Source organism: Scyliorhinus canicula, chromosome 23, assembly GCF_902713615.1.
Source record: "Scyliorhinus canicula chromosome 23, sScyCan1.1, whole genome shotgun sequence".
Lineage (NCBI taxonomy): Eukaryota > Metazoa > Chordata > Chondrichthyes > Carcharhiniformes > Scyliorhinidae > Scyliorhinus > Scyliorhinus canicula.
In genome coordinates, this window is record NC_052168.1 from 12,515,116 (window position 1) to 12,616,268 (window position 101,153).

The 101,153-nt window shown below is 47.4% G+C and overlaps 1 protein-coding gene across 5 annotated transcripts; it reads right to left on the reverse strand.

The window, feature by feature from the left end:
• Positions 1–5,327: 5,327 nt before the first annotated feature.
• Positions 5,328–81,214, reverse strand: pla2g6 (phospholipase A2, group VI (cytosolic, calcium-independent)). Of its 5 annotated transcripts, XM_038783488.1 has the most exons (19): positions 81,176–81,190; positions 76,895–76,943; positions 76,629–76,753; positions 73,374–73,579; positions 62,847–63,062; positions 57,749–57,932; positions 38,351–38,538; positions 34,098–34,194; positions 32,263–32,445; positions 30,984–31,092; positions 25,412–25,549; positions 23,993–24,083; positions 23,715–23,878; positions 17,990–18,140; positions 15,868–16,004; positions 11,126–11,280; positions 9,553–9,720; positions 8,178–8,251; positions 5,328–7,509 (listed from the first exon to the last, which is right to left on the reverse strand). In XM_038783488.1, exons 4-19 carry the CDS (start codon positions 73,565–73,567, stop codon positions 7,365–7,367), a joined length of 2,394 nt encoding a protein of 797 aa, XP_038639416.1. In that variant the 5' UTR covers positions 73,568–73,579; positions 76,629–76,753; positions 76,895–76,943; positions 81,176–81,190; the 3' UTR covers positions 5,328–7,364. The 5 variants fall into 5 exon arrangements, with proteins under 5 accessions (XP_038639416.1, XP_038639417.1, XP_038639420.1 ...); XM_038783489.1 differs by lacking the exon at positions 76,895–76,943 and having other exon boundaries at positions 81,176–81,214; XM_038783492.1 differs by lacking the exon at positions 8,178–8,251.
• Between the last annotated feature and the right edge of the window lie 19,939 nt (positions 81,215–101,153).

A 101,153-nucleotide genomic window follows, 5' to 3' on the forward strand; every position in this document is an offset into this window, starting at 1 on the left:
GCCGCAGGGAACACCATTGAATCCCAGGAAAAAGGGTGCAGGACTCGCCGGGTCCGTGATGGACACTCGCACGGCTGACAAGCTACCACCGCGCATAAACAGTACACTCCCCACACACACACTTATCGAGGCCGACAAGATGGCACTGGTTGTGCTGGAGCGCCCATACAGCTGATGGGTCGGCTGGGACCAGAGGGCACCCAGGGATGATGGATACGACCCAGGGCACCAGGTTTAAAGAGGGCTGTCAGCTGTGTGCGCAGTTGCATGGCTGCCTTGCCAACTGCAGTAATGGTGTTGTGTAGCCGTCCAACCCAACCCCACAGCCCATCTCCTGGCCACCCCTCCCCCCACTACTCCCCCCGGCCCTGGCAGAAGCCCTCCTGCCAACGGACAACTGTTGGCGAAGTATAGCATTGGTGGACACTCTCGGTACGCCCTCTCTGTCTCTCAGCAGCCACCACGCCAGTTTCACGGTGTTTGAGAGCACACGTGGACCGTGCCGTTGGGAACTCGACCCATCAGAGTTGGAGAATCGCGGGTGAGCCCGCTAATGATATGTAAACATTGACACTGTTTTTGAGGTGATGGAGCATCGCAATTTGGCCTCAAACCAGCGCCTGCGGCGATTTTGGCGTCGGAAGCTATTCTCCGCTCAATCACACACCCCGATTTCGGCGTCGGCTGATGGAGAATCCCACTTATATTCATCTTTAAAAATTTGTCTATGGGACGTGGGCATCGCAGGCTGGCCCAGCATTTAATGCCCATCCCTAATTGCCCTTGAAGGGACAGTTAAGAGTCAACCACATTGCTGTGGGACTGGAGTCACATGTAGGCCAGACCGGGTGAGGACGGCAGATTTCCTTAATGGACATTAGTGAACCTGATGGATTTTTACATTAATCAACAATGGTTTCATGGTCATCATATGGCATTTAATTCAAGTTTTTTATGAATTCAAATTTTGTCATCTGCCGTGATGGGATTCGAACCTGGGACCCCAGAGCTTTACCCCAGGTCTCTGGATTAGTAGTCCAGTGACAGTACCACTACGCCACTGTTTCCCCGTGGGGTGTGGGCGTCACTGACCAGGCCCAGCACTTATTGCCCATGTGTTAAGACCATAAGACCATAAGACATAGGAGTGGAAGTAAGGCCATTCGGCCCATCGAGTCCACTCCGCCATTCAATCATGGCTGATGGGCATTTCAACTCCACCTCCCAGCATTCTCCCCATAGCCCTTAATTCCTCGCGACATCAAGAATTTATCTATCTCTGCCTTGAAGCCATTTAGCGTCCCGGCCTCCACTGCACTCTGCGGCAATGAATTCCACAGGCCCACCACTCTCTGGCTGAAGAAATGTCTCCGCATTTCTGTTTTGAATTTACCCCCTCTAATTCTAAGGCTGTGCCCACGGGTCCTCGACTCCTCGCCTAATGGAAACAGTTTCTTTGCGTCCATCCTTTCTAAGCCATGTATTATCTTGTAAGTTTCTATTAGATCTCCCCTTAACCTTCTGAACTCCAATGAATACAATCCCAGGAACGCCAGCCGTTCCTCATATGCTAGACCCGCCATTCCAGGGATCATCCGTGTGAATCTCCGCTGGACACGCTCCAGTGCCAGTATGTCCTTCCTGAGATGTGGGGCCCAAAACTGGACACAGTACTCCAAATGGGGCCTAACCAGAGCCTTATAAAGGCTCAGTAGCACATCGCTGCTTTTATATTCCAACCCTCTTGAGATAAATGACAACATAGCATTCGCTTTCTTAATCACGGATTCAACCTGCATGTTTACCTTTAGGGAATCCTCGACTAGCACTCCCAGATCCCTTTGTACTTTGGCATTATGAATTTTCTCACCGTTTAGAAAGTAGTCTATGCTTGGATTCTTTTTTCCAAAGTGCAAGACCTCACATTTTCTCACGTTGAAATGCATCAGCCATTTCCTGCACCACTCTCCCAAACTGTCTGCCCTTGAGAAGGTGGTGGTGAGCCACCTTCTTGAACCGCTGCAGTCCCCGGGGTGTAGGTACACCCATTGTGCTGTTAGGGAGGGTGTTCCAGGGTTTTGACCCAACGGCAGTGAAGGAATGGCCGATATATTTCCAAGTCTGGTTTAGCTCAGTGGGCTAGACAGCTGGTTTGTAATGCAGAACAAGGCCAGCAGCGCGGGTTCAATTCCCGTACCAGCTTACCCGAACAGGCGCCGGAATGTGGTAACTCGGGGCTTTTCACAGTAACTTCATACTTGTGACAATAAAAGATTATTATTATTAAGTCAGGTTGGTCAGTGACTTGGAGGGGAACCTCCAGGTGGTGGGGTTCCCAGGAATCTGCTGCTCTGATCCCAGACGGTAGTGGCCGTGGGTTTGGAAGATGCTGTCGCAGAAACCTTGGCAATCCATCTTGTCGATGGTTCACACGGCTGCCACTTTGCGTCAGTGATGGGGGAGGGGGATTGAATATTTGAGGAAGGGGTAGCAATCAAGCGGGGCTGCTTTTGCTGGATGGTGTTGAGCTTCTGGAGAGCTGCCTCATCCAGGCAAGCGTAGAGCATTCCTGACTTGTGTCTGGTGAATGGCGGGCAGGCTTTGGGAAGTCGGAGAGGAGTTGCTCGCTGTGGGATTCACAGCCTCCAGTGTTTATATGGTGAGTCCACTTCAGTTTCTGGTCAACAGTAGCCCCCCAGGATGTTGATACTGGGGGATTCAGTGATGGTAATGCTGTTGAACGTGCTGTAGCTAACAAGGAGGTGAATATGAACGAAGACATAGCAATTCAATAATCATTCAGTTTCCATGCTGCAAGAGGAATGAACATCTTTCCCCGGGCTGGCCATCTCTCTCGATGCTTCATATTCCTATCCAGCTGGTCTGGCTTGCATACTTCGCCTCAGGTGAGACTAAGTACACAAAGGATTGCTGTACAAATTTAATACAATGCTGTTCGAAAGCAGGCTGGTGAAGAAATAATACTTCTGAATCAGGCTAAACCCATTTAACCTAGCAGACATTGCCCCCTATCCTGTGTCTCATGTAATTACAGGGCATGGAATCTTCCCCACTTCATGACGTAAGCATGACCGGTCGAACAGGTAAAGTGTGGCTAATTTCTCTTTACGATGTGATGACCCCTTTAAAGAAAAGTCACACTTAATAGTTTATTCGATACAGACTCACAATAAGGAAAAATATGGGAAATATTAGATTTCTGACAATATTTTTGAACAGTAGTTTGGGCCAACATCTCTTCATATTATGAAATTAGGTGTTAACAGGATGGTTTATATTTGTGGATACTTTTTAAGATAGCTGGAGGGGAAATTAAGCAGTAAATAGCAGCTCCATCACATTCTCAGGTCCCTCACAGGCAGCAGACGCATGGGAACACCACCCCCTCCACATCGTAGCACAGTGTTTAGCATTGTTGCTTCACAGCGCCAGGGTCCCAGGTTCAATTCCCGGCTTGGGTCACTGTATGTGCGGAGTCTGCATGTTCTCACCGTGTCTGCGTGAGTTTCCTCCGGGTGCTCTGCTTTCCTCCCACAAGTCCCGAAAGTTGTTGAGTGAATTGGACATTCTGAATTCTCTGTGTACCCGAACAGGCGCCGGAATGTGGCGACTAGGGGCTTTTCACAGTAACTTCATTGCAGTGTTAACATAAGCCTACTTGTGACAATAAAGATTATTGAGTCACTCACCACCCCAACTTGGAAATACATCGGTCGCTTATTCAGTCGCTGGGTCAAAATCCCAGAACTCCATCCCTAACAACACTGTGGGTGGACCTACACCTCACAGACTGCAGTGGGTTCAACCAAGCAGCTCACCATCACCTTCTCAAGAGCAATTTGGAGATGGGCAATAAATTCTGGCCCAGCCTGAGATGTCCACATCCCATCAATGAATTTTTAAAGAAACTCCTTCCAATGGCTTAGAATTGTCCCTGTTTTGCAGTGTGGTAGCATGACTAGATGTACTACGGTACCTGGGAGTGTGAGTTGCTATTGGTGTAGAAGGCTCGCTGCCCATTGGCCCAAGTGTTGCTTTCTCATTGATCGAGAGGAAGGTAGCTCCACCCATGAGGCGGAGTATAAGAACCCGTGTTTCCCAGCAGCCATCGTTCTTTCTGTACTCAAGCTGCTGGGCACACTTCTTGTAGATTAAAGCCTGCGGTTCGGACTACTCCTTCGTTTCTGTGGTTATTGATCGCGCATCATGCAGTAAAGGACAACGGTCGGGTGGGTTTATGATGCCTTGGTGAGGTGCACGATGCTAGTTTGATTGTAATATAACTTGTTTCAGAGGCAATCCCCGGCATATTGTCGTTCTGAGACCAACACGCGGAAATATGACAGTACATAGTCACAACGTTCAATGGGGAATTAACAATGTTCTGGGAATAAACCTTCCCGCCAAAATATCAATTTGTTGAAAATTTTCTGTGGCCTCCTCACCTCAATTTCAAATCCTTCGTCATCTCCTAACAGTCTTCTCTAACTGCATTTCCCCCACACATGACATCGAATCCTCCCATACCCGCTTGCTGCTTGCACCCCACCCTGTTGCTGAAGGCTGGCCCCTGGCCAGCAGTCAAGTCAACCTCTGACATTCTCTTGTCACTTTGCCTTTATATCTCCTCGCTTCCCAAGTGAGGTTATCTTTGGTCTCCCTCTCCCCGTCACCTTTTTCCGCCTTGGGTTTCAACTCAAGACATTTCACTCCGTGAGATTTACCATATAAACGAGGGCTGGTGTATTCCAATGTGGCTAAGTACCAGCAGCCCTCTGTGATGACTGAACTTTTCCTCCTGCGAGCCCAATCCAGCCGTTTGAATGTAGAACATAACAGTGCAGAAGGAGGCCATTCGCTCCATCGAGTCTGCACCGACCCACATTAAGCCCTCACTTCCCCCCTATCCCCGTAACCCAATAACCCCTCCTAACCTTTTTTGGACACCAAGGGCAATTTAGCCATGGCCAATCCACCTAACCTGCAGATCTTTGGACTGGGGGAGGAAACCGGAGCACCCCGGAGGAAACCCACGCAGTCACGGGGAGAAAGTGCAGACTCCGCACAGACAGTGACCCAGCGGGGAATCGAACCTGGGACCCTGGCACTGTGAAGCCACAGTGCTAGCCACTTGCCGCTTCCCATACCAGCCTCCCCGAACAGGCGCCGGAATGTGGCAACTAGGGGCTTTTCACAGTAACTTCATTTGAAGCCTACTTGTGACAATAAGCGATTTTCATTTCATTTTTATTGTACTACCGTGCTGCATTTGGGGGAAGCATAAAGTAAAAAAAAAGTCTGAACAGTTGTAGTTAATCAACCTTTATTTGCAGTCACATCGGACACTATTAGTAAAAATAAGGATCAGAATTTCATAATTACAGACGGCCAAACAGAGGCACATGGTGTTACAGTTTTAACCCTTCACATTAGCTTGTCAGTGGGAGTTTTGATGTTTCTGTAAGTGAAATTATTTTGCAGCCTCCAATTCCCACAGGCTAATGAGAGGAACAGCATTGACATGATCCACCAAGTCCCACTCTTCATAAAACACAACCACCAAAACCGAGCGTATAATTTAAATATATTAAAACATATCATTAAGGGAAGGCAGTCAGTTCAGTCTCAATCAGCAACCTTGGGACAAAAGGAAACAGTGAAAATATAAATTTGGTCGCTCACATTTGTCCATTTCTGAGGCAGTGTGTCATCAGTTCGATCAAGGACGTTAAAATAAAATTTGCATTAATGTAGCACCTTTTGCAGACTCGGGAGAATCTCAAGTGCTTTGCGGCCAATTAAGTTATTTTTTTTAAAAGTCTACCCACAATTGCGAGGTAGGAACACAGCAGCCAATTACTATACAGCGAGGTCCCACAAACGATACCACCAGATTTTTTTATTTTACACCCATCAGAGAAGGTAGGCAAGTCCTGGGTTTAAATGTTTCATCCGGCCGAATCGTATCTTTAACTCAAGCCAAACCATCTGGGGCTGGTTTAGCTCACCAGGCTAAATCGCTGGCTTTTAAAGCAGACCAAGCAGGCCAGCAGCACGGTTCAATTCCCGTACCAGCCTCCCCGGACAGGCATCGGAATGTGGCTTTTCACAGTAACTTCATTGAAGCCTACTCGTGACAATAAGGGATTTTGATTTTTTCATTTCAAATATCTTTGGGATACCCCTGTGACTGACATTGAACCCGTTTTCTAGCTTAACTAAATTGGGATGGTGGGGGGAAAACTATACTGCGCTAAAAAGTCGTTCCTATCTCCTGTGACAATGAACCAAAAAAATATATATTGCCTTCTACGCTCACCAACATAGACAAATACATTCTTTTCAGAAGTGACTCAGAAGTCCCACAATACTGTGCTACACAGCAAAATATTACGGGAACTGTAGTCCGCATAAATTTTCCCTAATTGGTCAATTAACAAATGACGTTTGGTCCACAACTTAACGCCAATAGCTACAGTGTCCATCCAGTCTGATAAGGCCTCAAATGTTTTCTCAGTTCCTAACACTTGCGCTGACAACAATGTGGACTGACACAGAAGCTTAAAAGACAACGAATAAAAAAGGACAGTAATACACAATGGCCATCCATTTCGGGTACCTTGGTTGTCAAAAAGAGCTTTTCTTCCTCCCCTTGCGTGTCTGGCTAACTCTGATAAATCGGCGTTTAAAGTCAATGCAAGAAGGGCTATACCCTAGACACATTTTTTAAAATGGTTTAATTCTACACGGCTACAATTATCTTGATGCCTGACGTACTTTCAGGTTTATAGAAATCACACTGAGTCATCATCCCAGTACAGGGAGCTGTTGCTGCTATTTGCAGAGCTGATACTCAATCTAGTAACCTGCAGTAAACTCTGGGATTTTTGTTGAGGAAGAGGAGGCAATCAAACAGTTTACAGCTGCATTGGTAAAGACACAATGAAGGCCATTCAGCCCATCGAGCCTCCTCCTAGCTTCCATGAACCAGGAATTGGCCACCACTGCTGCAGAACAGCCATCCTGCTCAAATACAAAACGCAGTTGAGAAAGCACGAGACAAGGGAGGCTGGACGTGTATGCTCCAGGCCAATGTTTCTTCTCCATTTGTCTCTTTTGTGCGAGGCACAATGGCTCTTGGGGGTCAGCCAGTGCGAGCCCGTGTTGGGGTACAATTGGTGCATTGTAGCACAAAGCAGCATCGTTTGGTTTTAATTATCAGCATTAGAACAATTCAATATATATAGAGCAGCAAATGTTCAGACAGCTCCCACAGCACTGATATGGTACTGCCTGCAGCAGCTTTCAATTTATTCTTCCTTTTTCTCCTACCCCCACCAAGGTTAAGCTCTTAGCAGGAGGCGGGCGAGCTGTTGGATTCTCTCCCTCTCCTGGTGGATGTAAATTTGAGTGTCCCAAAGCATGTTGACCAAGATAGCGTCGTCAATCTCGTCCAGCATCACATCCGTCTTCAGCTGCGAATTGAGCCTGGAAAAGCAACGGCAACACCAGATTCGGCTGATTTGTAAAACTCATTCACACGGTCGCACTCAGCAAGTCTTCCCAGCTGTTTCAGAGGTGCCGGCTAGCACTACACTTACAAACCTTGCTGACGGACGGAAGGGGGGGTGGGGGGGCAGAGAAACAATGCGGAGAACAGTCTTGCAGAACATTCCAAGCACATAGTGGGGGCAGCATGGAGCATAGTAGTTAGCACTGCTGCTTCACAGCTCCAGGGTCCCAGGTTCGATTCCCGGCTTGGGTCATTGTCTGTGCGGAGTCTGCACGTTCTCCCCCCGTTTGCATAGGTTTCCTCCCACAGTCCAAAGATGTGCAGCTTAGGTGGATTGGCCATACTAAATTGCCCAAAGTGTTCAAGGATGGGTGGAGTTACTGGGTTGTGGGGATAGGGTGCAAGTGTGGGCTTAGGTGGGGTCTTTCCGGTGTGGACTTGATGAGCTAAATGGCCTCCTTCTGCACTGTAAATTCTATGTCTAAGTCAGCCGGATGACCAACACAGAACGTGCCCTCCAGCAGGCTTGAGTCACTAAGCCTCGAGACATGCATTAAATTGAGAGCTTCGGCAGGCGAGCATTTGATGATACTAAAGAGCCAGCGAGGCCCACATCTTGAGAGATAATTCAAAAAAGCAATACCTGAAATATGGAATGTCCACCATTTCACACCAGGCTCTGGCCCGGTCCACTGCTCGCCCATCAGAATCAGTGCACTAACAAACAGAAGGTAGAGGTCCCGTTACTACACATGCTCACGTGTTTAGGCTTTCCCCCTCACATAGTCCAATGGGATTCTGTTGTCTCAGTGCGGCCTACATCGGTGTGGCAACCTTCTCCCAGACTGGCATCAATCCAAACACCAACCAATTTAGATGAGCAGTGTGGGTCGAGGAGGACTATAACATTCTTTATATTAATTTTGAAAGCAAATATCCAGGATATACTTTTTTTTTTAAAGTCCCATTTTATTAGTGATGGTAATTATATTAAAATGTCAGACAAACAAATAAATTACATCAAACCTCAATACTAGATGGTTAGTGGATGCTCAAAAGGGTCTGGTTTATTTAGATTTTAAATTAATTTATCCCTTGCCTGTCATCAGTGAGGCCTGCACTAGTTGTAAAAGGCAGTGGAGCTCCATTGAGGCGCCAAAGTAAATGAAAGGACTGAAACTAGCAGAAAAGAAGATAATGCAAGGTAAGGCATGATGTGACGTCAGCCTTGGGTTTCAAAGTCTCGAAGATTGCAGTAGGAGTTGGAAAGGCCGAGGGGGGTCGCGGGGTGGGCCGAGGGGGGTCGCGGGGAGCAGACCAAGGGGGGGGACGCGGAGCAGACCGAGAGGGTTCACGGAGCAGACCGAGGGGGGTCACGGAGCAGACCGAGGGGGGGTGTAGCGGAGCAGACCGAGTGGGGGGGGTCGCGGAGCAGACCGAGGGAAGGGGGGGTCGCGGAGCAGACCGAGGGGGGTCGCAGAACACACCGAGGGGGGTCGTGGAACACACTGAGGGGGGTCGCGGAGCAGACCCGGGGGGGGGGGGGGGGGGGGGGGGGGGGGGGGTGTCCCGGGACAGACAGACGGGAGAGGTCCCGGGACAGACAGACAGACAGAGGGGTCCCAGGACAGACAGACAGAGAGGGGTCCTGGTAGAGACAGAGTGCGGTCCCGGAAAAGAACGATGAAAGGACATACGCTGCTACAAAGCTAATTGTATAATTAACAGACAGTGGAGAGCAAAGTTCAGAGGAACATGAAACACAGCGCTAAAGGTTACGAGGCAACCATTCATTCCGTGCATTGTTACGTTTGCTATCGAACAATCACCAGTTTGAAGCTTATCTGGATGGTAGTAAAAGGCAGATTTAATTTGGAATTGAACAAATGCAAAAGGTGACAAGAATCACAAAAATAACAGACATAGGGATTCCGTAAGCGCCCCCACTCTCAGGAATAGAAAATTCATACAATAGAAAAAAAAATCCTAAGCATGCTCCCCCTGCGTGTTATACTTACACAGTCAACCACCATCTTGCCCAGCTCTCTGGCACCAAAGACTGTTTTAGCCAGTTCCCAGGGATTGGAGGGACGGAAGACATCAACAGAGGTCACAGGTACCTGTGGCGGCTTCCCTGTTCCGAGAGAAACAACAGCACCAAGCTTCTTCACCTGACTCCCCCTACCCTGCAAATCGACCAGTGTAAAGAACAAACCGTCAGAAACTGAAGTTTCACAAACAGTTCCCCGTGTAACATTTATTGATTAAATTAGGGTGCATTCACAAGATTGTTTTCAGACTACTTGTGTACAACTCATCACCGGGGAGAGAATGGAGTTCTCCACTGATTTCATGAATTCCATTCTCCAACATCCGTTGTCAAGTGGGTGACTGGTCAGATGAGATTGTGCAGAGCGAGCGACGCTTAGCGGTTTGGCGGACTGCAGAGTGGAGTTAAATCTGGCTCAGTCTCGTCCTCAATCGACCTCAACATGCGCAGGCTTTCAGGAGGACACTAAACAACAATCCTACTGATGTTCCCCTGCGTCCACGTCCCTCCCTAGGCGGACTCAATCATAACAGCCCAAGCATCGTTCCAACCGAGGTCAGCAAGGCCTGTCCATCTCGCACAAAACAATTCATGTACTTGCGGAGCCATCGGAAGAATGACAAGCCTGTTTAAAGCAATATTTCAAATGCTCAAAGATGTGCGGGTTAGGCGGATTGGACATAAAACGTTTGGGAAAGTTTCAGGGAGATATAATTGGAAAGTTCTTTACGCAGAGAGTGGTGGGTGCCTGGAACGCATTGCCGGTGAAGGTGGTAGAGGCGGGCACGATAGTGTCATTTAAGATGTATCTGGGCAGATACATGAATGGGCAGGGAGCAGAGGGATACAGATCCTTAGAAAATAGGCGACAGTTTTAGATAGAGGATCTGGATCAGCACAGGCCTGGAGGGCCGAAGGGCCTGTTCTGTGCTGTAATTTTTCTTTGTTCTTTGTATAACCAATGCGCGCGCGGGATAACAGGGGTAGGGCGGGGGAGTGGACCTAGGTAGAGTGCTTCTTAGGCGGGTCAGTGCAGGCTCGATGGGCAAAATGTCCTCCTTCTGCACTGTAGGGATTTCATGATAACATATCCCGTTTGTCTCCAGTTATAAGGTCTTGCGACAAATGAGGTGAAAAGTTCAATGGTCACGCTCAATGTTTCAAAATCAGCATCACAATTCCAAGATTTTGATCGCAAATGGATGCATTTTCATTGCTTCTAATATATATTGGATTAAAAAAGAAGACCGAATAATTGTTCAGAATCATTATTCAGGGTGCAAATCTAAGCAAGAATCTTTTGCCCAATGCAGAAATGGAACTAAAAGTATGAAATAGAAAATGTAGGTAAAATGTGGACTGGAATTCTATTTGGAATGGGATTACTTTTCCACCTAATACACCCAGGTTTCTAACAAGGTAGCAATTGGATCTTGAACGATTTACAATCCAGACTTTGCAGCAGCGAAAGGGACCGAAACCGGCTTCCGACACCTGCCTGAGCATCAGCAGCATGTTTATAAAATCAAAGTGAGGCCCACCTTCCTCTTCAGGTTCTGATTGTATTCATGGATTTCGGTCAAGGCGTCCAGCGTCGGGTTATTCGCGAGCAGCCCCCCATCCAGAAAGCGGCCCATAGGTCGGAAGTAGGTAGGGGCTGCCCCGCTGCAGCGAGCAGCCCGCCACACCAGCTGGTCTATTTAAAGGAAGGCCACAGTTTAGAGCGTACACATGGCATGCCGTCCCTAAGTGGCCACCCACACTCAGTACTTGTCCCACATTTGCCACCAGGTGCCTGCCAGGTGCGCACGGTTACTCACTGACCAAAGACCAACATGCAATGGTCAGGCCCCCCGGCTGAAGGTGTCCGCAAATAAGTTAATTGCCCTCTTTTATAGGCAGCACAGTAGTACAGTAGTTAGCACTGTTGCTTCCCAGCGCGAGGGTCCCGGGTTCGATTCCAGTTTGGCTCACTGTCTGTGCAGAGTCTGCAAGTTTTCCCCGTGTCTGCGTGGGTTTCCTCTGGGTGCTCCGGCTATCTCTTCTCCCCCCCCCCCCCCCCCCCCCCCCCGGAAAGACGTGCTTTGTTAGGCGAATTGGACATTCTGAATTCTCCCTCAGTGCCGGAGTGTGGCGACAAGGGGATTTTCACAGTAACTTCATTACAGCGTTAGTGTAAGCCTACTTGTGACACTAGGTTATTACTGTATCAATCACTCCTCTAAGTTCCCACAAAGTCCCCCCCAAAGTATAACCCAACGGTAAAAAGATTGCATTTATATAGCGCTTTTCACAATCAAAGCACTTTACAATCAACAAAATACTTTTGACATCACTGTTGTAATGTGGCAAACAGGGCAGACAATTTGTGCACAGCAAGCTCCCACAAACATCAATGCGATCATGACCAGGTAATCTGTTTCTCTAATGGTGATGGATAGATATTGGCCAGCGCACATGGGGAAAAACTCCCCTCCTCGTCTTTGAAACAGTGCCATGGGACCTTTGGCAACCACCCCAGCAGGCAGACGGGATCTCGGTTCAATGTCTGATCTGAAAGACACCGTGGCACTTGCTCAGTGTTGCACTGTCAGCGAATTTTTGTTTTTAATGTGCTCAAGACCCTGGAGTAAAAATCCAGAAAGTGAAAACTGGAAAACTCGTGATTCTGAGGGGAGAGTGCTACCAACTAAGCCACAGCTGAGCTTTGGGTTCACGGGAAGCAGGGGGCTTTTTGTGGACTTGACTTTTTATTCATTCATTTTTTTTTCTTTCCAATTACGGGACAATTTAGCATGGCCAATCTACCCTGCACATCTTTTGGGTTGCAGGGGTGAGACCCACGCGTACATTGGGGAGAATGTGCAAACTCCACACGAACAGTGACCCGGGTCAAACCCGGGTCCTCAGTGCCGTGTGGCAGCAGTACTAGCCACTGTGCTGCCCTGCTTCCTGGGACTTGCCTTTTACGAGGAATATCCGCTGAAGAGTTTTGGGAACAAGCTCAAATTGGAAAGCCCCATTTCCTGATGCTGCTAGTGATTTGGACAAAAGGTGTTTTGTTAAATTGAACAGAATTACAATCACAGAGCTCAGTTGCTCTAAGGAAGCTTTGGCCTCCATTTTCACACCGGCAAGGATCAAAAATAACTAGCGAGCCACACATCCAAACGTGCGGGAGGAAGCAACTACACTGGCGAGAGACAGCGACCAAACCCCCAGCATACTGTGCATTCCTCAGCAAATGCTCAAGGAAATTCCATCTCCATGGCAGCCCACATTCTTAGACAATTTTGCATCTGTGGGAGACGGTGCAGTTAAAAAAAAACATATGTATGCATGCTTTTTTTTTTAAAAAGCACTTTGCAGCGCTGATGCAATTGCTATTGTTGTGGAGGGGGGGGAACTCTAGCAATGATTCAGCATCCTGAGGGCTGACAGGTTGTGTTGAACTGTTTATGAAGCAGGAGAAAAATGGTAACAGGCTAATTTATGAAAGCTTTTGTTAATTTTGTGCTAATTGTTTCTCCCCATCCCTCCAAGGTGCTCATGGGACATTTCTAAAGATATAAATTCAAGCAGGCGGGGTTGGCAAGATGTATTTTATTTTTTTTAGGAATTTGTTGCTAGGGCGACACGGTGGTGCAGTAGTTAGCACTGCTGCCTTGCGGCACAGAGGGCCCGGGTTAGATCCCGGCCCTGGTTCACTGTCTGTGTGGAGTTTGCACATTCTCCCCGTGGATCTCACCCCCACAACCCAAAAGATGTGCAGGATTGTCCAAGCTAAATTCCCCCTTAATTGGGGGAGAAAAAGGATTGGGTAAAAAAAAAGACATTTACCACTTAACCTTCAGAAACTTTGTGCATGGGGGTGTCGGGACCAAGGGCATTTTTCTCCCCCACCCCCCTCCAAGTGAAATCGGGACAGATGATGGTGGATAATAATTAAAGTGGTGGGGGGGAGAGAACGGGAGGAGCTTGAGAGAGAGGGGAAGGAGAGAGCCAAAAATGAAGGGAGGGAGCAAATGAATGGCAAGATTAGAGGGGTGACAGGAAATGAGGGGAGATGGGGTGGCCTTTTTCTCTTGCATGGTTCTCAAGTACTTTGCGCATTATTGTACCTTAGGTGATATGATGCTCATAGCTCTACTTGCAGGACACGATGGTCACAGCTCTACCTGAGGTGCAATACTGTTGCAACCTTAATATCGCGCGGACGGTGTAGAGGAATCGTCACAGAGAAGTTGGATTTAACAGCGATTGGAGAGAAAATAGAACAGCAAAGGAAAAATTTGCATAACATCATCGCCAAACGTTTGGAAAAGCACAGACAGTTGAGGGGGAATAGATTGTTAAAACACCCGGCCAAAGATAGAAAAAATAAATTAACTGACCAATTAGCAATTGAAGACTTGGACGTGCATGGAATGGACAAGAAATTTCATGAGGAAGTTCAAAAAAGATGTTATAAACCTATAATTTTGCTATGTCAAGTCATTTTTTAAGCAGCTTTTCCAAATTACAAGTTTGATCTTAAGGGCACGACTTACCTTTCTGCTCCAAAATGACAATTACAGCTGGGTTTTTTTAATTCATCAGGATGTGGGCGTCGCTGGCTGGGCCGGCATTTATTGCCCATCCCTAATTGTCCTTGAACTGAGTGGCTTGCTGGGCCACTTCCAAGGGGCAGTTAAGAGTCAACCACATTGTTCTGGGTCTGGAGTCACATGTAGGCCTGACCAAGTAATGTCCGAAAGGGCATTAGCGAACCAGATGGGTCATTACAACAATCAACAATGGTCACCGTTAGGCTTTTAGTCCCAGATTTTTATCACCTGCTGTGGTGGGATTCAATCCCGGGTCCCCAGAGCATTGCCAGCTTTGACAGAGAGTCGTCCAGACTCGATCCGTTTTCTCTCTCTCTCTCTTTCCACAGATGCTGTCAGACCTGCAGAGATTGTCCAGCATATTCTGTTTTTGTTTCAGATTCCAGCATCCGCAGTAACCTGCTTTTAGCCCCAGAGCATTGCCCTGCTCCCTGAATTACTAGTCCACTACACTATCGCCTCCCGTGGTCAGTAGAGCAGGTCAATCACCCCTTTTAAACAGCCTATTGTTGTAGATAAAAAGTAATTAACGATTTGTGCTTTCGTTATAGACAGATAGAATTTACAGTGCAAAAGAAGGCCACTCAGTCCACCAAGTCTGCACCAGCTCCTGGAAAGAGCACCCTACTCACGCCCACGCCCCCACCCCATCCCTGCAACCCAGCAATCCCACCCAACCCTTTTAGACACTAAGGGGCAATTTAGCATGGCCAATCCACCTAACCTGCACATCTTTGGACTGTGGGAGGAAATCGGAGCACCCGGAGGAAACCCGACGCAGACACGGGGAGAACATGCAGACTCCGCAGACGTTAACCCAAGTCGGGAATCAAACCTGGGATCCTGGAGCTGTGAAGCAACTGTGCCAACCACTGTGCTACCGTGCCGCCCCTGTTTTGGCGCATGATGTTCTGCAAGTCTGCAAATACAAAATATAATTAAATGCTCACTCAAGGGGGCATGGTAGCATATTGGTTATGTTACTGGACCAATAGCTCAGAGAAAAGTGTTCAAATTTCACCACAACATCTGGGAAACCTAAATTCAATTAATTAAATTGGAATAGGACAGTAGGACTGACCATGATATTACCGGAGTGACTTAAAAAGCATCTAGTTCACTAATGCCCTTGAGGGAAGGAAATCTGCTGTCCTTATTCCGATCTGGCCTACATGTGACTCCAGATGCTTAGCAATTTACCGGATTTTAAAAAAAATTTAGAATACCCAATTAATTTTTTCCATTAAGGGGCAATTTAGCGTGGCCAATCCACCTAGCCTGCACATCTTTGGGTTGTGGGGGCGAAACCGACGCAAACACGGAGAGAATGTGCAAACTTCCGCACGGACAGTGACCCAGAGCCAGGATTGAACCTGGGACCTCGGCGCCGTGAAACATAAGGGCTAACCCACTGCGCCACCGTGCTGCCCTGCAAATTACCTGATTCTTAACTGTTCTCCAAAACAATCTAGCAAGCCATTCACCTGTATTCAAAAAACGCAGCTCTGCACCATCTTTTCAAGGGAAATTAGAGGTGGGTGATCTAATATTGGCCTCCTCGGAATGAATTTACTTATTTTTTAATTGCGAGGTTTCCTGATCCCCAGACGTCAGGATAACGCAAGCTTTTCAATGCCACCTCCTGTGGGCCGGACGCTGACACACTTTCTATTTACCTTTAGGTTGGGTGAGAGCCTGGAACTCCGCTGTCCGCATGTAGGGTGGATCATATTGCGACTCCGGTGGGCTGTAGTTGCGGAACAGGTGAAGTTCTCCAGGGTGCCGATCGGCAAGAGTTCCAGTCACCATGACTCTGTGGGCAGAGGTGGGTCAGTGGGGGGGGGGGGCAATATTCAGAATGATGGAGGACAAGAAATAAACTTTCAGCTTCTACTTTCACAAAAATCTAAATTTCAAATAACAATGCAATGGATAATATATTTTTGCATCGAGTTAAAATGCTTCAAGTGTAAAAGATTCCCCATCCAATACAGTGGATAATATAGAAAAGGATAAAGACATCTTTCAGAACCCCATAGCTTCCCAAAGTGCTTTACAGACAATGAAGCACTTTAGTCTTTCTTGTAACGAATGAAATGTGGCAACTAATTAGAGCACAGCAAGATCCCACAAACAAAAATGTGATGATGACCGATTGATTTCTTTCTAATGATGCTATTTGAGGGCTAAGTATTGACTGGGCTACCAGGGAGAACTTTGCTAAAATAATCTTTTAAGTCCACCTGAGGGGGAAAATGGGGCCTCTGTTTAGCAACTCATCTGAAAGATGACGGGCGCGACTCAACCAAACAATTTCCAAGTGTAGTTTTGGGCGGGTTTGGCGGGGTGTTTCTCAATGGCTTTTTGGGTGAGATCCACGCTGCTATTCAACCACACAAGTCATTTTTAAGGCCTTGGGGAGTTTATCCCCGGTCAAGCCCACACTTAGAAATTTTTCAACACTGGTGAGCGGAACTTGTCAATGAGATCGGTTCCTCAGAGATCAGGCCGTCATTTTGAAAGAATGCCCCGATCTCTAAGTCAGCTTGAGAGTCCCCCGCATCCCACATCCATGGGTAATGTCATCCCCCCTCCCCCGTACATATGGGGTTTAACCCCCCCATCCTGCAAGTGAGGACATCCTGCTATGGAGTTGCTGAGGGCCCACCCTTTTCAGGCCCCACCCACCTTTCAGGACTCCCACTCAACCGCCTTGCCAAACTTTATGAAGCCCCTTCATACCTGCTAGGGTGGCCGTGCCAAGGTGCCAGGCTGGCCGTGCCAAAATGCCAGGCTGGCCGTGGCAAAGTGCCAGGCTGGCCGTGGCAAAGTGCCAGGCTGCCACCGAGCGAAGGCGAGATCCAGATCGTGACGTCTTGCGAGGTTCAGATTAATCTTGCGAGACATCTCAAGCATCGCGAATCTCACGAGAGACCTTTCGCGAGATTCAACGGCCTCGCCGCATGACCAAGTCGGACGTAATGAGGCCGGTAAATCATGTCTGACATCTCCGACACAACGCACTCTCTCAGTACTACACTGGAGTACCAGTCTAGATTTAGTACTCTGGAGTGACACTTGAACTGGTAACTTTCTGACTAAAATGCTAGAGAGTGCTACCCACAGAGCCGTCGCTGAAGACCCTCTTTATGCAAGCTTTAAACAAGTTAGCATTTTCCATTTGAGTTGCCCTTACCTATCCACCACTGGCAGCAACGATATTAAACAAAGTAACAGACATACTATTTGAAAACTATCACATACACCAAGATGGTTCACTTATATTCTAAAAATTGAAGAGAGAATTTAATATAATACAGCATTGGGGATTGGTTGCAAGTCAAGGTTAAATTTGTAAAATAGATAGAGTATCCATTATTCAAAATGCTCGGGACGGAGAGTGTCTCGGATTCCGGAATGTTCCGTATTTTGGAATGCTAAACTGCAAAGAACTTCAGACACTGCTCGGGGTCACCGGTCGGTGTGGCGTCTGACAGGGATACGTGGCTTCCCTCCTGACAGGGAATCAGGTACCAGGTATAACTCTTTCGATCCAACAAACCCGTGCCATCAATTGGAAGGATACGCACGCACGCACGTGTGTTCGTCCACAGGAACGGGTCACAGGGCTAGGAACAGCCAACACTGAAAAAGTATGGAGGTCAGAGCTTTCCGAATTTCGGAAAAGGGATACTCAACCTGTATTTAATATGCAGCAAAGTAACAGGAGGAAAATTAAACAGATGGGAAAACATAACCGGCTCATCGTCACTGTAAAATCGAAAATCATTAACTCACTTTGGTTTGGTGACATCAGTCATTTTGGTGTTTTCCCCAAACTCCTTCTTCAGAAACTCCTCGAGCGGAGCTGAGGAAAATGGTCTGGATCCTTTAAAAACTTCATCTTTCATCCGGAAATACAGGCAACGCAGATACTGCATGGATTTGCCTGCGAGTGAGAGGAAAGCGATATCCTATAGTGATTGCCTCGAGCAAAGCATGTGTGGCGAAAATTGGGATAGTCCACATTGAAGTTAGCACAGAGACAGACGTACTGACAACTTGAAACATTAACTCACTCGTTCTCTCCATTGAGGCTGACTGGCCAGCTAAGCACTTCCAAAATTTTTTGATCGTAGTATTAGAGGGAAATCTGTGTCCAAGGAACGTGAGCAAGGTACCGGGCAATGATCGGTGATCATCGAACCACAGTAATTAGGACACAATTCAAGCTCATGAAACCACATTTCCAAACAGACAACACCCTTGGCATAGAAACGGCGGAGAGAATAAAAACTGGTAAAATAAAAGCACAGGATTTCTTCCACCCAACGAAAATAAAGGAAATTTGTTGGACTCAAACTGTTAGGGTGCATGGTGCCTCTCCTTCACATAGATTACAGTACTGCTTGCAGATCATCATCGATTCACAAATGTAATTTGAGGTGCATTCATTCCTTGCAAAGTTAGTTTCGGGTTATCTTCCAGTTTTGACTATTTATTCACTGGGAAATATTATTAAGCAACTGCTGATTTAAACAATAATTGTGTGTAAGTGCTTAGGCTCTTCCCCGATAGCAGAGGTGCAGATTGGGGTTGCGACTTTGCACACACATGTAAGACCATAAGACATAGGAGCAGAATTAGGCCACTTGGCCCATCGAGTCTGCTCCGCCATTCAATCATAGCTGATATTTTTCTCATCCCCATTCTCCTGCCTTCTCCCCATAACCCCTGATCCCCTTATTAATCAAGAACCTATCTATCTCTTCTTAAAGACACTCAGTGATTTGGCCTCCACAGCCTTCTGCGGCAAAGTGTTCCACAGATTCACCACCCTCTGGCTGAAAACATTCCTCATCTCTGTTTTAAAGGATCGTCCCTTTCGTCTGAGATTGTGTCCTCTGGTTCTAGTTTTTCTAACAAGTGGAAACATCTTTTCCACACCCATTCTACACCAGGCCTTGCAGTATCCTGTAAGTTTCAATAAGATCCCCCTCATGCTTCTAAACTTCAACGAGTTCAGACCCAGAGTCCTCAACCGTTCCTTATTCGACAAGCTGTTCATTCCAGGGACCATTCTTGTGAATTTCGTCTGGACCCTTTCCAAGGCCAACACATCCTTCCTCAGAATACTCCAAACGAGGTCTGACCAGAGCCTTGTACAGCCTCAGAAGTGCATCCCTGCTCTTGTATTCTAGCCATCTCGACATAATGCTAACATTGCATTTGCCTTCCTAACTGCCGACTGAGCCTGCATGTTAACCTGAAGAGAATCTTGAACAAGGACTCCCAAGTCCCTTTGTGCTTCTGATTTCCTAAGCATTTCCCCATTTAGAAAATAGTCTATGCCTCCATTCCTCCTTCCAAAGTGTATAACCTCACACTTTTCCACATTGTATTCCATCTGTCACTTTTTTGCCCACTCTTCTAGCCTGTCCAAATCCTTCTTCAGCTCCCCTGCTTCCTCAATACTACCTGTCCCTCTACAGATCTTTGTATGATCTGAAAACTGAGCAACAGTGCCTTCAGTGCCTTCTTCCAGATCATTAATGTATATTGTGAAAAGTTGTGGTTCCATCACCAACCCCTGAGGCTCACCACTAGTCACCGGCTGCCATCCTGAGAAAGACCCCTTTAACACCACTCTCTGCCTTCTGCCAGTCAGCCAACCCTCTATCGATGCCAGGATCTTACCCTTAACACCATGGGCTCTTAACTTATTTAACAGTCACCTATGCGGCACCTCGTTAAAGGCCTTCTGGAAATCTAAATAAATCACATTCACTGGTTCTCCTTTGTCTAATTTCCTTGTTACCTCCTCAAAGAACTCTAACAGATATGTCAGACATGACCTCCCCTTGACAAAGCCGTGCTGACTCAGTCCTATTTTAACATGCGCTTCCAAGTACTTTGCGATCTCATCTTTAATAATGGACTCTAAAATCTTACCAATGAACGAAATCAGGCTAACCGGCCTATAATTTCCCATATTCTACCTCACTCCCTTCTTAAACAGCGGTGTTACATTCGCCACCTTCCAGTCCTCTGGGAGCCTTTCTGCCTTCAGTGATTCCTGAAAGATCATCACTAATGCCTCCACAATTTCCTCAGCTATCTCTTTTAGGACCCTGGGTGCAGTCCATCCATCCAGGTGACTTATCCACCTTCAGATCTTTCAGTTTCCCCAGAACCTTCTCCTTAGTGATGACCACTACACTCACCTCTGTCCCCCGATTCTCCTGGAGCTCTGGCATCCCACTGGTGTCTTCCACCGTGAAGACGGATGCAAAGTAACTATTCAGTTCCTCTGCCATTTCTTTGTTTCCTATTACTCTTTCTCGAGCCTCATTTTCCAGTGGTCGTACGTATACATACAATTTACAATGCGGAAGGAGGCCATTTGGCCCATTGGGTCTGCACCGGTTCTTAGGAAAGAGCACCCCGCTTAAGTCCATGCCTCCACCCTATCCCTGTCACCCCACCTAACCTTTTTGAAACCAAAGGCAATTTATCATTGCCAATCCACCTAACCTGCGCATCTTTGGTCTGTGGGAGGAAACCGGAGCACCCGGAGGAAACCCACCCACAGGGAGAACATGCAGACTCCGCACAGACAGTGACCCAAGCCGGGAATCGAACCTGGAACCCTGCAGGTGTGAAGCAACTGTGTTAACCACTGTGCTACCGTGGTCCAATGTCTATTTTTCCCTCTCTCTTACCTATTTAATCTTCACCCCCCTTATTACTTTTTTAGTTGTCCTCTGCTCACTTTTAAAGGCTTCCCAATCCTCTGGCTTCCCACTAATCTACACCACTTTGTATGCTTTTTTTTTTGTTTTTATGCTATCGTTGACTTCCCTCGTCAGCCATGGATTTCTTGTCCTCCCCTTAGCATATTTCCTCCTCCTTAAGATGAATTTCTGTTGTGCCTTCCAAATAACCCTCAAAAACTCCTGCCATTGCTGTGCCACTGTCTTCCCTGCTAGGCTACTTTTCCAATCAACTCTGGCCAGCTCCTCCCTCATATCTTTGTAGTTAACCTTATTTAATTGTCATACTGTTACATCTGATTGCAGCTTCTCCCTCTCAAACTGCAGGGTAAATTCTATCATATTGTGGTCACTGCTCCCTAAGGGTTCCTTCACCTCAAGTCTGCCTCATTACACATCACCAAATCCAGAATTGCCCGTTTCCTAGTAGGCTCTGTCACAAGCTGCTCCAAAAAACCATCTCTTAGACATTCCACAAATTCCTTTTCTTGGGATCCATAACCAACCTGATTTTCCCAGTTCACCTGCATATTGAAGTCCCCCATGATTATTGTAATGTTGCCTTTTTTACGTGCCTTTTCTATATCGATTTATTTTCTGCCCCACATCCGGACTACATCAGGGTCTTTTTACTTTTGCAATTCCTCAACTCTACCCACAGAGATTCTATGCCTTCTGATCCTATATCGCTCCTTGCTATCAATTTAACTTCATTCCTTACTAACAATGCAACCCCGCCCCCTTTGCCCATCTGCCAGTCCTTTTGATAGGATACATATCCTTGTATATTTAGATCCCAGCCCTGATCCCCTTGCAGTCACGTCTCTGTGATGCCCACAGCATTGTACCGGCCAATTTCAATGTGCGCAACAAGCTCATTTACTTTGTATACTGCGCGCATTTAGGTACAACACCCTCAGTCCTGTATTGACCATTTCCCTTCTCACACTTGTCACCTTTTTTGCTCTGCCTGAGGGTAATGTTGTTCTCTTATTTTTGTTCTCTATTTCCCCTTCAGTTCTTACACCTTCTAAGCTAATGCTCTGGTTCCTACCCAAACCCCCACCATACTCGTTTAAATCCTCCCGAGTGACTCTAGCAAACCTCCCAGCCAGGATATTAGTGCCCCTCCAGTTTAGATGCGAGATCACAGCCCGGCTCTGCCCAACACAATATTTCCAAGCAAGGATCAGCAGACAGTGATCAGGAGAGAGAAATCCTGGCCAGTGTTCCCTCACCCAATGATAATGAGCTAACTATAGGTCAACCAACATTGCCTCAGCTGAAGTTAACTAACTTAATGTGGTACGCCAATCAAAGCTGGAGCCCTTCGTGTTCAATGCCAAGATTACAGAAGAAAGCAGGAAGACTCTATTCTGTACTGAAATGACCCAAGGTGGGCAGACCTGGGACCAAATCGAGACCAGTTGGTTGTCCACGGCCAGGGCAGACGATGCATTTTCCCCACCCAGCCATCAGGAAGCCAAGACTTGTTTGTACGTAATTACCCAGAAACTGCAAAAAAAACTAATTTTACAAGAGATTATTGAAAAATTGAATTAATCCAGTGAGGATTACACAATACACCTTTGTGACTAGCTTTATAAGGAAAGAGGGAACCAAGATTTAAATGTGGGCAACTTAAAACATGGTTTGAATTTTCTCAATGGGGACAGCACATCAAAAAACACCGCTTCTGAAAACTAGGCAAAGCTTTCTCCTGCCCCCAAAAAAGTACCGACTTTGGTACGGAATGCATGCTTCCTGTGGAGGGACAGGAGTACAGCCACACACTGATAAACAAATACAGATGTCAGTAATTGAGCTGGTCAGGTTGTGAGCTCCCTCGGCAACGTCAAGTCTGGCCCAAACATGGTCCAAACGAGGTGACTATCAACCCCAAAAATCCATGCAAGGAGTTGCGATATGGTCGGTGCAACTAGCTATAGCATGGTATTGATAGGGCCTGGCAGTATATCTGTCAATCGCCCTTTTGGCTGCATTTAGTGCATGTCCCAACAAACGCAGGAGGGTGAAACATAACAACACTGCACTAATTTAACTGAAGGGGACAGAAACTCCCTGGATAACCGCTGAGATAGAAATGAGAACAAGATTTTTTTTGAAAAAATATATTTAAGTTTTTTAAAAAATCAGTGTCACCTTGAATTTCACACCCCTATTTCTGATTTTAAAAACGGGTTACAGGGATATGGGGAACAGGTAGGGAGGTGGCTTTGAGACCAGGAGGAGATCAGCCATGATCTGATTGAATGGCGGAACAGGCTCCAAGCGCTGAATGGGCCACTTCTGCTCCAAATTCCTATGTTCCTATGTCTAAATCAAAATAAGCGGGGCCGCTCGGTGGCGCAGTGGTTAGCACTGCTGCCTCACGGTGCCGAGGACCGGGGTTCGAACCCGGCCCCTGGACACGGTCCGTGTGGAGTTTGCACATTCTCCCCGCGTTTGCTGCATGGGTATCACCCCCACAACCCAAAGATGTGCAGGGTAGGTGGATTGGCCAAGCTAAATTGCCCCTTAATTGGAAAAATAAAATTGGGTCCTTTAAATTAAAAAAACTAAGCACAGAGCCACCTGACATTCATAAGGATATCTTACAAGAAACGCACACGTTAGATATTTTCCCATCCCAAATACCCCTCATGTACAACTGATACTCCTTTTCCCCACCCTCCCACCCAACGGGTTCAAATCCCGGTTCAAACATGTCCACTTTGTAGAGTACTTACCATGTACGATAGCGAGGGCCAGAATTCCGCCGGTGCTGGTGCCCGATACCCAATCGAAGAGCTCCCTGATGGGTCGGCCAGCAGTCTGCTCGATGGCAATGAGCAGCTGAATTAGGACAAGACCTCGAATTCCACCCCCGTCCAGGCACAGCAGACGATCGTGGCTGAAAACGAGCACCGTGCAATTGAACAACTAACTCCCCTCACACATTCCAACCCGTCCAACAAAAAAAAAATGGGGAAACCGCGTTCACGTCCATTCGATTCACTTTTCTCACCTCTGGTGCATATATCCATCACCGTCTACAGCGTCCATCCCTTTTGTTAAGGACCCGATAACAGTGGCAATCCCGATGATATCCTCAAATCCTGAAAACAGAAGGCACTTTTCTTGGTTGCTACAAGGTGCTCTGCCCATCCACTCACAGGGCAAACTCCCACACCACCATCAGGTTTTACAATAGGTTTTGTTATTTGATTTAGGGCTACAGCATTGTAGCAGAGCGTTAGTGGGTTAGTACTTGAGAGGCTTGGGTTAATAATCTAGAGAACACGAGTTCAAACCCCACACCATGGCAGTATCAAGATTTGAATTCAATTTAAAACTCAGAAGGAGACAGATCAGTTCAGTGACCATGAGCTGTTGAATTGTGCTAAAGGCCTCACTGGTTTCCTGCGTTCTGATTTTTGTGCGACTCCAATCCCGCCAATGTAGTCCAGCAAGCAACTCAGTTGTAATAAGACGCTACTGATGAACCATCAATCGAACGCGAGACGAGTTGCTGTACAAAAGTTAGGGTTTAATAAGCTAGAAGTTAGGCCTGCGGTCGACTACAGTAAATGAACGACCGCCGGGCGTTCTGGGTATTTATACCTCGCTCTGGAGGCGGGGTTAACTCAGCCTCTCGATCAATCGGAGAGTCGTCACATGACTGGTCTCAACCAATCGGTCGAGAGGCACATGACCGACCAGGGCCAATGGTAAGCCAGTGTTCTGCACCAATGGCAGACAGCTATGCAAATCATACCACCACAGCTACCACCAATTCAAGAAGATGGCGCACTCATCCCTTCTCTAACTCCAAGTGGGATCTAATAGGAAGCCTTGCCTGGAGTACAAACTGTACTCGCATCGAGTATTTTTAGAAAGAGATATTTTGAAATGGTAACTCCGCATAGTCTCCGATTACTGTTGTTTTTTGAGTTTAAAAAGGCCAGTAAACAAAAATAAAGGGCCTTGTTTATTTTGTACAAGAATTTAAAAACCCATACAGCAAATATCTCCCCATAGCTCATCTCACAATCACCTCTCTGCAGGTGTTAATCATAGAATCATAGAATTAACAGTGCAGAAGGAGGCCATTCGGCCCATCGAGTCTGCACCGGCCCTTGGAAAGAGCACCCTACCAAAGCCCACACATCCACCCTATCCCCCGTAACCCAATAACCCCAATGCGAGGTTTACCACTCATATATAATCAACTTTACAAATTTGAACTTCAGAGTGATTCAAAAATAATTAAAAGCAGCAATAAGAATCGGGAAAAATGAAGACAGAGGAAAGGCGCAGTAGCTTAGCCTGCAATACTTCGGAAAAAGAGCCCTTTGCCCACCCTGGCCCCTCTCCGCAAAGCAGGACAGGAATCCAGGTTACAGAAGCAAGGATGCAACAAAAGGGAGCCAATGGCTGAGGTTACCTAATCCGTGGTTGGTTTTCACTGGGGGTGATCTTGCAGTGTGGACGGGTGACGGTATGGGGGAGTCAGGAGAAGGCGGATAACAGCGTTCAGCCCCTATACTATACAGTAGGCTCAGCATCACCTTCCGGTTATTGCCTTTGGAGGCATCAAACAGTTAGTACCGGGACATAAACAGGCAAAGCACGATTTCAATTATGAACCAAACAGAAACACATCTACTACATGCAGGCTTAACTGTTATTTATTATCAATGCACTTTTCAAACACTACCAAAAATTGCAAAGTTTCAAACCAAAATGCTACACATGAGATGACCGTCTCTTTCTCAAGGCTGAGATTTTCACTTTAAGAAACTTGAACCTCCTCTTCTCCTCCACCTCCTTTTAACAAGAGTGGGGAGGGGGAAAAGAAAGAAGGAGAATTTCACCTGGCTGAGGTGGGTTTGTCAGGTATAGCTCCTTCATTAAACACCCGGTTGATTTCTGCAATATTTTTGCCACTTTTCACTCTGGCATGAGAATCGAGTCATGCAAATTTGCTTAAAACTATTCTGCACTGCATACTTTCAGCAGTGCCGGCTAATCAGAGAAAGATTTTCTTTTTGAAACTCCTCTCGCCGATCTTTCCCAAACCTGGATGTCTTTTCCGCACAGCTCCCCAAGCTGTTGGTTCGCTGGCAACAACTCCTAAAGTGTCTGGGTTAGTTACGCTGCTGCTCCCACCTCACCAGTGGCCAAGTAGGGAAGGCTGCACAGCTCCAAGGCATTTGCTGAGCGCGTCCTTATGAAAGTCATTGGGAACTGCACAGGATTGGCATGGGGAAACTTCCACCTCCCTCTCAATAGGGCGAGTACCTGGCTTCCACTCAGAAACCAGTTCCCGGTTACCGCATTTCTGAAAAAAAATCAGAGTTCACCGTTTTAGGGGGCGGGGGAGCCGTGGGGGACGGTGGTGGGAGACAGATCAGGAACAAGCTACATCCCACTGTTCTGTGATAAAGTACACATGTACTCCAAGCATGGAATCATGACAGCAGTAAGACTGTTAACACGGAGGGGGCAAGAACTCTCCCTCAAAACGCCATTTGCCAGTCCATTTGTTTCCTTCCCACTCGATACTATATTGGATATATTATATTTCATATTTAATTTGGAGTCTAAGAATCAAGATCCTAGCTCACCAGTATTGCTTTGCCAAAGGTAGGAGGGTCTGTTCTCCAGCATCAACAATTGCATATTTGCAAACCCTCAGATAACAGTGATTTTTCATGTCTACATAATCGCTTGAAACTCTCATTTTTGCAAACTGAACGTTGACCTCTTTTCCCCAATATAAATCTCTCCGTCGGCACTTATCGTGGCTCACTGAAATTACATCCTCCTAACAAAGGTGGTGCTGATGTCACTGCCGACAGCTGGAATCAAACCACATCAGCCCTGAATGTTTTAGAAACATTAATGCATGCATTTTTAAAAAATGTGTTCAGTCATAGGATATCAGTGATGCTGACAATATTTGTTGCCCATCCATAACTTCCTTTGAGAAGGTGGTGGTGAGCCGCCTACTTGAGCAGCTGCAGTCCATGTGTGGTGTGGGTACATCCACAGTGCTGCTAGGAAGGGAGCTCGAGGTTTTTGACCTAGTGACAGTGAAAGAGCAGCGATATAGTTCTAAGTTCAAGATGATGCGTCACTCAAGAGGGGAACCTGGAAGTGGTGGTGTTTCCTTGCCTCGACTGCCCATATCCTACTAGATTGTAGATATCACAGCTTTGGAAGGTGCTGAAGGAGGAGCCTCAGCAAGTTGGTGAAGTGTATCCTGTAGATAATATACACTGCTGCCACCCTGCATTGGTGTTAGGGGATCTTTGTTAGGTGAATTGGACATTCTGAATTCTCCCTCAGTGTACCCGAACAGGCGCCGGAATGTGGCGACTAGGAGATTTTCACAGTAACTTCATTGCAGAGTTAATGTAAGCATACTTGTGACACTAATAAAGTTTATTATTTAATAAATAGGGGTCTAACCAATCTTCCTCTTCCAAATCCCAGGTCAAAAGAACCTTTGCTTTGCCAGATCTTTCAAGTTTGCCTCCCCTTTGCTTCAACTATTCGCTCGCTCTGGACCCATATTCGATTACTCTTTTCATTTTCACCCTTTTCTGCCTTCGCCATTCAATCGCACCAGCCCGCCTCCACTTTTGTTCTCTTCCTGCTCCCTTGCTCTCTACATGTAGAAAAGTTGTTAATCTCGAAAAATTTCCAGCTCTGAAGAAAGACTATTAGCATGATATGTCAGCTGTTTATCTCTCCACTGTCCTGATCTGACAAGTGGATCCGACACTTTCCATTTTTTATTTCAGCTTTCCGCAATCTGTTCAGTTGTTTGTTCTTGGATGGTTGAAAGTTGACTTTTGGAAACCACAGATAATAGGGCAGCACGGTGGCGCAGTGGTTAGCACTGCTGCCTCACTGTACCGAGGTCCCAGGTTCAATCCCGGCTCTGGGTCACCGGCCGTGTGGAGTTTGCACATTCTCCCCGTGTCTGCGTAGGTTTCACCCCCACAACCCAAAGATGTGCAGGCTAGGTGGATTGGCCATGCTAAATTGCCCCTTAATTGAAAAGAATGAATTGGGTAATCTAAATTTATTTTTTTAAAAGGAAATCACAGATAATGTATTCGCAGAGGAATTCAGTTCGCTGTGCTAACTTTTTCCACTTTGAGACGATGAAACGGGTGAAGTGGACTTTTGCTCTTTCAGAAACTGTTGGAATAAACTTCCAAAGTTTCAGAGCGCAGGTTCGACACAGGTTATGGAGCAAGTCTCGTGCTACTAGCTTTGAGATCTGCGATTCCACTTCTGTTTATTACTTTACCTTTGAGTAAGTTTGAGTGTCATTTTAACTTTCCACCTTGCTCCCACTCTGACCTCTGCCTGCTACAGTGTTCAGGTGAAGCTCAAAAGCGAATTTGAGAAAAGCGCTTGATTATTCGACAGGGCACATTACCATAACCTCTGCCCCGATTTTTTTCATGTTTCTTTGCTTGTTTGTTTCCTTTGCTGCCTCCACTCGTTTTCTCACTTTGCATCCAGGCGGCGGCTATCCTGCCATTCACACCTCTTCTGGACACACCTTTTGTTTCCTTACTGGTCCATTACCATTTTCTTTGTCTTGCAACATTAAAACCTTTTGTCATTTAATCTCTCCTGCCCTCCGCCCTATCATAGATCTTTCCTTTTTTTTCCCTACACTTCCCACTTTCACTGGCTCAAATCTGTTACATTTCCAAAGAAAGCTTGCAGATCTGATATGTTAACTCTGTTTCTCTCCACAGATGCTGCCTGACCTGCCAAATATTCCCGGCATTTTCTGTTTTTATTTCAGGTTTCTACCAGCCTTGCTTTTATATTTTGTGGAGTAAGGTGTGACTGTTAAGTTTCAGCCTGAACAATATCGACTGTGCTAAATGCATCATCCTGCTAAGTGAACAGGAGAACATAGTGGACAATCCGAGTTAATTTCTGAAGCGGTACACTAAAGAAAGAGTAATCGTCAGTCCTGCAATAAACTATACCTTTCTCTTCACATTTAAGATTATACATTTCACCATGTAGACAGATCAGGTTTACTGAAACTGCTGGACGTCAGTGAACCACAGTTAAAAGTGTTGGAAGAGAGTCTAATTCTAACCGTTGTATAAAAGAAAATAACTTTCATTCTTGTATTTGTAAATCAGATCTGGGACAGCAATAGCAATCAGTGGGCTGTTTAGCACACTGGGCTAAATCGCTGGCTTTGAAAGCAGACCAAGGCAGGCCAGCAGCACGGTTCGATTCCCGTAACAGCCTCCCCGAACAGGCGCCGGAATGTGGCAACTAGGGGCTTTTCACAGTAACTTCATTGAAGCCTACTCGTGACAATAAGCGATTTTCATTTCATTTCATTTTTTCATTTCATGACCTGGCCACCAGTTGAAATTAATGCATCATAACGTCTCATGCAGCATGCTCTGGTTATAATACTTATTCAGTGAAAAACGGTCAAGCACTTGTTATCACACAGTACACCATACGTTATACATAACTCTGCAATACAGAAAGCAGCCCCATGTAAAACTCTCCCCATTTCCTACTGCCTAGGAAAACTTTTACATTTTTAAAAATCATATACATAACGATAAGGCCCCAGAGCAGGGTCCATGTGGATACACATTCGCACCAGTCGGTTTATTTACCGCGCAAAAACCGAATGACGGAGTAGGCTCGATGGGGCGAATGGCCTGCTCCTATTATCTATTTTTCGATGTTTCAAACATGCAATGGCTCAGAAGACTCGAGTGCAAACCCAAAAGGCCACCCCTTCATCTCTGATCTCAGCCGCTGTGTTATTATGGGCTGGTTTAGCTCGGGGCTAGACAGCTGGTTTGTGATGCAGAACAAGACCAGCAGTTCAATTCACATATCAACTTACCCGAACAGGCGCCGGAATGTGGCGACTGGGGGCTTTTCACAGTAACTTCATACTTGTGACAATAAAAGGTTATTATTATTATTGGGGAGACATCGAGCAGAAGCCACATAGCTTCCCAAAGAGGAAACCTTGAAAACTTGGCCACATACCGCAGCTATTCCTTCACTATGAAAACCTTTGACTTTCCAACCTAACATTATGCACGTGCATCATCGGCAGAAGGACTCGGGCGATTTGGGAAGAAACCAATCATCATCTTCTCCGAGCAACAAGGGATGGGGAATAAATGCTCCAGCACTGCACACCGTCAGAAAAACAAATAAATAACGAATAACTCGTTTTTTTTGGCCCCTTTTGTCTGTCTTATACCAGAGCAGGCCACATCTAACCTTCTGGTTGCAGTCAACGGAGAAAAGAGGGATTTATACATCTTGAAATCTGGCCTCTGGGTTAAGAGTATTTTTCACACCGTATAACATTTTCCAAACACCCATTTGCTGTCCAATTTAGGGGGGTTTGGAAGGTTCGAAAAAAATGTTTACTTAAGACACAAACAACGGTAATCTTTGCAAAGAAACCAAAGGATAAAAACATTGTCGGTGTTCACTGTAAAGTACTTCTGTTTAAACTTCAGAGTTGGTTGTTTTTTTTATATAATCTTTATTGTCACAAGTAGGCTTACATTAACACTAAAATAAAGTTACTGTGAAAATCCCCTAGTCGCCACACTCCGGCACCTGTTCAGGTACACTGAGGGAGAATTCAGAGTGTCCAATTCACCTAACAAGCACGTCTTACGGGAATTGTGGGTGGAAACCAGAGCGCCCGGAGGAAACCCCACGCAGGACACGAGGAGAACTTGCAGACTCCGCACAGACAGTGACCCAAGCCGGGAATCGAACCCAGGTCCCCGTGCTGTGAAGCAACAGTGCTACCCACTGTGCTACCGTGCCGCCCCCATTTCAGGGAGGGCAGTGTCTAAATCTTTTACGTCCTAAATTATTGGCTAACGACTAAGCCAAGGCAAGTTAGTGATCACACCAGTCCTTCCATAGCATCCTACAGCTAAATCTTAACAGGTTATCGATTTCCCCACCTTTGCTGTGCCGAGCAGCAATTAAACCAGGTGTCTCGCCAAATTCATTGGGTGATTTCACATCCGCACCAAATACGATCAGAGCCTTGATGAGATCCAGGTTATCGAGCTGCAACATCAGAAAGTTATATTACTGACTCGAGTCAAAATATATTTCAAGGGTTTAACTTTACCTAGTCTTTATTTAAAAGGAATCCTCCTTCATGTGTCTTGCCAAAGGCCATTTAAAAAAGACGCGACATATCGCTCCCACTCTTGAATAGCTTTGTAAGTGCCTGCACTGCTCAGTGTGATGTTTAGCTGCACAGACTAGGGTGTTTACACTGTTGATGTGGAGAGTGTTAGGAGGAGCTACAGCTCTGCTGAAAGTTCCTGGGCTAGGAAAGGAGGGAAAGAAAAATTAAAAGTTCAAATGGAAGGGTAGAGAAATACTGCGTGACTACAACATCTAATGCCGGCTATGGTTAAACAGCTTGCCATCACTCGCAATTTAACCCAGAAAATGAATACTTGGCACTGAAGGGGAGCCAGTGTCAGTCCAGCAGTGCCCCAGTATGAGTAAGTAAGTGACTTTACAAGAAATGGGGAGATAAATCATGGAATCCCGACAGTGTAGGAGGCCACTCGGCCCATCGGGTCTGCACCGACCCTCTGAAAGGGCACCCCACTTAGGCTCATTCTCCAGCAACACCGTAACTCCACTAACCTTTGGTCACAGAGGGCAGTTTGGCACGGCCAATCCAGCTAACCTGCATATCTTCGGACTGTGGAGGGAAACCGCAGCACCCGAAGGAAACTCACGCAGACACCGGGAGAACGTGCAAACCCCATAAGGCCAGAATTGAACCCTAGACCCTGATGCAGTGAGGCAGCCGTGCTAACCACTGTGCCAGCCCAAACGTTCACAATTCTTTGCAGAGCGTCTCTTAAAGTCTCCTTCCTCTCCAGCTGAAACAACAGAACGGTTAGCCTTCCAGCCAACCAGCAATTAAAGCCATCCTGAGATCAGTTGGCAGGAAATGGGGTTGAAGCACTGCAACATTGTGCAGGCTGATCTTGCCTTCCCAAAGTTCTTTTTAAGTTATCCAGATAGCGGTTGCACTGAAACCCATGATCACAGTTATACGTCGTAGCTAAGAAACCATACAGAGAAACGTTCCAGCTACCTAACATTCTATCGCAATAGTACCCTACTCAACAAGCTCGAGAGACTAGACATAGGTTAGCATGAGCTCAGGAAGCTGGTGGGTTGTTCTATACAACATTAAATCGTACTGACCTTCATGGCAAGATGAAGGGGTGTATTCCCATTTTCTCCTTTTGCATTTGCATCTGCTCCGTGTACTAACAGAACCATCGCACACTCAAAACGTCCGCGTTTCACCATGATGTGCAGTGCTGTTTCTCCAGTTTTACTCAGGTAGTTCAAAGCACATCCGTGGTTAATCAGCAGTCGGATCATCTGAAATTATTTAATCGATACAGCACTGTAATTCCATGTTGAAAAACTTGCACTTATACAGAGGCTTCTACGGCCTCAGGGCATTACAAAGTGCTTTACAATCTATGAAGTAATTTTGAATTGTAGTCAACGCTGTAGAGAAATGAGGTGTCCAATTCACCAACAACAAAGTACTACAAACAACAATGAGATAATCAACCAGATAATCTGCTTTCGCAACATTAATTGACAGATCGATGCTGGTCCGGCCATGGAAGAATCGCCCTGTTCCTCCCCAATTAGTGCCATGAACCTGTACCAAGACTCGCAGACTTTAGATGTGTGAGGAAAAAGTCTAAACCTGGCAGAGTTAGGTCAGGTTCCCTTATGGGAGAGGTCAGGTGCGCATTTGGGACTGTTAACAGCAGATATAAATATGCTATAAGTGATAAAGTTCTTGGAGCTGTTGAGTTATTTAAACTTCCTGGCCTTTAAATTTCGAGTGGGGTGGGGAAGAAACAGCTGCAGTTGAAAAAAATTATCAATGCTTGCAATTTCACTAGTTGTTGCCTGTTTGACTGCTTCCACGACCTATCATTATCGCAGCTGGGTGGGGGGGGGGGGGTGGTTTCTGTAAGTCCACAGTTCGATTGATAGCTCCAAGTGGTCATAAAGAGTTTAGCTGTTGGGCTATGAGTAAATTGTTTTATAAAGGATCAAGTACTTGACGAGATTTAAATATACTGTATCATTTTTGCATTAGAGTGTTTTCCAAAATAGTAAGTTTGCAGCGGATACCTAGAGCTTTATTTTATTTCATTGCAGCATGGCTCCTGAGGCCTGCCTACAGTAGATACTGGATGAGTTGACATGGAGGGTGTAAGGGCAAAGGGTGGTGGTTGGGGGCTCAGGGTTGGCATAGGGGTCATAAAGGGCCATCGGGATGAGTGGTAGGGCATAGGTTGCCATGGAGGAAATGAGGGGCTGTGGCGTTGGGTGGGAGGCACAAGTTGGCATGGATGGGAAATGGGGAGAGGAGGTGTGAGGGGTGAGGGTTAAGGGCTGCTACTTTACAAGTGGGGGGAAATCTCATAGCGCCGATGCGGGCCTTTTAACCAGCCCAACGTAGAGCCCGACAGCCTGTGGCTGTCTCTCTAGTGCTTCCAAGGTCAGTGGGCCTCACACACGGCAACCTCCCCACAGTGGGCCCCACACCCAGCAATCACCCCATCTCCCCTTCCTACCACCATCACCACTCCGATATGAAAATCCGGTGGTTCGGTGCAATTTCTCCCAAGTCAGGTTTGTGGAGCCAAAGAATTTCCTGACTCTGCGTGCCCCACTCAACAATGAAGTTGTGTCCCTCCCTCCACCCACCCTCCGTCCAGTCTCATTTATAACCTCTACTCAGATTTATATTCTTCTACGGCGCAAGGTATTTCAATGGTAAGCTAAGTTCTGTGCACTAACTCTGCAAAGATGAAGCCCAAGGTTTGAAAATTATGGCTCGTAATCAACACAATTGCATGCCATTATGGAGCCACGCCAGCCAAAAACAGGACTACCCGGTTCAATCGAGACAATAACCCACACGAGCACCATCACGATTCCAGAGTATCAACCTCCCAGATGGAGAAGCCTATGAGCTGGATAGTAAAGAGAAAAAAAATTACATCTGCTTTCTTGGCCCAGTGGAGGGCTGTACCTCCGTAATGAACATCTTCAGTGTAGACCTGATTTGGGTCTGCTTCGAGGATGGCCTCAGCACACCTAGAGAGAAACAAATAGGAAAGGTGACCGGTGCTGGCATTACACAAGCCACTAGCTTACACATTCACAACTGAGGTGGTAAGAGCGATTGGGATTTATAATAAAACAACCCAAGTATTGAAGGGAATGTGTTCTGAAGATGGAGGACCCCTAGACTCTGCAATGTGGCCCAAAATGAGCATTCGTTTCACCTCCCCCCACCCCGCCTTTTCCCATTCGCTCCAGAAGGTAGAGCGTAGCGCCACAGGCACCCTCCGCTGCAACCCCCAAGTGGTAATGTTTACGCGAGAGCCTTGAAACCGAATGGCAGCTGACTGGTCAATAGTTGACAGGGCAACCATGCTAGAGCATGACATCCAGGGGGATGGGAACCTACGCAAGGAGTCAGAGAAAGAGAGAAAAAGAGTATATATAAGAGGGAGCAAGGACAAAAGCAAAAGGTAGAAACGTGAATAAGAAAAGTGATAGGTGGAGAAACCAAGGACAAAATTCAAACAGGGCAGTAGAAAAGAATATTGGGAGCAAGACAAGCATTATGAAAAAGACAAACTTAAAGGCTCTGTGCCTTAATGCCCGGAGCATTTGCAATAATGTGGATGAACTAATCGCGCAGATAGATATAAATGGGTATGATATAATTGGGATTACGGAGATTTGGCTGCAGGGTGAACAGGGATGGGAACTGAATGTCCCAGGGTTCTCAGTATTTAGGAAGGACAGGCATAAAAGAAAAGGTGGTGGCGTGGCACTGCTGGTTAAAGAGGAAATTAACACAATAGTGAGAAAAAATATTAGCTCTGACAATGTGGAATCTGTATGGGTAGAGTTGAGAAATACCAAGAGACAAAAAACATTAGTGGGTGTCAAATATAGACCCTCAAACTGCACGTGAGGTTGGGAATGGCATTAAACAAGAAATTAGTTATTGAATTGGATTGGCATGTAATAAGGGAATATCGGTGATCATGGGTGATTTTAATCTTCACATAGATTGGGCAAATCAAATTAGCCACAATGCCGTAGAGGAGGAATTCCTGGAGTGTATACGGGATGGTTTTCTTAACCAATATGTGGAGGAACCAACTAGAGAGCAGGCCATCTTAGACTGGGTACTGTGTAATGCGAAGGGAATTATTGCCAATCTGGCTGTACGAGACCCCTTGGGGATGAGTGACCATAACATGATAGAATTTTTAAAAATCAAGATGGAGAGTGAAGTAGTTGATTTGGAGACTAGGGTGCTGAATCTTAATAAAGGGAACTATGAGGACACGAGGCATGAGTTGGCCTCGATAGATTGGGGAGAGAGTTATTTAAAGGGATGACAGTGGATAGACAACGGCAAACATTCAAGGAACGCATGGAGGAACTACAGCAACTGTTCATTCCTGTCTGGCACCAAAGCAAAGGGGGTAAGAGGGCCAATCCATGGCTCACAAAGGAAATTATAAATAGTAACCGATCCAAGGAAGAAGCATACAAGATTGGCCAAGAAAAATAATAGGTCTGAGGATTGGGGGCAGTTTAGAATTCAGCAAAGACAAAGGGATTGATTAAGAAGGGGAAAGTACAGTACGAAAGGAAGCTTGCAGGGAACATAAAGACTGACACTAAGAGTTTCTACAGATATGTGAAAAGAAAGAGATTGGTAAAGAGAAATGTAGGCCCCCTACAGACAGAAACAGGGGGATGCATAATAAGGGACAAAGAAATGGCTGAGCAATTAAATACATACTTTGGTTCTGTCTTCACAAATGAGGACACAGATCAGATCCCAGAAATGTTGTAGAATGAAAGGTTTAGTGAGAGGAAAGAACTGAGGGAGATCAACATTAGTCGAGAAATGGTGCTGGGAAAACTGATGGGATTGAAGGCGGATAAACCCTCAGGGCCTGAGAATCTGCATCCCAGAGTGCTTAAGGAGGTGGCTCTGGAAATGGTGGATGCATTGCTGGTCATCTTCCGGGATTCTATAGACTCTGGAACTGTCCCTGCAGATTGGAGGGTAGCTCACGTCAGTCTGATATTCAAAAAGGGAGGTAGAGAGAAAGCAGGGAATTATAGACCAGTAAGCCTAACATCGGTAGTGGGGAAAATGCTTGAATCCATTATTAAGGACTTTATGGCGGAACATTTAGAAAGCAGTGGCAGGATCAGTCAGAGTCAGCATAGATTTATGAAGGGAAAATCGTGCTAGACAAATCTGTTGGAATTCTTTGAAGAGGTAACCTGTACAGTCGACAAGGGGGAAGTCAGTCGATGTGGTATATTTGGACTTTCAGAAGGCGTTTGACAAAGTCCCACATAAGAGATTATTATGCAAAATTAAAGCGCATGGGATTGGGGGAAATGTATTGAGGTGGATAGAAAACTGGTTGACAGAGAGGAAACAAAGAGTAGGGATTAATGGGTCCTTTTCAAATTGGCAGGCAGTAACCAGTGGGGTACCACAGGGATCGGTGCTGGGGCCCTAGCTATTCACAATATATATCAATGATTTGGGCGAGGGAACAAAATGTAACATCAAAGTTTTCAGATGATACCAAATTAGGTGCGAGGGTGAATTGCGACGAGGATGCAGAGATCCTGCAGCATGATCTGGACAGGCTGGGCGAGTGAGCAAACCAATGGCAGATACAGTATAATTTGGATAAGTGTGAGATTATTCATTTTGGAAGCAAAAACAGGAAGGCAAATTACTACCTGAATGGTTGTAAATTGGGAGAGGGGAATGTGCAGCGGGACCTGGGTGTCCTTGTGCAACATTCGCTGAAGTAAGCATGCAGGTGCAGCAGGTGGTAAAGAAGGCTAATGGTATGTTGGCCTTCATTGCAAGAGGTATCGGGTATAGAAGCAGGAATGTGTTGCTGCAATTATACAGGGCCTTGGTGAGGCCACAATTGGAGTATTGTGTGCAGTTTTGGTCTCCTTCTCTGAGGAAGGATGTTCTTGCTCTCGAGGGAGTGCAGCGAAGGTTTACCAGACTGATTCCAGGGATGGCGGGACTGTCATACGAGGAGAGATTGACCAAGTTGGGATTGTTCTCGCTGGAGTTCAGAAGAATGAGGGTGGATCTCATAGAGACTTATAAAATTTTAACAGGACTCGACAGGGTAGATGCAGGGAAGATGTTCCCAATGATAGGTGTGTCCAGAACCAGGGTCACAGCCTGAGGATTCAGGGTAAACCATTTTGAACAGAGAAAGGGAGACACTTCTTCACACAAAGAGTGGTGAGCCTGTGGAATTCATTACCACAGGAAGTAGTTGATACTAAATCTTTGAATATATTCTAGAGGCAGCTGGATATAGCATTTGGGGAGAATGGGATCAAAGGCTATGGGGAGAAAGCAGGATTAAGCTATTGAGTTGGATGATCAGCCATGATCATGATGAATGGGGCTCGAAGGGCCAAAAGGCCTCCTCCTGCTCCTATCTTCTATGTATCTATGTATCCGCAGTTTCCTGCTTGAGTATTGCTTCAAAAAGGGACAGGCTGTTAAAGATTTCCGTCTTGCGTGCATCAGAACAGACGGAACGATGCTAAATTTTAACGTAAGCAACAATTTATACTGCATGTTGCTCCCTTTAAAATTTGACATTCTTGCATTAGTCCCGGTAAGTTCAAGACAAAAAAAACTTCAACAGCATGTCTCTTTTATTCCAGCAATACTGATTACCGAGCGACTATGTGAACTCTTTTTGCCCGAGACTCGCTCAATAGCAATCAGGAGCTTCATCACTTTCCTGATGCTTTTATGTTCCCAATTCAGTGCAGCCAAGGGACTGTCCCTATTGATGCTTCCTCTGATATCTTTTAGCTTCGCAATGAGCAGCGCTTAAACCTAGAACACTCCTGACCTCAATGCTCTTTTTCTGCTGAAACACAATGAGATTTTGCAGTATTGCGTTATGATTTTGTTCAGTTTAAATCTTTGATTGCTGATGACAGCAATGGGTACGAGCAAGAAAACGTTTAATTCTCCAACAAGGTTATCTTGAAGTCTTCGACATCCCGCATGAAACAACACTCGGTTCCAGTGCCTAAAATGCAGAGATTTTCAGTGACCTTATTTTCCACAGCACTTGAGGGAAGAAAAAGATTAAGGGGCAGGGGGGGGGGGGGGGGGGGGGGTTGAAATATTTCTTGCCCTTACCCAGCCTGGGTGAACTTCATGGCTGTATGGATTGGATAACCATGCGATCCAACAATATTACAACTGGCTTGGCAACGGAGCAAGGATTTGGCCACATCAGTCTTTCCCAGTCGACAAGCGATGTGAAGTGGCGTCTCGCCACCACTGCTCAAGTGATTCATTCCAACAGAACGCTGTTTACTTAACAACTGCGAATTAAAAACAGACATGAAAAAAAGGTGGAAGGGAAATAAAAAGGTCAGGGTTTCTTTGTACGATTTAGTAGGTGGCTGCGGACAGGGTCGTGGTCATCTGAGCACATGGGTTCACATCCAGCCCAAATGCACGCAACAAGTCTCCTCTGCGAGGTGCCCATTAAAAGACCTTCGTTAAAAACGAGTGGAGGCTTCAAGTCTGTTTCCAACACGCACCAGCAGATTGAACAAACAGCCCATAATCTAACTATGACGGACACTAGTGGGGGACTTGGCAAAATCCACAGGTGCGACACTTTGATCTAAGGAATTGAAATGGTGGCACATTAAAGAGAAACAGATGGATCATGTTAAAATGCCTGGAATAATTTCAAGTCAATTCTCCCAATTTCAGAAATCTACTTCAATCCATCAAGCTCACAAAAGAAAACGTAGATTGTTTTTAGGCTATACGAACGTCCCTGAAAGGGACTGTCGCGGGCCCGGTTGATCAGCTGCTCTGCTTTGTGTAAGCAAGCTGATTTCCTTATCAGGATATCAACAGAAACAATTAGAAGTCAGGATAAGGGTACCTGTGGCGGAAAGCCAACCCTACATATTTGCTTTCTGTGGCGATGTACAGTCCTGTGTGCTTCTGGCTCCCCAACCAAAGTGCCAAAAGATGGATAGAACAGGAGTAGTTTTGTGCCTTAATATTAAAACCATCTTCAATAACAATAAATGAGAGCGTTTAGGTTTTTTTAATTCATTCATTGAACCTGGGCGTCGCAGGCTGTGCCAGCATTTATTGCCCATTCCTAATTGCCCTTGAGGGGGCAGCTAAGTCAACCACATTGCTGTGGGTTTAGAGCCACACGTAGGCCAGCCCGGGTAAGGACAGCAGATTTCCTTCCCTAAAGGACATTAGTGAACCAGATGGCTTTTTTACGACAATCGACAAATGGTCATCATTAGGCTTTCAATTCCGGGTGTTTTTAAATTCCATCACCTGTCGTGGTGGGGTTCGAATCCGGGTCCCCGGATCATTATCCTGGGTTTTGGATTACTAGGCCAGCGGCAATACCACTCTGCCACCATCTCCCCGTAAATAAAAAAAACATTGACCCCCCCCAGCACACTTAGCAAAGAGCATCAAGGGAGCGCCGAGAGGCAGGGGCTGGGTCAGGCGGTAGCTCGCCTCACGGTGGACCGCCAGCTCGAGCCCAGTAATAATGTAACAAGACTGTTAGCATTAGGAATCTCGCTGTGATTGTACTTTACACTTCATCGACTGTTTCTAATTGTCTTATCCTGCCCCACCACCCTTGTTACCTAGGATTTCATTTCGCAAGAGTCAAACTTAAATCCAACCACAGTGTTCGATAACTCAGCCATCTGACTGTCCAGCACTACCTTTCCATTGGACCCGTTGGAGAGTCAGAAATGATGCTCCAACATGCCTTCCATGGCAATGGAAGGCCAACCCAGCATTCAAGAGATTTCTGGATACTGAAAAAGGGCCACAAAACACAGGTGTGGCTGAAAGTGCAGCAGAAAGAGATTAAATAGCAATTAATAAACATGACTGGTGTTGTACTTGGGGAACTGAGTGAATAGGAGGACTCATCCTACAGTCTATAAACAAGATGATCACCCAGCATTAAAATTAAATCAATTCCCAACACCGTCCACGACACTATCTGGGCTGCTATCTTCTACACATGCATCCCTCCAATGCTAGACCATAGTTCAGAATATAAGAGTCAGGACCAGGTGTGGGTCAGTCCCTTGGGCCTGCATCTCCATCCAGTAAGATCACAGTTCAACTTCCGTATCAGGGGCGGCACGGTGGGGCAGTGATTAGCACTACTGCCTCATGGCACCGAGGACCCGGGGTCGTCACTGTCCATGTGGAGTTTGCACATTATCCCAGTGTCTGCGTGGGTCTCACCCCCACAACCCAAAGATGCACAGGTTAGGTGGATTGGCTATGCTACATTGCCCCTTAATTGGGAAAAAAACAAACTTCCACATCAAACCTAATTGCCCACTCTAATCCGGTATCTCTCAATTCTCTCCATCTCCTCAAATGGCCTTGCTTAAAATTTGGAGTGGTTCTGTCTGAAGCAGCTTCTCCTCTCATTGTGGATGAGGCTCTTCCTTCCCGTACTGCAGAATTCGTACCGATTCCAAATGTGAACAAAAGAGAGAGGGGAGCAAGGGTTAACCAAAGGGGCGACATAGTGAAGTCAGTGCAAATAAGGTAAATAAGGGGCAGCACGGTAGCATTGTGGGTAGCACAATGGCTTCACAGCTCCAGGGTCCCAGGTTCGATTCCGGCTTGGGTCACTGTCTGTGCGGAGTCTGCACATCCTCCCCGTGTGCTCGTGGGTTTCCTCCGGGTGCTCCAGTTTCCTCCCACAGTCGAAAGATTTGCGGGTTAGGTGGATTGGCCATGATAAATTGCCCTTAGTGTCCAAAATTGCCCATAGTGTTGGGTGGGGTTACTGGGTTATGGGGATAGGGTTACTGGGTTATGGTTGACCTTGGGTAGGGTGCTCTTTCCAAGAGCCGGTGCAGACTCGATGGGCCGAATGGCCTCCTTCTCCACTGTAAATTCTATGATCTATAAATTGATGTCCACCCGAAATAAATTCTATTTTACAAAATATATCAACAATCATATACCAACCAAAATACCGGGATGAATAATAATAATAATCTTTATTAGTGTCATAAGTTGGCTTATTTAACACTGCAATGAAGTTACTGTGAAAATCCCCCAGTCGCCACATTCCGGCGCCTGTTCGGGTACACAGAGGGAGAATTCAGAATGTCCACATTACCTAAAAAGCACGTTTTCGGGACTCGTGAGAGGAAACCGGAGCACCCGGAGGAAACCCACGCAGACACGGGGAGAATGTGCAGACTCTGCACAGACAGTGACCCAAGCAGGAATCGAACCCGGGACCCTGGTGCTGTGAGGCAACAGTGCTAACCACTGTGCCGCCCAAAGATACTATGACTTATGTGCAGGCTTACAACTATTTGCCCGACTTCTTAACACAGGATGAAAGAAGGATGCGGAAATTAGTGCCTAATCATACTCATGACCTACCAATAACATTGTGGTGTTTACGTACTGGTGTATGCTCACAGAACACCAGTCATCGACATCAATTACTTACATACCAACGCACCAGTTAGTAGCAGGGGCTGGCCATTCGGCCCCTCGAAACTGCACCATCATTTGATAAGCTCATGGCTGATTTGATTGTGGTGTCTACTTTCCCGTCTACCACCTTCAACACCCTCGTCAATAAATAATCTATCCAACTCAGCCTTATAGATACTGAATGACCCCAGCCTCCATCGGAGTCTGGGGAATAGAATTCCAAAGACGTACAACTCCCTGAGAGAAACAATTTCCATCTTCAATAGGAATACTCCTTGCACTTGAATGTGTATTAGTCATTATACCTTGCTGCAACATTACCGTTGAATCAGATCAAGAACCCCAAGCAGGTAAGCTTGTTGTAAATCTGGAATTGGAAGAGAGGAACTCAAGAAAATTACAGCACAGAAAGAGGCTATTCGGTCCATCGTGTCTGCACCAGCCACCAAGCACTTTTCTACTCCAATCCCATTTTCCAGTACTTGGCCCATAACCTTGTGTGCCATGGTGTTTCAGGTGCTCATCTAAATACTTCTTAAATGTTGTGAGGGTTTCCGCTCCTCCTACCCTTTCAGGGAGTGAGTTCCAAATTTCAACTACCCTCTCGGTGAAAAGGCTTTTCCTCACATCCCCTCTATCTAGGCCCCTCATAATTTTATACATCTCAAATCAGGTCCGTCCGTCCCCGTCAGCCTTCTCTGCTCCAAGGAAGACAACCCCGACCTATCCAGTCTCTCTTGATAGCCGAAATGCTCCAGCCCAGGCAGCATCCTGGCGAATCTCCACTGCACCCTCTTTGGGGCCATCACATCCTTCCTATAGAGTATATCAGCCGGAACGGCACACAGTTCTTTACCTATGGCCTAGCCAGCTTTTCATACAGTTCCATCATGACCTCCCTGCTCTTATATTCTATGCCTTAGCTAATAAAGACAAGCATACCATATTCCCTAACCATCTTTTCTACCTGTCCTGCTGTCTTCAAGGAACTCTGGACATGCAGAACATGGTCCCTCTGTACTTCCTAGCGCAATGTTCTTCAAACATTTTTTCCGGGGACCCCTTTTTACCAACCAGCCAACCTTCACGACCCACGCCGGCCGACCTTCGCGACCCACGCCGGCCAACCTTCGCGACCCAAGCCAGCCAACCTGCGCGACCCACGCCGGCCAACCTGCGCGACCCACGCCGGCCAACCTGCGCGACCCACGCCGGCCAACCTGCGCGACCCACCATTTTCTCTTACCTTGTTTGCTGCTGACAAAAATGGAGGAAATGGTTTTGGGTCCCTTTAGCCCTCGTACACGCTCCTCCAATGGAACCTGTTGGATGAAGGTGAAGCCTTCCGGTGTTGGAAAGCATGGAGTCTCCATCTGTCCAAAGTTCTGAATTTTTTTCTTGTAAAATTTTATCAAATAAACCTCCCCCCGAACTTGTAAAAATAAAATGAATAAAATAAATGAAAAAAAATAAAAATTAAATGAATAAAATGAATAAAAACCACTTGCAAAACAAAAAGCTGCAACCATTTAAAATAGCGGCCGCACTGCGCATGCGTGCCCGATTTGCGCATCGTGCAAATCATCATGCGTGCATGCGCAATGCGGCTGAATTTTTTTTTTACATGTTCGCGGAACGCGCATGTGAGCCGATCATCGTTAGCACTGCTGCCGAATTTTTTTTTTTTACATGTTCCCAGCCGCTTGCAGCCGGCGTTATGAAAAGCCGGCTGCTGCGCGGAGATTTGCGCGATCGGGAGCGCCGCAGACAACGGCTCCTCAACCCTCCCGCGACCCACCCATGGGTCGCGCCGCCAACTTTGAAGAACACTGTCCTAGCATCCTACCATCCATTTTATATTCCCTTGCCTTGATAGTCCTCCCAAAATACAATACCTCACACTTTTCAAGGTTAAATTCCAGTGAAATGGTACTTAGCAAATTATTGGAACTGCAGGTTGACAAGTCCCCGGGTCCTGATGGGAGTTCATCCTCGGGTCTTTAAGAAATGGCGAGCAAGATAGTTGATGGGTTGGTTTTAATTTTCCAAAATTCACTAGATTAGGGCAGGTTCCAGTAGATTAGAAAATAGCTAGTAACTCCTTTATTCAAAAAGAGAGGGAGGCAGAAAGCAAGAAACTATAGGCTGTTTAGTTTAACATCTGTCATGGAGAAAATGTTAGAAGCCACTATTAAAGATGTTCTAACAGGGCACCTAGATAAATTCAAGATAAACAGGCAAAGTCAACATGGTTTTGTGAAAGGGAAATCAAATCAAACCAATTTATTGGAGTTCGTTGAAGAAATAACAGATGCTATGGTACTGTATTTGTATTTTCACAAGGCATGTTATCAGAAGCTATTGCGAAAAATAAAAGCTCATGATGTAGTGGTAACATAATGGCACGGATAAAAGTTTGGCTAGCTAACAGGAAACAGAGAGTAGGCCTAAATGAGTCATTTTTACTTAGCAGGATGTGACAAGTGGTGTGTCACAGAGATCCCGCACCAAGCCTCCCCGAACAGGCGCCGGAATGTGGCGACTAGGGGCTTTTCACGGTAACTTCATTTGAAGCCTACTCGTGACAATAAGCGATTTTCATTTTCATTTCATCAGCATGGGGGCCTCAACTTTGCAAAATAAATGATCTGGATTAAGAGACTGATAGTATGATTGCTAAATTTGCCCATGACTCAAATATAGGTAGGGATGCAAGTTGTGAACAAGACATAAGGATGCACAAAAGTTAGGTGAGTGGGCAAAGATCCGATAAATGGGAGTAAAATGTGGGCAAATCTGAATTGTCCATTTTGGCAGAAAGAATTAAAACGGAGTGTATTAGTTAAATGGTGAGAGGTTGCAAAGCTCTGAGATGCAGAAGGATCTGGGCATCCTAGTGCATGAACTGCAAAAGGTCAGTATTCAGGTGCAGCAAGATCACATCTGGAGTACCATGCTTAGTACTGGTCTCTTTATTTAAGGAAAGATGTAAATGCATTGGAAGCAGTTCAGGAAAGGTTTACAGGCAGTCCTGGGAAATACAACATAATTAGTTCCAGGAAACTGCACTGCACATCAGAACAGATTTGCCCATGCGGGGCAAGGCAGCATTTTTACCAGCAAATTACGACCTAATTTCTCGCAGGTTTTACACCTTAATTCAGATGCATTTAAGCCTCTGCCAGCGAGTCACAGCAACTCCGTTGCGATATTCCGACCCAGAGTTACGACCCAGTGACTGAAGGGTGCGGGAAGTGTGATTTTGGGTGAGGTTGGGGGTGGGGGACCTTTTCCTGGGCTCATATAAAACAGATCAAATTTATAAATAATATTTATAAAAATATAAACGGTGAACTGGTGTGGCGTTGGAAAGTCAGAACCGGGTGTCAATTTTTAAACGTCGTATACTGTTCTTCGTAACTTGAACGTTGTAAAGTCAAGGATTGCCTGCACTAGATTAATGCCTGGACTGGGCGGGTTGTCTAATGAGTAAAGGTCGGACCCGCTGGGCTTGTATCTGCTGGTGTTTAGAAGAGTAAGAGGCGACTTGATTGAAACATGTGGATGTGGAGAGGATCTGCAATACTATTACCGCGAGATGCATTGGGATGTCCTGGAATCAGGAGAAGTGCACTATGAAGTTCTTTCTATTCTTTACATTACGATCTTGAAAAAGAGGAAGAAAATCATGGGCAAATAATTTGGCGATATCTTAGTTTAAAAGTTTGAAAAAAGTGTACAGGAAACAAGGAATGTGGAAGAAAATAAGCATTTCCATAGTTTGAAACTCTTGGGAAACATGAGCAGCACGGTAGCACAGTGGTTAGCACAGTTGCTTCACAGCTCCAGGGTTCCAGGTTCGATTCCCGTACTTGGGTCACTGTCTGTGCGGAGTCTGCACGTTCTCCCCGTGTCTGCGTTGGTTTCCTCCGGGTGCTCCAATTTCCTCCCACAGCCCAAAGATGTGCGGGTTAGGTGGATTGGCCATGATAAATTGCCCTTTAGTGTCCAAAAAAGATTAGGTGGGGTTACTGGTTATTAGATAGGGTGGAGGCGGGGGCTTGGCTGGGGTGCTCTTTCCAAGGGCCGGTGCAGACTCGATGGGCCGAATGGCCTCCTGCTGCACTGTAAAATCTATGAGGTGGCTGCACAAGGATGCTTAATTCCATCGTAGTGAAGATACAGAGTAGAAGAAACGGCATGTGGTGTGGTGCACTTGGAGCTTTGTTCGAAGAGCTTACAAATCATTTACTGTTCTAACAGTCCTCCAACTCTGTACGGCTAATTGCTGACTGTTCTGGACAAATCTGTTTACACAATCCTTTGGAACTTGGCTGCTCACCATGACAAAGGGAACAGTTTGACCCATTTCACGTCCACAGGGACTGCAGTTCTCTCATTAAATGCGGACAGAGGTTTCTTAATTACACAACGATCTCCGCGGAAATCATTACCCGGCAAACCTCATATTTGCAGACTCGGCAAGAGCACAAAAAGCCCTTCAAACATGAAATTTGTCTCCAAGCTCAGTAACGCAAAACTGCTGGCAAGGGGAACCCAACATAATAAAATCACTTCTGCAAGTAGACTAAACACCTGTCACGACCAATGTTTCACTCCTAAATATCAACTGGTGATGCTGGAAACTTGGCTAAAACACAGTTTGATCATCACTACAGCTCTTCACCTGGAATCTCAGTAGTCAAAGAACAGGTATCGCTTTTCTCTCTGAGCTTTTAGTAAGGTCTAAACTTGGTAAGTTTTGCAAAAATAATTCACAGAACATGGTACTAACATTCCATTAGCATTAAGTAACAACGACCTCGGGTGTAAGGCTCCTATTTTACCATTCGAGCTTTCTGGCCCTTTGATTAAATTTCTTCATAGTCTTGACAGATATTCAGGATTTCAATAACTCACGAGTTTTTTCTTAAGAAGCGCAACAAAAAACACAGGTCATTTTGCAATGCAAATGACATGGCAGCAGTAACAACTTAGATTTACATGGTGCCTTTAATGTAATAAAACGTACCTGCAAAGATGGAACAAACTCCCACTCTCCCTCGTGGGGAGAGTCCAGACGATCAAAATGAACGTACTGCCCAGGTTCCTCTTCCTGTTTAGATCCATTCCGATCTACATCCCCCAAGGCCTTTTTCAAAGCGCTGGACAAACTAATCATGCCGTTCGTATTGGGGAGGGGGGGGATGCTAGGATCCCAAAGACGATCCTACAAAAAACAAAATCCAGGGGGGGGCTAGCCCTCCCAAACCTACAATTCTACCACTGGGCGGCGACGGCTGAGCGAATAAGGGGATGGATCAAAGAGCCGGAGGCCGAGTGGGTGCGTGCGGAGGAGGCCTCCTGCGTGGGGACCTCCCTCCGGGCTCTCGCCACGGCAGCACTCCCATCCCCACCCAAAAAACACGCCAGCAGCCCGGTGGTGATAACCACCCTCCAATTCTGGAACCAACTGCTGCAACAATTTGGCCTGACCAAAATGTCGGACAAAGCTCCCATCTGCAACAACCATAGGTTCACACCAGCACTGACTGACGCCACCTTCAAAAGGTGGGGTCAGGACGGAGGGACACGGACAGTCAGGGACCTATACACGGACGGCAGGATCGCAACACTGGACGAACTGACAGAGAAATTTCAGCTAGCCAGGGGAAACGAGCTAAGGTATCTGCAGCTTACAAACTTTCTACGAAAGGAGACAAGGACGTACCCACAACCGCCGCGACAGACACTACTGGAAGAACTACTGGACGCAAGCATACTCGACAAAGGAAACTGTAGTGACATGTATGACCGACTGATAGAAAGGGCCGACACCATACTGGACGCAACAAAAAAGAAATGGGAGGTTGACCTGGGGATTGAGATAGGGTGGGGACTCTGGAGCGAAGCACTGCAAAGGGTCAACTCCACCGCCACGTGCGCAAGGCTCAGCCTGACGCAACTAAAAGTGGTACATAGAGCCCACTTAACAAGAACCCGTATGAGTAGGTTCTTCCCAGAGGTGGAGGATAGATGTGAACGGTGCCAAGTAGGCCTGGCCAACCATGCCCACATATTCAGGTCTTGCCCCAGACTTGTGGAGTACTGGACAGCCTTCTTAGAGGCAATGTCCAAAGTGGTGGGGGTGAGGGTGGAGCCATGCCCGAAAGTGGCGATCTTCAGGGTCTTGGACCAGCCAGATCTATTCCTGGGGAGGAGGGCGGACGCCCTTGCCTTTGCCTCCCTGATCGCCCGCCGTAGAATCCTGTTTGGCTGGCGGTCAGCAGCACCGCCCAGAGCTGCAGACTGGCTGTCCGACCTCTCGGAATCTCTCCAAATGGAGAAAATCAAATTCGCCATCCATGGGTCAGACAACGGCTTCCCCAGAACGTGGGAGCCATTCACGCAACTGTTCCGGGACCTGTTTGTGGCCAACGAGCAAGAGGAAGAATAGCCAGGTAGCCAAAAATCAGGGGAAAGTAGTCAAGAAGCTGGGGAAGGTAGCCAAAGTATGAAAGGGAGAGATAGACCGGGAAGGGGGGGGGGGGGGGGGGGGGGGGGGGGGGGGGACGACGACAAGAGAGGAGAACCAGCGAGGTGGGGGGGGGGGGATAGGGAAATGGGAGCCGGAAGGAAGGCACGGGATACCAAAACGTGCATGACATTTTCAGGAGCGGGGAACGAGGAAAATAAAGACAGAGGGCGGGAAGAGCAGCAGAAGCGAGCGCGAGACGGCAGCGTGATCCGTTCGGGAGAAGCAGGCAACAACAACACGAAACACAGCCAAGTATCGCACACTGTAATTATCTCCCCTGCACCCAAATGTATATTTGCCTCCCCAATCCCAATCCCCATCCCCCCCCCCCGGCCCCACAAACAGTCGCCTACTTACGTGGTGTAAATAATTTTTGCCAGATGTACAGAGCTGCCGCTGTCGAGCTGGTGCACAATACCCTACCAGTTATTCGATTTCATTTTTTACTGTATTTTTTTTTAACTATGTACTATTTTCTTCTCTTTGGTATGTTGGGGTGTGCCCTTCTCTTCTATATATGTGTATATTTATATATATATATATATATATATATATATATATATAATATAATATATATTATATATATATATATATATATATATGTTTCTTATCTTGTGTACATAACAGTAATTATACCTTGTTCAAAAACCCAATAAAAAAACATTTATTAAAAAATGTAATAAAACGTCTCAAGGCCTATCACAGGAGTATTATAAACTAAAACCTGAGTGACTACACAAAGGGATTCTAGGGCTTAAAGCTGGTTTAGAAATGTGAGCAGCTAAGTCACAGGGACTTCAAAGATGCCAGATTTGAAACCCTGTGCTCAGTTAGTTCATCTTAGCCAAAGACGCACTTCTGGGCTACGGGAAGGGGAAAATCAACCCAGACCCCTGCTCTCTATCCAATATCTTGGAAACACAAAGAAAATTGATCATAGTATGTATGCAAGCAGGACCAAGGAAGGGATAGCCTCAATGCTGACATGTAAAAAGTACTGCATATAGCAAGAAGAAATGGATTGGTATTGAAACAGCTAAGGCTAAAACTGCAAGAGGCTAGTATGTCTTTGCAGATTTATCCTTCAACAGGTCTCACTAATGTGGAACTGGTGTAAAAGATTGGAATTACGAAGCAGGACTGGGTGAACTTGGAGAGAAGGCATCTGATGAGACAGCATATCGAGGTAAGGAAGTGGAAAATCAGAGTATCACTTTTAACTGCCAGGGTATGACTTGGACCCAGTAAAAGGCAAAGTCATGCTGCAGCTACAGAACCTTAGTTAGGCCACACTTGGAGTACAGTGTTCAATTCTGGTCGCCACACTACCAGAAGGATGTGGAGACTTTGGAGAGGGTACAAAAGAGGTTTACCAGGATGTTGCCTAGTATGGAGGGCATTAGCTATGGGGAGAGGTTGGATAAACTCGGTTTATTCTCACTGGAACGACGGAGATTGAGAGGCGACCTGATAGAAGTTTACAAGATTATGAGGGGCATGGACAGAGTGGATAGTCAGAAGCTTTTTCCCAGGGTGGTAGGGCCAATTACTAGGGGACATAGGTTTTAAGGTGCAAGGGACAAAGTTTAGAGGAGATGTGCGAGGGACTTTTTTTTCTTACATAAAGGGTAGTGGATGCCTGGAATTCCTTGCTGGAGGAGATGATGGAAGAAGGTACGATAGTGACGTTTAAGGGGCGTCATGACAAATACATGAATAGGATGGGAACAGAGGGAAACCGACACCCCGGAAGTATAGAAGGTTTTAGGTTAGACGGGCAACATGGTCGGTGCAGGCTTGGAGGGCCGAAGGGCCTGTTCCTGTGTTGTACTTTTCTTTGCTCTTTGTATATCAGGGAAATTCAACATTATTAAGGGGTGATCAATACAAGAAATGGATTGAAGTTGAAGAAAAACCCTGAAGGTATTTAAAGAATTATCAGAAGATGCTAGGGAGCACTTGAGGATGTTTCTGGCTGGAGGAGCTAAGATTGAGAATTTTTTTTTTAAATTTAGAGTACCCACTTATTTTTTTCAAAGTAAGTGGCAATTTAGCGTGGCCAATCCGCATAACCTGCACATCTTTGGGTTGTGGGGGTGAAACCCATGCACACTTGGAGAATGTGCAAACTCCACACGGACAGTGACCTGGGGCCGGGATCAAACCTGGGTCCTCAGCGCCCTAGGCAGCACTGTGCCACCATGCTGCCCCGGAAATTGAGGAATAGGTGTGTCACTGGCCGAACAAAGGAGAACAAGCCCACGGCCACTCACATCCAATTTCAGACATTAGATACAGCATTTCAGCCAGGCACCAAAAAGATGGCTGCAGCACATGTGGAACTGCATCTTCAGGAAAGGAGGGTATAAACTGAAAGGATAATTATGAGTAAGGCAAGTATGAGGACAGAGTATATTCAAGACAGAGTATATTCAAGACAGAGTCTGGTAAGATTTCTAGATACTAATGACATCAAGGAATATAAGGACAGCATGGCAAAATGGGGTTGAGGTAGATGATCAGCAAAGACCTAGCTGACTGGCGGAGGAGCATCCTCGAAGGGCTGAATGGTCTACTCCTGCCCCTATGTTTCGATAAAAATGACTATCCAGCCCGGATAGTTTTATGGTGCTAATTGGTTACATGGCTTCTTGGTGCACCAATTTAGCCCTGTGATTAGAAAGTTAAGTCAGGACCCGCCCGCCTTATGACCGAGACTCTCGTTTTCTCTTTTTGAAGGTCTTCCGAATGTCTGAACCGGCCTGCTGGAAAATCAGCTCGAGGCTGGTTCGAATTATTTTTGCCATTTTCCACTTCCTGCCAGCGTTGTCTGATGTTTCGTTTTCTTTCCCAAAGTAATTTAGTTGTTTGCCAGCTCAAGTTTCAATTCCGAATGGCATTTCTACAAATCGAGTTTCATACTCTCCTCGATGATCGACCGGCATCTATTTGTCATCTTCCGCCACCGTGTTTAAAAGTCACCCTCGCCTCCTCGTCACCTTCTGTCTGCCCACAAAAGTTCAAGAAACCCAGGCAGCGGCTACGCATCATTCACACCTTTACTTTGTTAAAAGCCCGTGATTCAGTCTGAAACTTAACTGATCACTGCTCTTGTGGCTGCCCCCACTACTTCGAACAAACACCTTTTTTTTTGGTGGCAGCAATCAGTGCAGACCAGCCTGTTCATCGGAGAGGAGACATTTTAAAATTCAGGATTTTGGCATCCATTTCACAGGCACCTCAATCTAAAGCCAAACAAGCACCAAGTTGTGATCCACCCATTATTGGGCTAAAAGCGAGGGAAATCAGACTGAGCGCCACTCCGAGTGCGCAAATATGCGATGACGGGCTACCAGGATAATGGAGGCTTTGTAAAAGTGTATTTTCTACTGCCTGTTGTGCCTAGGCTGAACCAACATGTAAACCTCTATTACATCAGAAAGGACACAAATCCCAAGTACAAAACAAATGCCTCTTGCCAAGTTCTTTGCCAAGACCATAAATAATAATTACGACATAAAAATCCTCCTTTCCTGGGGCCAGCAAGGAAATGGTTTGAACAGCTCTTTCATTCCACAGCACCAAATCATTCCTTTTGAAAAGAAAATCTCTCAGCGAAAAGTCAGAAAGATCTATGGAGAGCATAGCCATATATCAGGGAGGCCATTCAGCACCACAGCCAAGACTGACCATGCCTTCACTTCCAGCAAAGGTACTGGGCAACAATCAGGACTCTGCTTGAATGTTTTTCTTCTGAGCTTAGAAAGAGAGGGAAGGAGAGAGAGAGAGAGAGAGAGAGAGAGAGAGAGAGAGAGAGAGAGAAAGGCCACTTTTCCCCCACCATCCTCCGCCCCTGCCAAAGCACTAAGTCAGCATAACTTGAACTTGGAAGTTTCCTCATCCGCAGTCGAGAACCACATCACCTGAAACATTGAACCATCTCAAGAGAGCTCAGCAATACAAACTGACACACACATGAAGGAGTTCGCCATGGCATGGATTTACTCATGCACTTTTGCAACATATTTTATTCTGCCCCTTTTCGCCAGAGGCAGGCGACCGACTTGCCTGCTACCAGTGAGATTCTGTCAACGACGCTCTTTACACATGAAAAGAAACTTGGATATTGAGGAGGCCCGCCTGCTTGCAAACCCTTCGCCCTCCCTTTCACAGTCCAGGTGGGACTGCTGTAATCATAGACCTGCCAATTCCCTTCCAAGCTTTCTCCTTTCATTGCCCTTATGTAAATTAAGCAAATTAATTCACAACCTTTTCATGTATGTTCCCCCATAGAAAAGATTTGGTGAAACGTTGCATTTGCTCGAACCAACAACATCAGCGAAAAATATGTATGATTTTTTTCACTTGAGTGTCACACGACGGAAAATGCTTCCACCAAGGCTCAGCTGTTTTTCTTACCATTCTTGAGGACGTTGTGTGAAAACCTCATACACCATCATACTTTGCTGAAATTCTAGGGACAATAATACATTCTTGTGAGGTTCTTTTAATCTCAAACATTTCTAATACATGCTGCTAGTGGAGAATGCCTCTGTGACTTGGAAAACTTGATCACGGAATGCACAAGAAAAAGATTACTCGTACACTGACTTAGCACACAAGGTTAGCAAGTACGCTGCTTAAGCTAAACCTGGATAGGTAACCGGTTGCGAAGACTGTGCTGGCTTCAGACAGTGGGGTAGTTGGTGGATAATGTCCTAGACGCAGGGCAAAATGCACAGCTCTGCAAAAAGCTCTACTGGGCAATCTCAGGAGGAGCGCATAGCCATAGCGTTACAAGCCGTGACGTTCTGGGTGTATAAAGCGGGAGGAGGCAGGTACTGGCGTGGAAGGTGATGAAAGCTCTTCACTGTATCTAACCCATGTTGTATCTGACCTGAGTGTATATGATGGCATCACTGGCTGTAGAGAGAGACATGCATGTTCCATTTCCCAGCACTGTTACCCTTCACCTTTAGAAGTATAAAAACAAATATTTGTTAATAAAATACACAGTCACTAGTTTCCACAAGCCACAAACTAACGTAAAATTGCTGATCGACACCAGCTCGTTTTATTCTTGCCCCCCGCCCCGATTTGCTCCCTTCCTCTTCTGATTGTCCTGATCCACACTGGGCCACATTTACATGTGACCCAAGCATCCAACCAGTACCAGGCTCAAGTGACTGTGAAGCACAGCTGAGCAGAACCTGATCCTCGTGGATGCGCTTTCCTGCAGGCCACTGTGTCGGGAGGTGGAATCCTGCCTTGCTTCACCCAGGGCCCACAGCTGCTGCTTCACTGGCTGAACTCAACCAATTTAACACCGTTTCGAGTTAGACACCAAAAGGCCAAGATTCTGCAACCAAACCGGGATCAACAGTGGACGCACGAAAGACGGGTAGTGGAATGGGGGGGTTACTTGTTTCGACTGGAAGGCCACACAAAGGGTAGTGGAATTGTGGAACTCTCCATTCCAAAATACTACTGAGACTGGGAGCCAATGGAAAATTTCTAAATTGTGATGGGTAGATTCAGGGCTACAAAGTCACACCGAGTAAATGGAGTCGAGTTACAGATCTGCCATGGTCTCACGGAATGGCGGGACAGGCTGGAGGGGCTGAATGGTCCACTCCTGTTCCGATTGTAAAAGAGGAATTGAGAATGGCAAAACAATTACCATCATACAAATAGGGTGGAAAATGTTGTCCTCTCACTTAGGAGAATACTGACACTGAATTTGCACCCTTTCTTCTGCTCCTTTCCTTAAACATTTGCTGCATTGTTCACTTATTCTTAAAACAATTCTTCAACATCACCACTACCCCCCCCCCCCCACCCCTAACACACACACACACACACACACACACACACACACACACACACACACACACACACACACACACACACACACACACCTCACACATTTGCTCATTTATTTAAAATGGAAATATATTACTGCCTGCACTCTTCTGAACTCAAGGGCAATCCACAAAAGGCAACCAGGTTCCCTTTGTCATTCAAAGAAAAGGACATCCTCAAAACAATGGGCATGATCAGAGGGCCGAAAAGCTGCTCGCTGCAACGTGGTGTGGCCGATTAAAGCCTGGTCACTCCTGGCTCAATATAAATCTTGCCCATTGTGGGCGGAATCACCTTTTAGCAAATCTGCATATTACAGCGAGACAGCTAGTCTCACTCTAATATACAGTTCCCCGAGGTACCCGAAGCTTTGGGATCTGTCCCCTACCCCTTGGAGACCTTGGGCGAGCGCCGTTCAGCACTGGTCCCCACAAACCCACAAGACCTAGCTTGGCTGGTGGTGAGAAGGGCCCTCCCCGTCAGATTCTTCATGTACACCCGAAGGCTCAGCACCGTTGCACGCTGCCCTCGGAGTGGCTGTGGGGGGAAATGAGACGGTCACCCACCTCCTTGTGGAATGTGCCTTTGCAAAGAAGGTCTGGAGAGAGATGCGGTGGTATTTGTCAAGCTTCATCCCGAGCAGCTCTGTGACACAGGACTATGTGCTCTACGGACTGTTTCCAGGGACACACACCGAGACAATCATCAACTGCTGCTGGAAGGTCATCAACTCGGTGAAAGACGCTCTTTGGTCTGCCCGAAACTTGCTGATCTTCCAGTGCAAAGAATTGTCCTCAACCGAGTGTTGCAGACTGGCACATTCCAAGGTCCAGGACTACGTGCTGAGGGACGCACTCGAGCTTGGGGCAGCTGCCGCCAAGGCGCAATGGGGGAAGACCACTGTGTAAGGTCTTCCCAGCAAATGTACACCGAGGGGTGGGTAACAGTGTAAAACCCCTCGGTCTGGGTCTTCAGTACCACAATGTATAAAAGAAACATGACTATGTAAATATTTAAGAAAGAACTGTAATATAAAGAAGGATATGTGTATAATGTCATCTCAATTGAAGTGAAGAAAGACAAGCGAATGTGTAACTTTGATGGAAATGTACAGTTAAGACAATTTGAAATGGTTTGTAATGTTTATTAGAGATTTTATGAATAAAGTATATTTTTGGGGGAAAAAAACTGGTCCCCACAAACGGGGACCAGACAGAACGGCACTTGTGTGGGTGTCCCAAGGGATTGGAGGTTCCCAGGTGCCTGCCCTTTGTGGAGGGTGATACACTGGCACTGTTGGTGCCACCTGGACACCCCACCTGGGTGCCAGCCTGGCATTTCAAAGCTGCCCTGGTGGCACTGCCAACTGGCAAAGGCACTGCCAGGTTAGCCATGCCAAGCTGGCATTGTGTGTGCTGGCGATTGGGCCAGCGGTGCCCTGCGCAGGTGTTGCCGTTGGGGGGGGGGGGGGGGGGGGGGGGGGTTGTTGCTGGGGACCTTCCCATAGTGCATTGGGATTTGGGATTGCATTAGGGGCTTTGGAGATTAAATGAAAAATGAAAATCGCTTATTGTCACGAGTAGGCTTCAATTAAGTTACTGTCAAAAGCCCCTAGTCGCCACATTCCGGCACCTGTCCGGGGAGGCTGGTACGGGAATCGAACTGTGCTGCTGGCCTGCTTGGTCTGCTTTAAAAGCCAGCGATTTAGCTGAGTGAGCTAAACCAGCCCCTGTGAGCTAAACCAGCCCCTGGGTGATCTGGGTGCCATTTCAAAATGGAGTCTAACCTCTCGCTGCACTGAGGAGTCCCTGCGAGCGGAGCTCCTCGGTGTAGATAACGGGGCTATGTGCAGCCTCGTCCATGCATTGCCCCCCGAGGACCCTTATTTAATGCGAGTGGCATTGTATAGCCACGTGTTTCTCAGCGCTGCGAGCACCAGGAAAAACGCGGCTAAACACGCTCGTATTTAGTTGAATCGCGCCCAACAGGAGTTGGAAATACTCAGCTCTGGCAGCATCTGTGGGGAGAGAAACAAGAGTTAATGTTTCGGGTCCAATATGACAGCATTCCTGAAGAGTCTCGAAACGCTAACTCTGGTTCTCTCATCACAGTTGCTGCCAGGCCTGCTGACTATTTCCAGCAGCAGCCATTTTGTTTTATTTTCACTTGATAAGGTTCACCATGTCCATACAGGCTAGCCACCATTAAGTCTAACACAGCCAAATAAGGCGCCTCCAAAGCTTTGCCAAGTAATGGGTCATGAGTTGTCAAACATTTATAACCATCTGGCACTTCACCCGCAATTACAAATTCCACCAAAAAAAAATCCCATTTCATCCTTCCTGCTGAAAGAGCGATCCAAAAAAAGAAAAAAAAACACCTTTGACGTTCTCTATCAAGTCAGAACTTGTTTTAAAATAAACCAAGTACCATGTGGCTGAAGAAAAGGATGAACATAGAACATACAGTGCAGAAGACGGCCATTCGGCCTATCGAGTCTGCACCGACCCACTTAAGCCTTCACGTCCAGCCTATCCCCGTAACCCAATGATCTCGATTACCTTCTGCAATTATCTTTCACCTTTTGCAGCTAGGTCTCACAATCACTAGTAAGGAGATAAACACAGCAAACTTCTTCATTATACATGACAGGCATTTTCCACCGACTGAGGTTGAGCGCTCGTCAGAGATCCTGTACATCTCAGCCAGAATAACAATGCAATTAGGTATAATTTGTGCTCAGTGTAATCTCGGCGGTTATTCCTGCACAAATGACCACGACAGGAAATAACTGTTTCTTTGGTACTGAATTCCCTCCGATGTCAACGTTTGTTCGCAGGTGACTCATGGATCAGGTCCGTTTGAAAGTATTTTTGGGTAGGCTGCCAAATTCCCTGTCAGCCATCAAATGGAACAAATGCCACTTTTACACACAGTATGATGCCTCCACAATATCTTGGAGAAGCAGCTCTCCCCCCCCCTCCCCCCCCCCCCCCCCCCCCCCCCTCCCCTCCAGCCCCTAAGTGCCAGGGTAAATTTCATAATAGGCCAAAGTGCAAAAGGTTTTCGGTTCCCTTGGAGGAGGAGCAGAGAACAGTACCAGGGATGGGGAACTTCAGTCTGGGTGCAGGTTTAGAGGAGCTGGGACTGTCCTCCTCTGAGCAGAGAGGCTCGAGGGAAGATGCAATAGAGGATTTCAAAATCATGAAGGGTCTTAGGGATTGTGTAAATAAGCAGAAAATGTTTTCTCTGGCAGGGAGAATCGGTAATCAGAGAAAACACATGTTTGAGATAATTGGCAAAGGATCTAGTGGGGAGATGGGATGATATTTCTTAAACACACGAGCTGTTATAATCTCGAATGCCTCAAAGGGTGGTGGAAATAGATTTTAATGGCAACATTCAAAAGCAAATTAGAAAATTTGAAACGGAAAAATTCTCAGCGCCTTAGGAAAAATGCAGTGTGTGTGGAGGGGGACTAATTGGAAAACTCTTTCAAAGAGCTGGTATAGTCATGATAGGCTGAAGGTTATGTCCTTCTTAGAAACCTTGTCATCCATCAGAGTGCTTCAACAAAGCTCAGCGAAGGATTCGAAAGACGCAAGGAGCCAAGGGAGCCCCGAGGATAATTCTGTAAAGTCGGATCGTACCTCAATGACCTGGCAATTAGATTGACGAGCTGCATAGTGGAATACAGTTTCCCCATTCCTGTCTGTAATGTCCAAACGAACTCCGCACCCTTCCACCAGCTCACGGACGCAGTCGATATCCTCCTTCTTGCAAGCAAGGTGTAGAGGGGTGAGGCCCTCTTCGCTCTCCGTATCATTGATGCAGCTGTACGGAGAAGTGCATATTAGTCCCACTAGTCACACAATTGCACATATCAAAAAATCATGCATCAGCATTGAAGCAAGCGATCTAAGGAATTCCCTGCCCAGTGAAGCAGTTGAGGCTCCTTCATTAAATGCTTTCAAGATAAAGATAGATAAGTTTCTTGAAGAATAAAGGGTTATGGTGTTCAGGCGGGAACGTGGAACTGAGTCCACAAAACATCAGCCATGATCTCATTGAATGGCGGAGCAGGCTCGAGGGGCCAGATGGCCTCCTCCTGCCCCTATGTTCTTATGATCCAGGTCTGGCAACAGCACTAAATCCTATTTTTCTTGACACCATAACTTGTCAGAACTATCGGAAAATAAATTGGCATCCAGTCTGATTTTCAAATTACTTTTCTAGAAGACTTTATAACTTTTATTATTTTTATTGTTGTGAACTTCTTCCACATGACTAGATTCTGGCTCTCTCATGTCCCGTTCAACCCCAATCTTCCCTCTATTCCAGGAATAGCAACGCGTCTGCTCAGCTTTTATGACTGATCCAGCCTCACTGCCGCTGAAAGCCCACCTGACTGTCCCAGTCCCTATTCCGTCGGCAACTTCTCGGAAGTCCTCTACCTTTCTTTTGGAGCTGCAAATTTCCCCAGTCCTTTCCCCCCTTTCTGGGTTTCTCCAGCTTGGCATGCCATCACTGAAATGACACACAGGATAACCTGCTCTCGAGCCCTCTAGCCGCACTACCACATCACCCGGCAGCCCCGGCATCTGCGCAACCTAGAACAGGCATTGTCAAACTCGGGGGCGCGACCCGCGGGTGGGTCGCGGAGCCGTTCGTCGCGGCGCTCCCGATCACACAAATCTGTGCGCAACAGCAGCAACAGCCGGCTGTTAATAACGCCGGCTGCAAGCGGCCTTCAAAATGGCCGCGAACATGTAAACAAAATGCAGTCGCACTGTGCAAAACTAGGCGCATGCACGCCGCTGATCGGGCATGCATACGCAGTGCGCCCCCTTTTTTTTTTTAAACGGTCGGAGCTTTTTGTTTTACAAGTTGGAGGGGGGGGGGGTTTATTCATTTTTGTTATTCATTTAATTTTTATTTTTTTCATTTATTTTATTCGTATTTTTTTTTACAAGTTCGGGGGGGCTTTTATTTGATAAAATTTTACAGGAAAAAAATGCAGAACTTTGGACAGATGGAGACTCCATACTTTCCGACACCGGAAGGCTTCACCTTCATCCAACAGGTTCCATTGGAGGAGCGTGTACGAGGGCCAAAGGGACCCAAAACCATTTCCTCCATTTTTCTCAGCAGCAAACAAGGTAAGAGAAAATGGTGGGCCGCGAAGGTCGGCCGGCGTGGTCCGCGAAGGTCGGGGGGGCGTGGGTCCGGGAAGGTCGGCCGGCGTGGGTCCGGGAAGGTCGGGGGGCGTGGGTCCGCGAAGGTCGGGGGGCATGGGTCCGCGAAGGTCGGGGGGCGTGGGTCCGCGAAGGTCGGGGGGGCGTGGGTCCGCGAAGGTCGGGGGGCGTGGGTCCGCGAAGGTCGGGGGGCGTGGGTCCGCGAAGGTCGGCCGGCGTGGGTCCGCGAAGGTCGGGGGGCGTGGGTCGACGAAGGTCGGGGGGCGTGGGTCCGCGAAGGTCGGCCGGTTGGTAAAAATGGGTCCCCGGGAAAAAAAGTTTGAAAAACACTGACCTAGAACACGCCAGATGGGAGAAATCGTGGCACAGTTATAGACCCAGTTCCAGACCATCATTTATGAAAAAGCAGTCACACTTTAAAGCCGATAGCAAATAACCATGAACAAAAACAGAAAATGCCAGGAATACTCAGCAGGTATCTGTGGACAGTGAGGCAAAAGTTAACATTTCAGGTCAATGACGCACAGGACTGATGAAAGGTTGTCCACATAAAGTGTTAATTATGTTTCTCTCGCCATAGATGCTGCCCAGCCTGCTTCCTATTTTCAACACGAACTGTTTTTATTTCAAATTTCCATCATTGGCATATCTTGCTTTTCTTTGTTTTAACTATAATCTTTGCCGGATATCCCAGAAACTGTCTTTGCCGTTATGTCGCTGATGGGAAAGTTAGAGAGCTCATTCAATAACTATTAAGAATTTATGATTTACAGCTTGTTTCCACTATTAATAATCAGCTATGCGTTGGTTCATAATGCGAATTCTGCACTAGTCGTCAGCATACCCAAACAGGGTTATTTAAATTCATTCCATGGAGCAATTATGGGCCACAAGGGCCAGGCAATGACGAACACCAACAAGAAAGAATCGAACCATCGCCTCTTGACGTTCACCAGCAATACCATCACTGAATCCCTCACCATCAAATGCTGGGGGTTATCATTAGCCAGAAACCTAATTGGACCTTCCATATAAAGACTGCGACTACAAGAGCAGGTCAGAGGCTGGGGATTCTGTGGCAAGTAACTCATCTCCTGATCCCCCCCAAAGCCTGTCCACCATCTACAAGGCATAAGTCAGGAATGCGTTAGCCTGCTCTACCTGCCTGGATGGGTGAAGCTCGAACATGGAAGTGCAACTCCATCCAGGTCAAAACAGTCCATTTGATCGGTATCCCATCCGCCAAATTCAACATGCACTCCCTCCACCATCGGTGCACATCGTCATCAGTGTGTGTACCATGTTGAGGAAGTGCTTCTCTTAACTTGCTCGAATTTCAAGAACAATTTCCAAAGTCACGACCTCGGTCAGCTGGAAGGACAAGGGTAGCAGATGCATGTGGCGACCACCATCTGCAAAGCCCCCTCCAGGCCATACATCATCCTGACTTGGAACTATATCTCCATGACTTTATTGTCACTGGATAAAAATCCTGGAACTCCCTTTCTAACAGCACTGCGGATTGCAGTGGTTCGACAGGCAGCTCACCACCACCTTCTCAAGGACAATTGCGGATGGGGAATAAATGTTGGCCGAGACAGCGATGCTCAGACACCATGACTGATTTTTTAAAACATGCATGAAATGGCAAGATAGAGTCTCTGACTGTTCCGTTCTTCTCCCACCTTCTCCAAATACAATCATGCTTTCTCCTTCTGTTTGTCTTTGAGATTTAGAATCATAGAATTCCTACAGTACAAAATTCCTCAATTCAGCCCTTTGAGTCTGCACCAACCCGTTGAAAGAGCACACTACCCCGGCCCACTCCGCCGGCCCATCCCCATTACCCCACCTAACCGTTGGACACCAAGGGGCAATTTAGCGTGGCCAATCCACCTAATTCGCACATCTTTGGACTGTCGGTGGAAACCGGGGCACCGGGAGGAAGCCCACGCAGACATGGGGAGAACATGCAAATTCCACACAGTCACCCAAGGTCGGAATTGAATCCGGGTCCCTGGCGCTGTGAGGCACCATTGCTAACCGCTGTGCCACACATAGGCAGACTGCAAAGCCATATTGGCCAAGAAAATAAGTTTTAAATTGGCACTCAAAGTCTTGGTTAATACTAGGCATCACAGGGCAGCACGGCGGCCTAGTGGTTAGCACAACCGCCTCACGGCGCTGAGGTCCCAGGTTCGATCCCGGCTCTGGGTCACTGTCCGTGTGGAGTTTGCACATTCTCCCCGTGTCTGCATGGGTTTCGCCCCCACAACCCAAAAATGTGCAGAGTAGGTGGATTGGCCACGCTAAATTGCCCCTTAATTGGAAAAAATAATTGGGTAATCTAAATTTAAAAAAAAATACTAGGCATCACCGACAATGACTCTCATCCTCCCCTTCTCTCCATTTTTCCATCTCTCACTATCTAATGAGTAATGAATCCTCAGATCACCTGGAGTAGTGATTCCATCAATACTAAGTCCTACAATTTAATCCCAGTGTCCATATGGCTTGCTAAAAATCCCTTTCTTTTTGTCTTACTCCTTCCCATTCCCATCCTTTCAGAATATTCCTTTTCTCCAGTACCCCGTTTCCTCTCCACCCTGACTAGGATGGACTAGTTTATTTCAAGATAACATTTTAGTGCAGGGAAAGCAAATATTTACAACACAAAATTAGCATTTAGCAATCATGTGCACAATGTGATGTATTTATGGGAAAAACGCATCTACTCTGTTCCACTAGGGGCAGCACAGTAGCTAGCACCATGCCTCACTGCGCTAGGGACCCAGGTTCAATTCCGACTTAGGGTTACTGTCTGTGTGGAGTTTGCACTTTCTCCCCGTGTCTGCGTGGGTTTCCTCCGGGTGCTCCGGTTTTCTCCCACAGTCCGAAGATGTGTAGGTTAGGTGGGGTTACGGGGTTTGGACAGGAGAGTGGGTCTAGGTTTAGGTGAGTTGGCACAGACTTGAGGGGCCAAATGGTCTCCTTCAGCACTGTAGGGATTCTATGTTCAACGTTAAATTTCGGACAGGGTTACAATTGGCCAGGTAGTCACCTAGAACTAGGAGAGAGCAAAAGTATTAACCCATTCAGTAACCGCATGAAATGAATCATTCGTAACACAATCTGAAGCTGGAGATCATTGGAAATAGGAATTCATAGCATTTACAGTGCAGGAGACCATTCGGTCCATCGAGTCTGCACAGGCTCTTGGAAAGAGCACCCTACCCAAGCCCACACCTCCACCCTATCCCCATAACCCAGTAACCCCACCCAACACTAAGGGCAATTTAGCATAGCCAATCCACCTAATCTGCACATCTTTGGACTGCGGGAGGAAACCGGAGCACCCGGAGGAAACCCACGCAGACACGGGGAGAACGTGCAGACTCCGCAGACAGTGACCTAAGCCGGGAATCAATCCTGGGACCCTGGAGCCGTGAAGCAATTGTGCTAACGACAATGCTACGGTGCTGCCCAAGCATGGGGGAGGTGGGGGTGGTCGGACATTACATGCACCTACACCTGCCAAACACAAATCCTTTACCACATGATGTGATTGTGGCGGAAGCTCTCCTTCATGCTCATCTCTACGGCCACGTGAGCCAAGGGCCAGTTTGGGTGGCTTCGCAAACAGTCGGTCAGCTGTTGCACAGTGTCAACCTTCAGCATGTCCGGCGAGATCTCGTAGAACGGTCTCATCTTTGTTGCAAACTGTGAGAACACCGTTCTCGCTTCCACCTCGGAGCTCACCTGGAACAACCTGCGAAGACATAAACCACCAAAAGCAAATCATTTTTAATGAAATCACTTGCTCCTTTCCTTCAGTCCTCCCTCCATATTTGGGCCGGCAGTGATTTCGAGGCAAGAATCCGTTCTTTTCGAGAGAAGCAAAAAAATGTTTTCTGACTCAGAAGTTTGGACTGCAGTTTTTGAACCCTCGTTACAGTGTGCTGGTAGCACAGAGCTGCTTTTAAAAAGGAGCTCGAAACATTCTGCAATGTGTCTCCCGCTGGTTAAATGATCTTGTTTATACCACAGAGCAGATTCACTCAAGGAAAGGCGAAAACTGCGGCCAAACAAACTTTGTTGCTGCCAACCAACCCAGCTGCCTGCTGGCTCTGCTCTGCACCACGGCTGATGCTGCTCTATGTACATCAACAGGTCCTAACAAACGACTCAGGTAAATTCAAAGCACAAAGGAATTGGAGACACCCTCGTGCCATGGGTCGGTGAATGGTTGGGAGTGTGGGGATGAAGAATTCACGCTCTTGACTGGAGGAATGTGACCAATGGTGGGCAGCATGGTGGCACAGTGGTTAGCACTGTTGCTTCACAGCTCCAGGGTCCCGGGTTCGATTCCCGCTTGGGTCACTGTCTGTGCGGATTCTGCAGGCTCTCCCAGTGTCTGCATGGATTTCCTCCGGGTACTTCCGGTTTCCTCCCACCATCCAAAGATGTGCAAAGGTGGATCGGCCATGCTAAATTGCCCTCAAGCGCCCAAAAAGCTTAGGTGGGTTTCCAGGGTGTGGAGGTGCGGGCTTGGGTCGGGTGCTCTTTCCAAGGGCCTGTGCAGACTTGATGGGCCGAATGGCCTCCTGCTGCACTGTAATTTCTAGGATCTATGAATGATGCTCCCCAGGGAACTGTATCTTCGCACAGAGCAAAAAGGATTACCGGAATGTTAGCCTTTACCTCAAGAGGGTTGGAATTCGGGGCGGCATGTGGCACAATGGTTAGCACTGGGCCTACGGCGCTGAGGACCCGGGTTCGAATCCCGACCCCGGGTCACTGTCCGTATGGAATTTGCACGTAATCCCCGTGTCTGCGTGGGTTTCATCCCCACGCTAAATTGCTCCTTAATTGGAAAAAAATAAAAATAATTGGGTACTCTATATTAAAAAACAAAAAAAAAGAGGATTGGAATTTGAGAGTCTGGAGTACCGACCCCAGAAGAACCTTGGAAGAGCTACAAGCTCAGATTCACCAGGATGACCCCAGCACTTAAAATGATTAAATCACGAAGACATGTTGCATAAACTTCGATTGTATTCACTAGCAGATTGAATGGGTGATGTGATCCGGGTGGTTAAAATGATGAAGGAATTCAATATGGTAGATTCAGAGAAACTATTTTCACTGGAATAAAAATGTATAAATTGGAGATAGGCTGTTTCGGATGTCAAATCAGGATGCATTTTTTCCAGACGAAGGAGACTGCAATTGTGCAATACAGAAACGGCTTCACTCAAGAGCAGGTCAAAGGCTAGGAATCCTGCAGCGTGTAACTGAACTCCCGGCTCTCCAAAGCCTATCCACCATCCACAAGGCATAAATCAGGAATGTAATAAAAGCAAATTACTACGGATGCTGGAACCTGAAACGAAAGAGGAAATGCTGGAAAATCTCGGCAGCTCTGGCAGCAACTGTAGGGAGAGAAAGGAGCTAACGTTTCGAGTCGCTTTGACAAAGAGTCATCAGACTCGAAACGTTAGCTCCTTTCTCTCCCTACAGATGCTGCCAGGCCTGCTGAGATTTTCCAGCATTTTCTCTTTCTATAAATCAGGAATGTAATGGAATACCCTCCACTTGCCAGGGTGAGTGCAGCTCTGTCAAAATTCAAAAGGCTAGACGCCATCCAGGACAAAGCAACCCGTTTGATTGGCACCCCCCATCCAACACAATAAACATCCACTCCCTTCACCACTGATGCACAGTGGTAGCAATGCGTAGCATCTCCGAGGTGCACTTGTAGCACCTTCCAAATCCACGACCTCTACCACCCGGAAGGACAAGGGTAGCAGATGCATGGAAGCACCACCACCTGAAGGTTCCCCTCCAAGTCACACACCATCCTGACTTGGAAATATATCATGGTTCCTTCACTGTCGCTGGATCCTGGACGTCCCTTCCTAACAACTCTGAGGGTGTTCCTGTAACACGTAGACTGCAGCGGTTCAAGAAAGCAGCGCAGCACACCTACTCCAGGGCAATTAGGGATGGACAACAAATGACCTCGGGGACCTTGGGCGAGCGCCATTCAACACTGGTCTCACAAACAGGGACCAGATGGAATGGCACACCTGGGGATCACGGGTCCCTAGCTGTGAGCCCGTTGGGCAGGGAGGTGCCCTGGCACTGCTGATGCCACCTGGGTTCCCTGGCACTGCCACCTGGGTGCCAGCATAGCACTGCCAAAGTGCAGATCGCGCCCACTAAAAAAATGGGGCAGCACGGTAGCATTGTGGATAGCACAATCGCTTCACAGCTCCAGGGTCCCAGGTTCGATTCCGGCTTGGGTCACTGTCTGTGCAGAGTCTGCACATCCTCCCCGTGTGTGCGTGGGTTTCCTCCGGGTGCTCCGGTTTCCTCCCACAGTCCAAAGATGTGCAGGTTAGGTGGATTGGTCATGATAAATTGCCCTTAGTCTCCAAAATTGCCCTTAGAGTTGGGTGGGGTTACTGGGTTATGGGGATAGGGTGGAGTTGTTGACCTTGGGTAGGGTGCTCTTTTCAAGAGCCGGTGCAGACTCGATGGGCTGAATGGCCTCCTTCTGCACTGTAAATTCTATAATTCTATGAAATGCTGGCCTAATCATTGACATCCATATCCCACGAACAAAGATAACAAAAAAAGGCGGTGTACGCGCTTCCAACTAAATTTTTTAAAACTGAGACCAATCAACTTTGTTGAGTTTGGAGTGACAAACAATATGGGATAAAGATTGGTAGATGGGATTGAGGTGCAGACGCACCATGGACTAATGGAACAGGCTTTCATGCTTCAAGAGGCCCACTCCAGTTCCTATGCCCTGAGATTTCTAAATGTTACATGGGCTAACAAGACAAAATACAGTTTTTTTTTAAATAACCAAAGGAACAGTGCTGGAATTTGGGCTCGGGTCCAGCTCCAATAGATAAGACAAAAGGTCCATTTTCTGATGATTATATTGGACCTACTTGAAACAAGTCTGAAAGAGCTGCATGACGAGGATTTTGTCCTTCAGATGAAAATGTTAAACTGAGGCCGCACTAGCCTGTTTCAATGGAGCTAAAGATTCATGTCACGATGCAAAGATTTTCAAGGTGTTCTTCCCACACGTTTCTGAAAAAGTAGATTTAGCACTGAACGAATTGGATACACTAGAAATACCTTTTAAGCTATTGAATCTTTGGTGAGGCAGGATGTCCAAGTACATAGAACGTAGAAAATACAGCACAGAACAGGCCCTTCGACCCACGATGTTGTGCCGAACTTTTGTTCTAGATTAAGAACAAATTAATCGACACCCCGTCATTCTACCGTAATCCATGTACCTATCCAATAGCCGCTTGAAGGTCCCTAATATTTCCGACTCAACTACTTCCACAGGCAGTGCATTCCATGCCCCCACTACTCTCTGGGTAAAGAACCTACCTCTGACATCCCTCCTATATCTTCCACCATTCACCTTAAATTTATGTCCCCTTGTAGTGGTTTGTTCTACCCGGGGGAAAAGTCTCTGACTGTCTCCTCTATCTATTCCCCTGATCATCTTATAAACCTCTATCAAGTCTCCCTTCATCCTTCTCCGTTCTAATGAGAAAAGGCCTAGCACCCTCAACCTTTCCTCGTAAGATCTACTCTCCATTCCAGGCAACATCGCAACAGTTTTTTTGGATTCCATAGGTGTGTACCACTGAGCCTTAGATTTAATCTTCCCATGCAAAACCTATGTGGCAAATAAATTGCGTCCCAAGTTACTGACATTAACGTATCTGGTGCTCAGATTTGGAGCTATCCAGCAACTAAACAACGGTGCCACGAGCACCCAATCATACAATCAGGATAAACCAATGAATCAGAAACCTAAGTCCTAATAGGAGCGAGTTACCTCTGCCCCAAGCACTTTAATGCTGCATGTTACTCTTCTGCTTCCAGTAATACAACCCTGATAAAAACTAGACAAATTCTGGCACTGGGACCAAATGCCAGAAGTCAGGCCAACACTAATTGTGCCAGGGCAGCCCGGTGACGCAGTGGTTAACACTGCTGCCTCACGGCGCCGAAGTCCCAGTTTCAATCCTGGCCCTGGGGCTACTGTCTGTGTGGAGTTTCCAGATTCTCCCTTGTCTGCGTGGGTTTCACCCCCACAACCGGGCAGCACGGTAGCATTGTGGCTAGCACAATTGCTTCACAGCTCCAGGGTCCCAGGTTCGATTCCAGCTTGGGTCTGTGCGGAGTCTGCACGTGCTCCCCGTGTGCGCGTGGGTTTCCTCCAGGTGCTCCGGCTTCCTCCCACAGTCCAAAGGTGTGCAGGTTAGGTGGATTGGCCATGATAAATTGACCCTTAGTGTCCAAAATTTCCCTTAGTGTTGGGTGGGGTTACTGGGTTATGGGGATAGGGTGGAGGTGTTGGCCGTGGTAGGGTGCTCTTTCCAAGAGCCGGTGCAGACTCGATGGGCCCAATGGCCTCCGTCTGCACTGTAAATTCTATGAAACCCAAAGATGTGCAGGGTAGGTGGATTGGCCACGCTAAATTGCCCCTTAATTGGAGAAAAAATAATTGGGTACTCTAAATTTATTTGAAAAAATCACTGCTGCCGAAGGCACTGAGGACCCGGGTTCGATCCCGGCCCCGGGTCACTGTCCGTGTGGAGTTTGCACATTCTCCCCATGTCTGTGTGGGATTCGCCCCCACAACCCAAAGATGTGCCAATTAGGTGGTATTGGCTGAGCTAAATTGCCCCTTATTTGGAAAAAAAAAATGATTGGGTTCTCTAAATTTAAGAAAAAAAACACTAATCGTGCTAGCGTGGTCATTGCCAACCTCGCTCTTTGCTTCCACAACCATTCACAGCGAGCAGAGAAAAGGCGAGGAGCCGGTGGCTTTTGGCAAACCACAAAACAGTGAGGGATTTTCCAAAAAACTCAAATAATAATAATCGTTATTAGTGTCACAAGTAGGCTTACATTAACACTGCAATGAAGTTACTGTGAAAATCTCCTGGTTGCCACATTCTGGCGCAGGTTCGGGTACACTGAGGGAGAATTCAGGATGTCCAATTCACCTAAACACCAGGAAATTGGATTGGATTTGTTTATCTTCCCGTGTACCGAGGTACAGTGAAAAGTATTTTTCTGCGAGCTGCTCAACAGATCATTAAGTACATGAAAAGAAAAGCAAATAAAAGAAAATACATAATAGGGAAACACAAGGTGCACAATGTAACCAGATAACACCAGCATCGGATGAAGCATACAGAGGTGCAGTGTTAATCAGTCGGTCCATAAGAGGGTCATTTAGGAGTCTGGTAACAGCGGGGAAGAAGCTGTTTTTGAGTCTGTTCATGCGTGTTCTCAGACTTCTGTGTCTCCTGCCCAATGGAAGAAGTTGGAAGAGTGAGTAAGCCGGGTGGGAGGGGTCTTTGATTATGCTGCCCGCTTTCCCCAGGCAGCGGGAGGTGTAGATGTAGGTGAAATGGTGAAAAAGGGAAAATGAAAGAGACTTGTATTGCTGTAGTGCTTTTCATGTCAAGATGTCCTAACCATTTAGCCTCGAGGTTAAATCTACCTTCCCATTAATTTGAAGCCCAGGTAGCCGATGTAAACCTATCTAGCGTTCAGAGTTGTCATCCAGCAGTGAAACAACTGTGCCTCACCACCAATGAAATGTAGTCAAGGCTACAAAGCAGGAAACGGGGCAGCCAATTGGCACACAGCAAGCTCCCAGAAATGGCAAGGCGGCAATGACCAGATAATCTGCTTCTCGGCGAGGTCATTTGGGGGACAGATACTGTCTTGGGTGCAGGAAGAACTCACCTGCGCTCTTTGAAAGAATTTCTTTTTACCGCCACCTGAAAAGGCAGGGAGGATTTGACCCCCCTCCCCGACCCCCTCATCCAAAAGGTGCAGCACACCCTCGCTCAATCTCTGGAGTGCCAGTGCAGATTTTCAAGCTCAAATTGAATCGCGTGCAGCTTGAACTGCAACCTGGCCTTCGAAAGCAGGTATTAGCATCAGAGCTAACGCTTGGGATGTGGCACGTCTCGGATATGTGCTATTAAACAAGCCATGATAATCCATAATAAATTTCAACACTGTGCAGTCAGCTACGCTGAACCTGGAAGTAATTCAAAATGGTTCTGGTAGCCTAGCATTCTTTATTTATTTATTTTTTTAAAAAAATTTAGATTACCCAATTATTTTTTCCAATTAAGGGGGCAATTTAGCGTGACCAATCCACCTACTCTGCACATTTTTGGGTTGTGGGGGCGAAACCCACGCAGACACGGGGAGAATGTGCAAACTCCACACGGACAGTGACCCAGAGCCGGGATCGAACCTGGGACCTCAACGCCGTGAGGCGGTTGTGCTAACCACTAGGCCACCGTGCTGCCCAGCCTAGCATTCTTAAACGTTGGATTCTCTGAAGCACTTGCTCAACAGACACAAGAATCATAGATAATCGTAGAATTTACAGTGCAGAAGGAGGCCATTTGGCCCATCGAGTCTGCCCCGGCCCTTGGAAGGAGCACCCTATCCAAGCCCATACCTCCACTCTATCCCCACACCTCCACGCTATCCCCGTAACCCCACCTAACCTACTTTGGACACTAAGGGCAATTTAGCACGGCCAATCCACCTAGCCTGCACATCTTTGGACTGTGGGAGGAAACCGGAGCAGCCGGAGGAAACCCACGCAGACACGGGGAGGACGTGCAGACTCCACACAGATAGCGACCCAGGTCGGGAATCGAACCTGGGACCCTGGCGCTGTGAATCAACTGTGCTAACCACCGTGCTACCGTGCACACTCATGTTCTTTTGGTTTAAAATATCCATTGCACACTAGGTTGTATTGAACTGGTTAGAGGAACGAATGTCAATAAGTAAACGGCCCGATTCTGATACAAGGAAGAGGAACAATGACAGTAGGGGAGGCAGGAAGTCTTTCATTACCACAGAGGCTGAGAGTTCCTCTTTGAATTGCAAGAAAACAAATAAGGGGAAAGCCTGCTCTCCTCCATAATTAATGATTCACTAACAAAACGGTTAGAACAAAGAGGCTTTTGAAAGTGTGGTTTCTGAAGTTGCTATTTTGTTGGTGAGTCATTGACTGCGGAGAAAAACAGGCCTGCTATCATTTGCTTCAAGACAGATTTTTCAAGCGCTGTCAGATAGGCAAATGTATTCACGTACTGTATTTTTTTTTTTTAAATTTGCCAAGGTTTGTACACTGCTTCCACACGGGTATGTGCGACCATTTTTGCCCAAGGGTTTTAGAAAATGTCCTTGCATCAAAAGTGAATGCTCCCAACATTATTGCACCTCCGAACAATGAACTCCCCACAGCTGTGGGTGTACTGCCCATCAATAGGTGGCGCTCACTTCAGACGAGGTGCTGAAGCTACTGCCTCAGGGCAATGCACAAACTGTCCCTTTACATCAAGGCCATTCAACTGAAGATTGTGACTAACCAACAACTTGAGTGAAACGGAGGTCCTAAATGATTTCAAAAGGCTGGAATTCTTTATTAATTATAATAATAATAATCTTTATTGTCACAAGTAGGCTTACATTAACACTGCAATGACGTGACTGTGAAAATCCCCGAGTCGCCACATTCCGGCGCCCGTTCGGTGTCACAGAGGGAGAATTCACAACGTCCAATTCACCTAACAGCACGTCTTTCGGGACTTGTGGGAGGAAGCCGGAGCACCCGGAGGAAACCCACGCAGACACGGGGAGAACGTGCAGACCCCGCACAGACAGTGACCCAAGCCGGGAATCGAACCTGGGATCCTGGCTCTGTGAAACAACAGTGCTAACCACTGTGCTACAGTCCCGCCCAATTTAGTCCATTGTTTTAATGATGACACGGGGTAGGGCAGCACAGTGGCCTAGTGGTTAGCACAACCGCCTCACGGCGCTGAGGCCCCAGGTTCGATCCCGGCTCTGGGTCACTGTCCGTGTGGAGTTTGCACATTCTCCCCGTGTCTGCGTGGGTTTCGCCCCCACAACCCAAAAATGTGCAGAGTAGGTGGATTGGCCACGCTAAATTGCCCCTTAATTGGAAAAAATAATTGTGTAATCTAAATTTATTTTTAAAAATGATGATGACACGGGGCAGCACAGTAGTGAGCACTGTTGCCTCACACCACCAAGGTCCCAGGTTCGATCCTGGCCCTGGGTCACTGTCTGTGTGGAGTTTGCACATTCGCCTCGTGTTTGCTCGGGTCTCGCCCCACAACCCATAGATGTGCAGGGTAGGTGGATTGGCCACGCTAAATTGCCCCTTGATTGGAAAAAAAAAGAAATAGGTACTCTAAATTTATTTTTTTAATTTTAAAAAAGTTTTAACAATGACATTAAACTGAGCTAATCAAACCCTTTTTTAGCAGAGAGAATTTCAAAGCATTGCACATTCATTAAGGACTTCAAGTACCTCAGTTTCAACTCAAAATTCTTCAAAATCTAATTAAACTCCGTTCCTTTCCTTTTTTTGGGTTATTCAAATTAAAGCTTAATAACGATATTTATTAGGGTTAAGCGACAAGCATGACCAGCAATACTCCCATCCCATGATCAAATTTTAAACATTACTCTTTGATTGTATCAACTGCGTGTTATTGTTCTGAAAATTCCAGCTAGTTTTTACAGGTTTTTCTCTGTCACGGTTCGGCAATGTGAATCGAAAGGCCTCCCATGTTCTAAAGGTTATGTGAATTGACCCCACACTAAACAAAACCAGAACGGGAGGAAAGATTTGCAGGTCAGACACAGCGTAAACAGACAATTTGGTGTTTTGGCGCCGATCTGACACCAGAATGGATCCAGTGAAGGTTTCATTTTCCAATATTTCTTCCCTCGCCTTCAGAGCTTACTAACGGGCAGGTATGACAAACCTGGTTTCTTCGTGACTGAAAATCAGTCTCGTGGGTTCAATTCCCACCCCAGATGCCTATGCACGAGAGCTAGGCGGACACGTCAGTGCAGTACTGAGCGAGTGCTGCGCTGCCGCTTTTCGAATGCCTTGTTAAGCTGGACACCCTGCTGACCCTCGTGGGTTCTGAAATATCCCCAGAGTGTAACCTGACCTATGTAGAAAACCTAAATCTTATTGCACTTTCTGTGATGGCCATTTTGAAATGTTTGCAATGTTCCTTCAGATATTTTATGAAAAAAGCATATTTTTGCGGGAAAGGATACCCATGACATGGTTCGATGAAGAGCAAGGGAACTCTTCCCTGTGTTCTGGAGAATATTTATCCCTCATCCAACTTCTCTAAAGCCAGATGATCTGATCAAAATTGGCTGCCACATTTCTTTACATCAAAACAGCGGCTATTGGGTGGCACAGTGCTTAGCACTGCTGGCTCAGGTCGCCAAGGACCCGGGTTAGATCCCTTCCCCGGGTCACTGTCCGCGTGGAGTTTACACATTCTCCCCCTGTCTGCGTGGGTCTCACCCCCACGACCCACAAAGATGTGCAGTGTAGGTGGATTGGCCATGCTAAATTGCCACTTCATTGGAAAAGAAAAGAATTGGGTACTCTAATTTTTTTTTAAAACAGGGGCTACACTTCTAAAACACTCAATTGGCTGTAAAGCTCTTTGCAACACCCCAAAAATCACAAAAGACTTTAGATATGGTAAATGCAAATTCCCACTTTATCTCTGCATGCATAACTGTTATGAATGGCCTCTATTTAAACTACGCATTTTACAGATTTTGCTACATTCCGTGGTGCAGTGCAAGGATTTTCCACTCAACACTTCAGTGGGCCCAAAATATGACTAGACCTCCACTTCACAGTGTGGATTTGATGGTGATCCCAAAGTGCATCCTCCCCAGAGGGGGGGAAAAAACTATTTCCCCGTTTTACTAGTATTCCATTTTAAAAATATACAAGACCAGTTCAGACCAGTAAATGGGGTTTTTTGGGGATTCTCTTGTTCCTGTGCTGAACGGGAAGGGGAGCAATCCAGGATGACACGCAATCCAGAGTTCACCATGTAACACACACATACCGGTGTCCTGGGAACTGTTCCCGGTTCCCGGGATTGCCAATCACTGGAAGAAAGCCGCTCACCTGAAAGCATTCTGAGGTGTTCTGGGGCTGACAAGCAAACAGTCCCAGGACTGTGCCGTTCGATAGAGCATCACTCGACCATCATCCATAACTCTGCTGTGCGCCGCATACTCAGACAGGGGTACCTCCCGCACACGGTAAGGGTTGGCAAAGAGGTTGGTTACGTTATTCACCAAACGACCAAAGAACTGCATCCCGACAATGACCTGCAAGCGGGGGGGGGGGGGGATATCAGGTGAGGAGGAGAGAGAATGGGTGCAGAGGTGTGAGGGGGAACAAAAATTGGTTTTCAATTCTTTTTCATACTTGATTTTAAAATGCTCCAGAAAGCATGCGTAATGAAAGATTGCATTTTTATATCACCTTTCGCAACATTCCAAGCCAATGTAGTACTAGTGAAGTGCAATCAATTTAGTAGCCAATTTACACACAGGCAGGTCCCACAAACTACATGGTGATAATAACTAGATTATGGGTATTATTGATGCTGATTGAAGGATAAATGCTGGCCAGAACACCAAGGGGAACTCTCATGTTCTGCTTCCATGCGGTCTTTTATGACAGTGTTCTTCAAACTTTTTTTCCGGGGACCCATTTTTCCCCAACCGGCCAACCTTCGGGACCCAACCCGGCTGACCTTCGCGACCCACCATTTTCTCTTACCTTGTTTGCTGCTGACAAAAATGGAGGAAATGGTTTTGGGTCCCTTTGGCCCTCGTACACACTCCTCCAATGGAACCCGTTGGAAAGTATGGAGTCTCCATCTGTCCAAAGTTCTGCATTTTTTTCCTACAAAATGTTATCAAATAAACCCCCCACCGAACTTGTAAATAAAGAATAATAAAATGAATAAAATAAATGAATAAAATTGCCCCAAACTCGTAAAACAAAAAGCTGCAGCCGTTTAAAAAAAAAGCGACCGCACTGCACATGCGTGCCCGATCATTGGCGCACATGCGCATAGTTTTGCGCATGCGCGCCGACGTTCTGGCACGCATGCGCAGTGCGGCCGCATTTTGTTTACATGTTCGTGGCCAATTTGAACGCCGCTTGCAGCCGGCATTATTAACCGCCGGCTGTTGCACGCAGATTTGCGCGATCAGGAGCGCTGCGACGGACGGGTCCGCAGCCCTCCCGACAACCGCCCACGTCCCACCCGCGGGTCGCGCCCGAGTTTGACAATGCCTGTTTTATGAACATGGGCAGCACGGTAGCACAGTGGTTAGCACGATGTCTTCACAACGCCAGGGTGTCGGGTTCGATTCCCGGCTTGGGTCACTGTCTGTGCGGAGTCTGCACGTTCTCCCCGTGTCTGCGTGGGTTTCCTCCGGGTGCTCTGGTTTACTCCCACAAGTCCCGAAAGACGTGCTGTTAGGTGAATTGCGCGATCAGGAGCGCTGCGACGGACGGGTCCGCAGCCCTCCCGACAACCGCCCACGTCCCACCCGCGGGTCGCGCCCGAGTTTGACAATGCCTCAGTGTACCCAAACAGGCGCCTGAATATGGTGACTAGGGGATTTTCACAGTAACTTAATTGCAGTATTAACGCAAGCCTACTTGTGACAATAAAGATTTTTTTTTTTTTAAAGGAGCAGGTCATTTAGCCCCCTTGAGCTTGCTCCACCATTCAATAAGATCACGGTGATCTGTTTGTGTTGAGTTCCGCATTCCCCATCTAACCCCCGATAACCTTTGATTCCCTTGCCCAACAAGAATCCCATCCACCTAACAGTGCAGGCGGGGGCACGTTTCAACATTTCAGCTGAAAGATCCACCTCCCACAGCGCAGCACTTCCTCAGCACTACACCGAGATGGCGAAGTCTCGATTGTGTGTTCGGGTCTGGGGTGAAATTCAAACCCACAAAACGTTAGGGGCAAGAGTGCTACCAAATGAGCAACAGCTGGCACATGGAATTATCAGGACGAAAATCATAGATGGATTAACAATCAAGTTGTAAACACAAATGAAGGAATAGAAGGTTATGTTGATGGGATGAGAAAGTAGTCGATGAAGTAAATGGGATGTGACGCGGCTCCTTTGTACCATAAACCTGGCCAAAGGGATGGCTTCAGAGCAGTAAATTCTAACTAACAGACCATTATATGTATTTCCTTCACTGCACGGTGCTGTATTCGGTGTACATGGTCCAGCCCCTATACACAGAAGAGACCAAATCCACAGGAGTGACACTAAGTTTACCGGGGCTCAGCGCTTTCAAACACTCCCTTCCTCATCCCACTTTACTACTTTTGCACTACTGACGCTGCTCCATGCAAGTACATTTCAGGAAGAGCATCTCACCTTCACGCTGAACACTCTACAGTCCGCCAGTCGGACGTCAAACGTTTGTTTTTTTTATAAATTTAGAGTACCCAATTCTTTTTTTCACAATTAAGTTGCAATTTACCGTGGCCAATCAACCTACCCTGGTGAGAACCACGCAGACATGGGGAGAATGTGCAAACTCCACACCGACAGTGACCCAGGGCCGGGATCGAAATCGGGTCCTCGGAGCCATGAGGCAGCAGTGCTAACCATTGTGCCACCGTGCTGCCCCGTCGACAAACTTTTGTAATTCCTGGCTTTAACTCTATTTCCATTTTCTTTATCAGAGGTGCTTATGACGCGAGAGGGGCTATAGCACGTTAACGTAACACAGGGTCCAAACCCCGGACAGCAAAAATCTTCACCCTTGGTGTTGGCCTATGCTCTTACACTTTAAGGAATGTGTCTTCCCACCATTTCAGTTTTCAATTTTGTTTTTCCAATTTCCCACTTCCCTCACGTTTTCCTTGGGCCGACATCACAACCTTCTGCACATTTCCACCGTATCCCCGAGATGATTTTACTTTCTATTTTATGGCCATCCTCGTGTATGAACACCAAGGGGATGAAATAGTTAAAAGCACCCTCTTGCGGGCTGCGGCCATCCCTCGCCGATCTTGGGAGACACACCACGGCAGTCTGAATGTAATTCTTTCTGATTCATCCCTCTTGTGGCTCCACTGCAATGAGCCAGATTTCATTTGCTGACTGGCTCCCTGCAGCGTCGCTGAGATTTCACGTTCAGTGGCATGGGGGGGGCGCGGGGGAGACAATCAAAATGGTGCCCTGCCCTGCCCGCCCTGCCTCCTGCGAGACTCGCACTGTTGCTCCTCTATCCTGTGTCCCCCACATCACAGACTCACAAATACGTAAACACAGGGGGAATGAAAAGTAGAAACCTCCGGCAAACTGATGGAAGATCACAAACCTGAGAAGGTGTATCCCTCTCCACAGACGCTGCCTGGTCTGCTGAGTGCTTCCAGCTTCTTCTACTTCAATCCCAGGTTTCTAGCATCTGCAGAATTTCACTCTTCTCGTCTTATATTCCACTATCTGTTCAAGATAACACAAGATGGCAGGCGCCCAGACAGTGAGAGCATGTGGAAATCAGATTAAATTAAATCCAATTTGCAACAAAGCCTTGGCACATTAGCGTTAAAGATTTTAAATAATTTTTAATTCTATTATACTCACACGATTACAGGTAATCTGTCCGAACCAATCAAATTCGAATTCAGAGAACCTACATTGTTAGAAATGAAAATTCAGCCTGCCTGCCCACAAACTCAGTGTAATGTGCATTTTTTTCACATATGCCAAAGGCCAATAAGAATAGAAAGTTATGAGTCTACAACAATTTTCATCTATAAAGCACCGATAACATAGTTTAAATGTTCCATGGTACATTATAAAGCAAAATTAAATACCAAGGAGAAATTAGAGCTAATATCCAAATGCTGGCTTAAGGCGACACACAGGAAACACTTCCTTAGCCACTCAAGGACCCTTGTAAAGAAGGAAAGAGAGGGAAAGGGACAGAGAGATTTTAGGACAGGATTCAAGAGTTTATAGAATTCCTACAGTGCAGAAGGAAGACATTTGGCCCATCGAGTGTGCACTGGCCGTCTGACAGAGCAGACTACCTAGGCACACTTACAACCCTATCCCTGTAACCCCACCAAAACGCTTTGGACACTAATGGATGATTTAACATGGTCAATCCACCTAACCTTCATATCTTTCGACTCTGGGGGGGGGGGGGGGGGGGGAGAGAAACCGGAGCACCTGGAGGAAACCCACGCAGACACGGGGAGACCGTGCAGACTCCACACAGTCACCCAAGGTCGGAATCGAACCAGGGTCTCTGGCCCTGTGAGGCATTGTGCCACCAGGTTGCCCCTTTGAAGGGTTTAAGAGTCTTGGCAGTTACTGAAGGCAGACGTAGGAACAGCTCCTTCCCCACAGCTACTAGACTCCTTAACGACTCTCCCTCGGACTGATCAATTCCCTGTAAGAACACTATTCATGACGCCCAATGCTGCTCTTGCTCATGCTTTGTTTGGCCCTTGTTCCGCACTGTAACCAATCACTATTGGTAATGTACCATTTGTGAATGTACTCTGTTGATCATTCTTTTTGTCTACTATGTACGTACTGTGTACGTTCCCTCAACCGCAGAAAAATACTTTTCACCGTACTTCGGTACATGTGACAATAAATCAACCAATCAATAGTAGTGATTAAAACCAGGCCAGTATTAAAGGAGTGTTTAAATAATTCATTGACGCAATGGGCAGCATGGTAGCATAGTAGTTAGAACAGTTGCTTCACAGCTCCAGGATCCCACGTTCGATTCCCGGCTTGGGTCACTGTCTGTGCGGAGTCTGCACGTTCTCCCCGTACCTGCGTGGGTTTCCTCCGGGTGCTCCGGTTCCCTCCCACAGTCCAAAGATGTGCAGGTTAGGTGGATTGGCCATGATAAATTGCCCTTAGTGTCCAAAAAGGTTGGGTGGGGTTATGGGGCTAGGGTGGACATGTGGGCTTAGGTGGGGTGCTCTTTCCAAGGGCCGGTGCAGATTCGATGAGCCGAACGGCCTCCTTCTGCACTGTAAATTCTGAGAACTCTATAAAACTCTATGAGTGGAGATACTTTAGAAAGGTATTGAGATGGAGGAGACTAGAGATATGGGGGGGGGGGGGGGGGCAAGGGGGGAGTGATGGTGGGTGGAGAGACTTGAGATCAAGGGCTACAGCCAGATTGCAAGTGAAATGTCAATCTCAGGCATGTCTGAGGAATTAGCAAATCAACAAGAGATGTTTCCATAGGTTAGCAGTTCCAAAAGCAGGTCATACCCATCAAACTCCACTCCCCAAGTCCCCTTGGTTGAAAAATTGGTCTTAGAATGAGGATAGATGAGGGGGGGGAAAACAGACAGACGCACCAAAATTTTTTTGGAAATGTAAAAGTGAGCTTGGGCATTCTAATTTTCATATCTGTACACACCCAATCCTTGCTATGCAAATAAAACAACAAAGTCCAAAATTAGAAAGATTTGAATGAGTTAAAGGCATTTTGTAGATAAATCGATCACGCTTGCTCGATTTTTCATTTCAATTCTACAATCAGAAGCTATAAAAGCTGCACGGATTGCTGTGAATGACAGCAATCCAATTGAAGATTTAAAACACTTTGCGATGACCTTAAAGAGACGACGTAAATGCGAGCTAATTTTCTTCGGAGGGTTTAGAACTGAAGCTCACTGGAGCGTAGCACAAATCAAAGTGGTTATTGGTTGGTATGGTTTTGATAGCAGTGGGCTGTCTCCTGGGTTGTTTTAGACTGTCGTTCTAAGTGTTCTGATTATCCAGGACCTGTGATCAGGAAGCTGCCAGCTGATAAAAAAAAATGTTCTAAATCTTACTTCACCCAGTCTGAATCTAATCACCTCCCACATGCCAAAACTCAAACTGTCCAGGGTAATGCTCGGGGTCCTGGTTTCAAATCCCACCATGGCAGACGGTGAAATTTGAATTCCCTAAAAATCCAGAATTAAAAGTCTAAATGACCATGAAAGCGTTGTCGATTTGTGGCAAAAGAAAAATCCATCTGGTCCTCAGGTAAGGAAATCTGCAGTCCTTACCTGGTCCAGCCTACATGCAACTGTAGATTCACAGCAATGTGGTTGACACTCGAGTGTCCTCTGAAATGCCACTCAGTTCAAGAGCATTTAGGGCAATAAACGCTTTTCCAATCCACATCGCTCATGAATGAATTTGAAAAACGGACCAATGTCTACAATATGTGCAGTCAAGGTCAAAGGGTACATGCCCCCCGCATAACATTTCCCTTTTGATACCAGCCGGCCCTGTAAGGTATTTACCACTCCATGGCATACTCCGCTCCTGTGAAGTATTGCCTGGAGCAAGAATAAGGAAAAAAAAAAAAAATGCTCTCAGCAAAAATAGCAGGCAGCTTTGTTCCCAGGCAACTAACACCGAGATTTCTCGAAAGAGGAGTGTGTTTAGTCAACAACAGATAATTCAGATGCCTCCGCATTCGTTAAGAATTTCATCCAACAGTCTATCCCCGGCTGACTCAAAACCGCTAGGATTTTTGCCAGGGAACCAGTTGGCAATGATGTTACTCTGAAAGTCTCCACACTCCGGCGCTTGTTCAGATACACGGAGGGAGAATTCAGAATGTCCAACTCACCTCACAGCGCGTCGTTCGGGACTTAGTACATAGAACATACAGTGCAGAAGGAGGCCATGCGGCCCATCGAGTCTGCCACCGGCCCACTAAAGCTCTCACTTCTACCTCATCCCCGTAACCCAATAACCCCTTCTAACCTTTTTTTCGTCACTAAGAGCAATTTATCATGGCCAATCCACCTAACCTTTCGGGACTTGTGGAAGGAAACCGGAGCACCTGGAGGAAACCAACGGAGGCACGGGGAGAACGTGCAGATTCCACACAGACGCTGACCCAAGCCGGGAATCGAATCGGGCTCCCTGGCGCTGTGAAGCAACAGTGCTAACCTATATGCAGGTCAGGTGGGGTTGCGGTGAGAGGGTGGAGGGATCAGACCTGGGTAAGGTGTGCTCTCGGAGTGTCGGTGATGATCCGATGGGCAGAATGGTCTCCCCCTGCACTGTGGGGATGCTATGGAAGGATCAGGCTTGGGTAAGGTGCGTTCTCGGAGGGTCGGTACAGACCCGATGGGCTGAATGGCCTCCTCGTGCACTGTGGGGATGCTATGGAGGGATCAGGCCTGGGTACGGTGCTCTCTCGGAGGATCTGTACAGACCCGATGGGCTGAATGGCCTCCTCCTGCACCGTGGGGATTCTCTGGAGGGATCAGGCCTGGGTATGGTGCACTCTCGAGGGTCAGTACAGACCCAATGGACTGAATGGCCTCCCCTTGCACAGTGGGGATGCTCTCTGACTCCAGGGCAATCCTGGAGGGTTGGCAACCCCTCATCCTCCACCCACTGGGTTTAGCTGGGCAAAGGGGCTGGTTTAGCACCAGGCTAAATCGCTGGCTTTTAAAGCAGACCAACACAAGGCCAGCAGCACGGTTCAATTCCTGTACCAGCCTCCCCGAACAGACGCCGGAATGTGGCGACTAGGGGCTTTTCACAGTAACTTCATTTGAAGCCTACTCGTGTCAATAATTTATTTTCATTTCATTTTCATTCACTAAGACCCAGGCAGATATTTTGACTGGATTTTATCAGCTGACCAGCAAAAGGGGGATCTAAAAGCCATAGTTAAGTCACAAATTATATATTTATTTTAATGAACATTAAATTATCTGGAATGTTCCCATCCATCCCACTTGTCAGTGATTCCCGTGACCAGAATACCCTCCCTCGCAACAGCAGGCATTTAATAATGTAATTTAATTCGGAGCCCAGGCCCAGGCCCAGGCCCGGCACCCATCCCCTCCCTCAGAACATTCCTGAAGCGCTTACCTTCAATCCGCCTCCCGCTCGCTCAGTCCCGCCCCCCACCCGTCTGACTGACAGCCGCCGCGCCCAATGGGCGGCCAGAGTTTATCCCCGCCCTCTCCGCCCAGTCTGACTGACAGCCATTACGTCCAATGGCCAGCCGGTATCTATCCACGCCCACTCGGTCACCGGTGACTGACAGCCGCCGCATCCAATGGAAAGGCCGGCCCGTATCCCCGCCCCCTCGCAACCGGTGACAGACAGCCGCCGTGTCCAATGGAAAGGCCAGCTTCTATTAATGCCCCGCGCAACCAGTGACAGACAGCCGCCGCGTCCAATGGGCGCCCGGCGCTGATCCTCTACTCCCGCCCCCCCACGCAGCCAACCAATGGCGCGCGGGGTGCGGGCCTTCCGGCGTCGGGGTTACCGCCCTCAGCCGGAAATCCGCCCGCTCGGCCGCCATCTTTCATCCAGGCACTAGGTCGGGCAGCGTGCTGCGGTACCATATTTAATACTGGCTGACAGCAGGCAACCCGAAGTGAGAGCCACCCTGGCAATGGGCTGCTCAGGAACCAAAGATTAATCCCCCCCCCCCCCCCCGACAAACACAGGAGAAACAAAACATCCTGCAGGAAGTTACACATCACATGAGTTTATTAGTTAGAAAATAATATTGGAGGTACAGAATTAAGATCTTTGCATTCACTCAAGGGCAATTTGGGAGGTGCAATGAATGTAGAAATTGCTATTATAAGGCTTTTTCATAGTCTGCTGCAGTATTGTTTTAAAATCCCTGGTTCAAAACACATACAGGCAGTATGCCTGCTAAAGCTGTAATTAAAGAGCCGTAAAAGGTGAGGTCATGATTGATGTCCAACCTCGTGTGCGAGGCTTAGCCTTATCCAGTTCAATAGGGCTCATATGACTGTGGCCCAGGTGAGTAGGTTTTTTCAGAAGGTGGAGGGTAGTTGCGGACGCTGTGGGGGAAGCCCGGCGAATCATGTACATACGTTCTGGGCATGACCGAAGTTGAGGGGATTCTGGCAGGGATTTGCGGACATCATGTCAGAGGTCCTGGAAGAGAGGGTGACTCCGAGTCCAGAAATGGCGATATTTGGGGTGTCAGAAGATCCGGGGGGGGGGAGGGAGGCCGATGTCCTTGCCTTCTACTCCCTGGTGGCCCGGAGACGGGTATTGCTGGGATGGAGGGACTCGGAGCCTCCAAAGTCAGGCGAATGAGTTAGCAACATGGCAGGGTTTTTCAGTCTGGAAAAATTTAAGTCCGCCTTGAAATGAAATGAAATGAAAATGGCTTATTGTCACGAGTAGGCTTCAATGAAGTTACCGTGAAAAACCCCTAGTCGCCACATTCCGGCACCTGTCCGGGGAGGCTGGTACGGGAATCGAACCGTGCTGCTGGCCTGCTTGGTCTGCTTTAAAAGCCAGCGATGTAGCTCAGTGAGCTAAACCAGACCTTGGTTGAAGAGGTTCAACCCAGGGGTTCGCCAAGAGGTGGCAACCGTTCATCGACTTCTTTAAGGAAAATTGAACATCAGCAGTAAGGGGGTCGAGGAGGAAAGTGGGGGGGGGGGGGGGAATGGGAGGCATGGTAATGTAAGACAAGGACAGGGAACTTAATATACGGGTAATCAGGAGATAGGGCGGGGGAGGGTGTAGTAGGGTATGTTATTTTGAGGTCTGTAGGCCCACTCGGTCATTTAATAAATGTTAAATTGTTAAACTGAAAATTACAAATGCTTCAATAAAATATTTTCTAAAAAAAAAGATTGAGGACCAACCACTTCCTTGGTTACAGATAAAAGGCGAATGACATTGTGGTTTGATTGCTGGAGATTCCCTGGAGTGTAGGTCATTTGTGGGGCAGTGGTGTTTAGTCCCACCTAAGCAGATCATGGAACTTAATGGGATACAGATTATGTAATTAATTGGAGGAGCCAGGTCTGTCCGTAGTTTTGCACTCCGTTATGCGATTTGAAGTTGAACATGTTTTCCCAAATTCTGTTTGGTAGAACAGTTTGCCATAGGATTTGATAGGGCAGCACAGTAGCATAGTGGTTAGCACTGTTGCTTCACAGCTCAGGGTCCCAGGTTCGATTCCCGGCTGGGTCACTGTCTGTGCGGAGTCGGCACGTTCTCCCCGTGTCTGCGCGGCTATCCTCTGGGTGCTCCGGTTTCCTCCCACAGTCCGAAGATGTGGGGGTTAAGTAGATTGGTCATGCTAAATTGCCCTTAGTGTCCAAAAAATGTTAAGTGGGGGTTACTGGGTTACAGGGATGGGTTAGATACGTGGGCTTCAGTAGGGTGCTTTTTGTAAGGGCCGGTGCAGACTCGATGGGCCAAATGGCGTCCTTCTGCACTGTAAATTCTATGATCCTATGATCTATAACATCTGTGGAGAGAGAAGGGAGCTAACAGTTCGAGTCTGGATGGCTCTTTGTCAAAGCTTTAGAAAGAGTCATCCAAGCACAAAACGTTAGCTCCCTTCTCTCTCCACAGATGCTGTCAGACCTGCTGCAATTGTCCAGTATTTTCTATTTTTGTTTAAGATTTAAGATTCCTGCATCCGCAGTGATTTGCTTTTATATTGCCACAGGATTTGAATCTGACAAGACAGAGGTGTTCTGGATCTGCTCTTGAAAGGGTCTCTCTCTAAAAGTATCGACACAGAAGACCACAAGTAAACCTGTTGCGTTGACTTAAATTATCAGTGACCTTTGAACTGTATTGGGTTGTTTAATTGGAATTGGAACACGATCACGCGAGACGTCGCAATGTGAAGCCCGCCCATTGTGGGCGGGATCATCTTTTGGTTATTGTGCATATTAGAGCGAGACAGCGAGCCTCACTTTAATATGCAGTTCCCTGAGGTAACCAAGGCATGGGGATCTGTCCCCTTCACATTGAAGGCCTTGAGCGAGCGTCGTTCAGGACTGGCTCTCGCAAACGGCGACCACATGGAACGGCACTCGTGGGCTCTCCCAGGGGACTGGAGGCCCCCAGGTGCTTGCCCCCTGGGCAGGGTGGCACCCTGGCATTTCCAGCCTGGCACCCTGACAAGGTGACCAGCCACGGAGGCACTGCCAGGGTGCCGGGTTGGCACTGCCAAGCTGGCACTTTTGTGTGCAATGCTGATTGGGCTGGGGGGTGCAAAGGGGGGGGGGAACCCCGGGGACCCCGTAATAATGAGCTGGGGTTTGTAGGGTGTTCGGGGGGGGGGGGGTCGCGTCAGGAGTTGGAGTGATTGGAACGCCATTGATCTCTCACTGCAATGAGGACCACTGGCAAGAGGAGCTCTTCAGGGCACAAAACAGGGCGGAGTGCGCGGGTTCCCCACTGAGGCCCCGTATCTAACCCGGGTGCTTTTCGGTGCTGCGAGTGCCGGGAAACACCTGGCTAAACAGGGTATTAAACAGGGGCAGCAGGGTAGCATGGTGGTTAGCATAATTGCTTCACAGCTCCAGGGTCCCAGGTTCGATTCCCGGCTGGGTCACTGTCTGTGTGGAGTCTGCACGTCCTCCCCCTGTGTGCGTGGGTTTCCTCCGGGTGCTCCGGTTTCCTCCCACAGTCCAAAGATGTGCGGGTTAGGTGGATTGGCCATGCTAAATTGCCCGTAGTGTCCTAATAAAAGTAAGGTTAAGGGGGGGGTTGTTGGGTTACGGGTATAGGGTGGATACGTGGGTTTGAGTAGGGTGATCATGGCTCGGCACAACATTGAGGGCCGAAGGGCCTGTTCTGTGCTGTACTGTTCTATGTAAACGCGCTTGCAATGGGACTCTGTTCCCATTTGGTTAGACCGGGCCCAGCGTGTACTTTTAAAAAATGACGAGACCAATGTCTTCCCTAACCCCCCCCCGACTCACTTGATAAATTTATTGTGCTAAATTTATTACTAAATTTAAATTCACTCATAACCTCATGTCATCTCAAAACATACAGCTTACAAAACAGCATGACACAGCCCAAATTCTACAACATAAAAACACATAATTCAACAGAAACACAGAAGAACCTGATAGATTAAAACAAACACTTTGGCAAGACAGTGTCCAAGGACAGGGCAGGCTCCATGGCAACAGCATAGCAACGACATGGTAATACCAAGGCACCATTGTTCTCAATGTTGATAACAGCTAAGGCAGCAAGAAGTCAGTTCAAGCCGGTCGCGATTACAGCATAAAATTGCATTCCATAACACATACAAGAATTCATTTATGAAACACTTCAAGTTAATGTTGCACATTAAAGACTGACAGCTAACCGTCAAATCAAACTCATTTGATTTTAACCCAAACCAATTAGGATTACATAGGGGCATAGATAGATGGCTAAAGACTAAAGATGATTTAGTATAACCGTGATAGTCCGTACGGCCATCTTTATCCTGGATCATTCTATACTTTGATCTAACTTACTCGCTGTCTCTCTTTTTCATATTTTCATTTTTCCACTCTGACTCTTTAAGTAAATGCAAGCTGTTTGCCGTAAGCAAGAAAATTATTTCTGTATCATTTGAAAGTTAAATTGTGTCCAAATTACTTCTCTTTGAGTCCTTTTGCATGCTGGACTTCTTAGGGAATAACATTTAAGTGATTCTCAATTGTGATCAAATAGAAGACAATAAACGATTCTTATTTGCACCCGAGAAGTGTTAACTCAAATTTCGACTGAGTTTTAGTGTTCGCAAGTGCCACTAGATCCGCATGGTAGATCTCTACACCCATCCCAGGACTTGATGGCCAAGGAAGGTGCATTCATAATGCAGCCAAACAGGTTAAGTGTCAACGTGTAAAATCCTTCCAAACACACCAATGGCTGGCGGTAAGAGCGGGAGAGACTCCTGGTCAGACACGCTTGATGCAGAGTGGGGCCCCTCTAGCTATATAAGCCCCTGGCGACAGACTAGTGACCTGCCCAGGAATTACTAGCTATAGAAAGAGCCAAAGTCTTCCCTCGGTGCTGGACGAGAATTGGAATAGATTGACGCGCCACTCTCCAAATGACATAACTCAACAAAATGATTATAACAAGTGGTACTTTCATTAGTCGTTCACAGAATGTGGGTGTAACTGGAAAGGCCCCGTAGCATGCCATAGCCCTTGTTAGGCCACTTCAGATTGCGGCTAGAGTCAACCACACTGATAAGGGCCTGGAGTCACGTGTAAGTCAGACCAGGTCACGATGGCCAATTTTCTCCTCTGAAGGATATTGTGCTCTGCGACTTTGCCGTTGCAATGATGCACACGGAACTGCTGGTGACTTAACGAGAATGGTGGTTTATTGATTAACACGTGGAAAGATAACAAACAGAATGCTTTACAGACTAGGTTACTATTTGAGTTTTGTGAACTCTCCCGAAACTACCCAATGTGCGACTATCCTGTTGTACGCCTTACTACCAACTGGGGATAGTCGGATGTCACATGACCGATGTCTGACGCCACCAGCTGGTTGGAGGTCGCATTGCTAACTATGTACAATATTATTCACAGACTTATCACCACAGATTAGACCAGATGAATCGATCTTTACCGCACCTTCATGGACACCTTTCGCTGATGCTTGCTTTTTAATTCCAGGTTTATTTGACTAATTTACTGAATTTAAATTTCCCCAGGTGCCATGCTGGGATTTGACCTCAGGTCCTGCATCAGTAAAATCCCGGCCTTGAGGTCGCAGTACCTTTATTAAAAAATTGTTTTCCTAATTAAGGGTCAATTTAGCATGGTCAACCTGCCTGCCCTGCATATCTTTGGGTTGTGGTGGTGGGGGGGGGGGGGGGGGGGGGGGGCGAGATCCACGCTGAAACGGGGAGAATGTGCAAACCCCACAGGGGCAGTGACCCAGGGCCGGGATCGAACCCGGGTCCTCGGCACCGTGAGGCAGCAGTGTTAGCCACTGCGCTACCATGCCGCCCAATGTCGCAGTACCTTAACCATTTTTCCACCATGCGCCACCCCCCACCCCCAAAGTTTTAGGGGCAGCACGGTAGCACAGTGGTTAGCACTGTTGCTTCACAGCGCCAGGGCTCCGGGTTCGATTCCCGGCGTGGGTCACTGTCTGTGCGGAGTCTGCACGTTCTCCCCGTATATAGAACATAGAACAGTACAGCACAGAACAGGCCCTTCGGCCCTCGATGTTGTGCCGAGCAATGATCACCCTACTTAAACCCACGTAACCCGTATACCCGTAACCCAACAATCCCCCCATTAACCTTACACTACGGGCAATTTAGCATGGCCAATCCACCTAACCCGCACATCTTTGGACTGTGGGAGGAAACCGGAGCACCCGGAGGAAACCCACGCGCACACGGGGAGGACGTGCAGACTCCACACAGACAGTGACCCAGCCGGGAATCGAACCTGGGACCCTGGAGCTGTGAAGCATTGATGCTAACCACCATGCTACCGTGAGGCCCCTATCTGGGTGGATTTCCTCCGGGTGCTCCAGTTTCGCCCCACAAGTCCAAAGGTGTGCGGCTAAGGTAGATTGGTCACGCTAAATTCCCTGTGGTGTCCAAAAATTAAGTGGGGTTGCTGGGTTACGGGGATGGGGCGGAGGTGTGGTGCTCTTTCAGGGGCCGGTGTGCACTCAATGGGCCAAATGGCCTCCTTCTACACTGTACATTTATGAAAACGCTGTTAAAAGCTCACTTTCAGTTGCCCGCTTATAGAACATAGAACAGTACAGCACAGAACAGGCCCTTCGGCCCTCAATGTTGTGCCGAGCCATGATCACCCTACTCAAACCCACGTATCCACCCTATACCTGTAACCCAACAACCCCCCCTTAACCTTACTTTTTATTAGGACACTACGGGCAATTTAGCATGGCCAATCCACCTAACCCGCACATCTTTGGACTGAGCTTGAAGCTCTAATATTTCCTTCATCGTTGTTATTGCCGAAAGCTAGTTAACTTAATTTTATTACTCAATACCAGGACATTCCATTCAACATTCATTTAGCACGATTATATATTCACCCATAGTTCAGCAAAAAAATCCATTACCTTAAACCAGGCCAATCTGATAAAATTCCCAACAATACTGTGCAACCAAGGTTTACATCACAAACAAAGCAACGGTCAAGGTGTAGATCAGTGGGTCAAAACAAAAAAGGGCGGGAATGCTTAATGAAAAGATAAGGATAATATGGGCAAAGAGAGAGGCCACGGCGAAGGTGGATTCGCTGGGGCTGGTTTAGCACAGGACTAAAGCGCTGGCTTTTAAAGCAGGCCAAGGCAGGCCAGCAGCACGGTTCAATTCCCGTCTCAGGCCCCCCCCCGAACAGGTACGGGAATGTGGCGATTAGGGGCTTTTCGCAGTAACTTCATTCGAAGCCTACTCGTGACGCAATTTTCATTTCATTCACATTCTTGGGGATTTACGAAGAATCAGCAGCCTCGACTAGCAAATGCAATTCCCGGCAGTTGTATGATTTACTGCATTAGGCAACGCAGGGATAACCCTTCCCCTACCCTGGTAACGACAAGAGACTGTGCTGCATTCTTAAAATAAAAGAAAGACTTGCATTTATTTACCATCTTTCACAACGTCGGGACATTCACAAAACAATTTTTGAAGTGTAGACACTGCCGTGACGTGGGAAATGCAACAGCCAATTTGCACACAGGAAGAACAGCACCGTGATATTGTGAAATGAAATGAAAATCGCTTTTGTCACAAGTAGGCTTCAAATGAAGTTACTGTGAAAAGCCCCTAGTCGCCACATTCCAGCGCCTGTTCGGGGTGGCTGGTACGGGAATTGAACCCGTGCTGCTGGCCTGCTTTAAAATCCAGCTGTTTAGCCCAGTGTGCTAAACCAGCCCCTTTATTGTCCAGGTGTTCCACTGTTTCTTTTTATAATAATAATCTTTATTAGTGTCACAAGTAAGCTTACATTAACACTGCAATGAAGCTACTGTGAAAATCCCCTCGTCGCCACATTCCGGCGCCTGTTCGGGGACACAAAGGGAGAATTCAGAATGTCCAATTCACCTAACAAACACGTCTTTCGGGCCTTGTGGGAGGAAACCGGAGCACCCGGAGCAAACCCACTCAGACACGGGGAGAACGTGCTGACCCCGCACAGATAGTGACCCAAGCCAAGAATCGAACCCGGGGCCCTGGCACTGTGAAGCAACAGTGCTAACCACTGTGCTACCGTGCCGCAATTGGTATAACCCCGGCGATGGACCGATTAGCCTACTGCCGAGCCTCATGGGTATGAGCATCCCTGGTGGGGATCCATCAACGGACTCCGACAATAAAAGCTGAGTCCAAAGATGTGCAGGTTAGTTGGATTGGCCATGCTAAATTGCCCTTAGTGTCCAAGAAATGTTAAGAACATAAGAACTAGGAGCAGGAGTAGGCCATCTGGCCCCTCGAGCCTGCTCCGCCATTCAATGAGATCATGGCTGATCTTTTGTGGACTCAGCTCCACTTTCCGGCCTGAACACCATAACCCTTAACCCCTTTATTCTTCAAAAAAACTATCTATCTTTATCTTAAAAACATTTAATAAAGGAGCCTCTACTGCTTCACTGGGCAAGGAATTCCATAGATTCACAACCCTTTGGGTGAAGAAGTTCCTCCTAAACTCAGTCCTAAATCTAATTCCCCTTATTTTGAGGCTATGCCCCCTAGTTCTGCTTTCACCCGCCAGTGGAAACAACCTGCCCGCATCTATCCTATCTATTCCCTTCATAATTTTATCTGTGGGGGTTACGGGGATAGGGTACATACGTGGGGTTCAGTGGGGTGCTCTTTGTTTCCTCCCACAATCCAAAGATGTGCAGGTTAGGTGGATTGGCCATGATAAATTGCCCTTAGTGTCCAAAATTGCCCTTAGTGTTGGGTGGGGTTACTGGGTTATGGGGATAGGGTGTTGACCTTGGGCAGGGTGCTCTTTCCAATAGCCGGTGCAGACTCGATGGGCTGAATGGCCTCCTTCTGCACTGTAAATTCTATGAATAGGAGGTGAGCAGGGCAGTCCCGGCAGGGACCTGAAGTGTTGTGTGTAAATAGTTGTTTCTTAATGTGGGGGTTGAGGATAGCTGTGAGCGGTGCCCATGCGCACCTGTTCCGGCCCTGCCCCCCAGCTGGCGGGTTTTGGGGGGGCCTTTTCTTTAACACCATAATCGGCAATTCTAAACACGGATTTGGAGCCCTGCCCGTTAGTTGCGATATTCGAGGGGGGTCAGACCAGCAGGAATTGAGGACGGGTGGGATGGCGGATGCTTTGGCTTCCGTCTCATTGCCGGCTCAGCAGTGGATCCTGTTGAGTTGGAGGCAGGCGGCACCTCCCAGAACCGCAGCGAGGCTGGGTGATTTGATGGCGCCTTGAGAAAGGTAAGTTAACGGCGAGGGAGGCGGCATGTGGCGCAGTGGATAGCACTGGGACTGCAGTGCTGAGGACCCGGGTTCAAATCCCGGCCCTGAGTCACTGTCCGTGTTGGGTTTGCACATTCTCCCCATGTCTGCGTGGGTTTCAACCCCCACCCCCAACCCAAAGATGTGCAGGTTAGGTGGATCGGCCACACTAAATTGCCCCTTAATTGGAAAAAAAAATTGGGCACACTAAATTTATTTTTTAAAAAGTTCACGGCGAGGGGAGCGATCGGCGTGTTCAATGACGTCCGTTTATATTACATTTCAAGGATCTGGTCACTGTTAGCTGTTTGGAAGGGGGAGTTCTATTGGGGAGGGGGTGGTTATAATTGTTGGGGGAGTGGCTTATATGTTTGTTGTGGTCGTTGATGCGTGTTTGTTTTTGCTTGATTGTTGTTTGTTTATAAAATGTTCCGAATGTAATAAAAATATTTTCAAAGAGAAACAGGACTTGTGGGAGGAAACCGGAGCATCCGGAGGAAACCCACGAAGACACGGGGAGAACGTGCAGACTCCTGCACAGACAGTGACCCAAGCCAAGAATCGAACCCGGGGCCCTGGCCTCTCGTTGTGGCCGCTCGTTGTGGCCACTAAATTGGCGACGAGGATAAAATTGGAGCTACAGATGACGCCGCTAACTGCTTGGAGCACGGTCACCTCTACTCGTACTACTGGAATAAAGTTTGCACTAATTTTGAAATGCCGCTCTTTCAGAGACTGGATGTTTTCGATGCAAGCGGAGAAGGTTGGATAACCCTCACGAGACCTATGGGGGTGGGGTCAATTAGCATCACCATGAGCCTCGTGCAATTCCAGCTGAGGGGCTGGGGCCCGTCACCAGAGTAATGAACTCCAGCAATAAAAGCTCGTCCCAAAAGAAAGCCGAGCTGAGTAGTCCCGGCTGGGACCTCAAGTGTATTATGTAAATAGTTGTTTCTTAATCAAAACAAGTTTCTTCTTTCCTCTCATTGTGGACTCCTCTTTGGCCACTAAACTGATGTTAGTTGTAATGTTCTTGTCGGAGGGTCTGATTTATATTACAAGAAGACAGCTAAAGTTATTAACGATTTATTAACATTAATTGTGGGTCAAATATATACAAAACAACAGATGAAGAACAGTATGGACTTGAACAAGCAACCTCTCTCCCAGCTCCCTCATCAGTCTGAGGTCACCTGACTCTAACATTCACTTGTATACTAATGAGACTCCTAGTGGTCAGTCGGCGAATTACAACACAACCACTATATCTCTACATTAGTTGAGGGATAAACGTTGGCCAGGACAACAGGGGGAATTCTGCTGCTTTTGCTCAAAACAGGATCTTTTACGCCCTCGCGAGGTGGTGGGGGGGGGGGGGTGGTGGGTGCAGCACCTTAATTTAACGTCGCATCTAACAGTGACAGTAAAGCACTCCTTGCGTGTCAACCTGGACTTGGTACCCATAACCGTCGAACTTTGAGATGATTGGGCTGCAAGTTTTTTTAAAAACATTTAGTGTATCCAATTCATTTTTTCCAATTAAGGGGCAATTTAGCGTGGCCGATCCACCTACCCTGTACATCTTTGGGTTGTGGGGAGCAAAACCCACGCAAACACGGGGAGAATGTGCAAACTCCACACGGACAGTGACCCAGAGCCGGGATCGAACCTGGGACCTCGGCGCCGTGAGGCAGCAGTGCTAACCACTGCGCCACCGTGCCTGCCCCTTATTGGGCTGCAAGTTGAGTAGAATGGATGAGGTAGCAGCCAGCTCTAGCTATCATCAGTGATTTTAAATTTGACATAATCTTAATTTATCAGTGTTACAAGTAGGCTTAGATTAACACTGCAATGGAGATACTGTGACAATCCCCTAGTCGCCACACTCCGGCTCCTGTTTGGGTACACGGAGGGAGAATTCAGAATGTCCAATTCAACTAACAAGCACGTCTTTCAGGACTTGTGGGAGGAAACCGGAGCACCCGGAGGAAACCCATTCAGACACGGGGCGAGAACGTGCAGACTCCGCACAGACAGTGGCCCAAGCCGGGAATCGAACCCGGGTCCAGGGTGCTGCGGAGCAACAGTGCTAACCACTGCGCTGCCGCGCCGCCTGGAATTAAACCAATATCTCAAACTAATACTCAAACCTCCATCGTTTGAAGAGTGGAAAGCGGGAAGAAATTCAACGGATTGTCGGGAGCAAGGTGCAGAACATTCAGGAAAATCTCAGTTGAGAAGAAATGAGATATCTGCTAAGACATATCAGGAACTCAGAAATGCATAGTAAACAAATGCGACGTGAAAGATATTAATACACGTCAGATGTACATTTAACCTATATGTAATAAAACAGTACAGAAAAATTTGTAAGCGAAACAAATCATCTCTCTTGGGGTAGATGAGAAAAACGATTGGATTGCAAGAGGAAACTGCTACATAAAGAGGTGGTTAGGAGGTCAAATAGCAAACCAGAATTGGTGGACTTTAACCAACCTTATATAAACAGGATAACTCTAATATTTAACCTGTTAAGTACTCACTTCCAGGGTTTAATCCGTGCAGTAGACACAGCAGGGGCGCACCATTTTCTTGTATTTTCTTGAATTCTGTTTAATTCCCTTTTCTTTCCATGTACTGAAAGATCTGTTGAGCTGCTTGCAGAAAAATACTTTTCACTGTACCTCGGTGTATGTGACAATAAACAAATCCAATCCAATCCAATCCAATCTTTGCTAGACGATTCCACTCCTCAACCTAATGGTGCCGATAACATTTAGAGCCTCCAACAACCCTTTTACGTACAAAAGCAAAATACTACGGAAGCTGGAAATCTGCAATAGAAGCAAAAAATTCTGGAAAAGCTCTGCAGGTCTGGCAGCGTCTGTGGGGAGGGAAAAACAGAGTTAATGTTTCGCATCCATGTGACCCTTTCACGCAACTGGGCATTGACAGGAATTTTAGGATTGGATGGGGAAATGATGGACCTGTACTTTGTTAATATAATTATGTGTCGCTGCACTAAGTGTTAATCTTACAGAACTCGAGACTGAGCATCTTGGGTGAAGTCAAGTATAGCTTTATTTAGGTCAGTTTCAAAGTCTACTGGTCAAGTCAAATTCTATGCGAATGCAGAATCTAGAAAACTGTTTGTCCAATGCAAATACAGATGGTTGAGTTGAATTCAAAATACAATTCAGTTTGTGGTAATTTCTTCAGATCGAAAGGCACAATACAAAAATGAAACAAAAGGAAATAGCTGTTTGCAAAGCCAAGCAGGAACAGATTTCAAAGTGTTGCCTTTTCTTCTTGTACTCTTTTACTCTGTCCTTTCTGTGGCTCAGTTCCAATTATGGCAATCAGTGAATTTGCCCTTCTTTCTATGTTATCTATGTTCTAATGCTTAGAGTCGCCAGGTATCAAATGATACCACCACAAGTTTCAACCGGCTATCGATCAAAGAGCCAAACACCAGTTAATTAGTTCAAGGGTACTTTATTTACACACAATTAGTCATGCAACATAAACACTGCGAGTTAACTACACCTATCGACTAAGACAACCTGTACTTAACTTCTGGCACCCGGCTTAGGTCAGAGAAACGGTGGCCGCTGTCCGATTCTGGATCTATCGAGTCCGAGGGAGTAACTGCTGCTCAGCTAGGCTCATCCGTCTGGTAGCGAGCGTTGAACTTGTACTTGCTTCTGGTGTTGCTGCAATTGGAGATGGCCGTGACCCGGGTACCAGGTCCAAGAGAGGACGAACGTGTGGCGAAATCTTCTTCTTATACTTGGGGTTTTTGCGCTCTTTTGGGCGGTCCTTCAGTTTGGGCCTTAGTACTTGGGTGATCCCTGATCCCTCCGTTCGATTCCTAACCAATAAGTGGGCGGGGATCTGGATGGCTGGCCGTGTCCCAAGCGGTCACTGACCCCGTTGTTTGCGTTCCCCTTGAACAGGGAGTGGCGCCGAAATGTCTGGGGCTGTCCCGGTTGCTCGAGTGCCAGTCCTTTGTTTTGGTGAAGATGGGCCATCACATGCTAATCGGCCCCATCAAAATGCTAATTGGTCGGAGTTTCGATACTGTCTGGACTTCTTGCTGACAAATATGCATTTCATGCACTGAGCCTGCCTGAGTCTTGGCTTGCCCATTTTACCCAGCAGGCTTTGCAAGTTTCTCTGTACCTAGTTGTAAGTGGCCATCCCAGGTGGCTACAAAAGGTTAGGTTAAAGATGAACTCAGAGAGAGAGAGATGTGAGCTGATTTTGGAGAGAGATGATTTTTGGAGAGAGCAACAAAGGTTCTCTCTCGGTCTCATAAGGAAATCATAATCTTTTTAGGCTCTGTCCCCTTACTGACTGCGATTGGGTTAAAATAATTATAATTCATCTAATTGACCAAAATGTCTGTCTATCAAGTTTTCAGAGATAATATGGCATGGGAAAAATTCTCTATGTTTCCATATCGAACCACCTGTTTGCCTCAATCTTTTCTAAAACTGGGATGTTTGTCCAGTAATGATAACAATGAGTCCATTCTGCAACGTGGATAGTCAGTTTGAATACAGACTTCCTTATCTGATCTTTTCCCATGCTCTCAGCATTCTCTGCTGTCATGGCTGATATATGATTTTTAATAGTATAATGTCACTAAATCATTTCTTCTCGAAAAGTAGGTTTCTATCAGGGAAGTAGAAGGTTCATGGAAAGGAGGTCATGGGGACCCGTGGAAGGTTCATAGAAAGGGGGTCCTGGGGACCCTTCAAACAGATGGGGAGATAGCATTCTATCTTGAAGCAATTACTATATAAATGAGCACGTTTGACGACATATGCAGTCTTTAGCGAAGATACGTTTCCCCCAGACAAACACCTCAGAAAATGGCAGGGGTGGGGGGTGGCATGGTGGTGCAGTGGTTAGCACTGCCGCCTCACAGCACCGAGGGCACGGGTTCGATCCATGTGAACTTTCTCCCCCTGTCTGCATGGGTCTCACCCCCACAGCCCAAAGACGTGCAGGGTCAGGTGGATTGGCCACGCTAAATTTGGGCGGCACGGTGGCACAGTGGTTAGCACTGCTGCTTCACAGCGCCAGGGTCCCAGGTTCGATTCCCGGCTTGGGTCACTGTCTGTGCGGAGTCTGCACGTTCTCCCCGTGTCTGTGTGGGTTTCCTCCGGGCGCTCCGGTTTCCTCCCACAAGTCCCGAAAGATGTGCTGTTAGGTAATTTGGACACTTTGAACTCTCCCTCCGTGTACCCGAGCAGGCGCCGGAATGTGGCGGCACAGAAACGTCATTGCAGTGTTAATGTAAGCCTACTTGTGACAATAAAGATTATTATTATTATTCATTGTTCCTTAATTGGAAGAAAAATTAATTGGGTACTTTAAATTTATTTTAAAAAGAAAATGCAATGCTTAGACATTCTTTGTTGACCATTTTTGTTGATAGTTAAAGGAAAGCAAAATAAATCCAACTGTAGCTAATCCCAGTATGTTACCAACTCATTTGTTTGACTGGGGACTTCAAAGTAAACAGTTAGACCACAAGACCGTAGGAGCCACGGTAGACCATTCAGCCCGAGTCTGTTCCGCCATTCAATGAAATCATGGCTGATCTGATAATCCTAACCCCACTTTCCCATCTTATCCCCCTTGATTCCCTTACTGATTAAAAATCTGTCTATCTCCGTCTTGAACATATTTAACGAGCCAGCCTCTACAGCTCTCTGTGGTAAAGAATTCCACTGATTCAGTACCCTCCGGGAGAAGAAATTCCTCTTCATCTCTGGCTTAAATGAGCGACCCCTTAGATTATGCCTTCTTGTGCGACACTCTCCCCCAAGGGGAAACAACATCTCAGCATCTACTCTGTCAAGATCCCTGGGAATGAATCAATAAGGTGACCTCTCATTCTTCTAAACTCCAATGAGTACAGGCCCAACCTACCCAACCTCCCCTCATAAGAAAATCCCCCCATACACGGGATCAACCTATCGCACCTTCCCTGGAAGTTGGTGTATCATCGTTTAGTTAAGGGGACCAAAACTGTTCACGGTTGCTAATACCTGAGGTAAATCTTTGAGAATTCAATCCCCTAGATGTTTTAACTGCAGCATTGCAAATCACAAAATACCACAAATCCTCATATCATGAGGGGGCACAGTCTTGAGTTACTGTTGATTGCACAGGGGGAAATTCTGCAAGCTGCACATGTTCAGATGTGGCTAGATCCTGTGCCACGATCGTGAGGTAACAACTGAAGGTCAACATTTGGGCTTTTGAGACAGTCTGGGACCTTGATGCAACGATCTTAAGGAAGGCTTTAAAAGACGATCGAATGAATAATTTCAGCCATGTTATTATGAAATATTTCATTTGCAACTATTGTTTGAAACGATGAATTGCGTCAAAAAGAAAATGGCAAACGGGTCGGGCGGGGCGAGCTGGCCTGGGGCGAGCAGTCGATAAGCTATGGCTAGCCGGCGGGGGAGGGGGGCGGGTTTGCCCTCTGAGCCGGCTGATTACCTGGAACGTGAGGGGGCTGAATGGGCCGGTTAAGAGAACTAGGGTATTTTCTCATCTGAAGGGGTTGAAGGCGGACGTGGCTATGCTCCAGGAGACCCACTTGAAGGTGGCGGACCAGGTTCGTCTGAGGAAGGAGTGGGTAGGGCAGGTTTTTCACTCAGGATTGGACGCGAAGAACCGGTGAGTGGCGATTCTGGTGGGGAAGAGGGTGGCGTTCGAGGCGGCTGAGGTGGTGTCGGACAAGGAGGGCAGATATATTATGGTGAAGGGTAGGCTACAGGGAGAGAAGGTGGTGCTGGTTAATGTATATGCCCCGAATTGGGATGATGCTGGCTTCATGAGGCGCTTGTTGGGCCGCATTCCGGACCTGGAACAGGGGGCCTGATCATGGGGGGAGACTTTAACACAGTGCTGGATCCCCCACTGGACCGGTCCAGCTCAAGGACGGGTAGGAGACCGGCGGCGGCCAAAGTACTGAGGGGATTCATGGACCAGATGGGAGGGGTGGATCCCTGGAGGTTTGGGAGTCCGAGAGCGCGGGAGTATTCCTTTTTCTCTCATGTCCATAGGGTTTATTCCCGAATAGATTTTTTCGTCCTGAGCAGGGGATTGATCCCGAAGGTGCAGGATGCAGAGTATTCGGCCATAGCGATTTCAGACCATGCTCCGCACTGGGTTGATCTGGAGATGGGGGAGGCGCGGCACCAGCGCCCGCTCTGGCGTCTGGATGTGGGGATGCTGGCTGATGAGGAGGTGTGTAGGAGGGTCCGGAGAAGTATTGAGGGGTATCTTGATACCGATGACACGGGGGAGGTCCGGGTGGGGATGGTCTGGGAGGCTCTGAAAGCAGTGATCCGGGGGGAGCTGATCTCCACCCGGGCCCATAGGGAAAGGAGGGAGAGGAAGGAGAGGGAGAGACTGGTGGGGGACCTCCTGGATGTGGACAGGAGATACGCGGAGGCACCGGAGGAGGGGTTGCTGGGGGAACGGCGTAGCTTGCAGGCCAAATTTGACTTGTTGACCACCAGAAAGGCGGAGACACAGTGGAGGAGGGCGCAGGGCGTGGTATATGAGTATGGGGAGAAGGCGAGCAGGATGTTGGCGCATCAGCTCCGTAGGCGAGATGCGGCTAGGGAAATTGGTGGAGTGACGGATGGGGGTGGGAATGTAGTGCAGAAGGGGACAGAAGTAAATGGGGTCTTTAGGGACTTCTACGAGGAACTGTACCGGTCGGAACCTCCGATGGGGAGGGGGGGGATGAAGAGCTTCATGAACAGGCTATAAGACCATAAGACCATAAGACATAGGAGTGGAAGTAAGGCCATTCGGCCCATCGAGTCCACTCCGCCATTCAATCATGGCTGATGGGCATTTCAACTCCACCTATCAGCATTCTCCCCGTAGCCCTTAATTCCTCGCGACATGAAGAATTTATCTATCTCTGCCTTGAAGCCATTTGTCCCGGCCTCCACTGCACTCCGCGGCAATGAATTCCACAGGCCCACCACTCTCTGGCTGAAGAAATGTCTCCGCATTTCTGTTCTGAATTTACCCCCTCTAATTCTAAGGCTGTGCCCACGGGTCCTCGTCTCCTCGCCTAACGGAAACAGTTTCTTTGCGTCCACCCTTTCTAAGCCATGTATTATCTTGTAAGTTTCTATTAGATCTCCCCTTAACCTTCTAAACTCCAATGAATACAATTGGAGTTTAGAAGGTTAAGGGGAGATCTAATAGAAACTTACAAGATAATACATGGCTTAGAAAGGGTGGACGCAAAGAAACTGTTTCCGTTTCCCAAGGGTTCAAGAGGAGCTGGTAGAGGGGCTGGGGGCGCCGATAGAGTTGGAGGAGCTAGTCAGAGGGATTGGACAAATGCAGTCAGGTAAGGCCCCGGGGCCGGACGGGTTCCCGGTGGAATTTTATAAAAAGTATGCGGATCTGGTGGGCCCCCTGTTGGTGCGAGCCTTCAATGAGCCATGGGAGGGGGGGCTTTGCCCCCGACGATGTCGCGGGCACTGATCTCTCTGATCCTAAAGCGGGATAAGGACCCCTTGCTGTGTGGATCATACAGGCCTATCTCGCTCCTCAATGTTGACGCCAAGTTACTGGTGAAGATCCTGGCCACCAGGATAGAGGATTGTGCGCCGGGGTGATACACGAAGATCAGACAGGATTCGTCAAGGGACGGCAGCTCAACACGAATGTGCGGAGACTGCTAAATGTTATCATGATGCCGGCAGTGGAGGGGGAAGCGGAGATAGTGGTGGCGCTGGATGCAGAGAAAGCGTTTGATAGAGTTGAGTGGGGGTACCTGTGGGAGGTGTTGGAGCGGTTCGGATTTGGGGAGGGATTCATCAAATGGGTGAGGCTGCTCTACGCGACCCCGATGGCGAGTGTAGTTACAAATGGAAGGAGATCGGAGTACTTTAGGCTCTACCGTGGGACCAGGCAGGGGTGCCCCCTGTCCCTCTTGCTCTTTGCAGTGGCGATTGAACCCCTGGCTATGGCGTTGAGGGAGTCAGGGAGATGGAGGGATCTGGTGCGGGGTGGGGAGGAACATCGGGTATCGCTGTATGCGGACGACCTGCTGTTGTATGTGGCGGACCCAGAAGGGGGAATGCCGGGGTGATGGAGTTGTTAGCGGAATTTGGGGGCTTCTCGGGCTATAAGTTAAATTTAGGCAAGAGCGAGGTATTTGTAGTTCACCCGGGAGATCAGGAGGAGGGAATTGGGAGGCTCCCGTTTAAGAGGGCAGTGAAGTTTCAGATATCTGGGGGTGCAGGTGGCCAGGAGTTGGGGACTCTCCATAAGCTTAATTTTACCAGGCTGGTGGAGCAGATGGAGGAGGAATTTAAAAGGTGGGACATGGTGCCACTATTGTTGGCGGGTAGAGTGCAGTCCGTCAAAATGACGGTTCTCCCGAGGTTCTTGTTCCTCTTCCAGTGTTTGCCCATCTTTATCCCTAGGGCCTTTTTTAGAAGTGTGACCAGCAGCATCATGAGCTTTGTTTGGGCGCATGGGACCCCGAGGGTGAAGAGGGTCTTCTTGGAGCGGGGTAGAGATGGGGCGGGGCTGGCGTTACCCAATCTCTCGGGGTACTACTGGGCGGCCAATGTGTTGATGGTGCGCAAGTGGGTGATGGAGGGGGAGGGAGCAGCATGGAAATGGATGGAGAGGGAGTCCTGTGGAGATACAAGCCTGGGGGCCCTGGTAACGGCGCCATGGCCGCTCCCTCCTACGAGGTATACCACGAGTCCAGTAGTGGCGGCTACCCTCAAGATTTGGGGGCAATGGAGGCGACATAGGGGAGAAGTGGGGGGCTCGATGGAGGCTCCGTTAAGGGGGAACCATAGGTTCGTCCTGGGGAACATTGATGGGGGATTTCAGGGTTGGCACAGAACGGGCATCAGATAGCTGAGGGACCTGTTTATTGATGGGAGGTTTGCGAGCCTGGGGGAGTTGGAGGAGAAATTTGGGCTCCCCCGGGAAACATGTTCAGGTATCTGCAGGTAAAGGCATTTGCTAGACGGCAGGTGGAGGGATTCCCTTCGCTTCCCGCGAGGGGGGTGAGTGACAGGGTGCTTTCGGGGGTCTGGGTCGGAGAGGGGAAGATATCTGATATCTACAAAGTTATGCAGGAGGTGGAGGAGGCGTCAGTAGAGGAGCTGAAAACGAAGTGGGAAGGGGAACTGGGGGAACAGATCGAGGACGGGACATGGGTTGATGCCCTGGAGAGGGTTAATTCTTCCTCCTCGTGTGCGTGGCTTAGCCTCATCCAATTCAAGGTGCTGCACCGGGCCCACATGACTGGGACGAGGATGAGTAGGTTCTTTGGGGCGAAGACAGGTGTGTCAGGTGTTCGGGGAGTCCAGCGAACCATGCCCATATGTTCTGGGCATGCCCGGCACTGGAGGAGTTCTGGAAGGGGGTGGTGAGGATGGTGTCAAGGGTGGTGGGATCCAGGGTCAAGCCAGGATGGGGACTCGCGATTTTTGGGGTTGGGGTGAAGCCGGAAGTGCAGGAGGCGAAAGAGGCCGGTGTGCTGGCCTTTGCGTCCCTAGTAGCCCGGCGAAGGATCTTGCTACA

What these genes read in the sequence shown, in the direction of transcription:
- pla2g6 (XM_038783489.1), bottom strand. Translation starts at nt 73,567, where the DNA reads ATGCAGTTCTTTGGTCGTTTGGTGAATAACGTAACCAACCTCTTTGCC. An exon ending in TGCTGCTCGGCACAGCAAAG is followed by an intron (nt 25,550 to 30,983) that starts GTGGGGAAATCG and finishes ATGCCTCCAAAG; the next exon opens with GCAATAACCGGAAGGTGATG. An exon ending in GCAAGATGGTGGTTGACTGT is followed by an intron (nt 8,252 to 9,552) that starts GTAAGTATAACA and finishes TCTGTTTGTTAG; the next exon opens with TGCACTGATTCTGATGGGCG.